The sequence below is a fragment of the Ranitomeya imitator genome, chromosome 3 (genome assembly GCF_032444005.1).
Source record: "Ranitomeya imitator isolate aRanImi1 chromosome 3, aRanImi1.pri, whole genome shotgun sequence".
Classification (NCBI taxonomy): Eukaryota; Metazoa; Chordata; class Amphibia; order Anura; family Dendrobatidae; genus Ranitomeya; species Ranitomeya imitator.
The window spans coordinates 689,279,977-689,424,155 of record NC_091284.1 but is presented as its reverse complement, the minus strand read 5'-3'; positions in this window follow the sequence as shown (position 1 = coordinate 689,424,155).

Here is a 144,179-nt window from a genome sequence, read left to right as displayed (position 1 = left end):
AGAGCAAAAGATATTATCTAAATTATATGCAGAAGAAGACTAAGCAGTGTATGGGGGTGAGTCCGTTCCTCCTCGTGGTGCCCCTGGATAAAGCCTGATGCTGCAGGCCAAACTGAACGCGGACAAATGTAACTTTTGTGACTGGCAGAACGGAAGGTGTAATCTTCAAACTTTTATAGATAACAACAACGGGAATGCCTGTCACAAATGAGAATATGATGAAGAAGTAGAATAGGAAGAATAATAACAGTGGAATAAAAAGAATATGTAGAATAGGAAGAATAATAATAGTTGAATAAAATGAATATGAAGAATGTAATCAAAAAAACAAAAGGTAAAGGATGAAGAAGAAGATGAATAAGGTGAAGAAGAAGTTGATGTCAAAGATGCTGCTGATGATGATGAAGATGAAAGTGTGGGAAAAGTAAAAAAAAAAAAAAAGAAAAAAAAGAAGGGGAAGGGCGTGGAATAGTGAAACATCAATATCTGACAAAATAAAAAAAAATTTACATAGTCAATATCTTTGTCACCCCGAACGTCTTAAAAAAAACCAAAAAACATGCTATTCTATTTGATTGGGATAAACCTCTATGACTTTAATGTCTCCGCCACCTCCCCAAATACATCCGGCATTATTCTTAGTTGTTTTCCTTCATGTAGAATGAACCTACAAGGCAAGAAAGGGTTTATTTTAATTCCGATATTTTGGTCCCATTGACTTGCATTGGGATCGAGTATCGGTATCGGCGATATCCGATATTTTTTGAATATCGGCCGATCCTATCCGATACCGATACTTTCCGATATCGGAAGGTATCGCTCAACACTAGTGCTGACCCATACTGGATTGCTCCCAGTGCAAAATGTGCATGGATAGGAGTAAAAAGAATTTGGGGTCAATATACCTTTAAGATCTGCAAGATCACAGAAACTGTAACGCTCACTCCTTGCACATTTTGCACTGGGAGCGATCCAGTATATGTCTGCACCATCTTGGACCCGTAGAAGCGCTATCCACGCGAAACGGTTGTCGTCCTCTCCTCAATCCCCGCACCCTCGCACTTACCTGCCACTTCCAAGCAAATGTCTGTAACCGAAGCATGGCAAATAAAAGACATTGATTCTACTGCAAATTTGGTGAGTTCCACATCTCTCTTTTCATTGTTATTAACGGACACGCTTTTGGCTGTTTAATGTTGTGTACCAATTCCCAGTAGCAACCATCAACCGTTTTCCACAGATCCATAAGGATCGCATTCTGTATGATTTGATTTTGCTCAACTCCTTGTGCCATTCATTCCTTTTCTATTTCAAGTATTACGTTTAAATTAATATGCCTTGGAGATCATAGTCATACAGATGAAGAGCTGTGGACAGCTATTCATGCCGAGTTTGAGGAATGGCTGTCTACACTCAACATGGAGCCAGGAAGGCCATGTGCAATAATGGTGTAACCTGGTGGCGGCCCTATGCCCGTCCAACCTCACACACGTGCATTGCATGGCTCGCATCCTCAACTAGATGGTACAGGAATACCTACGCCACTGTCCAAACATGGATGTGCTACTGGAGAAACCACTGTCGCTGTGTGCTCACTTTTACGATTCCACTTAATTTGATATAAAGATCTTTCTGACTATCGGTTAACCTAAACGGTTGAAATGTAATGTGACCACACTGGCTACTAAGTTGGTTAACAGTCACGATGCCACCATCAGCATCACTATTACTGTCATCTATGTACTGGAGCACACTTTAAATAGTCCGAGTGAGGAGGTGGTGGTGGTCCCGGGTGAAGAGGAGGAAGCAGAGGAGGATGCCTTTAGAGTTAACAATATCTATAAGTTTAGGTCTGTCGTCTCACAGTCAGTTGCCATGGAAGGAACAAATGGAGAAGGACCTTGAAAAAGATGAGAAGGAAGACGTGATGGACGTGCAACAGTTAGGAGATGAAGAGGATAATGATTCCCTCTCTGTTGTTCGTCGTTGACAGGAAGGGTTGAAGGAAGAAAGCTTGAGTGATATCCTGCCACCAACACACTGTGGAGTTTGACCTCATGAAAGAGACCAACAAATGAGTGCCTTCTTGCAGCACTATCTCCAAAATGATTATTACTAGTGTTGAGCATTCCGATACCGCAAGTATCGGGTATCGGCCGATACTTGCGGTATCGGAATTCCGATACCGAGTTCCAATACTTTTGTGGTATCGGGAATCGGTATCGGATCCATATTAATGTGTAAAATAAAGAATTAAAATAAAAAATATTGATATACTCACCTCTCCGGAGGCCCCTGGACATCACCGCTGGTAACCGGCAGCCTTCTTTGTTTAAAATGAGCGCGTTTAGGGACTTCCATGATGTCACGGCTTCTGATTGGTCGCGTGCCGCTCATGTGACCGCCACGCGACCAATCAGAAGCCGCGACGTCATTCTCAGGCTCTAAACTCCTCATTCTAGGAATTTAGGACCTGAGAATGACGTCGCGGCTTCTGATTGGTCGCGTGGCGGTCACATGAGCGGCACGCGACCAATCAGAAGCCGCGACATCATTCTCAGTCCTAAACGCGCTCATTTTAAGCAAAGAAGGCTGCCGGTTACCAGCGGTGATGTCCAGGGGCCTCCGGAGAGGTAATTATATCAATATTTTTTATTTTAATTCTTTATTTTACACATGAATATGGATCCCAGGGCCTGAAGGAGAGTTTCCTCTCCTTCAGACCCTGGGAACCATCAGGATACCTTCCGATACTTGGTGTCCCATTGACTTGTATTGGTATCGGGTATCGGTATCGGCGATATCCGATACTTTTCGGTTATCGGCCGATACTATCCGATACCGATACTTTCAAGTATCGGACGGTATCGCTCAACACTAATTATTACCCGTTATGATTTAAGTATAGTGCTGACTACTAGGTTGCCAGTGTGTTCTATCCACGATACAAAAATAAATATTGCCAGTTGCTTTGATTTCCCCACAGTAGAAATAATATAATAGGAACTGACACGTCTTCCACTATAGCCAACCCAGTAGATGGGCACCCAACCAGGAGTGTTCACATTTCCCAAAATTAGTAGCAGAAACCAACAAAGCTGCATCAATTTCACCACAGTAGAAATTGTATAATAGAGACCAACAGGTCTTCCACTACACCCAACCCAGCAGATGCACACCCAACCAGGAGTGTTCACTAGGGTTGAGCAAAACGGATCGGTCATTTTCACAAGTCGCCGACTTTTGGCAAAGTCGGGTTTCATGAAACCCGACCCGATCCCTGTGTGGTGTCGGCCACGCGGTCGGCGACCTTCGTGCCAAAGTCGCGTTTCATATGACGCGTTCAGCGCCATTTCTCAGCCAATGAAGGTGGACGCAGAGTGTGGGCAGCGTGATGACATAGGTCCTGGTCCCCACCATCTTAGAGAAGGGCATGGCAGTGATTGGCTTGTTTTCTGCGGCGTCACAGGGGCTATAAAGGAGCGTGCACGCCGACCGCCATCTTACTGCTGCCGATCTAAGCATAGGGAGAGGTTGCTGCCGCTTCGTCAGAAGCAGGGATAGCGTTAGGCAGGATACATTCACCCCCAAACCGCTTGTGCTGTAGTGATTTCCACTGTCCAACACCACCTTTTCTTACAGTGGAGGCTAGATTTTTCTTCATCAGCTCTGTAGCTTATTGGGCTGCCCTAGAAGGCTCCCTGATAGCTGCATTGCTGTTTGTACGCCGCTGTGCAAATCAACTGCTTTTTTCAAAGCACAAATCCTGTTGCTCCTTCCATTTTGCACAGCTATCTTGTTTGTTTGTCCACACTTTTGTGTGCAGCAGTCCTTTTTATTGCTGCCTGCCATACTTTTCTGAGATTATTGTAGGGAGATAGTAATTGTAGTACAGTCCCTTTTTTTTATATATATCTTTAAGCCACTTTCTGCCCCTGAAACTGTGTAGTGTAAAACAGTGGGCCTGTATTTTTCTGCACTGTCCCTCACCTAAAAAGGAGATTTATATTGCCAATCATTGCATCTGTGCCAGTCCTGTCTGTGGTATCTGTCACTCATTTTCTGCCACAGAAAATATAGTGTAATACAGTGGGCCAGATTTATTCACTAGTCTCCCAGAAAAAACAAAAAAGGGGGAGATTAATATTGGCAAATCTGCAACTGTGCCAGTCCTGTATGTGGTATCTGTCTGTCCTTTTCTGCCACAGAAAATATACTGTAATACAGTGGGTATCAACCAAGAAACTAAATGCATATTAACAGAAATCTGGAAAAAGCGGACACGTATATATAATATAATCCCCCAGACTCTATATAATCGCTCCAAATATCAGATATGAGAAAAAAGGAGAAGTGGGAGCATATAGTCAATATGTAAAACGAACAATCTTTATTTATACAAGAAAATTTAAAAGAGTATAGGACATAAATATGCGTAATAATATTACCATGACATAACATAGATAGGGGAAAAGAACCCCACATCCCACCACCCCGACGTAAAGTAAATCAGATGGTCGTAATATGACACCAGGAGGGCACCTATGCGAGTGGCCACATAACGACACCAGACAAGTAAGCACCAAAAAGCACACTGGCAGGAAGCAGAAATATCTACAACGATGCTAGCACTAGGCTAACAAGTGACAACCTGTGAGCGGGGCTAGAAAAAATGTCTATGCCAGCACTCATGGGCCCTGCCACGCAAAAAGACATAACATATCTAAAGCAAGTAATACGGTAATATAGCGTGACAGGAAACCACCACTACACATGGCACTAAAATAGGGGTGCATAGCCAGCGTGCAGGGATGACCAAAGAACGGCAATAGTGCCGACAGTGAAAGAACACGCCAGGCGCTCACCTGATCTCCGTGGGGGGAGAGAGATGCAGGGGTCCCGCCGGTAGAAACGCCCCGACGCGCGTTTCGCGGCGAAAACACGCCGCTTCCTCAAGGGGAGTGTATAGTATGGAGGAGCAGGACCTGCCTATAACCTCCCCGACCCTAGTCACCTGTTGGATCTCAGCCATTCCGAGCGGCGCTAGCGGCGCATGCGCGCTGCGGCGGGTAAGCCCGGCAGGAGGACCTGGCGCCCCGCCCAGCATGGAGATCAGGTGAAAACACCCGAGGCTGCACACCGGACAGAGAGGACGCCGGCCCTCATACCAAAGCCGCCCACAAGCAGGGCGATGCGCACGGCCGCAGGGAGGCGTGCCCACCGAAGATAAAAAAGAAAAAGTATGGGGGACAACAGAGAATAAGGTGAACTTAAGTAAACAACACCCCTCACAAATGCATACACACATCCCATCGCAATATGTACACAGTTATAAAAATACATCACAGCACATACAGGATATGCAATACAAATCCGATCCACCATGAAACCAGGGCAATATCAATTGTGCTGCATATACTCCGTGGACTCCGTAAATAATATAGATGGTGATCGGATGACTTGCAGTCCATGCAGATAGCGAAGCTAGATGTCAACTGATGACGTGTATAGAGGGATGAACATGACCCAGAGCCGGAGAAGCCATAGACAGGGCTCACATAAAGTGGGTTACTGAATAAGAAAAAAGAAATAAAAATGCATTAAAAACATGTTAAAACCAAAGAGAGAAAAAAACACCGGTGGAACTCAAAACATACATGATGGAAAACACCAGGAGAAAATCTCATGGAGCTAGAGATAGGGAGCAAAACTAAGGGACTCATTGAGACCCTTAGGGGTCACAGTGTCGAGTACAGTAATCCACTTAGTCTCGATCTGTGCCAGTCTTTTCTTGTTGTCCCCACCTCTGACTCCCAAATGGAGTACATCAATCCCCCGCACCACAAGTAATTTCTCGTTGCAATTATGGTGCAACTTGAAGTGGCGGGGGATAGTTTTAAGATCCGCCGATGCGGACACCGTCCTGGCCGCACCAATGTCCCGCACATGCTCCCGTATGCGGACCCTCAGTTCACGTGTAGTAAGACCAACGTATATCCTGGGACATGGACACGTCGCATAATATATGACATTGCTGGAACCACAGGATATACGTTGTCTGATTTGGAACGTTTTAGAGCCATCGCTAGAAGTGAAATCAGAGCAGCGCAGGACATTGGCGCAGGCAAGACAGTGCCCGCATGGAACGCATCCAGGACGAGGACCACTAGAACCAAAGAAATTCCTGTCCGGGGTTGGGGTATAATGACTCCGTACCAGTAAATTGCTGAGATTGGTCCCTCTCCTAGGGGTCATGAGAGGAAAGGAGCCCAGGGCAGCACACAGGGAGGGCTCCACCTGAAGAACAGGCCAATGTTTTTTCAGAATGGCCCTCATACTCTCCCATTCGTGATTGTAGGTGGAGATGAACCTAATGCGCTCATCACCACCCACAGGCCGACGTCGAGAGTTAGGATGCAGCAGATCACTACGTGGTGTATTACGAGCCCGATCATATGCAGCTTTGATGGATCTGCGGCTGTACCCGCGGGCCACAAACCTCTCCTTTAGGTCCGCGGCCCGTGACTCAAAACGGGTTTCAGTCGAACAAATCCGCCGCATCCTGAGGAACTGTCCGACCGGGACAGCCCTAATGGTGGCTGGATAGTGAGCGGAAGAAGCATGTAATAAAGAATTAACAGCGGTCGGCTTCCTGTAAACATCCGTCTGGATGCGCCGGTCACAATCCACCTCCAGACGGACATCCAAGAAGTCGACCGCGGTCTCACTAAAATTATAAGTCAACCGTATATTAAACGGGTTGTTATTGAGACTAGTCATAAACTCCCCGAGCTGGTGGGCAGACCCCCCCCACAAAAACAGAACATCGTCAATATAACGAAGCCAGCACAGCACATGGGCAGCAAGCGGTGAGCCCCCGTCGCCAAAAACATCCCTCTCCCAGGCACCAAGGAAGAGGTTAGCATATGAGGGCGCATACGCCGCGCCCATGGCTGTGCCACGCTTCTGAAGGTAAAAGATGTTTTTAAAGACGAAAAAATTGTGGGTGAGGATGTACCCCACCAGCTCGAGGATCAGCTCACACATAGGGCTGCCCAGGTCGGAGGCCCCCAGGAAGCGGCGGACAGCCGCCAGACCATCCGAGTGATCTATGCAGGTGTACAAACTCTCGACGTCGGCCGTCACAAAAATAGTGCCCTCATCCACAAGGATGCCATCGACCCTAGACAGGACGTCCGTCGTGTCTTTAATAAAGGATGGTAGAGTTTCGACTAATGGTTTGAGATAATAGTCGATAAAACGACAGACAGGGTCACAAATGCTATCAATCCCAGACACGATAGGACGCCCCAGTGGGTCAAGGGCATCCTTGTGGATTTTAGGCAACAGGTAGAAGGTTGGGACCCTCGGTGACTTCACCAACAAACCCTCAAATACCTGTTTGGTGATCACATTGGCATCGAGGGCACCAATCAAGATGTTCTGTAGTTCCCGTAAGAAAGGGGCCGTGGGATTGGAGGACAGCTTGAGGTAAGTAGTTGAATCTTTGAGTTGCCGGAAAACTTCCCACTCATATTTAACACACGGCCAGATCACCACATTTCCCCCCTTGTCCGCTTGTTTGAAGACAACGTCCTTCATAGATTTAAGTTGTTGGATAGCCAGACGTTGCCTAGAAGTGAGGTTATGAAACGTCCGACGTACATACAATTTCTTGAGGTCCTCATCAACCAATTTGGTGAAGACCTCTATTGCTGGAGATAAGGACAAGGGGGGAAACCTGGTTGATCTAGGACGGGTGGACGGAGGAAATTTACTTACGTCTGGTGTCTGTTGTTCCTCAAGCAAATCCTCCAAATCACGAAGAGTCTCCCTTTCAGTGTCACTCATCCCCATGTATGGATCTTTGCCAGAATGGAGTTTCTTGAGGATGAGTTTACGGGAAAATAGATGTAAATCCTTCACCGCTGAAAAATAATTAAAAGAGTTGGTGGGAGAAAAAGTAAGGCCCCTACCAAGGACATCTAACTGATCCTCGGAGAGAGTATGGGTAGAGAGATTGAGCACCTGTAAATGTCCCTGCGTACCAACCTGGGCACCTCTCCCTCCGGAGGTCTGGGTTTTGTTATGTTGTCTTGTGGTCATTCTTTTATCACCAGGCCCCGAGATAACTGTACCACTGGGCTGAGAGGCGGGGACAACATCCTCATCGCATGTAGACCTGTTAGAGCGAGTGGAGGTGGATCTAGATCTTGAGTGGAAGCCATTACGAGATCTAAAACGGGCTCGTCCAGACGGATTCTGCCACCTATACACCCTAGAGTGTTGTTGTTGATCTTGAATATCCCGCTGGAATTTTTTGGCCTTAGAGGCCTGAATCTCTTTAGCCCATCTCTGAAGCTTCACATCCACCTCATTGTTCAATTTTTTTAAAGCATCGCCCGTCATGTAATACAGTGGGCCAGATTTATTCACTAGTCTCCCAGAAAAAAAAAAAAGGGGGAGATTAATATTGGCAAATCTGCATCTGTGCCAGTCCTGTCTGTGGTATCTGTCACTCATTTTCTGCCACAGAAAATATACTGTAATACAGTGGGCCAGATTTATTCACTAGTCTCCCAGAAAAAATAAAAAAGGGGGAGATTAATATTGGCAAATCTGCATCTGTGCCAGTCCTGTCTGTGGTATCTATCACTCATTTTCTGCCACAGAAAATATACTGTAATACAGTGGGCCAGATTTATTCACTAGTCTCCCAGAAAAAATAAAAAAGGGGGAGATTAATATTGGCAAATCTGCATCTGTGCCAGTCCTGTCTGTGGTATCTGTCACTCATTTTCTGCCACAGAAAATATACTGTAATACAGTGGGCCTGATTTATTCACTAGTCTCCAAGAAAAAATAAAAAAGGGGGAGATTAATATTTGCAAATCTGCATCTGTGCCAGTCCTGTCTGTGGTATCTGTCTGTCCTTTTCTGCCACAGAAAATATACTGTAATACAGTGGGCCAGATTTATTCACTAGTCTCCCAGAAAAAAATAAAAAAGGGGGAGATTAATATTGGCAAATCTGCATCTGTGCAGTCCTGTCTGTGGTATCTGTCACTCATTTTCTGCCACAGAAAATATACTGTAATACAGTGGGCCAGATTTATTCACTAGTCTCCCAGAAAAAATAAAAAAGGGGGAGATTAATATTGGCAAATCTTCATCTATGCCAGTCCTGTCTGTGGTATCTATCTGTCCTTTTCTGCCACAGAAAATATACTGTAATACAGTGGGCCAGATTTATTCACTAGTCTCCCAGAAAAAATAAAAAAGGGGGAGATTAATATTGGCAAATCTGCATCTGTGCAGTCCTGTCTGTGGTATCTGTCACTCATTTTCCGCCACAGAAAATATACTGTAATACAGTGGGCCAGATTTATTCACTAGTCTCCCAGAAAGAATAAAAAAGGGGGAGATTAATATTGGCAAATCTGCATCTGTGCCAGTCCTGTCTGTGGTATCTGTCACTCATTTTCTGCCACAGAAAATATACTGTAATACAGTGGGCCTGATTTATTCACTGGTCTCCCATATTAAAAAAAGGGGGATATTTTTATTGCCAGTGTGTGCATCTGCGTCAGTCCTGTTAGTGGCATATCTGTCAGCCACTGTCTGCCACTGAAGCTGTGTACTGTTATACAGTGGGCCTGATTTTCCCTGCAGTCTCACACACTTTTAAAGGGAGATTTAAATTCACCACAAATTTGCGTACACCTTCTAACTGGTTTTACAGTACCAAATACCGTTTGTTTGGTTACATTTTTCAAAGAATGAGGAAGTCTGGTGGAAGAAGTCGTGGCCGTGGGCGTCATTGCCAGCTGGTAATGATGGTAGTGGTGGTGGAGCATCAGGTGGTTGTAGGAAAATCAATATAGCCCCTAAGTCTCGAGTTGTTGAGCCAGCGTCATCGTCTGGCAACACAAGGCCTCGAACGCTTCCTTTTCTGGGAGTAGGAAAACCGCTTTTAAAGCCGGAGCAGCAGGAACAAGTTTTGGCTTTCCTTGCTGACTCTGCCTCTAGCTCTTTCGCCTCCTCTTCGGAAAGTGCAAAATGTAAAAGCAGCACGTCATCAGTGGATGTTCCCGGTCAGGGACAAGTCACTTCCTTGTGTTCTTCACCCAGAACAACAGAGAATGATGCGTCAGCGACACAACGGGTTGCTCCATGGAGCTCTTTACACATATTGTGCCTGGGTTAGAAAGGAAAATTGTTAACATGCCATGCCCATTACAAGATAAATCGGACATGGAGTGCACAGATGCACAGCCACAGCCAGATTATTATGCTGTTCCTTTGACTCAGATCACAACATTGCCCTCGCAGTGTACTGAGCCAGAATCTGACCCTGATGAGACTATGGAGCCCCGTCACGAACGCTATAGCATCGGCTTACACGGTGACACAGAGGAAGGTGCACAGGACATAGAAGAGGAGGTCATAGATGACCCAGTTGTTGACTTCGGTTGGCAGCCATTGGGGGAACAGGGTGCAGCTGGCAGTAGCTCTGAAGCGGAGGAGGAGGAGCTGCAGCAGGCATCAACATCGCAACAGGTTCCATCTGGCAGGCCCGTATCTGGCCAAAAACGTGTGGCAAAACCAAAAAACAGTTGAAGGACAGCGTGGCCATCGGGTTAAAGTAGCTCAGTGTGCAATGCCTGAAAAGGTATCCGATAGTAGGAAGAGTGCAGTCTGGCATTTTTTTAACCAAGATCCAAATGATCAGTGCAAAGTCATCTGTAAGAAATGCTCAAGGACCTTCAGCAGAGGTCAGAATGTTAAAAATCTAAATACAAGTTGCATGCGTAGACATTTAACCACCATGCACTTGCAAGCATGGACTAACTACGAAACGTCCCTTAACGTTGTTCCACCCTCTCACAATGAAGCTAGTCAGCAATGCTACATTCCTTCCCTTACTATAAGCCCACCATTTACGACACCACCTGCAGCAAATGTGGAGGTGTCGTCGCAAGGCCAAAGCAGTCAGGGAATCACCAGGTTCATGGTAGGAAACACTGTATGTAGGCCAACAGCAAGAATACCATCGCCAACACTCTCTCAGTCTGCCATGTCCACCGACACCCCCGCTAGTTCCACCATATGCAGCTCTCCAGTCCAGCTCACCCTACAAGAGACTCTCGTAAGGAAAATGAAGTACTCATCCTCACATCCGCATACACAGGGATTGAACGCCCACATTGCTAGACTAATCTCGTTAGAGATGATGCCCTACCGGTTAGTTGAAAGCTAAGCTTTCAAAGCCCTGATGGACTACGCTGTACCACGCTACAAGCTACCCAGTTGACACTTCTTTTCAAGAAAATCCATCCCAGCCCTCCACCAGCATGTAAAAGACCGCATTGTCCATGCACTCAGGCAATCTGTGAGTAGAAAGATGCACCTGACAACAGATGCATGGACCAGTAGGCATGGCCAGGGGCGTTATGTCTCCATCGAGGCACACTGGGTTAATGTGGTGGATGCAGGGTCCACAGGGGACAGCAATATTGGGACAGTTCTGCCAAGCCCACTGTCTAGGAAAGAGTTGGCTGTTATGGACCTGGTGGTTAGGAGCACCCGGCACGACCTGATAGTTAAACTGACACAGGACAAGCTCTGGGATGTGGGAGCTCTGCTGACCGCAACCCCTAATCCTATCACAACAACTAGAAATAGCCGTGGAGCGTTCCTGACTCTCCCTGGACGCCTCTTCACAGCCTAAGAGCTAGCTAGCCCTAGAGATAAAAAATAAAGCCTACCTTGCCTCAGAGAAATTCCCCAAAGGAAAAGGCAGCCCCCCACATATATTGACTGTGAGTAAAGATGAAAGTCACAAACGCAGAAATGAAACAGGTTTCAGCAAAGGGAGGCCAGACTTACTAAACAGACAGAGGATAGGAAAGGTATCTTTGCGGTCAGCACAAAAAACTACAAAAGACCACGCAAAAAGACCGTTAGTCGATGCGGAGATGCCACTCTGCATCCCAGAGCTTCCAGCTAGTAAGGCAAAAACATGATATCCAGCTGGACAAGGCAACAATGACAAATAATAACTGGCAGGAACTTAGCTTCTGCTGGAGTAGACAGGTCACCAGAAAGATCCAAGAGCGAACTGAACAAATGCAGGAACATTGACAGCTGGCATGGAGTAATGATCTGAGTGGAGTTAAATAGAGCAGCCAACCAAAGGATAAATTACGTCACCTGTGGAAGGAACCTCATAAGCAGAAGCTCCACTCACAGCCACCAGAGGGAGTCCATGGACAGAACTCGCCGAAGTAGCATTCACGACCACAGGAGGGAGTTCGACAACAGAATTCACAACAGTACCCCCCCTTGAGGAGGGGTCACTGAACCCTCACCAGAGCCCCCAGGCCGATCAGGATGAGCCAAATGAAAGGCACGAACTAGATCGGCAGCATGAACATCAGAGGCAAAAACCCAGGAATTATCTTCCTGACCATAACCCTTCCACTTGACCAGGTACTGGAGTTTCCGTCTCGAAACACGAGAATCCAAAATCTTCTCCACCACATACTCCAACTCCCCCTGGACCAACACCGGGGCAGGAGGATCAACGGAGGGAACCATAGGCACCACGTATCTCCACAACAACGACCTATGGAATACATTATGGATGGCAAAAGAAGCTGGAAGGTCCAAGCGAAATGACACAGGATTAAGAACTTCAGAAATCTTATATGGCCCAATGAAACGAGGCTTAAACTTAGGAGAGGAAACCTTCATAGGAACATGACGAGATGACAACCAAACCATATCCCCAACACGAAGTCGGGGACCAACACAGCGCCGGCGGTTAGCGAAATGTTGAGCCTTCTCCTGGGACAATGTCAAATTGTCCACCACATGAGTCCAAATCTGCTGCAACCTATCCACCACAGTATCCACAACAGGACAGTCCGAAGGCTCAACCTGCCCTGAAGAGAAACGAGGATGGAAACCAGAATTACAGAAAAAAGGAGAAACCAAAGTAGCCGAGCTGGCCCGATTATTAAGGGCGAACTCAGCCAAAGGCAAGAAGGACACCCAATCATCCTGATCAGCAGAAACAAAGCATCTCAGATATGTTTCCAAAGTCTGATTAGTTCGTTCGGTTTGGCCGTTAGTCTGAGGATGGAAAGCTGAAGAAAAAGACAAATCAATGCCCATCTTAGCACAAAAGGACCGCCAAAACCTCGAAACAAACTGGGAACCTCTGTCCGAGACGATGTTCTCCGGAATGCCATGCAACCGAACCACATGCTGGAAAAACAATGGCACCAAATCAGAGGAGGAAGGCAATTTAGACAAGGGTACCAAATGGACCATCTTAGAGAAGCGATCACAAACCACCCAAATGACCGACATCCTTTGAGAAACAGGGAGATCAGAAATAAAATCCATGGAAATATGCGTCCAGGGCCTCTTCGGGACCGGCAAGGGCAAAAGCAACCCACTGGCACGAGAACAGCAGGGCTTAGCCCGAGCACAAGTCCCACAAGACTGCACAAAAGAACGCACATCCCGTGACAAAGAAGGCCACCAAAAGGATCTAGCCACCAAATCTCTGGTACCAAAGATTCCAGGATGACCAGCCAACACCGAACAATGAACCTCAGAGATAACTCTACTAGTCCATCTATCAGGGACAAACAGTTTCTCCATTGGACAACGGTCAGGTCTATCAGACTGAAACTTCTGCAGCACGCGCCGCAAATCAGGGGAGATGGCAGACAAAATTACCCCCTCTTTAAGAATACCCGCCGGCTCCGGAACACCCGGAGAGTCAGGCTCAAAACTCCTTGACAGGGCATCAGCCTTCACATTCTTAGATCCCGGAAGGTATGAAACCACAAAATCAAAACGGGAGAAAAAGAGCGACCATCGAGCCTGTCTAGGATTCAACCGTTTGGCAGACTCGAGATAAGTCAAATTCTTGTGATCAGTCAAGACCACCACGCGATGTTTAGCTCCTTCAAGCCAATGTCGCCACTCCTCGAATGCCCACTTCATGGCCAACAACTCTCGATTGCCAACATCATAATTGCGCTCAGCAGGCGAGAATTTTCTAGAAAAGAAGGCACATGGTTTCATCACTGAGCCATCAGAACTTCTTTGCGACAAAACAGCCCCTGCTCCAATCTCAGAAGCATCAACCTCGACCTGAAACGGGAGCGAAACATCTGGCTGGCACAACACAGGGGCAGAAGAAAAACGACGCTTCAACTCCTGAATAGCCTCTACAGCCGCAGAGGACCAATTGACCACATCAGCACCTTTCTTGGTCAAATCAGTCAACGGTTTAGCAATACTAGAAAAATTAGCGATGAAGCGACGGTAAAAATTAGCAAAGTCCAGGAACTTCTGCAGGCTCTTCACAGATGTCGGCTGAGTCCAATCATAAATGGCCTGAACTTTAACAGGGTCCATCTCGATAGTAGAAGGGGAAAAAAATGAAACCCAAAAATGAAAACTTCTGAAATTCAAAGAGACACTTTGACCCCTTCACAAACAAGGAATTCGCACGAAGGACCTGGAACACCATTCTGACCTGCTTCACATGAGTCTCCCAATCATCCGAAAAGACCAAAATGTCATCCAAATATACAATCATGAATCTATCCAGGTACTCTCGGAAGATGTCATGCATAAAGGACTGAAACACTGATGGAGCATTAGAAAGCCCGAATGGCATAACCAGGTACTCAAAATGGCCCTCGGGCGTATTAAATGCTGTTTTCCATTCATCGCCCTGTTTAATTCGCACAAGATTATACGCCCCTCGAAGATCGATCTTGGTGAGCCAACTAGCCCCCTTAATCCGAGCAAACAAATCAGACAACAGCGGCAAAGGATACTGAAATTTGACTGTGATCTTATTGAGAAGGCGGTAATCAATACAAGGTCTCAAAGAGCCATCCTTCTTGGCCACAAAAAAGAACCCTGCTCCCAATGGTGACGACGACGGGCGAATATGACCCTTCTCCAAGGATTCCTTTATATAACTCCGCATAGCGGCGTGCTCTGGCACAGATAAATTAAACAGACGGCCCTTAGGAAACTTACTACCAGGAATCAAATTAATAGCACAATCGCAATCCCTATGAGGAGGTAGGGCACCGGATTTGGGCTCTTCAAATACATCCCGGTAATCTGATAAAAACTCTGGGACCTCAGAAGGAGTGGAAGGCGAAATTGACAACAATGGAACATCACCATGTACCCCCTGACAACCCCAGCCGGACACAGACATAGATCTCCAATCCAACACTGGATTATGGACCTGTAGCCATGGCAACCCCAAAACGACCACATCATGCAGATTATGCAACACCAAAAAGCGAATATCCTCCTGATGTGCAGGAGCCATGCACATGGTCAATTGAGTCCAGTATTGAGGCTTATTCTTGGCCAAAGGCGTAGCATCAATTCCTCTCAATGGAATAGAATACTGCAAGGGCTCCAAGAAAAAACCACAGCGCCTGGCAAACTCCAAGTCCATCAAATTCAGGGCAGTGCCTGAATCCACAAATGCCATAACAGAATAGGATGACAGAGAGCAAATCAGAGAAACGGACAAAAGAAACTTAGACTGTACCGTACCAATGGTGGCAGACCTAGCAAACCGCTTAGTGCGCTTAGGACAATCGGAGATAGCATGAGTGGATTCACCACAGTAAAAACACAGCCCATTCCGACGTCTGTGTTCTTGCCGTTCAGCTCTGGTCAAAGTCCTATCACACTGCATAGGCTCAGGCCTATGCTCAGAGAATACCGCCAAATGGTGCACAGCTTTGCGCTCACGCAAGCGCCGATCGATCTGAATGGCCAAGGACATAGACTCATTCAGACCAGCAGGCGTGGGAAATCCCACCATGACATCCTTAAGGGCTTCAGAAAGACCCTTTCTGAAAATTGCCGCCAGGGCACACTCATTCTACTGAGTAAGCACAAACCACTTTCTAAACTTCTGACAGTACACCTCCGCTTCATCCTGACCCTGACACAAAGCCAGCAAGATTTTCTCTGCCTGATCCACTGAATTTGGTTCATCATAAAGCAATCCATGTGCCAGAAAAAACACATCAACATCACGCAATGCAGGATCTCCTGGCGCAAGGGAAAATGATCAGTCTTGAGGGTCACCACGCAACAAAGAAATAATGATTTTTACTTGTTGAACGGGGTCACCAGAGGAGCGGGGTTTCAAAGCTAGAAACAGTTTACAATTATTTTTGAAATTCAAGAACTTAGATCTATCCCCAGAAAATAAATCAGGAATAGGAATTCTAGGCTCTAACATCGGATTCTGAACCACAAAATCTTGAATGTTTTGTACCCTTGCAGTGAGATGATCCACTCAAGAGGACACACCTTGAATGTCCATATCTACACCTGTGTCCTGAACCACCCAAAGGTTTAGGGGAAAAGAAAGACAAAACACAGTGCAAAGAAAAAAAAATGGTCTCAGAACTTCTCTTATCCCTCTATTGAGATGCATTAATACTTTGGGCCAGCTGTACTATTATGGACCTGGTGGTTAGGAGTACCCGGCACGACCTGATAGTTAAACTGACACAGGACAAGCTCTGGGATGTGGGAGCTCTGCTGACCGCAACCCCTAATCCTATCACAACAACTAGAAATAGCCATGGAGCGTTCCTGACTCTCCCTAGACGCCTCTTCACAGCCTAAGAGCTAGCTAGCCCTAGAGATAGAAAATAAAGCCTACTTTGCCTCAAGAGAAATTCCCCAAAGGAAAAGGCAGCCCCCCACATATATTGACTGTGAGTAAAGATGAAAGTCACAAACGCAGAAATGAAACAGGTTTCAGCAAAGGGAGGCCAGACTTACTAAACAGACAGAGGATAGGAAAGGTATCTTTGCGGTCAGCACAAAAAACTACAAAAGACCACGCAGAGTGTGCAAAAAGACCTCCGCACCGACTAACGGTGCGGAGATGCCACTCTGCATCCCAGAGCTTCCAGCTAGTAAGGCAAAATCATGATATCCAGCTGGACAAGGCTACAATGACAAATAATAACTGGCAGGAACTTAGCTTCTGCTGGAGTAGACAGGTCACCAGAAAGATCCAAGAGCGAACTGAACAAATGCAGGAACATTGACAGCTGGCATGGAGTAACGATCTGAGTGGAGTTAAATAGAGCAGCCAACCAAAGGATAAATCACGTCACCTGTGGAAGGAACCTCAGAGGCAGCAGCTCCACTCACAGCCACCAGAGGGAGTCCATGGACAGAACTCGCCGAAGTACCATTCACGACCACAGGAGGGAGTTCGACAACAGAATTCACAACAGTTGGCTGTAGGCGTTCGCCCCACCTCCTCCTCCTCGTCCTCCAGCAGAAGCGAGAGCTCGTCCACAGACCGCAGTCGCATGACCACTCCATCCGCAGCTGCTACTGTTGCACACGAGGTGTCCCATTATGGAACAGCTAGTGGCAAGCGTCAGCAGGCTGTATTGGCAATGAAGTGTTTGGGCGATGACAGACACACCGCGGAAGTTCTGTCCGAGGTCTTGCAGCAAGAAACTCAGTCATGGCTGGGCACTGTACATCTTGACGCAGGCAAGGTAGTGAGTGATAATGGAAGGAATTTTATAGCTGCCATAGCCCTTTCACAACTGAAACACATTTCTTGCCTGGCTCACACCTTAAACCTGGTGGTGCAGTGCTTCCTGAAAAGTTATCCGGGGTTATCTGACTTGCTCCTCAAGGTGCTCAGACTTTGCTCGCACATCCGCCGTTCGCCCGTACACTCCAGCCGTATGCAGAACCATCAGCGATCTTTGAACCTTCCCCAGCATCGCCTAATCATCGATGTTGCAACAAGGTGGAACTCCACACTGCACATGCTTCAGAGACTGTGCGAACCGAGGCGTGCTGTTATGTATTTATGGGAGGATACACATACACAGGCAGGCAGTTGGATGGCAGACATGGAGTTGTCAGGTGTGCAGTGGTCAAAGCTACAAGACCTGTTTCCAGTCCTTCAGTGTTTTGAGGCATGCAGACGGCTGGTTAGTGCAGACAATGCCATAATAAGCATGAGCATCCCCCTAATGCGTCTGCTGATGCAAAGTTTGACGCACATAAAGGAGCAGGCGTCTGCAGCCGAGGATGAGGGAAGCCTTGATGACTGTCAGCCATTGTCTGATCAGGAAAGTCTACTGGACTAGGTGGCGGGCAAAGAGGAGGAGGACGAGGAGGATGATGGGGATGAGTATTTTTTGGATGAGGAAGCTTCTCAGGGGGCAATAGAAACTGCTGGCGTTGCAAGGCCAGGTTCAGGGTTTTTGAGTGAGACAAGTGACGTTGATTTGCTCGAAAGTGCTCCTCAACCCAGCACAAGCAGTGATTTGACAACTGGAACATTGGCCCACATGGCAGATTATGCCTTGCGTATCCTCAAAAGGGACCCACGCATTATAAAAATGACGATTACTGGTTGGCCTGCCTCCTGGATCGACACTATGAAGGGAAATTGCAAAATATCATGCCACATGAGAACCTTGAACAAATATTGGCAACAAAACAAGCAACTCTTGTAGACCACTTGATTCAGGCATTCCCAGCACACAGCGCCGGTGACGGTTCTCACACGAGCTGCAGGGGGCAACAGGGCAGAGGTGTTAGAGGTGCACAAATCAGAAGTGGCGTTGGACAGAGGGGTTTTCTGACCAGGTTGTGGAGTGATTTCGCAATGACCGCAGACAGGACAGGTACTGCAGCATCAATTCAAAGTGACAGAAGACATCATTTGTCCAGTATGGTTACTAACTATTTTTCATCCCTTATCGATGTTCTCCCTCAACCATCATTCCCATTTGATTACTGGGCATCCAAAATAGACACCTGGCCTGAATTGGCCGACTATGCATTGCAGGAGCTTGCTTGCCCAGCAGCTAGTGTGCTATCAGAAAGAGTATTCAGTGCTGCTGGTTCAATACTGACCAACAAAAAGGACTTGTCTGGCTACCCAAAATGTTGATGATCTAGCCTTCATTAAAATGAACCACTCATGGATTTCTAATTATTTTGCCCCACCTTTCCCGGTTGACACCTAGCTTTCCTGTAAAAATGTCTTGCTTTTGGACTGGTCTTACTCACTGTTCCAATCTCTTATTTTGCAGCTGCTGTATGTCCAGCATACGACATGTTTACACCTCCCAAAATGGGCTGACTCCCCCCACGGGGCCGTGGTCGCCACTTGGCGCAAGCACCCGTAAGAGTGCCGTTTGTCTGAAGAGGTGGGTGTGCCCACTTTTGGGCGACGGCACTGGGTCCCTCATAGTACAATGAAGTGTCTCTGGCGGTGGTGGTGTGCACCCAACGTCAGACACACCATTGTAACATGAGGGGCCCTGGGCCAGTACCGCCGGCCACGAGAGAGTGCCCCCAGAGCTCAAACAGTGCTCTACCACTTGCAAAATTATCTCTCACTGCTCCACCACTGTTTAGTCTATGAGGTGAAATCCTTCAATGCCTGGCACTGACAAAACCAAATTGTTGACATGTATGATGCTAGTTAAAATATTCAGGGGCCCTGTCCTACATTTACACCAGTAAATATTTTGCGCCAAATAACAATATCTGAAAGTCAGCAGAGGAGCCCACCTCTGTACCAAACCAAAGTATGCCACCCTTTTTTTTTTTTTTTTTGCGAGACATTAAAAACAATGTATTATTTTGGAGTACTAACTGTGTCAAACACTACTTCCAATTGTCCTCCGCTGACCACACCAATGCTGCCTGTGCACCCCTGCAACATTATTGAACCTGCATTGAGCCTATTTTTTTATTTTAGGCCTACTATGTGTGTCTGCAACCCATCCTTCCAATTGTCCTCCGCTGACCACACCAATGCTGCCTGTGCACCCCTGCAACATAATCGAACCTGCATTGAGCCTATTTTTTTTATTTTAGGCCTACTAAGTCTGTCAGCGGTCCATCCTTCCAATTGTCCACCACTGACCACACCAATGCTGCCTGTGCACCCCTGCAACATTATTGAACCTGCATTGAGCCTATTTTTTTTATTTTAGGCCTACTAAGTCTGTCTGCTGCCCATCCTTCCAATTGTCCTCCGCTGACCACACCAATGCTGCGTGTGCACCCCTGCAACATAATCGAGCCTGCATTGAGCCTATTTTTTTTATTTTAGGCCTACTAAGTCTGTCGGCGGTCCATCCTTCCAATTGTCCTCCGCTGACCACACCAATGCTGCCTGTGCACCCCTGCAACATTATTGAACCTGCATTGAACCTATTTTTTTATTTTAGGCCTACTAAGTCTGTCGGCGGTCTATCCTTCCAATTGTCCTCCGCTGACCACACCAATGCTGCCTGTGCACCCCTGCAACATTATTGAACCTGCATTGAGCCTATTTTTTTATTTTAGGCCTACTAAGTCTGTCAGCGGTCCATCCTTCCAATTGTCCTCCGCTGACCACACCAATGCTGCCTGTGCACCCCTGCAACATAATCGAACCTGCATTGAGCCTATTTTTTATTTTAGGCCTACTAAGTCGGTCTGCGGTCCATCCTTCAAATTGTCCTCCGCTGACCACACCAATGCTGCCCGTGTACCCATGTAACCTTTTTTAAACCTGCAGCGAGCCAACTTTGTGGTGTAAGGCCTACTAGCAGTGTCTGTCTGCGCCACTCAATACAGCTGTCCTCCTCTTAAAAAAACTAAGCTGCAATTGTCAGGTTTTCAGCCTGTTGGAATTTTAAAACTGCATTTGGGCCACAAGTTTGGTTGGGGTCTACAAACTGTGTCTGCAGCTCCAAGGTGTTCTCCAGGTTGCCTTTCCTTAGCTTCAATCTTCAGGCTCTCGTTAAGTAGTTGTTAATATAACACTGCATTAGGCCTACAAGTTGGGTTGGGTTCTAGAAACGGTGTCTGCCGCTCCAAGGTGTTCTCCAGTTTACCTTTCCTTAGCTTCAATCTTCAGGCTCTCGTTAAGTAGTTGTTAATATAACACTGCATTAGGCCTACAAGTTGGGTTGGGTTCTAGAAACGGTGTCTGCCGCTCCAAGGTGTTCTCCAGGTTGCCTTTCCTTAGCTTCAATCTTCAGGCTCTCATTAAGTAGTTGTTAATATAACATTGCATTAGGCCTACAAGTTGGGTTGGGTTCTAGAAACGGTGTCTGCCGCTCCAAGGTGTTCTCCAGGTTGCCTTTCCTTAGCTTCAATCTCCAGGCGGCTCTCGTTAAGTAGTTGTTAATATAACACTGCATTAGGCCTACAAGTTGGGTTGGGTTCTAGAAACGGTGTCTGCCGCTCCAAGGTGTTCTCCAGGTTGCCTTTCCTTAGCTTCAATCTTCAGGCTCTCATTAAGTAGTTGTTAATATAACACTGCATTAGGCCTACAAGTTGGGTTGGGTTCTAGAAACGGTGTCTGCCGCTCCAAGGTGTTATCCAGGTTGCCTTTCCTTAGCTTCAATCTTCAGGCTCTCGTTAAGTAGTTGTCAATATAACACTGCATTAGGCCTACAAGTTGGGTTGGGTTCTAGAAACGGTGTCTGCCGCTCCAAGGTGTTCTCCTGGTTGAATTTCCTGAGCTTCTATCTTGAGGCTCTCGTTAAAGAGTTTTTTAATTGACTAACTGCAGTGGGGCTACTAGTTTGGTTGGGTTCTAGAAATGGTGTCTGCCGCTCCAAGGTGTTCTCCAGGTTACCTTTCCTTAGCTTCAATCTTCAGGCTCTCGTTAAGTAGTTGTTAATATAACACTGCATTAGGCCTACAAGTTGGGTTGGGTTCTAGAAACGGTGTCTGCCGCTCCAAGGTGTTCTCCAGGTTGCCTTTCCTTAGCTTCAATCTTCAGGCTCTCATTAAGTAGTTGTTAATATAACATTGCATTAGGCCTACAAGTTGGGTTGGGTTCTAGAAACGGTGTCTGCCGCTCCAAGGTGTTCTCCAGGTTGCCTTTCCTTAGCTTCAATCTCCAGGCGGCTCTCGTTAAGTAGTTGTTAATATAACACTGCATTAGGCCTACAAGTTGGGTTGGGTTCTAGAAACGGTGTCTGCCGCTCCAAGGTGTTCTCCAGGTTGCCTTTCTTTAGCTTAAATCTTCAGGCTCTCATTAAGTAGTTGTTATTATAACACTGCATTAGGCCTACAAGTTGGGTTGGGTTCTAGAAACGGTGTCTGCCGCTCCAAGGTGTTATCCTGGTTGCCTTTCCTTAGCTTCAATCTTCAGGCTCTCGTTAAGTAGTTGTCAATATAACACTGCATTAGGCCTACAAGTTGGGTTGGGTTCTAGAAACGGTGTCTGCCGCTCCAAGGTGTTCTCCTGGTTGAATTTCCTGAGCTTCTATCTTGAGGCTCTCGTTAAAGAGTTTTTTAATTGATTAACTGCAGTGGGGCTACTAGTTTGGTTGGGTTCTAGAAATGGTGTCTGCCGCTCCAAGATGTTCTCCTGGTTGCATTCCCTGATCTTCTATCTTGAGGCTCTCGTTAAAGAGTTTTTTAATTGAACAACTGCAGTGGGGCTACTAGTTTGGTTGGGTTCTAGAAACGGTCTCTGCCGCTCCAAGGTGTTCTCCTGGTTGCATTTCCTGAGCTTCAATCATCAGGCTCTCGTTAAATTGTTTTTAATATAACACTGGATTTGGCCTACTTGTTTTGTTGGCCCTACTAACGGTGTCTGCCGCTCCTTGCTGTTCTCCACTGAACAAACCAGTGCCGCATGTTTAATTCTCATCCTCATCCTGCCCATTGCCCAGCCAGTGATAGATGAGTCTGCTGGTACATTGACCCAGCACGCTACATTCCCCGTGCACGCTACACAGCCAGAATGTGACCCTGCTGAAAGTCAGGTTCCCCTTCCCGCATACCATACCACCTTACACGGGGACAAAGAGGAAGGTGCAGATGAAAGTGCAGGTGCCTTCATCAGGTGGGGGGAATACTCGTTGGCGACGTCACTGGCACAGGGCCCCTCATAGTATGCAAAAGTGTCGCTGCCGGTGGGAGGCGCCCTCGCCGTGCACACACACTGCCGAACTTTGAGGGGCCCTGTGCCAGTGCCAATGCCAACGAGTGGGCCCCCCTGCTTGCTCAGGAGATCACAGCACTTACAAAGTTGAAATACTTTGATATACCTCTCCCTGCTCCACTGCCGTGACGTGGTCCACATTTCCTGGGCCCACTAAATACTTGAACCAGCCCTACCCCCCACAACTTTAGCCAAATTACCCCCAATTTCCAATGCCTAACTATTATTATAAGGTAAATTAAGATTGACAAGCTTCAGTAACAAGAATGGATGTTTTTGCCATTAAAATGGGCACTGTAGGTGTTTTCCTGGCCCCAACTCACTGCCGACTATGCTTCCCCATTGACTTGCATTAGGTTTCGTGTTTCGGTCGATCCCAGACTTTTCGAAATAATCGGCCGATTTCACTCGACTCGACTTTTGAGATAGTCGGGTTTTGCGAAACCCGACTCGACCCTAAAAAAGTAAAAGTCGCTCAATCCTAGTGTTCACTTTTCCAAAAATTAGCGGCAGACACCAACAAAGTGGCATCAATTTCACCACAGAAGAAATAGTATAAAAGGGCCTGACATTTTCCTCTACAGCTAATCCAGCAGATGGACACCCAAGCAGGACTGTTCACATTTGTCCAAATTAGTGTAACATTTGCAGCAACAGGCACAGAATTCCCACTAAATATATCACAGACTGCAATTACGCGAGAACAATGCAGCAAACTAAAAAATACAACATCCAATAACAGAATTTGTTGGTTGTGTTTGGATAGAAAGTGATGTTGTTGTTTCACTAGTGCTTTCCCAAACATTACCACCTACCTCTCATACACCTTGAACACTAAGCCTAATCCCCCTTCCACCATTATATTGCTTTTTCTAAGTCATATTTCTCATATAGTGTGCTAGCACAGTATTAGCAACTGAAAATAAGATTTTTTTACTCTGCATCACCACTGCACAAAGCTGAATTTCAGCAACATTAAATGAGAAGGTGAAATATGGTGTGCTGAATTGCTTTAGTCACAGATTAAAGAATTGTTTCAGTGTGGATGAAGGCTGTATAGCATAGACTAGATGCTCCAAACAATTTCAAAGTGAGGTCTACCGTACTGTATGATGTTAGTAACAGAATAATTTTTTTGGGCTTGTGGATGAGGATTGTATAACATAGACTAGATGCTCCAAACAATTAAAAAGGGAGATCTACCGTACTGTATGATGTTAGTAAAGGAAGAAAGAATTGTTTAAGTGTGGATGAGGACTGTATGACAAAGAAGATATGATCCAAACAATGTTAAAATAAGATTTCCTCTACTGTATTACATTATGACATTACTGTTTGACATTAGTAACCGACACATTTTTGGGGGGCCTGTGAATGAGGCCCAAAAGCCCAAAATAACATTGACTAGATGCTCCGAACAATTTCAAAGTGAAATCTACCTGCCTGTATAACGTTAGTAACAGAAAAAGTATTTTTTGGCTTGTGGATGAGGCCTGTATAACATTGACTAGGTGCTCCAAACAATTAGATCTCCCCTACTGTATGATATTAGTAATAGAAGACATTTTTTGGGGGTGTGGATGACGCCTGTATAACATAGACTAGATGCTCCGAACAATTTCAAAATGAGATCTCCCCTACTGTATCTAGATATTAACCAGCAAAAAAAAATAGTTTTTAATGTGGATGAGGCCTGTATAATCTAGATGATAGGTTCCCAGAAACTTCAAACTCAAATCTCAGCTGCTGTATCACATTTGTAAAAAAAAATAATTTAATGTACAATAGGTCTGCACACAGAATAATTTCAGCGCAGCTCTATCACATTTAACAACAGAATTTTTTTTTTTTAAAGGTGATTGATGTCTGCAGCCAGCTTCATATCACCACCACAAAATTGCAACGTGGGATGTGACAGGCAGTATCACGTTTTACAACAGAAAAATATATTTTTTTAATGTACGCTGGATATATAGACAGCTTCATATCACCGCCACAAAATTACTACGTGGGATATGGAGGGCTGTATCATGTTTTGCAACAGAAAAAATATATTTCATTTATTGTGCGTGAGGTCTGCAGACAGCTTCATATCACTGGCACTAAATTACAATGTGGGATATGTCAGCTGTATCACATTTTGCAAGAGAAAAACTTTTTTTTTTAATGTGCGTGAGGTCTGCAGACAGCTTCAAATCATCGCCACAAAATTACAATGTGGGATGTGGAGGGCTGTATCATGTTTTGCAACAGAAAAACATTTTTTTTAATTTGTGTGAGGTCTACGGACAGCTTTATATCACCACCACAAAATTACAATGTGGGATACAGCAGGCTATATCATGTTTTGCAACAGAAAAAAAACATTTTTTTTTAAATGTGTGTGAGGTCTGCAGACAGTTTCATATCACCACTACAAAATTACAATGTGGGATATGGCCAGCTGTATCACGTTTTGCAGCAGAAAAAACATTTTTTAATGTGCATGAGGTCTACAGACAGCTTAATATCACCGCCACAAAATTACAACGTGGGATACGGCAGGCTGTATCATGTTTTGCAACAGAAAATACGGCAGGCTGTATCACGTTTTGCAACAGAAAAACCTTTTTTTAATGTGCATGAGGTCTACACACAGCTTTATATCACCGCCACAAAATTACAACGTGGGATATGGTGGGCTGTATCACATTTTGCAACAGAAAAACTTTTTTTTAATGTGCGTGAGATCTACAGACAGTTTCATATCATCGCCACAAAATTACAATGTGACATATGGCGGGCTGTATCACGCTTTGCAACAGAAACTTTCTTTTTTTAATGCCCATTAGGTTTGCAGACAGCTTCATATCGTGGCCACAAAATTACAACATGGGATATGGTGGGCTGTATCATGTTTAGCAACAGAATTTTTTTTTAACGTGCATTAGGTCTGTAGACAGTTTAATATCACCGCCACTAAAATTACAATATGGGATAAGGCAGGCTGTATCATGCTTTGCAAAAGGAAAGATTTTTTTTTGTTAATGTGCATGAGCTATGCAGACGGTGGAATTTCACCACTAAATAACAAAGGAAGATATGACATGGTGAATCATGGTAGCAACTGCCCCACAAATTTTTTTTTTCATGCACAACAGCTCAAATTACAGAAAAATTGCACCAAACCACTAAATGGCAAGGTGGGATATGGAATGCTGTTTCACATTTAGCAAGTGAAAAAATAAGATTTAGAATGGTCCACTCGTGCATGGAGCACAATGGAAGCAGTGCGCAACACACTTAAGGCCCCTTCACATTAAGCGACGCTGCAGCGATACCGACAACGATCCGGATCGCTGCAGCGTCGCTGTTTGGTCGCTGGAGAGCTGTCACACAGACAGCTCTCCAGCGTCCAACGATCCTGAAGTCCCCGGGTAACCAGGGTAAACATCGAGTAACTAAGCGCAGGGCCGCGCTTAGTAACCCGATGTTTACCCTGGTTACCAGCGTGAAAGTAAAAAAACAAACACTACATACTTACCTACTGCTGTCTGTCCTCGGCGCTCAGCTTCTCTGCACTCCTCCTGTACTGGCTGTGAGCACAGCGGCCGGAAAGCAGAGCGGTGACGTCACCGCTCTGCTTTCCGGCTGACCGACGCTCACAGCTAGTACAGGAGGAGTGCAGAGCACAGCGCCGGGGACAGACAGTGGTAGGTAAGTATGTAGTGTTTGTTTTTTTTACTTTCACGCTGGTAACCAGGGTAAACATCGGGTTACTAAGCGCGGCCCTGTGCTTAGTTACCCGATGTTTACCCTGGTTACCAGTGAAGACATCGCTGGATCGGTGTCACACACGCCGATCCAGCGATGTCCACGGGAGATCCAGCGACGAAATAAAGTTCTGGACTTTGTTCAGCGACCAACGATCTCCCAGCAGGGGCCTGATCGTTGGTCGCTGTCACACATAACGATTTCCTTAACGATATCGTTGCTACGTCACAAAAAGCAACGATATCGTTAACGATATCGTTATGTGTGAAGGTACCTTTATATGAAACGTGCCCTGAGGCCTTTGCCTGTGGACCTCAGTAATGGCACAAACAAAATGGTGGAAGGCCAATTTCACAGCCACAAAGGACACTACCTAGCTATAATATCTGACTAACAAGGAACTGCCAAGCTAACTACCTAAAATCTAGCTGCTAACAGTGCCAGCATCAGGAACAGCCTCTATGTGCTGTCGCAGTATTAAAATGGTGCTAAAACAAGATGTCTGCTCTTCATATGGAGAGGAACATGTGATTTCAGCAGCCAATGACACAAGCCATTGTGTCAGGACATTGTGGATGTTTCCTGCGCCCTAATTGGCTAGCCGCAATGTGCATATCTAAAGTCAGAAGAAAAAAAATACTGTTTACAAGCACAAAGCGCCTCTGAGCTCTGCAAACCCTCTCCCCTCATCAAACACGTGCCAAACACCACCTTTATTGTAGCCAAAGTGCTGAAAATACTTTAGTGGCAATGCAAATTTTTTCCTGCATTTTAACTCAATGTTACCGATTTTTTCTGACTTTGTAATATTTTGCTTGTGTTTCCGATCATGATTCCGAATGTGCCATATTCGTGCCAATTTTAAGTTTGGCAATCGTTTTTCAAACAAATTCGCTCATCACTAATTAACAAACTAGGCTATAGGTTGAGCTCGATGGACTTGTACTTACCTTCAAACTTAACACAATGAAACTGTTAGAATCTGTTTTGTTTTTGACCATCCACCATCTTGTTGTGGTTTTCTGGCTGCTGGTCTTTTTCCCCTGGTGCTGGGTTGTCTTGGGTCAGGTGATTGGATCACCCTTTATTACCCAGCACCTGCCTCCCAGTCCTTGCTGGACATCAGTGTTAATCCGCTAGAGTTCTGGCTAGGTGCTTTGATAGCTTTTTGTGCTTGATATTGTGCAGTTCTGGGACCCCCAGTTCTGCTATCCTTAGTTTCAATGAAAAACATACAGATAGTGGGTTTCTTCTTACATACAGACAGTGGACTTCCCACCCCACTCTTATATACAGACAGAGCACTTTTCATTTCCTCCTTATATGAAGACAGCAGGCTTCTTGCCCCTTCATATACAGACAGCAGGCTCCTCATCCCCTCCTTATATACAGAAAATATACCATATATACTTGAGTATAAGCCGACCTGAGTATAAGCCGGCCCCCCTAATTTTGCCACAAAAAAACTGGGAAAACTTATTGACTCAAGTATAAGCCTAGGGTAGGAAATGCAGCAGCTACCGGTGAATTTCAAAAATAAAAATAGATGCTCCATACCATTCATTATTGCCCCATAAGATGCTCCATATAAAGCTGTGCCACATATAATGCTGCATACTGTTTGTTATTGCCCCATAGATGCTCCATATAAAGCTGTGCCATATAGAATGCTCTGCACCGTTCATTATGGCCCCATAGATGCTCCATATAAAGCTGTGCCACATAGAATGCTCTGCACAGTTCATTATGGCCCCATAGATGCTCCATAGAAATCTGTGCCATATATAATGCTCTGCACTGTTCATTATGGCCCCATAGATGCTCTATAGAAATCTGTGCCATATGGAATGCTCTGCACCGTTCATTATGGCCCCATAGATGATCCATATAATGCTGTGCCCCATATATAATGCTCTGCACCGTTCATTATGGCACCATAGATGCTCCATAGAAAGCTGTGCCCCATATATAATGCTCTGCACCATTCATTATGGCTCCATAGATGCTCCATATAAAGCTGTGCCATATAAAATGCTCTGCACCATTCATTATGGCCCCATAGATGCTCTATATAAAGCTGTGCCACATATAATACTCCATATCGTTCATTATTGCCCCATAGATGCTCGATATAAAGCTGTGCCATATATAATATACTCACCTCTCTTCGCTCAGGATGCCGGCGCTTTCAATATTTACCTGCTCCTCGTGCGGCTCCTTCTCCAGCACTGACGCTCAGCAGAGGGCGCGCTCTTACCACGTCACCACGCCCTCTGACCTGAGCATCACTGCCAGAGGACGCTGGAGATGGAGCCGCCCCGGAACGAGGAGCAGGTAAATATCGCGCAGCGCTGCGCTCCCCGTATACTTACCTGCTCCCGGCGCGGTCCCTGCAGGTCCCTGCTTCTTCCACCGCTGCATCTTCCTGTATTGAGCGGTCACAGTTACCGATCATTACAGTCATGAATATGCGGCTCCACCTCTATGGGACGTGGAGCCGCATATTCATGACAGTAATGAGCGGTACCATGTGACCGCTCAATACAGGAAGAATCTGCAGCACTGGAAGAAGCAGGGACCTGCAGGGACCGCACTGTGAGTAGGTAAGTATAACTAGACAGCCCCCGCTCCCCCTCCCCTGCCGACCCCTGGGTATGACTCGAGTATAAGCCGAGAGGGGGACTTTCAGCCCCAAAAAATGGGCTGAAAATCTCGGCTTATACTCAAGTATATACGTTACTTCTCTTCCTCTCTTTCATGCAGATATGAGTCTTCTCATTCCCTTCTCATGTATAGACAGCAGGCATCCCATAACCTGCTTATGTGCAAATAGCAGGCTTCTTATCCCTTCTTTATATGCAGACATCAGTCACATTGTCCCATCCTGTCCCATACAGATAGCAGTCTTATCATCTCTTCCTTATATACAGGTAGCAGGCTTCTTATCCTCTCCTTATATACAAAATGCAGGCTTCTCACCCCCCCCCCCCCTTATCTCCAGATGGCAGGCTTCTCACCCCTCCTTATCTCCAGATGGCAGAGTTCTAATCCAATCCTTATATACAGATGGCAGGTTCCCCCATCCACAGCATGATGGCTCAGACAGCCCCTCACATAGTATTCTTGGCCTTCACTCTATTTGATACGGCCACTGCCCCCCACAAACAGTATAATGGTTTTCATATCCCCTACACAGTATGAAGGCCCTTCTTTAAATTCTTGTAAAACATAGTGACATACTCAAACTCGACCAAGGAAACTCGCTTGACAATTGCATTACAGTATGATTCATTGCATATGGTTTTTTTTTGTTTATTGAGTACAATTATTTAAAAAGTCCTTAGGTTTATAGCTATATTATGCAAAGACATGCTTCTAGATATCACAGGACTAGTGTTGAGTAGTGTTGAGCATTCCGATACCGCAAGTATCGGGTATCGGCCGATACTTGCGGTATCGGAATTCCGATACCGAGATCCGATATTTTTGTGATATCGGGTATCGGTATCGGAAGTGTAAAATAAAGAATTAAAATAAAAAATATTGTTATATTCACCTCTCCGGCGGCCCCTGGACATCTGAGCGAGGAACCGGCGTCCGGCACGGCTTCTTTCTTCAAAATGCGCGCCTTTAGGACCTGTGGTATGACGTCCCGGCTTCTGATTGGTCGCGTGCCGCCCATGTGACCGCCACGCGACCAATCAGAAGCCGTGACGTCATTCCTCAGCTAAAGTCCTAGAATGAGCGCCTTTTAGGACCTGAGGAATGACGTCGCGGCTTCTGATTGGTCGCGTGGCGGTCACATGGGCGGCCGATTACCAGCGTGATGTCCAGGGGCCGCCGGAGAGGTGAGCATATCAATATTTTTTATTTTAATTCTTTATTTTACACCTCACTATGGATCCCAGGGCCTGAAGGAGAGTTTCCTCTCCTTCAGACCCTGGGATCCATAAGGATACATTCCGATACTTGATGTCCCATTGACTTGTATTGGTATCGGATATCGGTATCGGCGATATCCGATATTTTTCGGGTATCGGCCGATACTATCTGATACCGATACTTTCGAGTATCGGACGGTATCGCTCAACACTACACAGGACCAGTGCTCAGATTTGTAGGTAAACTTATAAATATAATTTTACTCCCATACCCATGATGACCGTTGCCTTAGTGCTTGTTGACGCTTGACCCTTTTTATGCTCTTATCAAATGATATGCCATTTTAAGAAACCCTAGCTTTGTAAGAAAGAGGCTCTGGCCTCTTTCTATTCAACCTTCCTTCTTTGCAATGTGCTCTGCATTTGGAATTTCCTTTATCTTTTTTCTTACTTGAATTTCAAGTTTGCTTAAAATGAAAAGAGACAGATCTCAAGACGAAAGGGCTTTGCATGAATTATGGACCTTGATGAGTAATATCAGAGAGAAAGGACGGGCTCCATGAAGTTCTGGTAAGGAAGGAAGTTACATCGTGATTAACAAGATTCTATTCGTTAGTTAGTAGAAAAATGTGCCATAAAATTATATTTGCTGTAATTTCTCATTATCAATAAATAATAGCAACCGATGAAACAACATACTTGTAAAGTGTCATTGGCTTTGCCTCATGTTATGTATATTTAAGCATATATTTACAGAGTGTCATCATTTTGTTTGATATGAAACTGCTAGAAAAAATGACTAAATATAGGTTGCAGTTCCACTAAAATCATATGTGGGGAAAATATACTGTATTTCAGAAATAAATGTAAGGATCTCCTGGGCACAAACTGATTGAGTTATACAGACAAGAAGTACATTCTCGCCATATATCATAACCGTCTTGTATCCAACTATGAAATCAGCTTAATGTAATAATACGATTTGCACTAGGGAGATGACAGGAAAAACAGTACATATTATTGATATTAAAGGTGACAGTGTGCCATAAAATCCCATGACTTAAACACAGTCCATACTATTACGTATCAAAATGTACAGTTCTGTGAAAAAGTTTTTCCCCCTTCCTGATTTCCTATCCTTTTGCATGTTTGTTACACTTAAAGGGACTCTGTCACCTGAATTTGGAGGGAACAATTTTCAGCCATAGAGGCGGGGGTTTTGGGTGTTTGATTCACCCTTTCCTTACCCGCTGGCTGCATGCTGGCTGCAATATTGGATTGAAGTTCATTCTCTGTCCTCCGTAGTACATGCCTGCACAAGACAATCTTGCCTTACGCAGGCGTGTGCTACGGAGGACAGAGAATGAACTTCAATCCAATATTGCAGCCAGCATGCAGCCAGCGGGTAACGAAAGGGTGAATCAAACAACCGAAAACCCCGCCTCTATGGCTGAAAATTGTTCCCTCCAAATTCAGGTGACAGAGTCCCTTTAAATATTTCAGATCACCAAACAAATTTAAATATTAGACAAAGATAGCACAAGTAAACACAAAATGCAGTTTTTAAATGAAGGTCTTTATTATTTAAGTGAAAAATCGATGTGAATACTTTTCTGCCCAATGATGACAGAAGTATTCTAGGAGTGATACCTTTATTGGCTAACCAGAAAATAATATGTTTGCAAGCTTTCAGAGCACAGAGGCTCCTTCTTCAGGCAGATTGCAAATAGATTAAAAAGAAAAAAGCACAATATTTAAAGAATAGTACAGCAGGACATTTGTTAGGGGGTGGGAAGTGTGACGAGTCCATACATAAGCTAAGATAATCAAATTAGGCATTTTCTTAAGGTACCTTCACACTAAGCGAGGTCGCTAGAGAGATCGCTGCTGAGTCACAAGTTTTGTGACGCAACAGCGACCTCAGTAGCGATCTCGCTATGTTTGACACGTAGCAGCGACCAGGCCCCTGCTGTGAGATTGCTGGTCGTGTCGGAATGGCCTGGACCTTTTTTTGATCATTGAGGTCCCGCTGGGTAGCACACATCGCTGTGTTTGACACCTTACCAACGACCTCGTTGACGACTCAGACACCGACACATAGGCGTGCATTTGCGTTGCCTTTTCCGCACCCCTCCGCTCCGATTGGTGGTCGCTACTGCGTTCTGATTGGCGGTCATGCCTTCAACAGAAGGCGACATAATAGCGCTTCCATCCTAGGTGTCAGAAGAACCGTTGAAGAATAGATAAATCGAAGAGGAGTCGCAGGCCGGAGAACTCTACAAAGATCTGCAAACCACCACGCGGTCAGGAACAAAGGATGGAAGGGCTATTGTGTCGCCTCATAAGGCAAGGCCACCACCAATCAGAACGCAGTAGCGACCACCAATCGGAACTGAATTGGTGCGGAATAGGCAACGCAAATGCACGCCTGTGTGACTACAACGTCACACAGGACGTCCCTCATCGAGGTCTGAATCGTCATAATAGCTGCCATGTGACAGGGTCACAATGACCAACGACATCGTTGTACAGGTCGCTACAGGTCACCGCATCGCTGCTGCGTCGTTGGGAAGATCTCACTGTTTGACATCTCACCAGCGACCACATAGCGACGCAGCAGCGACCCCTGACAGGTCTTATCGTTGTCGGGATCGCTTTAGCGTTGCTAAGTGTGACGGGGCCTTTACAAATGGAGAGGCAATGGGAACAATGTTCTTAGTTATCTGGAGTATGTCAGGTGGAGGTGTGAATTGTATCCATGTAGTGTCTCATTAATCCAGGGGTTAAATTGAGTCCTAGTGTCAACGAATTAAATATATTCATTAGTTTGTATTCCCAAATTTTTCTTTCCCTGTGGTCCTTTAAATTACCTTTTAGTATTAAGACTTTTAAATCTGTCATACTGTGTTCAGGTCCAGAGAAATGTTTTCCCACCGGTGTGTCCATTTCATTCCTGATTGTGTGTCTGTGTAGATTCATTCTAATTTGTAGTCTTTGCATAGTTTCCCCTATATAAATACTTCCATGGCACCTCGTACATTGTATCATGTACACCACATTGGAGGATGTACAAGAAAAGGAACCAATGACCTTATAGTCCTGATTTGTGTTTGGTACACGGACTATATCTGTTGATAATATGTGGGTACAAGTTTTGCATTTTTTATTGTTACAGGGGAATGTGCCAGTCACTGATGGTGATGAGAGGACACTTCTGACAAGCAGATTCCTTAAAGTTAGGGTGCTGTTTGTAGGAGAGAAGTGGTAGTTCTGGGAATATGTCTTTCAATTTGTGATCTCTATGGAATATGGGTTGGAGATCAGCACCAATTTTCCTTAGGATGCTCATGTGGGGGTTGTATGTAACCACAACAGGTACCCTGTTGTTATCCTCGCTCAGTTTGTAATCCAGGAGGCTGCCAATCCAAAGAAACTGCATAAACTGGGATACCTATACTTATACGTGTACAGTGTTGTGATACCTGCATAAGTGGGGATGCCTGTGCAGTGTTGTGACTTTCCCAGGGGTTCTCTGTCTTGGTGTCACTTCTCTGATTTTCCAGACGGATGATATTTAAAAGCCCCTTGGTGACGGATGATGTGAGTATATCTACTTAATCATTATATGTATTTAATCTTTATATGTACTTAACCTTTGTATCTTAAAATAGACAAAAGTGTATGCAATCATACGATATTAGGGGTCGAGTTCCTACCTCTGCACAGGGGGCATCCCGAGCCATCTCCACTGCAGTCTCCCATTCTTCTCCTGCCACAGTGGAGCCTGCTCAGCGGATGCGTCGGTCCCAGCATCATGCTCAGTCTGACACTGTGCGAAGGGTTACTGCTTCTGCCATTGTAGCCAGTACTGGTCAGCAGCGAGCAGATGTCTTTGGGACTAAGTCCTACTTTTCCCTTCTGAGCATGCCCAGGGTAAGATCTCTCATTGGAGATCAATGGTCACATGCTCAGGTACTGCAGCTATTCCCATAGGTACTCTAGGAAGGTCCTGAAGGTGCTCAAGTTCTGTGGCAGTTTCCCATTGGTCCTTTTTTGGAAGGTCCTGTAGTTGCTGCAGCTATATAAGGTGCGCATGTCCGCACGGCCATGCGCTAGTATCTTTCTGAGTTATGTGCTTTGCGCCAGTGTGGTCATGTGAGATTGTATTCAGGGACCTGGCTGAAATAAGCCACTAGAATACTGGCACCTCCAGTGAGGAGATTGTATGTTTGAGTGTATTCAAGGTCCTGGCTGAAATAAGCCCTTAGAATACCGGCACCTCCGGTGAGGAGATTGTGTGCATTCATGACCACTGACTGCTCTCTGTTGGGCAGTTAGCCTGTGCTCCTGGGAAGTCTAACAGGGCACAGTGCTCTCCTTTCATGGCTTCTCTGTGAGGTAACAGAGCTGCTCTATACCGCCAAATAGTGCCACCATTTAATAGCAGCAGGTTCTCCTGCACGGTGGACCCCGGGCTGTGAATGCATCAATAATAATAAACATCTATATTTACTCGGTGCGTTCCGCTAGCCCTAACATACGATTCCTATAATTTTGTATTTTAAAATAAAATTGCTTTGTATCGCAAGTAGAAGCCTTCTTTAAAGCTGTATCCGAACCTTAGTGTTAAAAACTTGGCAATACAATAGCTGATAATGCTTCCAGTCACTTTTACACCACCACCACCCTGTCTTCCATATGGTCAAGTCTCAGTAGCCAAGAGTCTGGACTGCATATTCCTCACCCTGATCCTCCTTCCTCTCAATATGCCGAGTGCCCAGATAAAACTGATCCCACACTTGGACACTGTGAAGAGCTGTTCACTTTTCCATTTATAGATTTGGGCTTCTTGCCCGGTCCACTTGAAGTGGGGCAAGAGGAGATTGCATGTACCGATGCCCAAATATTTGAGCAGCTAGGGTCACTTGAAGGCGACAGTGGGAAAGTGTCACACGAGGTGGATGATAATGAGACACAATTGCCAGAAAGTCAGGAGGAGGACCAGGGTGCGGATGTGGAAGACGAGGTGGTGGATGACATAGTGACTGACCCAACCTGGCAGGAGGACATGCAGAGCGAGGACAGCAGCACACAGGGGGAGGAAGGCATAGCACCCCAACAGGAAGGAAGTAGCAGTGTGGTGGCCACAAACAGAAAGCAGGCAACCGTTCCCTGTAACACCAACATGACGGAAGTTCCAGGTACAACTGTTAGATCTTCCCGAGTCTGGTTGTTTTCTAAAGACTCTGCTGATAACCACAAAAAGGACATTTGCACCACCTGCCAGGCCAGCATCAGCAGGGTTAGCAAAACTACCAACCTGACCATCACCAGCTTGATCAGACACATGGCAGCAAATCACCTGACTTTGTGGGCCGAACCACAGGGTCCAGGAACAGTGTCTGTGGGTGACACCACTGCTTCTTCTGCTGCTGTGCGTGCAAGCCAATCCCCTGCCCATAGTGCATGTGAAGATGCCTCCTGCCCTGCACCTTTCATTGCACACATTCAACTAGCACCATCAGCAAGCATTCAGTTGTTCATACCCTAGTCCTTGGAAGGCGAGCACAAATACGCAGCCAATGCCCCACAGGCCACACTACTAAAATCCCACATTTCGAGACTGCTTGCACTTGAAATGTTGCCTTTTAGGCTCGTGAAGCTTTCCACATCCTGATGGCGGCGGCCATCCCTTGGTACTTGGTCACTATCCGTCACTATTTGTCCCAAGGTGCTATCCCTGCATTACACACAAACGTGTCCCACAACATTAGCCTTGCACTCAATAATGCAGCTACTGGGAAAGTCCACCTAACCACGGAAACGTGGACAAGTGCTTGTGGGCAGGGATGGTACATCTCACTGATGGCACACTGGGTTAACATAGTGGAAGCCAGGACCCAGTCGGACCTTGGGATGGAACACGTCCTACCGACTCAAAGGGCCCTAAGTCAATCAGGGTTGCCCTCACAGTCTACAGCTCCTGCACCTCCTCCTTCTCTTCAGCCTCCATTTCCGAAATGACCATATGAGTCACAAGCTGGAAGCGTTGCAGCACTACCTCAGCCAAGCATCAACAGGCTGTGCTGAAGCTAATCTTCTTTGGTGACAAACCACACAATGTTGAAGAGTTGTGGACAGCTCTGAAAATCAGATTTGTGGCTGAGGCTTCTGAACCTACAGCCAGGCAGTCGTGTGTGACAATGGCCGGAATCTGGTGGCAGCTCTGAGGCGAGCTCACACATGTACCATGCCTGGCCCATGTGCTTAACCTCGCGGTTCAGCAGTTTCTCAAATCCTACTCAGAGCTGCTCGATCTGCTTGTCAAAGTATGCTGCTTGTGTGCCCATTTTAGAAAGTTAGCTACAGCTTCCGCCTACCTTGCCGTGCTTCAGTAGCGTTTGCATCTCACCAACTGGTGTGTGATGTCCCCACGCATTGGAACTCTACACTGCAGATGTTGGGAAGGATTTGTGACCGTCACAGCACCCCGTCTTGCTCCTCCTATCTCAATGGAGAATTACAGGAATCTTCCCCTGATGAGTAGAGAAAAACGAAACGCGTAGGGAAGTATACCTTTTCGTTACTTTGCATTGGGGGTCACTATATAAAAACTGGTGATATTCTATGATGGGGTATTTGTATGGATAATGATGTGCCATCTCCCCAGTCTTTACACCAGATAAAAACGGTCATTAATTCGCTATAGGGTGAAACTGTTCACTTTTTTTTCCTTTCACACACCATTTTGAGCGGTCATTGCTAATAATAGATGCATATATAAAGAGCATATGTGGTCTGATCTGCCAAATGACCAGGTGATGTGAAATTTGATATTTTTCCGCACTGCCAGCTGATATCGGACCTTTATGTTCCCATGATAGATTTATTCATAGGGATTTTGGGATATTGAGGTCTGAGGCAGTTCGATTTATTTGTGATATTGGCATTTCTTCTTTTGAAATGTGACGTACTGTGAGTCCTTTATGTGTTTTGATTATTTGGGTCTACCATTTTTTAACGAGTTTATTAAAAGTTAATTTTTAATCTAGAATCACACCCTGCTTTTTATACTAAGGATTTGTGAGCAGAAGAAGGCAGTTGTTGACTTCCAGCATCAACAAGACTGTCGGTATTCAATTCAGACTACACACATAAGACCTCAGGAGTGGACATGGATGTCAGACATATGTACCATTCTCCAAAACTTTGAGGAGTCCACCAAGATGGTGAGCGGTGATGACACCATAATTAGCATCGCCATCTGCTTCTCTGTGTTCTGAAATGCTCTCTGCTCACAATCAAAGAGAGAATGCATTGCAGGTGATTACACAAAGCCCAGCCTCTTCTCATCCCAACATGGATTGGGTGACAATAAGGAAGAGGAGGAAGAAGAATAGGAGCTAGTTTCATGCGCTATAGATGGTACTACCTGCACAATTGTCATACCATCTGTTCAGCGTGGATGGTCTGAGGACATGGAGGAGGAGTAGGAGGAGGAGAGCATGGTAAGTCGTCCTCTTGGTGAGGACACGGAAGTCTTGCCTGTTAGTAGTCTGGCACGCATGGCTGAGTTTATGTTACGCTGCCTTTCCCATGACCCTTGCGTTCTCAAAATTTTGGGTGACCGTCATTACTGGTTGGAAACACTTCTAGACCAATGCTACAAGGAGACCTTTCTATCTCTTATTCCCGAGGTGGACAGGTCTACTAAAATGGGGCAGTACCAGAATGCCCTTGTTGCGGAATTATTAAAAAAATTCCCATCTGAAAACGCTGGTGGCAGAGGTCACAGTTCGTTGGACAAACAAGGAGTACAGGCGAGAGACACAACTCCAAATCCGCAGAGGCAGGGGAACACTGTCAAAGCTCTAGGAGCGTTTTCTCAGACACTCCAATCGCACAGGCCATGAGGCGTGGACTACTTTCACAAGGAGTACAAAGTTTGGGAAGATGCTGAGGGAGTACCTTACCGACCGTACCAACGTCCTCCGTGATTCCTCTGTGCTTTATAATTATTGGGTATCCAAGCTGGACACGTGGCATGAACTCGCTCTCTATGCCTTGGAGGTCCTGTCCTGCCGTACCGCTAGCATTTTGTCAGAGCGGGCTTTTAGTGTCGCTCGTGAAATTATAACTGATAAGAGCATCCGCGTATCTACTGAAAATGCTGACTCTTAGAAAAAAAAGGAAAAAGGGCTGGATTAGGCCAGACTTCTCAACACGACCAAATGATAGCAGCATAGCATAAACTCAAATCCAGTGTCTTTTTTTGGGAGGTCTATTCCCATACACTTCTTCACACCCACACATGGGTATACGCTTTCTCATTTTGGCTATTTGCTGTTGTCCTCCTCCTTCTCCCCATCCTCATCCTCCACCACCATATCACCACGGTGACTGTGGTCCATGATGCAACACCCACATAATGTTTTTAAAGGGTATTTGTTATACAGTATGTTCATGTCTACCCCCAGGGGTAAATCTTTGTCAGCCTATATACTTAGTGCATGGGCATTACAAGTATAGGAGACATGCTCCTTTCTAATGGGAACATTTTTTTATGAGGCCTTCCTCCACATTTCTTCCAAGGGGCATTAGAGTTCCTCCAAATTTTGGGCAGCCTTTGCATCCACTGCATAGGCAAACAGTATGGGAGACCCACTTCCTAATAATGGGAACATTGTTTTCAGGAGGGCCTCCTATACATCTCTTTAAAGGGGTATTGGGGTGCGTCCAAATTTTGGGCAGCCCTGCCACTCACTGCATACGCAATAACAGAATAGGAGACCCACTGTTTAATAATGGGGACAACAAAGCATAGCCGGCTGATGACTTTCTAAGAATAGTGAGGGCCGATTGCTGGTCCTTTAAGAATAGTAAAGGCCGCCTGATGACCCTATAAAAATAGGCTTTGTGACTTTCAGAGTCCCTCCAGAAAAAATGTAGAAAAAAGCATCACTGCATAACATGCACACCATCCAAGTAATAACAAATATATAGAAAAAAATATAGTTTATTAATACATCTAAAACACACCAACAATATAAAACATACTAAAAAACACCAAAATCAATACATCACAGGTTGAATAGCCATACAAAAAATAAGGTAAGCACCAATACCTGACCTAACTGGCTCATATATACTATCCCATGTGGCTATAACATAGTCAGCCAGCCACTAATATGGATCCAGTAAAGGAAACAGGGCACAATAAGTATGTCCCCACAGATAAATGGCCATAGCTAGATTGGTAACCAGAGTCCTAGTAGTAAACAGGACATAAGGTAAAAATAATCACCCATAAAACGGCACAAGAAAAGCTCATAACAAAATTCAAGTGAGCATACAACCTGGTGTAACCCTAATATCCCACGCGTATCGCCCGGCGAACCGGGCTTCCTCAGGGAATGTGCAGAAAGACGCATACATGTAGCTTATATATATACACCATAATCATAAATGCCGTACCGGTGTGGAACGCACGGCCGACCGGAAGGAGCAGGAGACTCGCGCAGCCGCAGAACTGGAAGAGCGCCGATAGGACACAAAACAGAGACGGCGCACGCAGGTAAAGCTCCACCCCCCATCAGGAGGACAGAAGAAGAGTGCGTCTGCGCAGACACAGTGGTAACTGCACACACGCTGGCACCGGCACCATGGAAACCACATAACCCCAAAGACGGGAGTCCCTGCTTCATAAATGAAACAGGATGTGTCTGATGATGTGTCACCCACCACATGACCAGATAAGGTTGTAAAATGTTAAGATAACATTTCCCAATGAAAGGATTTCTCTTGTTCAAAAACGCTACGTGTAAACATAGCCCAAGGTGTGGAGAAGCATTTTTGTTTTTGGTTATTTATTTAGCCTCATATACAAGTCATATAAGGTTGTTCCTTACGAGCCGCACATTTAGTGTTTCCTACGCCCATACTAACTAAATTTTTTTAGCTTGGATCCAGGACAGGACGAAGTAGGGTTCGAGCAGCAACCTGACCCTCATAACCAGACGTTAGCCCCCGGGGGAGGTGATCCTGATGACATTACCTTGTGCCGTACATCATAGACACATAGTGATGCAGCCACAACGAACAATGCATCCTCATTCACAACTGTGGCTGTGACCAGCAGCGTTCGCCGATCTGCAGCTTGTATGGGTGGCAAGGGTTGCCTAACTTTGTCTTTTTTTGACATGGCAAAGGATAAGCCAACTCACATAATCTTGGAAAATGAGAATGAACAGCACTAAAAAACTTAAAACATACCTTTTCAAAGCTTACTCAGCTGACCAGCAAGTACAGCTTGCAAAATCCCGGGTGCCACATCTGAAGCGATCAGAGTCATGCAAAGTTCAAGCCCAAGAGGAAATAAGAGGTGGCACTCTGTGATGCAGTAAAATAATCCTTTCTGTATTCAATGCAAGTAGTACATGTTTGCAGGGGAGCAGGTGCAGAGAAGGACGATAGCCGTTTCGTGCTGATCAGACGCTTCAATGGTTCCAGGTATGATGGGCATCAATGGGTCTCACGTAATCTGTCAACTTTGCAAAAAAGACGGAGTAGAGGTAAAAAGTGCAATAATTTGACTACTACATGTATGAACCTTCACATGCGCAATCAACATGCATTACTCTGGAAATCCCACTGCACTAAAATGCGGACCAGCGGACCTAAACAACCATCAGCCGCCCCATCAATCGCATCTGCTGCTTCTTCCTCCTGTTACATGCCAAGTATTCTGACACAGGTGTCTGACCGCAAAACCTCGGGTTCTTTACCCACTCCAGTCACGCTGAATGAGAGCCTGCCATCAGCTGTAATGGAAGCGGACATGCTTGCTGTTTTTAACCGAAGTCAGAAAATGAGCACACCACAACTTTCTCAATCCACTGTAACATCTTTGCCTGCACCTCCCTCACGGTCCTGCAGTTTGTCCAGTTGAATTCCACCATCTCCAATCTGTTGGCTATAGAAATACTATCTTTCCACCTTGTAGATACAGATGTTTTTCTAAAGCTGATGGCCATCGCAGTCCCCCAGGATCAGTTGTCTAGTTGCCATTACTTTTGTAAGAGTTCTGTACCTGCGGTACACCAGCAGGTCATGGTAAACATCATCCATTCCTTGACTATATCTATGTCTGCCATGGTGCATTTCAACACAGACACTTGGACGAGTAAGCATGGCCAAAGATGTTACATTTCGTTGTCTGGGCTTTGGGTGACTCTGGTGGCTGTGGAGGCAGGCTCTACTCCACAAGTCTTGGAATCTCCACAGCTTGCAGGACAAACCTCTATATTTCACACTTATTCCACTCTGCCTCCTACACCTCCTCTAGGGCCTCCACCTCCGCGCTCTCAACCTCGGCCTTAATGAGACATTTTTTTCAACAGTGCAGAGCGAATCCCCACCACCTCCATACTGCTCAGCCAGGGCTCATCGCAATCAGGCAGTGTTAAAATTGATATACAATACCTTTCTCATCAGTGTCATCAATGGATGAGGATCAGGCCAGGAGTAGTCACCTTAATAGTATCTTTAGTGACAGATTGGGACTAGGAAAAGCAGGAAACCGTAGAGGGAAAAATAAACGTCACTTCACTCCTCCCCAGTCCCTCGAGAAAAAGTCTAAGCCCACTAATCGATTGGAGGTAATTAATTTATCAGACCATATGTTATCAGAGGATCAGTTGGGTGTCTTGGGCTTAGGACTGACTTTCGTCCCCACTAATAATTTCAATTATTTTACAGCCGTGAAAGACACACAACTGTTCCTCAGAAAGGTCATTCTACGCAAATTACATTTCAAGTCTCGGGATGATTTTACTCCTGAAACTACTATGGAACAAGAGGCGTTGACCACACACGAGGAACTGGCGGAGGAGGCGGAACCATCTGTCACAGGTATGTTTCCTGCTTCTGTCGTGCCGAGATGTACCACGTTCCCCCCCTTTTCACTCTGCCCCCAGATTGATATCTTTAATAAATTGGTATTGGAGGACTTGAAAAAAGTCCAAAGTGACAAGAGGGGTAACAATTTAATGCCTGCTCAATGTAGGGCTTTGAAAGAACTGAAGTCTATGCATGATGTGGTAATTAAACCGGCGGATAAGGGGGGGAACGTGGTCATCTGGCTGACAGTTAAGTACGAAAAAGAGGCTTTTCGTCAGCTACGAGATCGCGAAGCATATATCCCCTTGTAATGCAATCCATTGTCCAGTTTCTCAAACGAGTTGTTTGAGATTTTGGATCGGGCCCTGACACGGGGCATTATAACAAAAAAAGTGTTCGAAGGCCTGATTATTGAGTTTCCGGTGGTCCCTACCTTCTACCTTCTGCCGAAGGTACATAAGGACCCAGTATCACCCCCGGGGCATCCGAATGTCTCGGGCATAGGGGGGCTGTGCGACCCTGTTTGTAAATTCATTGAATATTATCTACACCCTTTAGTGGTGTCGCTTCCCTCCTATGTCCGGGACACTACGGACATCCTGGGGAAATTGGATGGCATTACTCTAGAGCCCGATATGATTTTTGCAACCATTGACGTAGAATCCCTCTACACCAGTATCCAACATGTGGACGGTTTGGAGGCGGCTGAGTTTTTTCTGGGTATGAGCAACCTGGACCCCCTGATGCAGGCCCTGATCCTGGAACTATTACAGTTCGTCTTAACACACAATTTCTTTTTATTTAAGGATCGATATTTTCTACAAAAACGGGGCACTGCCATGGGCGCGGCGTGTGCGCCCTCGTACGCTAACCTCTTTCTCGGACTTTGGGAGAGGGAGGTTTTTGGGGAGGGCGCGCACGCCGCTTCCCATGTGCAGTGCTGGTACCGTTATATCGATGATGTGTAGATGATCTGGCAGGGTCCCGAGCAGGCCCTCTTGGACTTCATCCACGAGCTTAATCAGAATGATCGCAATATTAGGCTGACCCACAGGATAGCAAGTGGGGATATCGATTTTATTGACATCAAAATAATGAGGTGTAATGATGACGAAATACGGACCGACGTTTTCCGGAAGGAGACGTCTGTCAACGCCCTCTTACACTCTACTTCAGCACATACGCGGTCCACGATACGGGCAATACCAGTGGGCCAGTTCCTGAGAATGAGGAGGATCTGCTCAGCGGATGAGGTCTTTGAGAGGCAGGCTCGGGACCTTGCCAGACGGTTTCAGGATCGGGGCTATAGCAATAGGGCCATCAAGAAAGGGTATTTACGAGCCAGGAGTGCACCCAGAAACCAGCTGCTCTGTAGACACCCTAAACCTGTTTCCACTGGAAAATCTCAACCATTAAGATTTATCTCCACCTATAATAATAGGTGGGAGGAGGTTCGGGGAATTCTACAAAAACATTGGTCTATCTTAAAAACGGAACCCACCCTCAACAAAATCTTGCCTGACCGCCCCCTCCTCACTGCGAGAAGGGGGAAATGCTTAAAAGATCAGCTGGTAAGGAGTCATTATACCCCTGTCCCATCTAGGATTTTCGGTTCAGGACCACAGAGATAGGGGTGTTTTCCGTGTGGCTCGTGTAAAGCTTGTAGTAATATCGTTAGAGCCACTAATTTTTCGGCGGGGGGGGGAGGTAGGGACTATCGAATTACTAGTTATATATCTTGCAGCACCACGTTTGTGGTGTATTACGCCACGTGTGCGTGTAACTTGATTTATGTGGGCCTTACGTCACGGGAGCTCCGTGTCAGGGTCCGTGAGCACGTCAGGGGTATCCTAGCAGCTAAAGATGTGCCTGATGTCTCGAGCTTAACACAATCCCGAGACATTTCAGGCTACATCATGCGTGCAATCCGGCATCTTTCAAGGTACATGGTATTGATAGGGTCCACGCTAGCAGTAGAGGGGGTGACCTTAAACGGATCCTGGCACAAATGGAGTGCCGATGGATTATCTCATTAGGTACTATGGTCCCCAATGGCCTGAATGAGCAGGTGTCTTTTGTCCCCTTCTTATAGACGTGCGTATAAAAAGCTTTTTCGCGGTGTTCTTTGTCGTTCTGCTCTCTCATTTTATTGCTCTGTGTTTTTAATTAGTGTTTTGTTCTTTTTTTCCCCTTTTTTTAGTTTGTTTATTCTGCATTTATTTTTTTGTTTGGTGATTGGACCTAACTGGTTTGGAGCAGACAGCCTAGCAGCTGATACATCTCTGGAGGACTTTTGTGGAAACCACGTGACATCCCTTTTATTGATACGGCACATCTAGACATGATTGAATATGGACATTTAAGAAATGGATCTTGGGACATTCTATCACTTCGGATCCGCGTCCACTGTCTCCAGGATGTATTATCGGGCGGAATTCTGGCGTTGTCTTTTACTGTGTATAAATTACCTGCTTTTTGTGGTGACAGCATCTCTTCCCTTTTCCAATATGGCCGCCGGGGTGCTGCGCCTGCGCTGTGGATCCCCAGTCGTGCCGCGCCTCCACAAGGCTTCCTCGACAGCGACGCCCAGATCTAGTGACGTCATGAGGGATTTCCCTCTGCTCTGGGCGTGGCTGGGAAGGCCGGAAGTGGCGTGTTGCCGGCTGGTGGACCCGCCTGCGTGCGCTGCAGCGCGCCTGCGCCTCATCTGCTCCAGCTGCAATGGGGATATAAAAACTGGGCGTTTTGTTAGAAGCCACACAGCCCCCCGAGGAAGCAGTTATTACGCGAAACGCGCATCGGGGCTTTCCGTGGGACGGTTCACACCGGAGTTTGCGCACATGGGTAAGCAGTAGGCAGGGTTTAGGATGTATCTCTATGGTGCAGCACTATTTGGGCAAGTCGTAATGTGGGTTAGTGCTTATTTAGGCAGGGTTCATCCCCATTAAGGGTTATTGGCTTACTTTAAACTCCTTGGCCTTCTTTTGCTACTACCCGATCTTGTGTATACATAACTTGTGGCACCTTTTTACTAATTTGTTGTTATGTGGTACATTTTTTGCCCTATGCTGTTGTTGCTGCACCCTTACTTTGTTGTATGTGCGCACTTTGGTGTGTATGTCCTTGTGTCACACACCTTATCCTCAGTACACACTGTTACCATTTTTTATATATTGTTGTGCTAATAAAGTTTATTTATTTTATACTTTATATATTTTTTTGTCATCTATGGGGCATTCTGCTCTTTGTTGTTTATAGGTTTATAATACCTTGGAGATCGCAGTCATACAGCTGATGAGTTGTGGACAGCTCTCCATGCCGAGATTTCGCAGTGGCTGTCTCCATTGAACAGGCATCCAGGGAAGGCCGTGTCTGATAACAGTGCAAACCTGGTGGTGGCCCTACGCTGCGGCAAGCTCACACACCTGCAATGCATGGTTCACATCCTCAACCTAGTGGTACAGCTTTTTCTCCACCACTATCCTGGCCTGGGTGAGCTGTTTCAGAAAGCACTGAAGCTGTGTGCTCATTTCCGCTGTTTGCACCCCTCATGTCACCGATTTGAGGTATTTGTCCATGCCAGTTAGGCTGACATATGATGTGCCAACCCGGTGGAATTCCACTCTGCACATGTTGCAGCAATTGTGGAATATCAATACTGTCAGGGAAGGTTTGGACCTTTTCACACTTTGGTCTTCAAACATGAGTGAGTGGCCTGAGCCCGCCTCTCACGCCTTGGATGTTTTATCATGCCCGGCAGCCAGCGATCTCTCAGAAAGTGTCTTCAGTGTGACTGGTGGTGTCCCTATGGATAAGCACAGCCGGCTGTCCCCTGAAAGTGTAGACTGCCTAACTTTAATAAATATGAACAAGTCATGGATCTCTAAGAACTTTTGCATCCCAATCAGACTATACAGACTAGGCGATTTTGCATTTTTTAGTGTGCTGCATTAATCTTGCATAATTGCACTTTGTGATATATTTAGTGTGGCTTCTGTGCCTGCTGTTGCTGCTGCAGATGTTAACACACATTTGTGGAAATGTAAGCAGTCATGGTTGGTCTCCATCTGCTGGTTTGGCTGTAGTGGAAGTGATTTCGGTCCCTACTGTATCATTTTTACTCTGTTGAAATTGATTCCACTTCAGTGGTGTCAGGCCCTAATTTTCAGAAATATGAACACTCCTTATTGGGTGTCCATGTGATGGGTTAGCTGTAGTGGAAGAGATGTTGATCCCTTTTATACTATTACTACTCTTGTGAAATTGATGCCACTTTGGTGGTGTCTGCCAATAATTTTTGAAAATGTGTAGAGTCCTGATTGGGTCTCTCCATCTGCTGGGTTGGCTTTAGTGAAAGAGACATCATTCTCCATTATTCTATTTCTACTTTGGTAAAATTGATGCCACTTTAGTGGGGTCAGGCCCTAATTTTTGGAAATGTCAACACTCCTGGTTGGGTGTCCATGTGATGCGTTGGCTGTTTTTGAAGAGATGTTGATCTCCATTATACTATTTCCCCTCTTGTGAAATTGATGCCACTTTGGTGATGTCTGACAATAATTTTTGGAAAAGTGGAGAGTCTTGTTTGGGTCTCTCCATCTGCTGAGTTGGCTGTAGTGAAAGAGATATCGTTCTCTATTATACTATTTGTACTCTGAAAATCTAAATTGTTAGTTCTAATACCGTGCTCCAGAAAACAGGGGACATTTCAGTATCAAATAATTTTGTGTTCATGTTTTTCTCCATCCATGAGTCCACATTTGAGAATCTAAGTTGTTTGTACTAACACAAGGTCACAATTGTGCCAAAAATAATTTGTCCTGGTAATATTTAAGGGTAGACGAGAGTCCACATTTTAAAATATCCATTCTTTGTGCTAATACCGTGGTCCTGAAAAGTCCATATTTGTGCAGAAAATTTTTTTGGCTGGTAATATTATGGGCTAGGCAGGAGTCCACACTCCAAAATATAAATTCTTTGTGCTAATATAGTAGTCCTGCAACAAGTCAGATGGGGCAGACATGGTGGTTAAGCAGAGGAGTGAGGATAATAGGGTCACTGGTGTCCTGAAAGTTTATTGGCTCTGCTTGATTGGCAAGCCAGTGTGTGCCTATTTTTATGGCTGTCTGTCCTGGTGCTGTATGTTAGACAGCTGGTGATATCACAGTACTTGCGAATCCCAATTACTAACACTTCACCTGACTCCTACTGTGATTGTTTTAATTCTGTGATTTAAATAAAGCTGTGGCCATTTTGACAATTAAAATAATGTGCTTCTTGTATTTATTCCAGTGTCTAGGTTTACTGTAGTCATTGTTGTTCTAAGATGGAGTTGGGGTCTGTCCCATATTGGAAAGTCATGTTAATTTAATGTCCCTTGCTATGGTTTGGGGGATCTCCAGACCTCAGAGAATAATAACTATAACATGTAAATTATAAAAAAAGAATTCTTATATTCATCTTACTGGTCACTTCTCCTGTCCTTCCAGAACTCACATCACCTGTCACCATGACTTCTTATTGCCGCTGTTTACACTGGAATTCCCACAAGCACGCAATAGGTCACACATCATGATGACACAATGTTCACTGTGACCTTAAGCATGCATGGGCAGAGCAGTCCTGGGCCTTTTCGCAGCCAGAAGTCCTGGCGCAGCTTGAGAAACCTAGGGATTCCAGTGCGAGCAGGAGTAATACGACAATGCCATGGGGATAACGGGTGATGGTGAAGAGTAGAGGGACTGGATTGATGAGTATAACGAATTTAAAGAAAATCAAAAACCTTTTGATGGCTCTCTACGGTTGGGAAAAATGGCAGCCAGCGGCAACAATTTTGCTATATCTACAGAGAAGCAAATTACAAAGAATCCCCTCTTGACAAATGTGAAGTAGACTTTAATTCCACTTGAATATATTCATTGATCTCTATGGATAATATGACAATAGCTATTTTAGATGAAATTCCAATATTTTTTCTTTTTTTTTTGTAAGGGTAGATAATCTTCCTGCTACAAGCGCTTATCAATCTAAGATAGACATCGGTATGATGTTAACTTTGGTGATCACATAGATTATATATATATATATATCCTCACATCTGTCATGTATTGGTACTCGCTCCAGATAAGTATCTAAAAAATAAAAAGGAGGAATGTTATATGATAGAATACACCAAATATAGTATATTCAAGGGTTTCCGCTTTGGTAACAGCACATGTTATTGTGATGACATGATCATCATATCTTCCATTTGATACTGTTTTCATATTTCTTACAAGGCCATGAATGATAGGGATATTTAAATGATTAGCTTGAAGTTTGACATATCTTTGCAAGCATACTGTACCTGAGGGTGAATATTTGCCATACCCTTAATTAGCAATCTCTTCTTTCTGACACCATTGACTGTAATTAATGCTCTGGAAATCACAGATGCTGCCCTGCTATTATTTTGTATCCTGGAAACTCCTGGCTTTCATTCTTAAAGAAACTAAGCAACTTCTGAAAAATACAAATAAATGGCTAAAAAGAAGATAAGGCTCAAATGACACAATAAATTAAGTACATACTGTAAGTACAGTACTTCTTGTAATTATCTTACCTTCCCTTTATCCAGCATCATGGCTATCGATTTGTAAGGTGTGGTGACAGCAGTAGGCTATACTCAAGTTATCTTTCAGCCATTGATGTTCTTGTCATCCTTCCCTATTGATTCTGTCAGTACAAATTTGTAATTTGTAAAAAGATATCATTTCAACACACAACATTAGTGTTGAGCGATACCTTCCGATATCGGAAAGTATCGGTATCGGATTGGATCGGCCGATATTCAAAAAATATCGGATATCGCCGATACCGATACCCGATCCCAATGCAAGTCAATGGGACCAAAATATCGGAATTAAAATAAACCCTTTCTTTCCTTGTAGGTTCATTCTACATGAAGGAAAACAACTAAGAATAATGCAGGATGTATTTGGGGAGGTGGCGGAGACATTAAAGTCATAGAGGTTTAGCCCAATCAAATAGAATAGCATGTTTTTTTTTTTTTTAAAGACGTTCGGAGTGACAAAGATATTGACTATGTAAATATTTTTTTTATTTTGTCAGATATTGATGTTTCACTATTCCACGACCTTCCCCTTCTTTTTTTTTACTTTTCCCACACTTTCATCTTCATCATCATCAGCGTCTTTGACATCAACTTCTTCTTCACCTTATTCATCTTCTTCTTCATCTTCTACCTATTTTTTTTTTATTACATTCTTCATATTCATTTTATTCAACTATTATTATTCTTCCTATTCTACATATTCAATTTATTCAACTATTATTATTCTTCCTATTCTACTTCTTCATCATATTCTCATTTGTGACAGGCATTCCCGTAGTTGTTATCTATAAAAGTTTGAAGATTACACCTTCCGTTCTGCCAGTCACAAAAGTTACATTTGTCCGCGTTCAGTTTGGCCTGCAGCATCAGGCTTTATCCAGGGGCACCACGAGGAGGAACGGACACACCCCCATACACTGCTTAGTCTTCTTCTGCATATTATTTAGATAATATCTTTTGCTCTGATATTAAGTGTTATGCTTAATGTTCTTCTGCTCTTTGTTCTGCAGCCTCTTGTTCTTCTGCTTCTCGGTCTTCCATGTCGTCGTCTCCATGGTCGTCGTCTCCAGGGTCATCGTCTACGCAGTCGTCGTCTCCGCCGTCGTCGTCGTCATCGGGGTGGTCTTCCGGGTCGTCTACTTTAGGGTCTTCAACTTGGAAATGTAGCAGAAGGTACAAGAAGGCTGAGAAAATGCCAAGAACCAGCTGATGGAACTGGAACTCGGATGGCTACCCGAAGGTTCAAGAGCCTATGGAACTACCGAGGACCAGCTGACGTTACTGGAACCCGGTTACTAAGCAGGAGGTACCCGTGCTAAAAAGCACTACCAAGGACCGCCTGACGTTGGCGGAACTCGGATACCCAGAAGGAGGCACCTAAGCCAAAGGCTCTGCCCGGAACCAGCTGACGTTACTGGAACCAGGATGGGGAGCAGAAGGTACAAGAGCAAAAGACACTGCCGAGAACCAGCTGACGGTACTGGAACCCGGATGCGTCGCCCCAGTGTGCAAGAGCCAATGGCACGACCGAGGACCAGCTGACGGTGCTGGAACCCGGTTACTAAGCTGTAGGTGCCCGCGCTTAAAAGCACTACCAAGGACCGCCTGACGTTGGCGGAACTCGGATACCCAGGAGGAGGCACCTAAGCCAGAGGCTCGGCCCGGAACCAGCTGACGGTGCTGGAACCAGGTGGTGGACCACAAGGTCCACAGGAGAGGAAAGAACAGCTAGGCCGCGAGGCAGCCGCAGTTACCGAACACCAACAGTCCTACAGGGGGAGCTTGGCCTACTGGCACTACAGAACCAGCCTTGACTACCAATTCACGCAGCCCACATAGGAAGCTCCTAAACTGGAGGCACCCTGGAGTTGGCTAACCCGACCGCAACACGACGGGGCAAGCATAGGCGTCTCAGTGAGCTTGACACTACCCGGAAACAGCTGACGGTGCTGGAACCAGGCTGGGTACGAGGGAGTACCCGTGACAAAAACACTGCCGAGAACCAGCTGGCGGTGCTGGAACCCGGATACGTCGCCCCAGTGTGCAAGAGCCAATGGCACGACCGAGGACCAGCTGACGGTGCTGGAACCCGGTTACTAAGCTGTAGGTGCCCGCGCTTAAAAGCACTACCAAGGACCGCCTGACTTTGGCGGAACTCGGATACCCAGGAGGAGGCACCTAAGCCAGAGGCTCGGCCCGGAACCAGCTGACGGTGCTGGAACCAGGTGGTGGACCACAAGGTCCACAGGAGAGGAGAGAACAGCTAGGCCGCGAGGCAGCCGCAGTTACCGAACACCAACAGTCCTACAGGGGGAGCTTGGCCTACTGGCACTACAGAACCAGCCTTGACTACTAGGGTTGAGCGAAACGGGTCGAACATTTTCAAAAGTCGCCGACTTTTGGCTAAGTCGGGGTTTCATGAAACCCGATCCGACCCCTGTGCGGGGTCGGCCATGCGGTACGCGACTTTCGCGCCAAAGTCGCGTTTCAATGACGCGAAAAGCGCCATTTCTCAGCCAATGAAGGTAAACGCAGAGTGTGGGCAGCGTGATGACATAGGTCCTGGTCCCCACCATCTTAGAGAAGGGCATTGCAGTGATTGGCTTGCTGTCTGCGACGTCACAGGGGCTATAAAGAGGCGTTCCCGCCGACCGCCATCTTACTGCTGCTGATCTGAGCTTAGGGAGAGGTTGCTGCCGCTTTGTCAGAAGCAGGGATAGCGTTAGGCAGGGTCCATTAACCACAAAACCGCTTGTGCTGCAGCGATTTGCACTGTCCAACACCACCCTCGGTGTGCAGGGACAGTGGAAGTTTTTTTTTTTTTTTTTTTCCCCTCAGCGCTGTAGCTCATTGGGCTGCCATAGAAGGCTCCCTGATAGCTGCATTGCTGTGTGTACGCCGCTGTGCAAACCAACTGCTTTTTTCAAAGCACAAATCCTCTTGTTCCTTCCTTTCTGCACAGCTATCTTGTTTGTTTGTCCACACTTTTTATTTCATTTGTGCATCAGTCCACTCCTTATTGCTGCCTGCCATACCTGGCTGAGATTACTGCAGGCAGGGAGATAGTAGCTGCCTGCCATACCTGGCTGAGATTACTGCAGGCAGGGAGATAGTAATTGTAGGACATTCCCTGTTTTTTTTTTTTGGTGGGAGATTAAGATTGGCAATTTGGCATTTCTGCTAGAGTGCCATCCCTGTGTGTGCCATCTCTCTCACATAGTGGGCCATAGAAAGCCTTTTCATTTTTCTGTATTTTTTTTTGCGGGGTGTATAAATTCTCCCTGATAAAAATACAGTGGGAGATTAATATTGGCCTTTGGGCTTGTGTGCCAGTCCTGAGTGTGCCATCTCTCTCACAAATAGTGGGCCATAGAAAGCCTATTTTATTTTTTTTTGGGTTTTATAAATTCTCCCTGAAAAAAAGGGAGATTAATATTGGCCTCTGGGCTTGTGTGCCAGTCCTGAGCGTGCCATCTGTGCCAGCCCTGAGCGTGCCATCTCTCTCACAAATAGTGGGCCATAGAAAGCCTATTTAATTTTTTTTTTGGTTTTATAAATTCTCCCTGAAAAAAAGGGAGATTAATATTGGCCTCTGGGCTTGTGTGCCAGTTGTGAGCGTGCCATCTGTGCCAGTCCTGAGCGTGCCATCTCTCTCACAAATAGTGGGCCATAGAAAGCCTATTTAATTTTTTTTTTTGTTTTATAAATTTTCCCTGAAAAAAGGGAGATTAATATTGGCCTCTGGGCTTGTGTGCCAGTTGTGAGCGTGCCATCTGTGCCAGTCCTGAGCGTGCCATCTCTCTCACAAATAGTGGGCCATAGAAAGCCTATTTAATTTTTTTTTTGGTTTTATAAATTTTCCCTGAAAAAAGGGAGATTAATATTGGCCTCTGGGCTTGTGTGCCAGTTGTGAGCGTGCCATCTGTGCCAGTCCTGAGCGTGCCATCTCTCTCACAAATAGTGGGCCATAGAAAGCCTATTTAAATATTTTTTTGGTTTTATAAATTCTCCCAGAAAAAAAGGGAGATTAATATTGGCCTCTGGGCTTCTGTGCCAGTCCTAAGCGTGCCATCTGTGCCAGTCCTGAGCGTCCCATCTCTCTCACAAATAGTGGGCCATAGAAAGCCAATTTTTTTTTTTGGGGGGGTTTTAGAAATTCTCCCTGGAAAAAAAAAGGGAGATTAATATTGCCCTTTGGGCTTGTGTGCCAGTACTAAGCGTTCCATCTCTCTCTCTCTCTCAGTCAGTGGGCCATAGAACGCCTATTTTTGGTTTTATTTGTTTTCTAAATTCTCCCTGAAAAAATCATTTTATTTTATTTGGTTTCTAAATTCTTCCTGATAAAATCATATTTTTTTTATTATTTTTTTTTCTAAAGTCTCCCTGAAAAAAAAAAAAAAAACAGTGGGAGATTAATATTGGCCTTTCTGCTTGTGTGCCAGTCTTGACTCCTGGGTGCGTCATCTCTCAGTCAGTGGGCCATAGAACGCCTATTTTTGGTTTTATTTGTTTTATAAATTCTCCCTGAAAAAATCATTTTATTTTATTTGGTTTCTAAATTCTTCCTGATAAAATCATATTTTTTTTATTATTTTTTTTTCTAAAGTCTCCCTGAAAAAAAAAAAAAAAAAAAAAAAAACAGTGGGAGATTAATATTGGCCTTTCTGCTTGTGTGCCAGTCTTGACTCCTGGGTGTGCCATCTCTCTCTCTCTCTCTCTCTCTCTCTCTCTCCAATTGTGGTCCATAGAAAGCCTATATTTTTTTTCCTTGATTTGGGTTCCAAAATCTACCAGAGAAAATAACTCCATCAATCATTGGTAGAAAAATATTGGCCTCTGGGCTTGTGTGCCACTCCTGATTCCTGTGTGCGTCATCTCTCAGTCAGTGGGCCATAGAACGCCTATTTTTGTTTTTATTTGTTTTATAAATTCTCCCTGAAAAAATCATTTTATTTTATTTGGTTTCTAAATTCTTCCTGATAAAATCATATTTTTTTTATTATTTTTTTTTCTAAAGTCTCCCTGAAAAAAAAAAAAAAAAAAAAAAAAACAGTGGGAGATTAATATTGGCCTTTCTGCTTGTGTGCCAGTCTTGACTCCTGGGTGTGCCATCTCTCTCTCTCTCTCTCTCTCTCTCTCTCTCCAATTGTGGTCCATAGAAAGCCTATATTTTTTTTCCTTGATTTGGGTTCCAAAATCTACCAGAGAAAATAACTCCATCAATCATTGGTAGAAAAATATTGGCCTCTGGGCTTGTGTGCCACTCCTGATTCCTGTGTGCGTCATCTCTCAGTCAGTGGGCCATAGAACGCCTATTTTTGTTTTTATTTGTTTTATAAATTCTCCCTGAAAAAATCATTTTATTTTATTTGGTTTCTAAATTCTTCCTGATAAAATCATATTTTTTTTATTATTTTTTTTTCTAAAGTCTCCCTGAAAAAAAAAAAAAAAAAAAAAAAAACAGTGGGAGATTAATATTGGCCTTTCTGCTTGTGTGCCAGTCTTGACTCCTGGGTGTGCCATCTCTCTCTCTCTCTCTCTCTCTCTCTCCAATTGTGGTCCATAGAAAGCCTATATTTTTTTTCCTTGATTTGGGTTCCAAAATCTACCAGAGAAAATAACTCCATCAATCATTGGTAGAAAAATATTGGCCTCTGGGCTTGTGTGCCACTCCTGATTCCTGTGTGCGTCATCTCTCAGTCAGTGGGCCATAGAACGCCTATTTTTGTTTTTATTTGTTTTATAAATTCTCCCTGAAAAAATCATTTTATTTTATTTGGTTTCTAAATTCTTCCTGATAAAATCATATTTTTTTTATTATTTTTTTTTCTAAAGTCTCCCTGAAAAAAAAAAAAAAAAAAACAGTGGGAGATTAATATTGGCCTTTCTGCTTGTGTGCCAGTCTTGACTCCTGGGTGTGCCATCTCTCTCTCTCTCTCTCTCTCTCTCTCTCTCTCCAATTGTGGTCCATAGAAAGCCTATATTTTTTTTCCTTGATTTGGGTTCCAAAATCTACCAGAGAAAATAACTCCATCAATCATTGGTAGAAAAATATTGGCCTCTGGGCTTGTGTGCCACTCCTGATTCCTGTGTGCGTCATCTCTCAGTCAGTGGGCCATAGAACGCCTATTTTTGTTTTTATTTGTTTTATAAATTCTCCCTGAAAAAATCATTTTATTTTATTTGGTTTCTAAATTCTTCCTGATAAAATCATATTTTTTTTATTATTTTTTTTTCTAAAGTCTCCCTGAAAAAAAAAAAAAAAAAAAAAAAAACAGTGGGAGATTAATATTGGCCTTTCTGCTTGTGTGCCAGTCTTGACTCCTGGGTGTGCCATCTCTCTCTCTCTCTCTCTCTCTCTCTCTCCAATTGTGGTCCATAGAAAGCCTATATTTTTTTTCCTTGATTTGGGTTCCAAAATCTACCAGAGAAAATAACTCCATCAATCATTGGTAGAAAAATATTGGCCTCTGGGCTTGTGTGCCACTCCTGATTCCTGTGTGCGTCATCTCTCAGTCAGTGGGCCATAGAACGCCTATTTTTGTTTTTATTTGTTTTATAAATTCTCCCTGAAAAAATCATTTTATTTTATTTGGTTTCTAAATTCTTCCAGATAAAATCATATTTTTTTTATTATTTTTTTTTCTAAAGTCTCCCTGAAAAAAAAAAAAAAAAAAAAAAAAACAGTGGGAGATTAATATTGGCCTTTCTGCTTGTGTGCCAGTCTTGACTCCTGGGTGTGCCATCTCTCTCTCTCTCTCTCTCTCTCTCCAATTGTGGTCCATAGAAAGCCTATATTTTTTTTCCTTGATTTGGGTTCCAAAATCTACCAGAGAAAATAACTCCATCAATCATTGGTAGAAAAATATTGGCCTCTGGGCTTGTGTGCCACTCCTGATTCCTGTGTGCGTCATCTCTCAGTCAGTGGGCCATAGAACGCCTATTTTTGTTTTTATTTGTTTTATAAATTCTCCCTGAAAAAATCATTTTATTTTATTTGGTTTCTAAATTCTTCCTGATAAAATCATATTTTTTTTATTATTTTTTTTTCTAAAGTCTCCCTGAAAAAAAAAAAAAAAAAAAAAAAACAGTGGGAGATTAATATTGGCCTTTCTGCTTGTGTGCCAGTCTTGACTCCTGGGTGTGCCATCTCTCTCTCTCTCTCTCTCTCTCTCTCCAATTGTGGTCCATAGAAAGCCTATATTTTTTTTCCTTGATTTGGGTTCCAAAATCTACCAGAGAAAATAACTCCATCAATCATTGGTAGAAAAATATTGGCCTCTGGGCTTGTGTGCCACTCCTGATTCCTGTGTGCGTCATCTCTCAGTCAGTGGGCCATAGAACGCCTATTTTTGTTTTTATTTGTTTTATAAATTCTCCCTGAAAAAATCATTTTATTTTATTTGGTTTCTAAATTCTTCCTGATAAAATCATATTTTTTTTATTATTTTTTTTTCTAAAGTCTCCCTGAAAAAAAAAAAAAAAAAAAACAGTGGGAGATTAATATTGGCCTTTCTGCTTGTGTGCCAGTCTTGACTCCTGGGTGTGCCATCTCTCTCTCTCTCTCTCTCTCTCTCCAATTGTGGTCCATAGAAAGCCTATATTTTTTTTCCTTGATTTGGGTTCCAAAATCTACCAGAGAAAATAACTCCATCAATCATTGGTAGAAAAATATTGGCCTCTGGGCTTGTGTGCCACTCCTGATTCCTGTGTGCGTCATCTCTCAGTCAGTGGGCCATAGAACGCCTATTTTTGTTTTTATTTGTTTTATAAATTCTCCCTGAAAAAATCATTTTATTTTATTTGGTTTCTAAATTCTTCCTGATAAAATCATATTTTTTTTATTATTTTTTTTTCTAAAGTCTCCCTGAAAAAAAAAAAAAAAAAAACAGTGGGAGATTAATATTGGCCTTTCTGCTTGTGTGCCAGTCTTGACTCCTGGGTGTGCCATCTCTCTCTCTCTCTCTCTCTCTCTCTCCAATTGTGGTCCATAGAAAGCCTATATTTTTTTTCCTTGATTTGGGTTCCAAAATCTACCAGAGAAAATAACTCCATCAATCATTGGTAGAAAAATATTGGCCTCTGGGCTTGTGTGCCACTCCTGATTCCTGTGTGCGTCATCTCTCAGTCAGTGGGCCATAGAACGCCTATTTTTGTTTTTATTTGTTTTATAAATTCTCCCTGAAAAAATCATTTTATTTTATTTGGTTTCTAAATTCTTCCTGATAAAATCATATTTTTTTTATTATTTTTTTTTCTAAAGTCTCCCTGAAAAAAAAAAAAAAAAAACAGTGGGAGATTAATATTGGCCTTTCTGCTTGTGTGCCAGTCTTGACTCCTGGGTGTGCCATCTCTCTCTCTCTCTCTCTCTCTCCAATTGTGGTCCATAGAAAGCCTATATTTTTTTTCCTTGATTTGGGTTCCAAAATCTACCAGAGAAAATAACTCCATCAATCATTGGTAGAAAAATATTGGCCTCTGGGCTTGTGTGCCACTCCTGATTCCTGTGTGCGTCATCTCTCACTCAGTGGCCCATAGAAAGCATATAGTTTGTTACATTTGTTTTCTAAATTCTCCCTGCAAAAATCAATTTTTTTTTTTTGGGGGGGTTTCTAAAGTGTTCCTGAAAAAAATAATAAAAAAAAAAAAATAATAGTGTGACATTAATATTAACATTTGTGCTTCAGTGACAGTCCTGCGTGTGGGGCATCTCTCTAATTTGCAGCCACCAAAAAAAGAGTGTGTAACATTGGGCCTGATTTTCGCTGTGGTCTCACCAACCTGTAAAGGGGTAGCTAAATCATACTGAAGTTATAGCTCACCGTGTAAGTTGTGTGACTGCAACAAATAACGTTAGTTTGGTTACGTTTTTAAAACAATGAGGAAGTCTAGTGGAAGAGGTCGTGGCCGGGGGCGTTCATTGTCAGCTGGTAATGAGGGTAGTGGTAGTGGTGGAGCATCAGGTGGTCGTGGGGAAAAAAATATTGCACCTAAGTCTGGAGCTGTGGAGCCAGGTTCGTCGTCCGGCTACACAAGGCCTCGAACGCTCCCTTTTCTGGGATTAGGAAAACCGCTTTTAAAGCCGGAGCAGCAAGAGCAAGTTTTGGCTTATCTTGCTGACTCAGCCTCTAGCTCTTTTGCCTCCTCTCGTGAAACTGGTAAAAGTAAAAGCAGCGCGTCGTTAGTGGATGTTCACGGTCAGGGACAAGTCACTTCCTTGTCCTCTTCAGCAAAAACAACAACAGAGAAGAATGCAGCAGGCGACACAACGGGTTACTCCATGGAGCTCTTTACACATACCGTCCCTGGCTTAGAAAGTGAAGCAGTTAACAGTCCATGCCCATTACAAATTGAATCTGACATGGAGTGCACTGACGCACAGCCACAGCCAGACTACTATGCTGGTCCTTTGACTCAGACCACAACATTGCCCTCGCAGGGTGCTGATCAAGAATCAGACCCTGATGAGACTATGTTGCCCCATCACGAACGCTATACCACCGAACGACACGGTGACACAGACGAAGTTGCGCAGGAGGTACAAGAAGAGTTATTAGATGACCCAGTTCTTGACCCCGATTGGCAGCCATTGGGGGAACAGGGTGCAGGCGGCAGCAGTTCTGAAGCAGAGGAGGAGGAGGGGCCGCAGCAGGCATCAACATCGCCACAGGTTCCATCTGCCGGGCCCGTATCTTGCCCAAAACGCATGGCAAAGCCAAAACCTGGTGGAGGACAGCGTGGCCATCCGGTTAAAGCTCAGTCTGCAATGCCTGAAAAGGTATCCGATGCTAGAAAGAGTGCAGTCTGGCATTTTTTTAAACAACATCCAATTGATCAGCGCAAAGTCATCTGTCAAAAATGTTCTACTTCCTTAAGCAGAGGTCAGAATCTGAAAAGTCTCAATACTAGTTGCATGCATAGACATTTAACCACCATGCATTTGAAAGCTTGGACTAACTACCAAACGTCCCTTAAGGTTGTTGCACCCTCGGCCAATGAAGCTAGTCATCAACGCAACATCCCTTCCGGCAGTGTAGGACCACCATTTAGCGCACCACCTGCTGTATCTGTGCAGGTATCTTTGCCAGGCCAAAGCAGTCAGGGTCAGGGAATCACCAGTTTCGTAGTAGGAAACACTGCATCTAGGGCACCGGCGGCAACAATACCATCTCCCACCGTCTCTCAGTCTGCCATGTCCACCGGCACCCCCGCTAGTTCCACGATCTCCATCTCTCCAGTCCAGCTCACCCTACATGAGACTATGGTTAGAAAAAGGAAATACTTAGCCTCGCATCCGCGTACACAGGGTTTGAACGCCCACATAGCTAGACTAATCTCGTTAGAGATGATGCCCTACCGGTTAGTTGAAAGCGAAGCTTTCAAAGACCTGATGGACTACGCTGTACCACGCTACAAGCTACCCAGTCGACACTTTTTTTCCAGAAAAGCCATCCCAGCCCTCCACCAGCATGTTAAAGAGCGCATCGTCCATGCACTCAGGCAATCTGTGAGCACAAAGGTGCACCTGACAACAGATGCATGGACCAGTAGGCATGGCCAGGGACGTTACGTGTCCATCACGGCACACTGGGTAAATGTGGTGGATTCAGGGTCCACAGGGGACAGCAAGTTTGGGACAGTTCTGCCTAGCCCACGGTCTAGTAAACAGTTGTCTGTAGCCGTTCGCACCCCCTCCTCCTCCTCCTCCTCCTCGTCCTCCTGCAGAAGCAAGAGCTCGTCCACAGACCGCAGTCGCACAAACACTCCATCCGCACCTGCCACTGTTGCACACCAGGTCTCCCATTATGGGGCAGCTACTGGCATACGTCAGCAGGCTGTATTGGCTATGAAGTGTTTGGGTGACAATAGACACACCGCGGAAGTTCTGTCCGAGTTCTTGCAGCAAGAAACGCAGTCGTGGCTGGGCACTGTAGATCTTGAGGCAGGCAAGGTAGTGAGTGATAACGGAAGGAATTTCATGGCTGCCATCTCCCTTTCCCAACTGAAACACATTCCTTGCCTGGCTCACACCTTAAACCTGGTGGTGCAGTGCTTCCTGAAAAGTTATCCGGGGTTATCCGACCTGCTCCTCAAAGTGCGTGGACTTTGCGCACATATCCGCCGTTCGCCTGTACACTCCAGCCGTATGCAGACCTATCAGCGTTCTTTGAACCTTCCCCAGCATCGCCTAATCATAGACGTTGCAACAAGGTGGAACTCAACACTGCACATGCTTCAGAGACTGTGCGAACAGAGGCGGGCTGTTATGTTTTTGTGGGAGGATACACATACACGGGCAGGCAGTAGGATGGCAGACATGGAGTTGTCAGGTGTGCAGTGGTCGAAGATTCAAGACATGTGTCAAGTCCTTCAGTGTTTTGAGGAATGCACACGGCTGGTTAGTGCAGACAACGCCATAATAAGCATGAGCATCCCCCTAATGCGTCTGCTGATGCAAAGTTTGACGCACATAAAGGATCAGGCGTCTGCACCAGAGGAAGAGGAAAGCCTTGATGACAGTCAGCGATTGTCTGGTCAGGGCAGTGTACATGACGAGGTACCGGGCGAAGAGGAGGTGGAGGATGAGGAGGATGATGGGGATGAGTATATTTTTAATGAGGAAGCTTTCCCGGGGGCACGGGAAATTGGTGGCGTGGCAAGGCCGGGTTCTGGTTTTTTGAGGGACACAAGTGACGTAGATTTGCCTGCAACTGCCCCTCAACCAAGCACAACCGCAGATTTGACAACGGGAACTTTGGCCCACATGGCGGATTATGCCTTGCGTATCCTCAAAAGGGACACACGCATTACAAAAATGATGAACGATGACGATTACTGGTTGGCCTGCCTCCTTGATCCTCGCTATAAAGGCAAATTGCAAAATATTATGCCACATGAGAACTTGGAACTAATATTAGCAACAAAACAATCAACTCTTGTTGACCGTTTGCTTCTGGCATTCCCTGCACACAGCGCCCGTGATCGTTCTCACACGAGCTCCAGGGGCCAGCAGACCAAAGGTGTTAGAGGGGCAGAAATCAGAAGTGGCGTTGGCCAGAGGGGTTTTCTGACCAGGTTGTGGAGTGATTTTTCTATGACCGCAGACAGGACAGGTACTGCAGCATCAATTCAAAGTGACAGGAGACAACATTTGTCCAGTATGGTTACAAACTATTTTTCATCCCTTATCGACGTTCTCCCTCAACCGTCATTCCCATTTGATTACTGGGCATCCAAATTAGACACCTGGCCAGAATTGGCAGAATATGCATTGCAGGAGCTTGCTTGCCCGGCAGCTAGTGTCCTATCAGAAAGAGTATTCAGTGCTGCAGGTTCAATACTAACAGAAAAAAGGACTCGTCTGGCTACCCAAAATGTAGATGATCTAACCTTCATTAAAATGAACCACAACTGGATTTCAAAATCTTTTGCCCCACCCTGCCCGGCTGACACCTAGCTTTCCTATGAAAAGGTCTTGCCTGTGGACTATTCTGAATGACTTTTCCAATCTCGTAATTTTCTTCACCTGATTGTCCAGCATACGACATGCTTCCACCTCACGAAATGGCCAAACTCCCCACATGGGGCCGTGCTATCGCCACTTTGCGCTTGGACCCTTGAGAGTGCTGTTTGTCTGAAGAGGTGGGTGTGGCCGCTTTTGGTCGACGGCACTGCCACTGGGTCCCTCATAGTACAATAAAGTGTCTCTGGCGGTGGTGGTGCGCACCCAACGTCAGACACACCGTTGTAATATGAGGGGCCCTGTGCCTGTACCGCCGGCCACAAGACAGTTCCCCCCCCCAGCTCAAACAGTGCTCTACCACTAGCAAAATTATCTCTCACAGCTTCACCAATGTGTAGTCTAGGCGCTGACATCCTTCAATGCCTGGCACTGACAATACCATTGTTTTGACATTTTTGTTATGTTAGGCCTTCGAAGCCTGTCTGCGGTCCCTTCTTTCTACAACTACTACACTGACCAGGCCACTGCTGGCCGTGTTACCCTGGAACCAATTTAAAAGTGCCTACAGTCAGCCTAATTTTGTTATGTTAGGCCTTCGAAGACTGTCTGCCGTCACTCCTTCCACTAGACTTCCACTGACCATACACTGCTGCCCATGTACCCCTGGAACCAATTTAAAGTGCCTACAGCCAGCCCAATTTTGTTATGTTAGGCCTTGGAAGCCTGTCTGCGGTCACTCCTTCCACTAGACTTCCACTGACCAGACCACTGCTGCCCGTGTACCCCTGGAACCAATTTAAAAGTGCCTACAGCCAGCCCAAGTTTGTTATGTTAGGCCTTCGAAGCCTGTCTGCGGTCACTCCTTCCACTAGACTTCCACTGACCAGACCACTGCTGCCCGTGTACCCCTGGAACCAATTTAAAAGTGCCTACAGCCAGCCCAAGTTTGTTATGTTAGGCCTTGGAAGCCTGTCTGCGGTCACTCCTTCCACTAGACTTCCACTGACCATACACTGCTGCCCGTGTACCCCTGGAACCAATTTAAAAGTGCCTACAGCCAGCCCAAGTTTGTTATGTTAGGCCTTCGAAGCCTGTCTGCGGTCACTCCTTCCACTAGACTTCCACTGACCAGACCACTGCTGCCCGTGTACCCCTGGAACCAATTTAAAAGTGCCTACAGCCAGCCCTATGTTATTATGTTAGGCCTTCGAAGCCTGTCTGCGGTCACTCCTTCCACTAGACTTCCACTGACCAGACCACTGCTGCCCGTGTACCCCTGGAACCAATTTAAAAGTGCCTACAGCCAGCCCAAGTTTGTTATGTTAGGCCTTCGAAGCCTGTCTGCGGTCACTCCTTCCACTAGACTTCCACTGACCAGACCACTGCTGCCCGTGTACCCCTGGAACCAATTTAAAAGTGCCTACAGCCAGCCCTATGTTATTATGTTAGGCCTTCGAAGCCTGTCTGCGGTCACTCCTTCCACTAGACTTCCACTGACCATACACTGCTGCCCGTGTACCCCTGGAACCAATTTAAAATTGCATACAGCCAGCCCAATTTTTTTATTTTAGGCCTTCGATGCCTGTCTGCGGTCCATTCTTTCAACTACTACTACACTGACCAGGGCACTGCTGCCCGTGTACCCATGGAACCAATTTAAAATTGCCTACAGCCATGTGTTATTATTTTAGGCCTTCGATGCCTGTCTGCGGTCACTCCTTCCACTAGGCCTCCACTGACCACACCACTGCTGCCCGTGTACCCCTGTAACCAATTTAGAATTGCCTACAGCCATGTGTTATTATTTTAGGCCTTCGATGCCTGTCTGCGGTCCATTCTTTCAACTACTACTACACTGACCAGGGCACTGCTGCCCGTGTACCCCTGGAACCAATTTAAAATTGCCTACAGCCATGTGTTATTATTTTAGGCCTTCGATGCCTGTCTGCGGTCACTCCTTCCACTAGACTTCCACTGACCATACACTGCTGCCCATGTACCCCTGGAACCAATTTAAAGTGCCTACAGCCAGCCCAATTTTGTTATGTTAGGCCTTGGAAGCCTGTCTGCGGTCACTCCTTCCACTAGACTTCCACTGACCAGACCACTGCTGCCCGTGTACCCCTGGAACCAATTTAAAAGTGCCTACAGCCAGCCCAAGTTTGTTATGTTAGGCCTTCGAAGCCTGTCTGCGGTCACTCCTTCCACTAGGCCTCCACTGACCACACCACTGCTGCCCGTGTACCCCTGGAACCAATTTAAAATTGCATACAGCCAGCCCAATTTTTTTATTTTAGGCCTTCGATGCCTGTCTGCGGTCCATTCTTTCAACTACTACTACACTGACCAGGGCACTGCTGCCCGTGTACCCATGGAACCAATTTAAAATTGCCTACAGCCATGTGTTATTATTTTAGGCCTTCGATGCCTGTCTGCGGTCACTCCTTCCACTAGGCCTCCACTGACCACACCACTGCTGCCCGTGTACCCCTGTAACCAATTTAGAATTGCCTACAGCCATGTGTTATTATTTTAGGCCTTCGATGCCTGTCTGCGGTCCATTCTTTCAACTACTACTACACTGACCAGGGCACTGCTGCCCGTGTACCCCTGGAACCAATTTAAAATTGCCTACAGCCATGTGTTATTACTTTAGGCCTTCGATGCCTGTCTGCGGTCACTCCTTCCACTAGGCCTCCACTGACCACACCACTGCTGCCCGTGTACCCCTGGAACCAATTTAAAATTGCATACAGCCAGCCCAATTTTTTTATTTTAGGCCTTCGATGCCTGTCTGCGGTCCATTCTTTCAACTACTACTACACTGACCAGGGCACTGCTGCCCGTGTACCCATGGAACCAATTTAAAATTGCCTACAGCCATGTGTTATTATTTTAGGCCTTCGATGCCTGTCTGCGGTCACTCCTTCCACTAGGCCTCCACTGACCACACCACTGCTGCCCGTGTACCCCTGGAACCAATTTAAAATTGCCTACAGCCATGTGTTATTATTTTAGGCCTTCGATGCCTGTCTGCGGTCACTCCTTCCACTAGGCCTCCACTGACCACACCACTGCTGCCCGTGTACCCCTGTAACCAATTTAGAATTGCCTACAGCCATGTGTTATTATTTTAGGCCTTCGATGCCTGTCTGCGGTCCATTCTTTCAACTACTACTACACTGACCAGGGCACTGCTGCCCGTGTACCCCTGGAACCAATTTAAAATTGCCTACAGCCATGTGTTATTATTTTAGGCCTTCGATGCCTGTCTGCGGTCACTCCTTCCACTAGGCCTCCACTGACCACACCACTGCTGCCCGTGTACCCCTGGAACCAATTTAAAATTGCCTACAGCCATGTGTTATTATTTTCGGCCTTCGATGCCTGTCTGCGGTCACTCCTTCCACTAGGCCTCCACTGACCACACCACTGCTGCCCGTGTACCCCTGGAACCAATTTAAAATTGCCTACAGCCAGCCCAATTTTTTTATTTTAGGCCTTCGATGCCTGTCTGCGGTCCATTCTTTCAACTACTACTACACTGACCAGGGCACTGCTGCCCGTGTACCCCTGGAACCAATTTAAAATTGCCTACAGCCATGTGTTATTATTTTAGGCCTTCGATGCCTGTCTGTGGTCCCTCCTTCCATTAGGCCTCCACTGACCTGTCTACTGCGGCCCGTGTACCCCTTGAACCAACCTAATAAAATATTTAAAAAATTAATTTGATTATAAAAAATAAGATCGTGTTGAGATCTCAAATGCAGACATTTTAACAATCAAAACAAACACACAACAAATATCTGGAACTGTACTACAAAGGTCCAACAGCTACAATTTCTTTCTCCTGCAAGAAGTTAACTGAAAGTTTTTTGGAGTTGTTAACACAGATATGGCATCCACCGAGTGTTGTCCTGTCGCGTCTCCTTTAAATTATTTCCAATAAGATGTTAAACTATTAATTTAATAAAATCAATAATTAAAAAAATAATTGAGTAAGTCAAAAGCACATTGCAAATAAACATTAATTACAAATCAAGAAGCATGGCGCGTCCGAGGGTGAGTAGATACCGAATAAGAATATAATCACCCTCGGACGCGCAATGCTTATTTACAACAGCCTTCCTTCCTAAGAATCAGCCCTTCCGTGGTGTAGAGAGAGGTTGTTGTTACACTCCAAGGTGTTCCCCAGGTTGCCTTTCCTGAGCTTCGATCTTTCGGCTCTCGTTTAGTAGCTGTTGGAAACTACGCTGCATTAGGCCTACTAATTGTGTATGGGTGAAACAGTGGCGCATCTGCGGTCCCTCCTTCCACTAGGCCTCCACTGACCTGTCTACTGCGGCCCGTGTACCCCTTGAACCAACCTAATAAAATATTTAAAAAATTAATTTGATTATAAAAAATAAGATCGTGTTGAGATCTCAAATGCAGACATTTTAACAATCAAAACAAACACACAACAAATATCTGGAACTGTACTACAAAGGTCCAACAGCTACAATTTCTTTCTCCTGCAAGAAGTTAACTGAAAGTTTTTTGGAGTTGTTAACACAGATATGGCATCCACCGAGTGTTGTCCTGTCGCGTCTCCTTTAAATTATTTCCAATAAGATGTTAAACTATTAATTTAATAAAATCAATAATTAAAAAAATAATTGAGTAAGTCAAAAGCACATTGCAAATAAACATTAATTACAAATCAAGAAGCATGGCGCGTCCGAGGGTGAGTAGATACCGAATAAGAATATAATCACCCTCGGACGCGCAATGCTTATTTACAACAGCCTTCCTTCCTAAGAATCAGCCCTTCCGTGGTGTAGAGAGAGGTTGTTGTTACACTCCAAGGTGTTCCCCAGGTTGCCTTTCCTGAGCTTCGATCTTCCGGCTCTCGTTTAGTAGCTGTTGGAAACTACGCTGCATTAGGCCTACTAATTGTGTATGGGTGAAACAGTGGCGCATCTGCGGTCCCTCCTTCCACTAGGCCTCCACTGACCTGTCTACTGCGGCCCGTGTACCCCTTGAACCAACCTAATAAAATATTTAAAAAATTAATTTGATTATAAAAAATAAGATCGTGTTGAGATCTCAAATGCAGACATTTTAACAATCAAAACAAACACACAACAAATATCTGGAACTGTACTACAAAGGTCCAACAGCTACAATTTCTTTCTCCTGCAAGAAGTTAACTGAAAGTTTTTTGGAGTTGTTAACACAGATATGGCATCCACCGAGTGTTGTCCTGTCGCGTCTCCTTTAAATTATTTCCAATAAGATGTTAAACTATTAATTTAATAAAATCAATAATTAAAAAAATAATTGAGTAAGTCAAAAGCACATTGCAAATAAACATTAATTACAAATCAAGAAGCATGGCGCGTCCGAGGGTGAGTAGATACCGAATAAGAATATAATCACCCTCAGACGCGCAATGCTTATTTACAACAGCCTTCCTTCCTAAGAATCAGCCCTTCCGTGGTGTAGAGAGAGGTTGTTGTTACACTCCAAGGTGTTCCCCAGGTTGCCTTTCCTGAGCTTCGATCTTCCGGCTCTCGTTTAGTAGCTGTTGGAAACTACGCTGCATTAGGCCTACTAATTGTGTATGGGTGAAACAGTGGCGCATCTGCGGTCCCTCCTTCCACTAGGCCTCCACTGACCTGTCTACTGCGGCCCGTGTACCCCTTGAACCAACCTAATAAAATATTTAAAAAATTAATTTGATTATAAAAAATAAGATCGTGTTGAGATCTCAAATGCAGACATTTTAACAATCAAAACAAACACACAACAAATATCTGGAACTGTACTACAAAGGTCCAACAGCTACAATTTCTTTCTCCTGCAAGAAGTTAACTGAAAGTTTTTTGGAGTTGTTAACACAGATATGGCATCCACCGAGTGTTGTCCTGTCGCGTCTCCTTTAAATTATTTCCAATAAGATGTTAAACTATTAATTTAATAAAATCAATAATTAAAAAAATAATTGAGTAAGTCAAAAGCACATTGCAAATAAACATTAATTACAAATCAAGAAGCATGGCGCGTCCGAGGGTGAGTAGATACCGAATAAGAATATAATCACCCTCGGACGCGCAATGCTTATTTACAACAGCCTTCCTTCCTAAGAATCAGCCCTTCCGTGGTGTAGAGAGAGGTTGTTGTTACACTCCAAGGTGTTCCCCAGGTTGCCTTTCCTGAGCTTCGATCTTCCGGCTCTCGTTTAGTAGCTGTTGGAAACTACGCTGCATTAGGCCTACTAATTGTGTATGGGTGAAACAGTGGCGCATCTGCGGTCCCTCCTTCCACTAGGCCTCCACTGACCTGTCTACTGCGGCCCGTGTACCCCTTGAACCAACCTAATAAAATATTTAAAAAATTAATTTGATTATAAAAAATAAGATCGTGTTGAGATCTCAAATGCAGACATTTTAACAATCAAAACAAACACACAACAAATATCTGGAACTGTACTACAAAGGTCCAACAGCTACAATTTCTTTCTCCTGCAAGAAGTTAACTGAAAGTTTTTTGGAGTTGTTAACACAGATATGGCATCCACCGAGTGTTGTCCTGTCGCGTCTCCTTTAAATTATTTCCAATAAGATGTTAAACTATTAATTTAATAAAATCAATAATTAAAAAAATAATTGAGTAAGTCAAAAGCACATTGCAAATAAACATTAATTACAAATCAAGAAGCATGGCGCGTCCGAGGGTGAGTAGATACCGAATAAGAATATAATCACCCTCGGACGCGCAATGCTTATTTACAACAGCCTTCCTTCCTAAGAATCAGCCCTTCCGTGGTGTAGAGAGAGGTTGTTGTTACACTCCAAGGTGTTCCCCAGGTTGCCTTTCCTGAGCTTCGATCTTCCGGCTCTCGTTTAGTAGCTGTTGGAAACTACGCTGCATTAGGCCTACTAATTGTGTATGGGTGAAACAGTGGCGTATCTGCGGTCCCTCCTTCCACTAGGCCTCCACTGACCTGTCTACTGCGGCCCGTGTACCCCTTGAACCAACCTAATAAAATATTTAAAAAATTAATTTGATTATAAAAAATAAGATCGTGTTGAGATCTCAAATGCAGACATTTTAACAATCAAAACAAACACACAACAAATATCTGGAACTGTACTACAAAGGTCCAACAGCTACAATTTCTTTCTCCTGCAAGAAGTTAACTGAAAGTTTTTTGGAGTTGTTAACACAGATATGGCATCCACCGAGTGTTGTCCTGTCGCGTCTCCTTTAAATTATTTCCAATAAGATGTTAAACTATTAATTTAATAAAATCAATAATTAAAAAAATAATTGAGTAAGTCAAAAGCACATTGCAAATAAACATTAATTACAAATCAAGAAGCATGGCGCGTCCGAGGGTGAGTAGATACCGAATAAGAATATAATCACCCTCGGACGCGCAATGCTTATTTACAACAGCCTTCCTTCCTAAGAATCAGCCCTTCCGTGGTGTAGAGAGAGGTTGTTGTTACACTCCAAGGTGTTCCCCAGGTTGCCTTTCCTGAGCTTCGATCTTCCGGCTCTCGTTTAGTAGCTGTTGGAAACTACGCTGCATTAGGCCTACTAATTGTGTATTGGGTGTAGAGACAGGTTGTGTTACACTCCAAGGTTTTCACCAGGTTGCCTTTCCTGAGCTTCGATCTTCATGCTCTCGTTTAGTAGGTGTCGGAAAGTAGGCTGCATTAGGCCTACAAATTGGGTATGGGGTGGAGAGAGATGGTGTGTTACACTCCAAGGTGTTCCCCAGGTTTCCTTGCCATTGCTTCGGTCTTCCGACTCTCGTTTAGTAGTTGTAGAAAAGTACACAGCATTAGGCCTACAAAATGGGTATGGGGTGGAGAGAGATGGTGTGTTACACTCCAAGGTGTTCCCCAGGTTGCCTTTCCTGAGCTTCGATCTTCATGCTCTCGTTTAGTAGGTGTCGGAAAGTAGGCTGCATTAGGCCTAAAAAATGGGGAATGGGGTGGAGAGAGATGGTGTGTTACACTCCAAGGTGTTCCCCAGGTTTCCTTGCCATTGCTTCGGTCTTCCGACTCTCGTTTAGTAGTTGTAGAAAAGTACACTGCATTAGGCCTAAAAAATGGGTATGGGGTGGAGAGAGATGGTGTGTTACACTCCAAGGTGTTCCCCAGGTTGCCTTTCCTGAGCTTCGATCTTCATGCTCTCGTTTAGTAGGTGTCGGAAAGTAGGCTGCATTAGGCCTACAAATTGGGTATGGGGTGGAGAGAGATGGTGTGTTACACTCCAAGGTGTTCCCCAGGTTTCCTTGCCATTGCTTCGGTCTTCCGACTCTCGTTTAGTAGTTGTAGAAAAGTACACAGCATTAGGCCTACAAAATGGGTATGGGGTGGAGAGAGATGGTGTGTTACACTCCAAGGTGTTCCCCAGGTTGCCTTTCCTGAGCTTCTATCTTCAGGCTCTCATTAAATTGTGGTTAAATGGAACAACTGCATTTGGCGTACTAGTTGGTTTGGGGCCTACTATCGGTGTCTGCCACTCCTTGCTGTTCTCCTGGTTTCCTGTCCTGAAATACCATTTTCAGCCTCTCGTTAAGTAGTTGTTAATGTTAGACTGCATTTGGCCTACTAGTTGGGTTGGGGCCTACTATCGGTGTCTGCCACTCCTTGCTGTTCTCCTCCACTGAACAAAGCTGTGCCGCCTGTTTACTACGGTTGCCAATTTTGAACTGCATTTCGACTACTTACTGATTTGGCCCTACTCTCTGTGTCAGCCTCTCATTCCAGTTGTCCTCCACTGCAATGCCCCCTGGTTATTCCTGTGTTACCAATTTTGAACTGCATTTAGCCAACTTTATTCTTTGGGTCTATATCTGTGTTTCCTCCTCATCCTGCCCATTGCCCAGCCAGTGATAGATGAGTCTGCTGGTACATTGACCCATAACGCAACATTCCCCGTGCACGCTACACAACAACATTGTGACCCTGCTGAAAGTCAGGTTGCTCTTCCCGCATACCATACCACCTTACACGGGGACAAAGAGGAAGGTGCAGATGAAAGTGCAGGTTCCTTCATCAGGTGGGGGGAGGAATACTAGTTGGCGACGTCACTGGCACAGGGCCTCTCATAGTACGCAAAAGTGTTGCTGCCGGTGGGAGGCGCCCCCGCCGTGCAAACACACCGCTGTACTTTGAGGGGCCCTGTGCCAGTGCCAATGCCAACGAGTGGGCCCCCCCTGCTTGCTCAGGTTCACAGCACTTGCAAAGTTGAAATACTTACCTCTCCCTGCTCCACTGCCGTGACGTGGTCCAGATTTCCTGGGCCCACTAATTACTTGAACCAGCCCTACCCCCCACAACTTTAGCCAAATGACCCCCAATTTCAAATGCCTTCCAATTATTATAAGGTAAATTACGCTTGACAAGCTTCATTAAGAAGAATGGATGGTTTTGACATTAAAATGGGCACTCTAGGTGTTTTCCTGGCCCCCACTCACTGCCGACTATGCTGCCCCATTGACTTGCATTGGGTTTCGTGTTTCGGTCGATCCCGACTTTACGTCATAATCGGCCGATTTCACTCGACCCGACTTTGGACATAGTCGGGTTTCGCAAAACCCGGCTCGACTCTAAAAAGGTCAAGGTCGCTCAACTCTATTGACTACCAATTCACGCAGCCCACATAGGAAGCTCCTAAACTGGAGACACCCTGGAGTTGGCTAACCCGACCGCAACACGACGGGGCAAGCATAGGCGTCTCAGTGAGCTTGACACTACCCGGAAACAGCTGACGGTGCTGGAACCAGGCTGGGTACGAGGGAGTACCCGTGACAAAAACACTGCCAAGAACCAGCTGGCGGTGCTGGAACCCGGATGCGTGGCCCCAGTGTGCAAGAGCCAATGGCACGACTGAGGACCAGCTGACGGTGCTGGAACCCGGTTACTAAGCTGTAGGTGCCCGCGCTTAAAAGCACTACCAAGGACCGCCTGACGTTGGCGGAACTCGGATACCCAGGAGGAGGCACCTAAGCCAGAGGCTCGGCCCGCAACCAGCTGACGGTGCTGGAACCAGGTGGTGGACCACAAGGTCCACAGGAGAGGAGAGAACAGCTAGGCCGCGAGGCAGCCGCAGTTACCGAACACCAACAGTCCTACAGGGGGAGCTTGGCCTACTGGCACTACAGAACCAGCCTTGACTACCAATTCACGCAGCCCACATAGGAAGCTCCTAAACTGGAGGCACCCTGGAGTTGGCTAACTCGACCGCAACACAACGGGGCAACGCATAGGCGTCTCAGTGAGTTTGACAGTACCCGGAAACAGCTGACGGTGCTGGAACCAGGCTGGGCACTAGGGAGTACCCGTGACAAAAACACTGCCGAGAACCAGCTGGCGGTGCTGGAACCCGGATACGTCGCCCCAGTGTGCAAGAGCCAATGGCACTACCGAGGACCAGCTGACGGTGCTGGAACACGGTTACTAAGCTGTAGGTGCCCGCGCTTAAAAGCACTACCAAGGACCGCCTGACGTTGGCTGGCACTACAGAACCAGCCTTGACTACCAATTCACGCAGCCCACATAGGAAGCTCCTAAACTGGAGGCACCCTGGAGTTGGCTAACCCGACCGCAACACGACGGGGCAAGCATAGGCGTCTCAGTGAGCTTGACACTACCCGGAAACAGCTGACGGTGCTGGAACCAGGCTGGGTATGAGGGAGTACCCGTGACAAAAACACTGCCGAGAACCAGCTGGCGGTGCTGGAACCTGGATGCGTCGCCCCAGTGTGCAAGAGCCAATGGCACGACCGAGGACCAGCTGACGGTGCTGGAATCCGGTTACTAAGCTGTAGGTGCCTGCGCTTAAAAGCACTACCAAGGACCGCCTGACGTTGGCGGAACTCGGATACCCAGGAGGAGGCACCTAAGGCAGAGGCTCGGCCCGGAACCAGCTGACGGTGCTGGAACCAGGTGGTGGACCAGAAGGTCCACAGGAGAGGAGAGAACAGCTAGGCTGCGAGGCAGCCGCAGTTACCGAACACCAACAGTCCTACAGGGGGAGCTTGGCCTACTGGCACTACAGAACCAGCCTTGACTACCAATTCACGCAGCCCACATAGGAAGCTCCTAAACTGGAGGCACCCTGGAGTTGGCTAACTCGACCGCAACACGACGGGGCAACGCATAGGCGTCTCAGTGAGTTTGACAGTACCCGGAAACAGCTGACGGTGCTGGAACCAGGCTGGGCACGAAGGGAGTACCCGTGACAAAAACACTGCGGAGAACCAGCTGGCGGTGCTGGAACCCGGATGCGTTGCCTATTAAAGATTGTCTTACTAGAGCCCCAACTAGCGGTGTTGGAGCAAAGGGTAAGCAGGGGGAGCAGAGTGTAGGCCGAAGCCTGCACTGGAGGCAGCTTTGTGTCTGCGTTGCGTTTGCAGGACACTTTGCCGGCTACACAGTGGGGGAACAGCTGGCGTTGCTGAACCCCACTGACACAATGGCGGGTATTTTTCTCTGTGCAGCTAGCACTTCCGGGCAAAAACTAGCGGTGTTAGAACCCAGGGGCAGCAGGAGGAGGAGAGGAGCAGAGTGTAGGCCGAAGCCTGCACTGGTGGCAGCTTTTGGTCTGTTGTGCCAGCGTGGCTTGTGCTGGACACGATGCCGGCTACACAGCAGGGGAACAGCTGGCGGTGCTGAACCCCACTAACACATTGGCTGGTGTTTTTCTCTGTGCATCTAGCACTTCCGGGCAAAAACTAGAGGTGTTAGAGCCCAGGGTCAGCAGGAGGAGGAGAGGAGCAGAGTGTAGGCCGAAGCCTAGTTGAACCAATTTCAAAAGTTACCTTTAACCCCCCCTCAGGTGTTGCAAGGTACAAGAGCCACACCTTGTGCAGCATTAATGCTGCACAAGTAAAAGGTTGCTCTATTAATTTTGCTCCTTGCACACGCTGAATAAAACATGTACACTATTTAGCCCATTATACTGTCAAACAGTAGTGGAGGCGTGACTTGTCTTTTTAAGGAGACGCAGCACAGGTGTCAAAATTTACACCTAGGTGCTGGGCGCAGATTCCTGAGCGTTGTTATTTGCTGTACAGGATTCTGCGCTATTGTGATCCCTTGGCCATGCGCTGTGAGCGCTGCCTGTCTTCTCACCTCATTTCATGTTGGCCGATTCGGTTAGCAATGGACATGAATCCCAGACCCGCAGTGTGTTTTCAAAAAATCACACTGCGTGGCTGGGATTCGTGGCCTTGTGCAGTAAATATGTTTGCCGCTCACACATGAACTTACACCTGCTTCAGACTGGGCGGCCTCAGCTGATCCCTTATCGCCTACCACGGCCATGAGGCCGCACAGTCTGAAGAAGGCGGCCTACCCCTGCCGACCCCTTTGTGAGGAACCACGTGGCGCTGACTGTCCAGAACCTGATGGAAAAGGTGACTCCTCATCCTCCACCTCTTCCACATCATCCCTTATCCCTTGCAGGGTTTCTTGAAGCAAGCAGATAAGGGGGACAGTCATGGCGACTAGTGCATCATCTGCACTTGCCATCCGCGTGGAATAATCAAAAGGACGCAAAACCTGGCAGACGTCCTTCATAGTAGCCCACTCTGTGGTTGTGAAGTCTGAGCGGCGCTGACTGCGACTTTTTTGCGCCTGATGCAGCTGGTACTCCATTACTGCTTGCTGCTGCTCACACAACTGCTCCAACATATGTAACGTGGAATTCCACCTGGTAGGTAGGTCACATATGATGCGATGTTCAGGAAGGCGAAACCGACGCTGCAGAGCAGCAATGCGGGATCTTGCCAAGCTGGAACGCCGCAAGTGAGCACACTCTAGGCGGGCCTTGTGCAGAACTGCATCAAGATCCGGATAGTCCCTCAGAAAACTCTGCACAACCAAATTGAGCACATGTGCCAGACATGGGATGTGAGTGAGGTTGCCAAGGCCTAAAGCTGCCACCAGATTTCGGCCATTGCCACACACTACCATGCCTGGCTGGAGATTCGCTGCCACAAACCACACATCGCTCTCCTGCTTTAGGGCATTCCAGAGCTCCTGCGCTGTGTGGCTTCGATTCCCCAAAGAAACTAATTTCAAGACGGCCTGCTGACGTTTGACCACGGCTGTGCTCATGTCAGTCGTAACAGGTAAACGTTCACGGGTCCATGTGGAGGTGGACTGTGACGGATCCTGCAGCGAGGAATCTGAGGAACTGGTGTAAGAGGAGGAGTCAATGCGTACAGACTGGATTCCTGCAATCCTTGGAGTGGGCAGGACAGGACACGTCCTGCGCCACTCGCACGGTCTGTACCCGGCTCAACAACATTAACCCAATGGGCAGTGACGGAAAGGTATCGCCCCTGTCCATGTTGACTGGTCCACGCATCGGTGGTAAGGTGGACCTTGCTACTGACGGCGTTCAGTAGCGCATGTTTGATTTGTCCCTCCACATGCTTGTGCAGGGCAGGGACAGCTTGCCTGCTGAAGTTAAAGCGGCTGGGCACCTTGTACTGTGGGACTGCCAATGCCATCAAGTCACGGAAGCTGTCAGTCTCCACCAGCCTGAATGAGAGCATTTCCAGGGACAGAAGTTTGGCAATGCCTGCATTCAGAGCCTGTGCTTGGGGGTGGTTTGCCGAGAATGCCCGCCTTTTCTCCCATGCCTGTACTACCGATGGCTATAGACTAGGCTGGGAGTGTGAGGATGACTGGGAATGTGGTGCTGTGGGTGGAATTACACTAGGTCTCTGGACAACAGTGCCAGAGGTTCTTCCATGGCGATCCAAGGAGGAAGCCGAACCAGCTGTGCGTGAGCTGGAGGAAGAAGCAACACGAGCTGAAGAGGTGGTAGCTGCCGCTGTTGGTTGGCCTAGGTCTTCAGTGTGTTTTTGGAACTCCACCGCGTGCCTGGTCCGCACATGTTTCCACATATTTGTGGTATTGAGGTTGCTGACACTTTTACCTCTTTTTACTTTCTGATGACACAGCTTGCATTTGACAAAACAAATATCATCTGCAACTGTGTCAAAAAAGGACCAGGCACTGCAAGTCTTGGGAGCGCCCTTTTTGGCTTTTGAAAGAGACAGGCTCCTAACTGGTGCCAAAGTGGAGGCTACAGGCTCCGCAGTCTTCCCCCTCCCTCTCCCTCTTTGGCCCGTTAGGGGAATCTCTTCCTCTGAGCTGCTCCCACCATCTTCCTGTTCCTCACGCCACGATGGGTCAAGGACCTCATCATCTCCACTACCCTCTGCCACCAACTGCTCCTCCTGGGTAGTCTCGGCAGCACAGTACGCACCAGAAAGCGGCACCTGAGTGTCATCATCAGATGCGTACTGCGCTGTGGTCACCGCAGGCACTGACCCACCCGCCTCTTCAGAGTCAGAGAGACAAAGCTGTTGGGCATCACTGCACACTGCCTCTTCTTCCATTTCTCCAATACTGCTTGGCTGGCCCCCTGTTTCCAAGCCAAGAGATTCAGAGAACAGAAGTAGAGACGGCTCCTGTCCTGGGCTCTCTGACTGCCTGGCCAATTTGGCAGGTGGTGAAGAGACAGATGGCTGCTCTCCAGTGGTCTGTGCCTGAGAGGATGTGGCACTAATTGAAGTCGATGCGTTAGCTGCCATCCATCCGACAACGGCTTCAATTTGATCTTCACGCAGCAGCGGTGCACGGCGCTCTCCGACAAAGCTGCGCATGAAGGACTGTTCCCTGCTGAAACTGGGTGATGGTGAGTCACCGGTGCCCGCAGCAGGCACAGAATCACCACGTCCTCTCCCTGCTCCTCTCCCTGCTCCACGCCCACGCCCACGACCCTTACTCCCTGCCCTCTTCATCTTGGTTGACAGATAAAGATAAGCAGAAAAGTACTAAGGCCTTAGTGTGCTTATTCCTGAAATGCTCCTCCTAACAGGTGTAAGAAACACTAATGTTGTAAAGTGTGGACTAGACTTTATTATTGATAAAATGTGGCCTACACAAGTGTTAAGAGGTGTTTTGTGAACTTTACTTTTTTTTGGGGGGGCAGATCGGGCTACAGAGCGAGTTTAACTCACACGGAGACCGTGCAGACAGTCGTAAACGGCGCTGCAAGGCCCAAAAACCCTCCTCTAGGTTATCCTATCTAGTGTTTTTCCACTATTTTGCTGGAGACGGGTGGAAAGACACTAATAGGAAATTGTTTACAAAATTTTCAACAGGCTGCACTAGTTGAAAAAAAAGGAAAAGTTATTTAACGGTATGAAGCAGTGACAAACCCTGAGCTGAATACAACGGGCTGTCGCTGCACACAGACTACAGGGCGAGCTGCGCTCACACGGAGACCGTGCAGACAGCCATAAAAGGCACTGCAAGGCCCAAAAACCTTCCTCTAGGTTATCCTATCTAGTGTTTTTCCACTATTTTGCTGGAGACGGGTGGAAAGACACTAATAGGAAATTTTTAAAAAATTTTTCAACAGGCTGCACTATTTGAAAAAAGGACAAGTTATTTTACAGTATGAGGCAGTGACAAACCCTGAGCTGAATACAACCGGCTGTGGCTGCACACAGACTACAGGGCGAGCTGCGCTCACACGGAGACCGTGCAGACAGCCGTCAACGGCGCTGCAAGGCCCAAAAACCCCCCTCTAGGTTATCCTATCTAGTGTTTTTCCACTATTTGGCTGGAGACAGGTGGAAAGACACTAATAGGAAATTTTAGAAAAAATGTGCAGCAGGCTGCACTATGAGCAAAAAAGGACAATGGATAGAACTGTGTGAGGCAGTGTGAACCCCCCCTGAGCTGAATACAACCTGGTATATGGCTGCACACAGACTACAGAGTGAGCTGCACACACACACACACACTGAGACCTTGCAGAACGCTGTTAAAACGGCGCTGCAAGGCAAGAGCAAGGTGAACTGAACAGTGAACACAGCGTTTGCTAAATTAGCCTTGGAAAAGCAAAATAAAGCAATTAGCTATCTCAACTGGCCCTCAGTTAGAACACAGCGTCCTGTCCCTAACTGAAATCACAGCAGAGTGAGCGCAAAATGGCTGCAGCGTTTTTTATAGTGCAGAGTGACATCATTTCAGCAGCCAATCACAGCCTTGCCAGTACTTACATGCCCACCATGCTAAACAGGATGTGCCCACACTTCCATTCATTCCTCATTGGCTGCTGCATTCAGTTTGAATTCTGGGAACTTCCGATTCCGGTATCCGATACGCGGGAAGTATCGGAATTCGGTATCGGAATTCCGATACCGCAAGTATCGGCCGATACCCGATACTTGCGGTATCGGAATGCTCAACACTACACGACATACATTTTTATCAGAAGTCTTGGAAGTTCTTATATTTGAAAATGTCTAAGACTATGTAGTACTATTTTTCATGGTATATATGGTCACTATTATTTCAACATATCTTGAATAACTCAATTATACAAGTAAATATAAGAAACTTTGCAATTCAACATGGGCTTAATTTATTACTCCATTTTCACCTGATTTTTTTTGTCAAGTTTACAGTGTTTTGCTCCTTTTTGTTTGCACCAAATTCAACTTTCCATTTTTGCCTTTTCTGAAGTCTATATCATATGTGTTCATCTGTTTGCTTTTTTCCTTTTAGTTCAACACTGTTGGATTATTTTAGAGGTTTCACCTGACTCATCATTTTCAATTTTTCAAGCAGTTGTAAAATTTGTTGGAAATGTACTCAAGTCTATGATTTTATGTATGTCAGATTTTGTGCCAGTTCGGTACCATTTTGTAAAACATGCAACAGCACTAAAAAGTTGCAAACATTTCGGAAGCCAAAAATAAAGACCATTTTTTACTTTGCAAAAATGTATGAACCACATGCTCCAATTTGATGCCATGTTGCATTTGCCGAGCCTCCAAGGTACCAAAACAAGAGAAACTCATTACAACTGACACCATTTTGGAACCTACACCTTTTAAGGAATTCAACAAGGTATGTGGTCATCTTGGACCCACATGTGATTCTCAGAATTGTATAACATTGAGAATTTAAATGATGAATTATTTTTTTCCATATAAATGTTGCTTTAGCCCCACATTTTTCATTTTCACAAGAATAACAGAAGACAATAAATTGCACAATTTGTTGCGTAATTTCTCCTGAGTATGATGATTCTCAGTACTTGTGTCACAGGGCTACCGCGACAGAGAGGTTCCAGAGAACCGCAGCACTCTGGGCCTCGTTCACACACAGTGAACAGAAGCTCTTCTCCTGTATTTTGACCTGGCTGCTTTGCAGTGCAGGAGTTAACCTTCTTGCTGAGTTGCTGTGAGCTGGGTCTATCATCTGAAATGGATTTTGTAATCTGCTCTATATAGACCCAGCCTGGACTACAGCTATTGTCAGTGATCAGTTCTGCTGCCTGGCTTGGAGGTTGAAGGAGCGTAGTGTTGGAGCTTGGAGGTTTATTTACAGAGATTGGTGTCTGCTGTTTTGGTTGCATGTTAAACCTGTTTTCCTTCCTAGTTTTTTCCTTCTCTTCCCATCTCTGTGTTTTCTCTGTGGTTGTGTGAGCATTTGGTGAGTTTGAGACTATTAGTTACCTTGTCTGTATACCCTGTTTATTGTTGTATTTATACACTGGTGCAGTCCACCTCCCTAGGGGGGAGAGGGGGCCACTGATAGGGCCTGCACAGGAGACAGGTATACGCTGGCGGCTCAGGCCTCCTAACCATCATAGGTACCCCTGAGATAAGGGAAAGCCAGGGCCCAAATCATAGTGGCAGGGACAGGTGCGGGTCCCAGTACACTGTCCTGCCCTTATCGCCGTTATCGGCGTGACAACTTGGTTGGAAACTACTGTTTGGGTACACGGCAGAGCTTGGAAGGAAAGGAATGCTATTTGTACTTTAGAGCACAATCTTGGCTGGAATAGATTGCAGATGCCATGTTGCATTTGAAGAGCGTCTGATATGCCAAAACAACAGAAACCCCACATAAGTGACCACATTTTCAAAGCCTCACACCCCAAGGAGTTCAAGTACAGGAATTTTGAGCATCTAGAACCCACACGTGCTTCACAGAACTTTATAACATTGAGATGTGAAAAATAAAAACTAATTTTTTTTCTTTAAAAATATTGTTTTACCCCAAAATCTTTCATTTTCCCAAGAGTAAAAAAAATGGAATGCACAATTTGATGTGCAATTTTGCCCTGAGTACACCAATACCCCATATGTGGTGGGAAACTATTGTTTGGGCACACAGCAGGACTAGGAACGGAAGGAGCACCATTTAAATTTTGGAGTACCATTTTGGCTGGAACAGATTGTGGATGCCATGAATAATTTTGGAAACAAACACTCTTCAAGAAATTCATCTAGAGGTGCAGTGACCCACAAGTGATTCAAGAAATTGTATAACATTTTGCTATGAAATTGAAAAATACAATTTTTTACACAAAATTGTTGCTTGTATAATGATACTGCATATATGGTTGGAAACTGCTATTTGGGCACATGGCAGGGCTCGGGAGGTAAGGGGCACTACTTGAGTTTTGGAAAACCATCTTAACTGGAATAGACTGAGGACGCCATCTGACACTTGAAGAGCTACTGATATGCTAAAACAGTAGAAAAATCGATGAATCCAGCAGGAATGTCATAAAATCAGTGAATGTATTTCTTCATTTTTTTTTTTTTTTTAAAAGGAATGAGTTTTATCCTATGGTACACCACTTGTAAATAAGTTATAATTTCTTTCAGCATTATGCACATATGGCAGCGTTCTTCCGACGCGTTTCGACTGACGTCTTAATCATGGTGAGTCCTTAGTGAGACTAAACCGTTCTTATACTTTTTTTGTGTATCATCGCAGCCGATTTATGCTGAAGTTGATTGTCTCACCAGAGGCACTCCCAATTTGCTGCAACAGGATTGTTGTGAAAGAAAGGAAAAAAAAAGAAAAAAAATGCTTTTTCTCCTCTCTCTCTCTCTCTCTCTCTCTCTATATATATGGATAAATAAAAACAAAAGTGAGAAAACCATACCATATACATATATCAATGATCAAAAACAGACATAAATAGCTGTATAATTGGACCTATAGAATGGATAAGAGAATCTTTTGCAAACACTTTCCTTTTCCATTTTAAACATAGTTGGGTCTGAGCAGTTACGTTTGGTTCTTATTAACTCCCCATATGGAATATTGTGTTTTGTTGCTGCAACAGGATTGTTGTGAAAGAAAGGGAAAAAAAGGTAAAAAAGGAAAAAAAAATGCCTTTTCTCCTCTATATATATAAAAGGATTAGTTATTGTATTGTTAACATTGTTACTTATGACTTTTGTGTTTGAAACTGTTAAACTGTAAAGCTCTGCGGAATATGTTGGCGCTATATAAATAAAGATTATTATTATTATTATTATTATTATTATAGGACAAATAAAAACAAAAGTGAGAAAACCATACCATATACATATATCAATTATCAAAAACAGTCATAAATAGCTGTATAATTGGACATTGATATTGTAATTTCTGAGATTATAACATGATTGAAATACACTAGGTTTGTTTACGAACTTGCACACTAAACAGCGGTGTGCTCCACATTTGTAGAACCCCACTAAATTTAACCATGTTTTCTTTCCTCTATTTTTTGTATTTTTATCCTGTCCACTAAAGAGGCTTGGTGAGTGGATGGATCCTAGTGTTGGGGCTTTTTTGGCTATATATCAGATATTATTGGAAATGTTTTTTAGTTTGCTGTCTTGATTCAATATAGGGATATATGTCTTAATAATGTTCACAATATCATTGTATTGAGGGCTATACTCCGTTGTAAATGTGATACATGATGGATTTTTATTTTGACTCTTTTTATTTGTATATAATAGGGCATTCCTATCTATGCCATCTATTCGTGCTTTTGCTTTCTTTAATGACCAGTGTGGATACCTCCAACCTGATAATCTTTTGCAAACACTTTCCTTTTCCATTTTAAACATAGTTGGGTCTGAGCAGTTACGCTTGGTTCTTATTAACTCCCCATATGGAATATTGTGTTTTATGTGTGGAGGGTGGCAAGAAGTAGCTGTTAGAATACTATTGCTAGCCGTTGGTTTTCGATATGGTGCAATACAGACCTGGGATTTTTTGGTATCAGTCATCAGATTTAGATCCAAAAAATGCATTGTACTCTGATTAAAAAAATGGGTACATTTCAGATTATAGTTATTATTATTGATGTACTCCACAAATTTCATCGCTTGAGATTGGGAACCTCTCCAGACAAACAATAAATCATCAATGTATCTCCCAAACCAGGCAATGTTATTTTTGCAAGGGTTATATTCACTGTACAGAAAAATTTCTTCCCATCTTGCCATTACCAAATTGGCTAACATGGGACAGAATTTCGCTCCCATGCTCACTCCTTTGATTTGAACAAAATAACGATTGTCAAAACTAAAATAATTATGTTTTGACAAAAAATGGGCAGCAGACATCAAAAAATCTTCTGTGGCTACATCATACAGACTAAATTTATCCAGATGGTATAAGAGACTATCCATTGCTATATTATGGGGTATGGAGGAGTAAAGTCCTATCACATCACAAGACAGCCAACTATATTCCTCCTTCCGTACAAATTTCTCAAAAACCCCTGCCACAAATTTAGTATCTTTGATATAACTTGGCGTTTCCAGCACTAACGCTTGTAAATGGTGATCCACCCAGGAACCAATACAATGATATTGTGAACATTATTAAGACATATATCCCTATATTGAATCAAGACAGCAAACTAAAAAACATTATTTCCAATAATATCCGATATGTAGCCAAAAAAGCCCCAACACTAGGATCCATCCTGTCACCAAGCCTCTTTAGTGGACAGGATAAAAATACAAAAAATAGAGGAAAGAAAAACATGGTTAAATTTAGTGGGGTTCTACAAATGTGGAGCACACCGCTGTTTAGTGTGCAAGCTCGTTAACAAAACTAGTGTATTTCAATCATGTTATAATCTCAGAAATCACAATATCAGGGACTTTATTAACTGCAATGATACTTATGTGGTATACCTTGTTGAATGCACTATATGTAAATTGCAGTACGTAGGGTGCACAACATGCACGCTGAAAACCAGGATCCGCCGACATTTGACGGATGCTATTAATCCGACAGCATTTTCATCCTCTGCAGTATCGAGACATTTTGCTAATGTGCACAAGGTTGATACAGCAGCGTTTTCCTTTTGTGCTATAGAAAAGGTTTACAGACCAGAGAGAGGAGGAGACCACAGAAGAAAATTACTGAACAGGGAATCTTTCTGGATCTTTATGCTAGAGACCAGAAATCCGCATGGTCTGAATAGCAGACAGGATTTAATCTTGCAGTACTAAAGATTCCCTTATCGATTCTATATGTCCAATTATACAGCTATTTATGTCTGTTTTTGATAATTGATATATATATATATATGGTATAGTTTTCTCACTTTTGTTTTTATTTATCCTTTTATATATATAGAGGAGAAAAAGCATTTTTTTCTTGCCTTTTTTTCCCTTTCTTTCACAACAATCCTGTTGCAGCAAATTGGGAGTGCCTCTGGTGAAACAATCAACTTCAGCATAAATCGGCTGCGATGATACACAAAAAGTATAAGAACGGTTTAGTCTCACTAAGGACTCACCATGATTAAGACGTCAGTCGAAACACATCGGAAGAACGCTGCCATATGTGCATAATGCTGTAAGAAATTATAACGTATTTACAAGTAGTGTACCATAGAATATAACCCTTTCCTTTAAAAAAAAAAAAAATAAGAAAGAAAGAATTCACTGATTTTATTACATTCCTGCTGGATTCATCGATTTTTCTGTGGACTGAGTGCTCAACTTTTCCGTGCAAGAACAGATGTGGAATAGCCGATATACAGGTGAGCTGACTATCTTTTGTTTTTTTTGTGAAAACAGTAGAAACCCCCATATGTGTCCATATTTTGAAAACTACACCTCTTTAGCAATTCATCTAAGGGTGTAATGAGTATTTTTAACCCTCAGGCTTTGAAAATTAAAAATTAAATTTTTTTTCTGCTAAAATGCTGCTTTGGCCCCAAGTTTTTAATTTTCTAAAGGGGTAATAGAAGAAAATGTACGGTACAATTTGTTACACAGTTTCTCCTGTCATGACAATAACCCATATGTGGTCAAAAACTACTTTTAAGACTCAATGGAGTTGACATTTTGATGGGATTGCTTCAGTTGAAACCTCCAATGAATCCATTCACAATAATGAGGTAGCAGCATTACTCTGGATTAAGTTTGGCCTTTATTTTGTCTTTTCAAACATACAGAAAACTGGTTTACTGCGCTTTTGTGCATGCGTAAAAGGATGTGTGAAAAGACTGACACTGCCGGATGACAGGCCACATGAGAGCTCAAAGCGACATGTGCGTCATTTCCGTGAATTTTACATCTGGGGTTTTGTCTAAATCATGATTTTCAGAGATTTACATTTAAACTCTAATTAAAGTGCTCAGCAAAGAGCAGAGGAAAAATGTGAAGCCAGTCCTTGCGATCTTTGGGAGGCAGAATAAACAAATTCACAGTATTCCAAGAATTGGCTTTATTTATTTTCTATGCCGCTCACTGTGCGGTAAAAGTGATATGACGGCTTTATTCCTCAAATCACTAGAACTGCAGCAATACCATATTTATATAGTATTTTAGGTTTTGCTACTATTATTCACTAAAAACGCTTTTGTCCAAAATAAAGGTTTTCTTGCATCACCTTATTTTGAAGGCTATAGCTTTTATTTATTTTTCTTCTGACATGAATGATGTGAGGGCTTATTTTTTGCAGGATGAGTTGCAAATTTTATTGATACAATTTTTGAGCACATACTATTTTTTTATCACTTTCTGTTTAGCTTTTTGGGAGGCAGAATGAACAAAAAATTGCAATGTCTGTTAGATGTAAAGGTAAAATTAGATAAAAATTAATAAAACTATCTCTTAAGAAGGGACGTGTCACTTTCATATTAAGGATTTAAGAATGGATTATCCAAACAGAGAAAAAGAGGGTGGCACTCACTGGTCTGTAAAATCCGAAGTTTATTGCAAACCTCTAAAACATAAGTGGCCTACTTTTCAGATTAAATATCTAAAATGTATTAGCTTTGTTCGTCTTGCTCTATAAACCGCATCCCTGAAGCTATATGCTACATGTAATGAGTGTCCAATTGGCTTGTGGAAACATTCACTGTGAGTTCCCCAATAACTGACCTAGTAGCAAAAGCAGCCATGGCCTCATCCATCCATCATCAGTCAATTGTGTAATTGTCCTGATGATTGCAGGCAGCAGAGTGCTGTTCTTCACAGGGATACCATTTCTATTTACATACAACTTTTTATCACATTTTACTCCACTTTTTTGTCAGCTGTAGGATGAAAAAACATAGTTTTTGCTACTTTTTTATGGTGTTCACTGTAGATGTTAAATATTGCAATAATTTTGTAGATTAGGTTGTTCCGGACTCAGCGATACCAAATATATTTTTAAATAAATATATGCATTTATTTAGTTCTTTATTTTGTTTCTTTATATGTATACTAGCTGAGGGAGCCCAGCGTTGCCTGGGCATAGTAAATATCTGTGGTTAGTTACAGCACTTCACTTCTCTTATTTTCCCATCATGCCTCTCATTTTCCCAATCACATCTTTCATTTTCCCCCTCACATCTCTCATTTTCTCCCTCACTCCTCTCATTCCCCCCTAACACTTGTCATTTCGACCTCACATCTGTCATTTTCCGATCACTCCACTATTTTCCCTCACTCCTCTCATTTTGCAATCATACCTTTTCATTTTCACTTCACACCTCTCATTTTCACCTCAGTATATACATGTTTGTCATCTCCCTTATATATAGTATACACCTGTATGTCATCTCCAGTATATAGTATATACCTGTTTGTCATCTCCCCTGTATATAGTATATACCTGCTGTGTGTCATCTCCCCTGTATATAGTATATACCTGTATGTCATCTCCTCCTATATATAGTATATACCTGTATGTCTTCTCCTTCTATATATAGTATATATCTGTGTGTCATCTCCTCCTGTATATAGTATATACCTGTATGTCATCTTCTATATAGCACATACCTGTATGTCATCTCCTCCTGTATATAGTATATACCTGTAGGTCATCTGCTCCTGTATATAGTATATACCTGTGTGTCATCTCCTCCTGTATATAGTATATACCTGTAGGTCATCTGCTCCTGTATATAGTATATACCTGTATGTCATCTCCTCCTGTATATAGTATATACCTGTAGGTCATCTGCTCCTGTTTATAGTATATACCTGTGTGTCATCTCCTCCTGTATATAGTATATACATGTAGGTCATCTGCTCCTGTATATAGTATATACCTGTGTGTCACCTCCTCCTGTATATAGTATATACCTGTAGGTCATCTGCTCCTGTATATAGTATATACCTGTATGTCATCTCCCCTGTATATAGTATATACCTGTATGTCATCTCCTCCTGTATATAGTATATATCTGTGTGTCATCTCCTCCTGTATATAGTATATATCTGTGTGTCATCTCCTCCTGTATATAGCATATACCTGTGTGCCATCTCTCCTGTATATAGTATATACCTGTGTGTCATCTCCTCCTGTATTAGACCGCATTCACACGTTATTTGGTCAGTATTTTTACCTCAGTATTTGTAAGCTAAATTGGCAGCCTGATAAATCCCCAGCCAACAGGAAGCCCTCCCCCTGGCAGTACATATTAGCTCACACATACACATAATAGACAGGTCATGTGACTGACAGCTGCCGTATTTCCTATATGGTACATTTGTTACTCTTGTAGTTTGTCTGCTTATTAATCAGATTTTTATTTTTGAAGGATAATACCAGACTTGTGTGTGTTTTAGGGCGAGTTTCGTTTGTCAAGTTGTGTGTGTTGAGTTGCGTGTGGCGACATGCATGTAGCGACTTTTGTGAGATGAGTTTTGTGTGGCAACATGCGTGTAACAACTTTTTGTGTGTCGAGTTGCATGTGACAGGTTAGTGTAGCAAGTCGTGTGCAGCAAGTTTTGCGCATTGGCGAGTTTTGCACGTGGTGAGTTTTATGTGTAGTACCTTTTGAGTATGTGCAAGTTTTGTGTGAGGCAACTTTTGCATGTGTTGCAATTTTTGTGCATGTGGCATTTTTTCCGCGTGTGCAAGTTTTGCGTGTGGCGAGTTTTCCATGAGGTGAGTTTTGCACTTGTGGCGAGTTTTGTGTGAGCCTAGTTTTTGCATGTGGCGAGTTTTGCGCGTGGCGAGTTTTGAGCGGCGACTTTTGTGTTTCGACTTTTATGTGGCGAGGTTGGTGTATGTGTGGTGAAATGTGTGCTGAGGGTGATATGTGTTCAAGCACATTTTGCGTGTGTGTTCATATCCCCGTGTGTGGTGAGTATCCCATGTCGGGGCCCCACCTTAGCAACTGTACGGTATATACTCTTTGGCGCCATCGCTCTCATTCTTTAAGTCCCCCTTGTTCACATCTGGCAGCTGTCAATTTGCCTCCAACACTTTTCCTTCACTTTTCCCCATTGTGTAGATAGGGGCAAAATTGTTTGGTGAATTGGAAAGCACGAGGTTAAAATTTCACCTCACAACATAGCCTATGACGCTCTCGGGTCCAGACGTGTGACTGTGCAAAATTTTGTGGCTGTAGCTGCGACGCCTCCAACACTTTTCCTTTCACTTTTTCCCCATTATGTAGATAGGGGCAAAATTGTTTGGTGAATTGAAAAGCGCGAGGTTAAAATTTCACCTCACAACATAGCCTATGATGCTCTCGGGGTCCAGATGTGTGACTGTGCAAAATTTTGTGGCTGTAGTTGCGACGCCTCCAACACTTTTCCTTTCACTTTTTTCCCCATTATGTAGATAGGGGCAAAATTGTTTGGTGAATTGGAAAGCGCGGGGTTAAAATTTCGCCTCACAACATAGCCTATGACACTCTCGGGGTCCAGACGTGTGACTGTGCAAAATTTTGTGGCTGTAGCTGCGACGGTGCAGATGCCAATCCCGGACATACACACACACACACATTCAGCTTTATATATTAGATGTTTTTATAGTTTTTTGTTTACTTTTTTACCTTTTGACTTAGTTCATCAATGGGACTTCAACTTTTATTTCTTTGATAACTGGTCTAATGCATTGCAATACACATGTACTGCAGTGCATTAGAGATGTTAGTGTGACAATGACAGAATGACTTTTAGACCATGCTCGTGGCATGGTCTAACAGGGCACCATAGTTGGCAGACCCTGACATAATTAATTGACCTCTAGTTGCCATGACTACCATCAGCCCCCCCCTGCAAACACATCTCAGGGGGTGCTGATTGAGTGACAGAGAGAACCCTCCCTCTCCTAGCTTTCTAAATGATGTGATCACAATTGATAGTGGCCTTTAGAGGGTTATATAGCCAGAGGTGGTACTGACTCTTTCTAGAGTTCGGCTATCAATTAAGCCGATCTTCTAACACGATTATGTGTGAACAGTTCCAGTCCGGGAACTTCCAATTTTGGGAAATAACCATAAGATATTGCATACTGGTGTCCCATATGTCTTGAAATAGTTAAACAGCAGTATATAAAAAGTTTTTCATACATTTTTTTTAAAGCCAATAAAAAATAAGTAATGACAATGTAGTCTCATTTTTAGCATGGTTTTGGAGTGTGCAATACATATAGATGATAATTCATAGCAGTGGGATATGCGCTGATCTCTGATATCAGCATTGCGTCATGAATGAGGGCTGGCAATCACGTGATCTTAGAATAGCCAAAGAAAAATTGGCGTTATCGGTAACTAGAATACGAAGCCGGTGACATACAAAGAGATGACCAATGGAAGAGTAGCACTGACGTATTCTAGGTGCCGATGCTGAAATCCCGACTGAGTATTCTGTACATAGTTAAAAATAATGAGCACAGAGGGATTGTGATAGCGAGATATCAAGCTAATGTTAAAAGGCCACTGAGTGGCCACTTAATGGGGTAAATAACAGTAACAGTAGAATAGCAAATTTATGACGAGTGGTAGCTGGTAGAAATCTTACCCCAGTTCCTTACTGGAGTAAGATTTATGGTGAGGCATGTGAACAAATGGACCTGATTCATTATGAGTAGTGTTGAGCGATACCGTCCGATACTTGAAAGTATCGGTATCGGATAGTATCGGCCGATACCCGAAAAGTATCGGATATCGCCGATACCGATATCCGATACCAATACAAGTCAATGGGACACCAAGTATCGGAAGGTATCCTGATGAATCCCAGGGTCTGAAGGAGAGGAAACTCTCCTTCAGGCCCTGGGATCCATATTAATGTGTAAAATAAAGAATTAAAATGAAAAATATTGTTATATTCACCTCTCCGGCGGCCCCTGGAACATCACCGCGAGGAACCGGCGTCCGGCAGGCTTCTTTGTTCAAAATGAGCGCCTTTAGGACCTGCGGAATGACGTCGCGGCTTCTGATTGGTCGCGTGCCGCCCATGTGACCGCCACGTGACCAATCAGAAGCCGCGACGTCATTCCACAGGTCCTAAAGGCGCTCATTCTAGGAATTTATCTGAGGAATGACGTCGCGGCTTCTGATTGGTCGCGTGGCGGTCACATGGGCGGCATGCGACCAATCAGAAGCCGCGACGTCATTCCGCAGGTCCTAAAGGCGCTCATTTTGAACAAAGAAGCCTGCCGGACGCCGGTGACTCGCGGTGATGTTCCAGGGGCCGCCGGAGAGGTGAATATAACAATATTTTTTGTTTTAATTCTTTATTTTACACCTCTGATACCGATACCCGATACCACAAAAATATCGGATCTCGGTATCGGAATTCCGATACCGCAAGTATCGGCCGATACCCGATACTTGCGGTATCGGAATGCTCAACACTAATTATGAGATGTGTGCCATTTAATGTATCTGGTGTGTCTGATTCCAACACATGCCCTTGTGAACAATGCCAGTCTGGATCAATTGGGGCCATAGTATTAAAAATGTTAGTAGAATGAGTTTAGACTGATATTCATCATAATTTTTCCAAGGTTTAAGCCCATAGGGATTAAAGTCTGGAGTTTATAAGTCTAAGACATCTCTCCTTTTCTGAGTCAACTGAAGCTGTGTGGAATAGTAGAATCTACACACTTTATAATGGTAATGGATAACTACAAAGTCTCTGAATGTACAATTATGCTGACTAGCCCCATGTCTAGACACACTGGAGTGGAATTACCATGGTGCTTATCTAAAGGAAATATATCAGTGGAATCAACCCCCATAAGTCTTCTATATGGGCATTCAAGTCATAGAAAGTTGAATAAAATGATACCTTGATATATGTGATCTGATGTTTTTTCTCTGAAAAATCTATTTTTTTCTTAATATAAAAATTAGTTGTTAAGATTTATGGGTGGACACTAGTGATGAGCGAATATACTCATTGCTCTGGTGACCTCCGAGTATTTATGACTGCTCGGAGATTTAGTTTTCATCGCAGCAGCTGAATGATTTACAGCTACTAGCCTGATTGATTACATGTGGGGACTCCCTAGCAACCAGGCAACCCCCAAATGTACTCAGCCTGGCTAGTATCTGTAAATCATTCGGCTGCCGCGATGAAAACTAAATCTCCGAGCAGTCATAAATACTCGGAGGTCATCCGAGCAACGAGTATATTCGCTCATCACTAGTGGACACTGGTCTGCATGATACGCTGCCTCCAGAGCTAACTTTAAATAAAAGACGTATTACCAATGTGAGACATGTAGATCAGGAGAGCATACTATCAGACATTACATGTCTCACGTGTCGGTTCCTTTTACATAGAATAAACTCTGGAGGCAGACTCTCAGTAAGATATGTGTATGGCCCATAAATCTTAACAGCGTATCAATTATCAACGTATAAATTTACTCAATTTTCTATGACCTGCATGCTCATATTGGTGGCATAGGAGGGTAGATCCTATTGGCAGATTCTTTTTAAATGATTACATATTGTAGGCTGCTTGTGCATTCCAGGATATGAATGATATTGTCTGACCCATGCTTGATAATTGAGGATATGTGAAATATTTCTGCAGTGGATTGAGAAATTAAGAATTTTTATTGTGGGTAATTCTTTGGTAGCACTTGCACAATTTAATATTGCACTTGAAGCAGCCTATAATTTTAGGGAAAATCTTGGGAAAGTATATTTGAAGATAGTTTTAGGATGACTTTGAGCTGATATACAGTAATCTTCAGGGCCCAAGAATGTCTTCAATTTAGAACAGATTTGTCATGAAAATTTATGCTATCAATACAATGCAGACCTATTTGTGGCACAATTTTTTTTCAGAACTGCTTTCTCTTACCTAACTTAATACCATTTGTCAATGAGTCTGCTTTTCTAAGGATTGACACTTCATATGACAAGTAATTCTATTAGTTTGTGCATTTTTCTAACATGTCAATTGTGAATTTGCTCGCAATTCATGTATTGTTTTAGCAAAAATCACCTCCTTTGGGAAAATGGACCAAGACAAATGTCTACACTTTTCCTAAACTCATACACTGTCCGTCACAATGAATATTTAATTATGTATCAGTGATATAATCAATATAAAAAAAGAGCTTTAGGATTCAGGATTTAAGTACATCGTGAATTTAGCATTCTATAAGTGTGATTTCAAAGGCATTAATAGTTGAATACATACAACTTTCACTAGTAATTATTTGTGTGAAAAATAATCTAAAATGTCAAGAGCCAAAGAAAAGATCATATTTATAGCAAGTGGCATTAATTCCAGAGAGCACCTTAATTTATAATTCAGTCCCACACAATCTATTCCACATTTGTTGGCATGATGTGAAGTGAGAAATATACTCATCATTTTTATCCTGAAAACTGTGGGATGAGCAATGGAAATGTAGACAGAATACAAATATGAAGTATGTGATGCTTTACGTGTTGTTTAGTCATCAATCAGGAGTATGCTATTTCAACACACACAACATGTTAACACATAAATACACTGAATACACAGAGGCCTCTGTTCATCTTTTGCCAAAACCAGGAGTGTGTGATAAATACAGAAGTGGTGCATATGTTTCTATTATACTTTTCCTCTGATTGTTCCACTCCTGGTTTTGGCTTACATATAATGATATAAAATGCTGACCAAATACTGATAGTGTGACCGTAGCAGATTTCTGCTTATATTGTTGGGCAACATTAAATAGGACAAAAGGCCTGAAATGCACTTTAAATGTAGTGTTTATTACATCACTAGATATATATATCTTACACTTTACTTATGTCATAATTGAACTAGTGGGTGATAGTGAATACAGCAGATTTTATAAATTAATAGATCATCAATGGAACTAATTTCACCATTTATGTACAACAGTCTGACAGCATGCTAGCCAACCTATGGAAACAAGGAAACCAAAACCAATAGCCCCATCACCATCTGACATGCGGGCTACAGATGTAAAGTGTTTGTAGCATAGGCCGTATATTGTCATTCAACTTTTTCAACAGTAAAGACTGAGATCCCATTTTTATTCCTGTTGAAGCTTTATTAAATACTGCTTTGCACATAGATCTCATACTATAAGCAAAATAAACTATGGAAGAGTGAAGGCTTTATGAAAAAACGTATCTATGGGCTCTCACGTTTTACCTAACATATTTAAACAGAGTTTAGGATGCATTTCATTTCTGCAATGAGTTAACCGTTTGACACATAAGGTGATACTACAGTGGGCAAATGACTAAATTATGTTTAATTTGGTGTGGCATGGCAAATAAGCGGAATATATATAAGAAGCATTATGCTTATGTTTTACATGACTTGACTTGCCTGGGGTGGAATTATTCCTTCCATGCTTTCATTTATTCAAACAGCTCCATAATGGTTTTCAAAAGAATTCAGTAACATAGTAACATAGTAACATAGTTAGTAAGCCCGAAAAAAGACATTAGTCCATCCAGTTCAGCCTATATTCCATCATAATAAATCCCCAGATCTACGTCCTTCTACAGAACCTAATTGTATGATACAATATTGTTCTGCTCCAGGAAGACATCCAGGCCTCTCTTGAACCCCCCGACTGAGTTCGCCATCACCACCTCCTCAGGCAAGCAATTCCAGATTCTCACTGCCCTAACAGTAAAGAATCCTCTTCTATGTTGGTGGAAAAACCTTCTCTCCTCCAGACGCAAAGAATGCCCCCTTGTGCCCGTCACCTTCCTTGGTATAAACAGATCCTCAGCGAGATATTTGTATTGTCCCCTTATATACTTATACATGGTTATTAGATCGCCCTTCAGTCGTCTTTTTTCTAGACTAAATAATCCTAATTTCGCTAATCTATCTGGGTATTGTAGTTCTCCCATCCCCTTTATTAATTTTGTTGCCCTCCTTTGTACTCTCTCTAGTTCCATTATATCCTTCCTGAGCACCGGTGCCCAAAACTGGACACAGTACTCCATGTGCGGTCTAACTAGGGATTTGTACAGAGGCAGTATAATGCTCTCATCATGTGTATCCAGACCTCTTTTAATGCACCCCATGATCCTGTTTGCCTTGGCAGCTGCTGCCTGGCACTGGCTGCTCCAGGTAAGTTTATCATTAACTAGGATCCCCTAGTCCTTCTCCCTGTCAGATTTACCCAGTGGTTTCCCATTCAGTGTGTAATGGTCATATTGATTCCTTCTTCCCATGTGTATAACCTTACATTTATCATTGTTAAACCTCATCTGCCACCTTTCAGCCCAAGTTTCCAACTTATCCAGATCCATCTGTAGCAGAATACTATCTTCTCTTGTATTAACTGCTTTACATAGTTTTGTATCATCTGCAAATATCGATATTTTACTGTGTAAACCTTCTACCAGATCATTAATGAATATGTTGAAGAGAACAGGTCCCAATACTGACCCCTGCGGTACCCCACTGGTCACAGCGACCCAGTTAGAGACTATACCATTTATAACCAGTAGCTATGTCAAGGAAATGAGAAGAGGCTGAAACTCCAGCCTCCATGCGCCGGTGCTGAAATAATGTTTGTAAATGAGAGCAATTAAATATAATTGAGAATAAAGCTTGCCTGTAAATGAAGTAAGCAATATTTACAGCCAGCAATTACTTAACACTAACTGCTGTGATTATCCGAGGAGCTAATGAGAGACAGGAATGAGCTGCCTGCTAGAGTAGGTTCTATGCATTGAAATCGAGAATGTGTACTTACTGTATCAAGCTTCAATTGTTTTTTCAATATCAAGTAAGTGTTGTAGTTTTTAAGTAGAATTAAACACAATAAAACAAATAAATGAACACTAGGCCTTATTTAAGAGAAGAGGCCAAAAGAAGTGTCTGTCCTCGTAAGAAACAGTAACCAATCAAAGCTCACCTGGCATTTCTTAAACTGCTATGGAAAAATGAAAGCTCAGCTCTGATTGGCTGCAAAGTTATAGCTGCAATGTCTACAGTAGTGTCACACACAGTTTTAAGAAAGACCCGTCAGTAACTGAAGGGCGGGCAGCTTTTTCTCTTATTTTATTCTCCCAGCTCCCCTGATTATACAACTTTTTTTAAGGTCTGCCATAGAGTTGCTTTTGACTTACATATTTATAGGCCTTAGACTACTTTCACACTAGTGTTTTTCTCCGGGCGTCGAAAAGCGTCGTTGCGACGCATCGACGGATGCGTCGCAAAGACAGGAAAACGGATACAACGCTTCCATTATTTCGACGGATGCGTCGGCAATTCGCTAGACGGTTCCGTTGAAAAACTGGATCCGTTGTATCCGTTGTTTTCGTTTTTTTCATCCGTTTCATCCGTTTTTATGACGGATGCGTTTTCCACGCCTACAAGTGGGAGTCTCCTTGTATGTGATTGGCTACTGGAAAATATGGGAAAGTATATACAGACAGTTTTTACTGCCCATCTTTGAAAGGTTTTAGAGAAAGTGGCAGAGATGGAAGGAGTGCTTGTGAGGATTGCAAACGTGGTTACCGATGTGATTTTTGAGACCAATCGCCTGGATATCATGGTTTGGGAGCAGGAGGCAGCAGCAGAAAGTCGGAGGATGGTTCACCGTCGAGCTCGCAGACTCTGGATTCATCCCATTAACGCACTGCGGATGACCCGGGGCGTCTATTCTACCCTGTACATGGAGTTACGGCAGAACCCGGAGAAATTCTATAATTATCTTCGGATGAGGCAGGACCACTTTGATGTGTTGCTTGAAAAAGTCGGGGATGTCATCCAAAGGCAGGACACACGCATGAGGTCTGCCATTACACCAGCGGAGCGGCTGATGGTGACCCTGCGGTAAGTACATTTTTTTGTTTACCAAATTGCTCATATGTAATGCCATGCCAGCATATTTTAACGAATAGAAAACAACATCAGCAGTGAGCATGGTCCCCAAAATACAGCGCTGCACACAGCGTTGCATTTTCTGGACCATGTAAATATTTACCATGTATGGGCCCATGTATGCAGAGATATAAAAATGTTGATGTTTAACCCCTTCATGACCGGGGGATTTTTCATTTTTCCGTGTTCGTTTTTCACTCCCCTCCTTCCCAGAGCCATAACTTTTTTATTTTTCCGTCAATTTGGCCATGTGAGGGCTTATTTTTTGCGGAACGAATTGTACTTTTGAACGACATCATTGGTTTTAGTATGTCGTGTACTAGAAAACGGGAAAAAAATTCCAAGTGCGGTGAAATTGCAAAAAAAGTGCAATCCCACATTGGTTTTTTGTTTGGCTTTTTTGCTAGGTTCAATAAATGCTAAAACTGACCTGCCGTTATGATTCTCCAGGTCAGTACGAGTTCATAGACACCAAACATGACTAGGTTATTTTTTATCTAAGTGGTGAAAAAAAATTCCAAACTTTGCTTAAAAAAAAAAAAAAAAAAAAAAAAATTGCGCCATTTTCCGATACTCGTAGCATCTCCATTTTTCGTGCTCTGGGGTCGGTTGAGGGCTTATTTTTTGCGTGCCGAGATGACGTTTTTAATGATAGCATTTCGGTGCAGATACGTTCTTTTAATCGCCCGTTATTGCATTTTAATGCAATGTCGCGGCGACCAAAAAAACGTAATTCTGGCGTTTCGAGTTTTTTTCCCGCTACGCTGTTTAGCGATCAGGTTAATACTTTTTTTTATTTGATAGATCGGGCGATTCTGAGCGCGGCGATACCAAATATGCGTACATTTGATATTTTTTTTATTGATTTATTTTGATTGGGGCGAAAGGGGGGTGATTTAAACTTTTATGTTTTTTTTATTTTTTTCACATTTTTTTTAAACTTTTTTTTTTTAACTTTTGCCATGCTTCAATAGCCTCCATGAGAGGCTAGAAGCAGGCACAACCCGATCGGCTCTGCTACATAGCAGCGATCTGCTGATCGCTGCTATGTAGCAGAATTGCACGTGTGCTGTGAGCGCCGACCACAGGGTGGCGCTCACAGCGACGGGCAATCAGTAACCATAGAGGTCTCAAGGACCTCTATGGTTACAATATACAAGCATCGCCGACCCCCGATCATGTGACGGGGTCGGCGATGACGTCATTTCCGGCCGCCTGGCCGGAAGCGGTAGTTAAATGCCGCTGTCTGCGTTTGACAGCGGCATTTAACTAGTTAATAGGTGCGGGCAGATCGCGATTCTGCCCGCGCCTATTACGGGCACATGTCAGCTGTTCAAAACAGCTGAAATGTCCCGGCTTTGGTGCGGGCTCACCGCGGAGCCCTGCATCAAAGCAGGGGAGCCGGCATCGGACGGTATAGTACGTCCGATGCCGGTAAGGGGTTAATGTGCACTGCAACATCCTCACTCCCCAAAAAAGTGTCATTTTTAAATTGGTTACAAAATATACATATATTTCTTTAACAAACCACCAAAGTCCAAAATGTAAATGATGTCAAACCACCCTGCTGACATTATCAGAGTAATGTTCATGCAGGCCACCTGCAAAAGTTTGGAGATAAAAAACGCCCCAAAAAATAAAAGGCCCTCCAGTCTGAGTGGAACTCCATAATGGTATTGTATGTGCTACCTTTAAAACCAACCCCTCCCCCCCCCCCAAAAAAAAAAAAAAAATTGTAAACTTGAAAGGCCTACACACCAGTTCAAAATGTAATATATATGTGATCTTAAAAGATCCAAATGAACCAGATTTCATTTCCCTTCTTAAAGGGAACCTGTCACCTGAATTTGGCGGGACTGGTTTTGGGTCATATGGGCGAAGTTTTCGGGTGTTTGATTCACCCTTTCCTTACCCGCTGGCTGCATGCTGGCTGCAATATTGGATTGAAGTTCATTCTCTGTCCTCTATAGTACACGCCTGCACAAGGCAAGATTGCTTTGCGCAGGCGTGTACTATGGAGGACAGAGAATGAACTTCAATCCAATATTGCAGCCAGCATGCAGCCAGCGGGTAAGGAAAGGGTGAATCAAACACCCGAAAACTCCGCCCATATGACCCAAAACCAGTCCCGCCAAATTCAGGTGACAGAGTCCCTTTAAAAAAATATTAGATTACCTTCATAACCCAGCTCCAACACAAGTTTTGCCTGTGTGGACATTTGTACATACACCATTTACAAATTTACCTTTGTGAAATGATTCAACGGAGATATTTCATAAACATTTTATTAATTTTTTTTGGTTTTAAATTTTTTTAGTGTGTTATCATCACAATAGGAGCGATACTGCTCTTTATTTTAAGTACAAGTACATCACATGGAAATTAATTCAGCAATAAAACACAAAAAATATATGTTGTAAAACAAAGATCACGCACGCTTGACACATGCTGACACACGCTGTCATTAACCACAGGCTGCACAAATCTCACAACTTGATAAATACATCACAGTAAAAAAAAAAAAAAAAACACGTGCATGGACGCATGCACCCGCACAAAGACACATGCACGAAAGCACACATGTGCAGGCATAAAACGCACAAACACACCCAAAAGCACACGTCCGTACGCAAACACCAACACATGCGCACACACACAAAATAACACAGCCAGCCAAAAGCACAAGGCACAAACAGACACGCACACACACACACCCACAGACAAATGCAAAAATGTCCGGAATCAGGCTGGAGCTCAGCTGACTAGATTCACAAGGGCAGGCCTCAGGCTGGAGCAGGACTCTTTGAAGGACGCTGGCTGGTGCAGTACGATGTCAGGCTTCTGGCTGTATTCAGGTTTTAGCTCTGGTTCAGGTTTAGCTCAGGTTCAGGTTTAGCTCTGGTATAGCTCTGACTGTATTCAGTACGTCACAAACACATGCACACACACACAAGCACACAGACGCACGAAAAAATGGCAGTATGTATACTCACGCTGGAATGATGCAACTTTAAGGCCTCTGGCTTCTGGCAGGCTTTGCTTGGCACAGGCTGGCAGGCTGGGCAGATGCCGGCTGGCAGGCAGGCTGGCTGGGCTTCTGGCACGCTTGGCACTGGCTGTGCAGATGTTGGCTGGCAGGCAGGCTGGCTTCTTTCTGTGTCTTCAGTCTTTGGCATCTGTGGTTGAAGGCTCAGGCCTGGTTTATATAGGTTGGGTGATGTCTGGTGAAATTGGCAACAAAATTCAGCTTCTGAGCATGCCCAGTGTAAAAAAAACGAATTGCAGCGCTGCATTCCGTCAAAAAACATGTCCCGACGCATCCGCCGCTCATAGACCGCAATTATAGACAAAGACGCATTAATAAGGAAGCGTCGCGACACATTTTTGCTGCGCAAACAAAAAACGTTACATTCAACATTTTTTCCAGACGACGTGTCGGCGCATTCCGACGCATCCGTACAAAAACGTACACAACGCAGGACAATCCGTCGCAATGCATCTGTAATGCAAGTCTATGGGGAAAAAACGCATCCGTCGGGAGATTTTGCAGGATGCGTTTTTTTACCAAAACGACGCTTTTCGACGCCCGGAGAAAAACGCTAGTGTGAAAGTAGCCTTAGCAAGGGTCTGTGGCTCACAGAACTCTATAGAGGCGTGTCCTTAGGCTGTTCAGCATTATTACTCTGTGAGGTACGGCCCCATCGGAAAGATCATAAAAATTAGCCCTGAATATTATGGCCCGTATCTCTGATACTGAATGTTAAGTATAACATAGCAAGATAGTTTTTAAGGTTAAAGGAAGACTTTAAGTCCATTTAGTTCAACCCATATCCTAACATGTTGACCCAGGGGAAGGCAAAAAAAAAAAAAACAAATTAAAAAAACTAATCAAACAAAAAGAAAAACAAAAAGGTCAGGGACAGCAGCAGGGTTAAAATAAGAGAAAACTGTCCATATCTAAAAAACACATCGAGTGAAGCCCCCTTTAGATCGATATAAAGCTGTCTGAGAAATACTGTCCATTCTATACTGATTGTATGTTAAGGTTTAAATTAGGATTCTAAGGTGTGACGACACTGCATTTATTCTTAATTATGCCATTATTCAGTAGGCCCAGGGACATAAGCTATTGTTCATATCTAGAAGCATCATAAGGGGTGCACGCGTGTGTAGTGTATGCATGTGTCTCATTAAGCAAAGTATCCTTGTAGCCAAGTATCCGGAACCAGCAGTTACCGTATTTTTCAGATTATAAAACGCTCCGAATTATAAGGCGCACCCCAAATTTTGAGGAGAAACATAGAATTTTTTTAATATAATGGTGATGCTTGTTATAATCCATGCATCTTATTGGTTACCGTGGGGGTGGTTGCTGCGGTGAAGGTTCCCAGGGTCGCTACTGGAGGAGGCAGGAGTGGGGTGATGCTGCAGGCCGCAGGCTGGGATAAGGGGGAGTCCCGATGTGCAGCATGCCGCTGCGGGTGTCCGGCGCTGTGGGGGTGCCCAGTGGTGCTGCTGCGGGTGCCCAGCAGTGCTGCTGCTGGTGCCTGGCAGTGCTGCGGGGGTGTCCGGTGCTGCTGTGGCTGTCTCCGATGCTGCAGGGGGCTCTGCTAACTTTTTGTGAAAGGCCAGATCCATGGTTTCCTGTGAGATGGACTCCAAGAAAATGGTCGCCGGGGTGGGCCGGCCCATGCACAGATGCAGATTTTGGCTCCGAGATCGGTGCTGAGATCTCATCTCCCGAGATCTTGGTGCTATGATCTCCATCTGCGCATGCATCGCCCCACCCCGGTGGCCATTTTCCCGTAGTCCACCGCACAGGAAACCATGGAACAGCAGGGGGCTCTGGCCTTTCAGAAAATGTCGGCAGAGCCCCCTGTAGCACCTGAGATACCCGTAGCAGCACCAGACACCCCCGCAGCACCACCGGGCACCAAAAGCATCGCCAGACACCCCCTTATCCCAGCCTGTGGCCTGCAGCAACGGTACCGGTAAGATATATCTGCATTATAAGACGCACCCCCATTTTCCCTCCAAATTTGAGTGAAAAAAGTGAATCTTATAATCCAAAAAATACAGTAATTCAATGGCAGATAGTCAGGGCAGGAGTCAAGTAACCCACACTTTGTACTCCCTTTTAACCATGTGCTTTATTTCCACGTCTATCTTCCTGTGTGCCTTTGTCATCCACATTCACTGCCCCATTCCCCTTCCATCACCACTCATTCACATCAGCCGCTTTCTCCTTCCCACTCCTGTTGTGAGTTCTGTTTTTGGGCTCCCTCTGGTGGTTACTGATGGTACTGGGTGACTTGTCTTTCCTGGGTTTCTGGGTTCCACCTGTTCCATCAGCATATGGGAGTTTCCTATTTAACCTGGCTTTGCTGGCATTTCCTCGCCGGTTATCAATGTATCCAGTGTGTCTTGCTCCCTCTGCTCCCTGCTCCTAGAACCTTCTGGTCAAGCTAAGTTTGGATTTTCCTGTTTTGGTGTTTTGCTTTATTTGGTTTTTAGTCCAGCCTGCAGATATGTGATTCTTGCTGCTGGTTGCTCTAGTGGGCTAAAATTGCTCCTCATGTACCATGAGTTGGCACATGAGTTCAAGTAATTTCAGGATGGTTTTTTGAAGGGTTTTTCGCTGACCGCGCAGTTCACTTTTGTATCCTCTGCTATCTAGCTTTAGCGGGCCTCATTTTGCTGAAACTGTTTTCATACTGCGTATGTGCTTTCCTCTCATTTCACCGTCATTATATGTGGGGGGCTGCTATTTCTGTGGGGGATTTCTCTGGAGGCAAGAGAGGTCTGTGTTTCTTCTAATAGGGGAAGTTAGATCTTCGGCTGGAGCGAGACGTCTAGGATCATCGTAGGCACGTTCCCCGGCTACTTTTATTTGTGTGTTAGGTTCAGGGTCGCGGTCAGCTCAGGTTCCATCGCCCTAGAGCTTGTTTGTATCTGTGCTTGTCCTTTAGTGATCCCCTGCCATTGGGATCATGACACACTCCCATGTACAGCTCTCATGCTCTTTTCACCTTCCTGAAAAATCTCAGTTCATCTTGTCCAAATATATCTAACAATAAACCAGAAATACTTGCTCTTACTCTTTTCACTGCTACTTATTTCAGGGGATACCTCTCCCAACTCCAGTCCACCCTCCACTAACTTCAACCCCTCCAGTACCTCACATCAAAACCTTACTAACCTTACTAAGATTAGTTGTTCTCCATCATCTCCTTCTTTTAATTCTGCACTCTGGAATCCGTGGTCTATATGCAATAATCTGCCTTTCCTGCACAGCTACTTTCTGAACAACTCTCTTAATATGTTGACCCTCTCTGAAACCTGGATTCAGGATTCTGACATGGTCTCCCTTGCTGCTATTTCTCATGGTGGTTTACATTTTCCCCATTCCCAAGACCCACAAACAGACTTGGTAGTGGAGTTTACATACTCCTATTCCCACAATGCACTTTCCAGGTCATCCCCCCAGTTCCATCACTCTCATTCCCTTATTTTAAGGTCCACACCATCAGACTCTTTAATCCCCTCTCCCTCTAAGTAGCGGTTGTATTCCGTCCTCCAGGCTCACCCACCAAGTTCCATTTTTTTGCCTGGCTGCAGCACTTCATGTCCACCAAATTACCAACCCTTATCCTGAGAGATTTCAGCTTTCCCATAAACAGCCCCATCTCCCCATCGGCATCCCAACTTCTATCTCTAGCCACTTCTCTTGGCCTCCCACAACTTTCAACATTTGAGACACACAAAAATGGTAACACCCTGGATATGGTCTTTGTCCGGCTCTGTTCAATCTCCTACCTAGGTAAATCACATCTCCCCCTCTCTGACCACAACATTCTCTCCTTCAACACAACCCAGCACACTCCTACATATCACACATTCAGAAATCTACTAGCCATTAACACAGACTCCCTACTCTAATCACTGTCCCTAATCTCCTATTTTTCCTGTCCTGATCTGGCTGCAACCAACCTGGCCTAGTAGCGGCCTGCACCCTCAGAACCTACAAACACAGAGAAAAATAGACCTGGCTCACATTGCAAACACATTTTCACAAATGCTCTTGGAGTGTCAAACACCTATGGAGAAAAACTCAAACCCCACATAACTTCATCTACTACAAATTTATGTTAAGAACCTATAACTTTGCCCTTCACCTTGCCAAACAGACTTACTTCACCACCTTGATCGCCTCACTATCAAACAAACCAAAAAGACTCTTTGACACCTTTCACTTCCTCCTCAGTCCTAAAGCACAGGCGCCTATCACAAACTTTTCTGCCAATGATCTGGCCTCCCACTTTACAGAGAAAATTGAAAAGATCCATCAGGAAATCAGCTCCCAGCCATCAAGTGCCGTGACTCCCATCCCTCCCCACATCTCCTATGGCTCACTCTCCACATTTGACCTCATCACAAAAGAAAAAGTCTCCCGGCTCCTCTCTTCTTCTCATCCTACCACATGCATTCCCTCACGTCTCCTCCAGTCTCTCTCTCAAGTGGTCACTACTCCCCTAACTAAAATCTTCAATCTCTCCTTCTCCTCTGGTATTTTCCCCCGCTCCTTCAAACAGTCTATCATTACTCCAATATTAAAAGAAAAACCCTCTCTCGACCCATCCTGCACAAATAACTACAGACCAGTCTCAAATCTTCCTTTCATCTCCAAACTCTTGGAGCGCCTGGTCTACTCCTGCCTTACCCGTTACCTCTCCATTCAATCTCTCCTAGATACATCACAGTCCAGCTTGCATCCTCGACATTCTAGGGAAACTGCACTCATCAAAGTGACCAATGACTGTTTGAAAGCAAAACGTAAGGGTGACCACTCTCTGATCATTCTTCTTGACCTGTCTGTAGCTTTCAACACTGTTGACCACAACCTCCTACTCATGATGCTCCAATCAATAGGCATAAAGGACACCTCTCTCTCCTGGTTCTCTTCCTATCTTTCCAAAACTGAACTTCTTCTGCTCCCGCCGTCTACTGACCTTCCTAAATATAACCTCTCCATCTCTTTGTGTGTCACTGCAATAATTCCTGGGCTGCAGGCTCACTGTCTAGGTGTTATTTTTTACAACAATCTTTCCCTCACCTCCACCCCATATGGGTGGAACCGCATATTCATCACTATAATGGGCGGCACCACGTGACCGCACATACAGGAGAAGCTGCGGCGAGGACAGGAAGCAGCGCCAGCGAGGGAGCCGGGTAAGTATTTTATTAACAGCGGGGGGTGCACAGGGGGTGGGAGGGGGTTGGAGACAGGAATCTTTTTTTAAAACACACAAAAAAAAAGTTTTCATATCTTCTCTCCAGCGAGCGATGTTGGAGAGAAGAAATGATTAGCGGCTTCAGCACCACGCGGGGGGACAGCGCTTACAGTAGTGCTGTCTCCTGTACGGCAGACGGACTGCACACGGACAACATCCGTGTGCGGTACGTGTTTTACACGGACCCATTGACTTTAATGGGTCCGTGTAATACGTGCGCTCCCACGAACACTGACATGTCTCCGTGTTTTCAAAACGGACACACGGTCCGTGAAAACACGCTGACATGTGCAGAAACACATTGATTTTAATGTGTCTACGTGAGTCAGTGTCTCCGGTACGTGAGGAAACTGTCACCTCATGTACAGGAGCCACTGACGTGTGATACCGGCCTCAGGTGAATTATTCCTCCAGATCACAAAGGCGTATAGACTTGTCAATGCTGCTGTCGCTGGCGGTGTGAGACAAGAGAGCAGAAATCTTTCATGTCTTTGTGGTCTGTGCATGGGAGTCATCATACCAGCTAATTTCCACCCACTAGTTCAGAGATAACGGAAAATTAGAGATGGAGCCTGCAGAGTGTAAAACTGTGCAAACCTGCACACACTTAGGACAGTTGAGCAGTCATCTGAAATGACATATAAGAGCAGGGCTAAGGATTTTATGGTTGACTATTTATTCAAATGTATTTCATGTAATATTACAAGCTTCTTGCTGTGAACAAGAAAAAAATTATTTTGCAATATTAGCTGATCGAAAGGGCCATTTTCATTTTCAGACAAAGCATGGACAGGAGAAAAATCATTAAACTCTGGGAGTCATCAAAATGAACAGTAGAGACAAAATAAATCACTCAAAAAACACTTCTACTCTGACCAGGAAAGTATCTATTTTATACATTAATGTCATTCATGAAATAAGCATTTGAAGATAGAAATTTCAACTATGAATTCATATAAAAACTTACTAATAGCACTGACATCAAGTAGCACTTAATCCAGGCATGGGGCAATCTTATAAACTGTCTCGTGGTTGTGTAGGGCTCATTTCTGTACAGAATTTTCAGCTATTAATTAATTCTCTAGAAACTCACTCCATCTACATATGTAGTAGTCAGTTGATTATACCAGAAGGCTTCACTATTTCCAACATTTCAGATTGATTATCTGCATAGAGATTTCTCCCTGAGCCAGTTTTGATTTTGAAATGCAATTATTAAAATTGTTTTGACGCAACAGTTTTGTTATCCATCAAATATACATGTCTTTACTTTCTCTATTGAGAGTCAGTATTTAATGGAATGTTTCATAGATTTGGGATTGACAATGTTATACGATGTATGGTATGATAGTTCCATGCTCTAGGCTTTTCATGAAAATTAAATATTTTCTGTGGTTTCATGTTGAATAGTCTAAAAGTTGATTCTTCGTAAAAACTTAAGTCTTAATAGTTTAATTATGTCAAATTCATTTTTGTGACATGTTCAACCTCAGGGTTTACATGTTACATGGTATATTCACATAGGATGGCTCAGCAGCATATTGTACTACAGAATTACTAAAGGTTTAACCCTCTGCATTGCAAAGAGTGAATTTTGCAGAGAAAGTCCACAGCATAATTTGACAGGCTGAGGATGTCAAAGCTGGAATAATACTCAATTTATGCTGTTGATTTTCTATGCAGGCTCTGAATGAGATCCTTGTCAACATCAGCATTTCTGTTGTGCATCTCTCACAGCGAAAACTCTGCAGTGAAATCCGTATTGAAAAGTAACACAGCGAATATTGCGCCAAAAACTATCCGCATATTTAACTCTTTGCATCAAGGTAACACACTAAAAACACATATCTGTTTTTACCTAAAGATTTTCCTCATCTCATTCAAGTCTACGAGGAAAATCCACCAATATATCAGGTATTTACTGCAAGGGACATTGCAGATTTAAAAAATGCACCACAGATCAGTTTATGCAGCATACAAATCCCACAGTGGACATGAGATTTCTATATATTTCATCCATACATACAAAAACTTATCTTGGGAACTCAACCTAATAACATTTTTATAATTCTTCACACACTGCAAAAGAGGAAGTCATTTTAATACGTATCTGTCTTAAGTTTCCTACTAAACAAAAAATCCTGGAACCAAGACTTGTGCATCACAGAATGTGTACTTCCTGGTTGTTAGACAAGTAGCTTGCAAAAAAGAAGTCTGAGTGGAGACTTAATAGCTGTCTACCAATATCTCAAGAGCTGTCACATTGTAGAAGGATCATCTTTATTCTCATTTGCACAAGAAAAGACTAGAATCAATGGGATGAAACTGAATTGGAGGAAACACAGATTATATATTAGAAAATACTTTTTAACAGTTAAGGTGATCAATGAGTGGAACAGGCTGCTGTTCTGAAAGGCAATTCAGTATCACAATGGACATGGAGGTTAGAGCACATACAGTGATCTGACAATAACCCAAAATAATAGAACGAAATCTGAGACGTGGGAACTCTGCAGACCGCAATCCCTGATCCTCTCCAAACACAACTAGAGGCAGCCGTGGATTGCGCCTAACGCTACCTATGCAACTCGGCACAGCCTGAGAAACTAACTAGCCTGAAGATAGAAAAAATAAGCCTACCTTGCCTCATAGAAATACCCCAAAGGAAAAGGCAGCCCCCCACATATAATGATTGTGAGTAAGATGAAAAGACAAACGTAGGGATGAAATAGATTCAGCAAAGTGAGGCCCAATATTTTAGACAGAACGAGGATAGGAAAGATAACTTTGCGGTCTACACAAGGCCCTAAAGAAAACCACGCAAAGGGGCAAAAAGACCCTCCGTACCGAACTAACGGCACGGAGGTACACACTTTGCGTCCCAGAGCTTCCAGCAAAACAAATAGACAAGCTGGACAGAAAAAATAGCAACAAATAGCAAAGAAGCACTTAGCTATGCAGAGCAGCAGGCCACAGGAATGATCCAGAGAAACACAAGTCCAACACTGGAACATTGACAGGAAGCATGAATCAAAGCATTAGGTGGGGTTAAGTAGAGAAGCACCTAACGACCTCACCAGATCATCTGAGGGAGGAAACTCAGAAGCAGCAGTACCAGTTTCCTCCACAAACGAAAGCTCCCAGAGAGAATCAGCCGAAGTACCACTTGTGACCACAGAAGGGAGCTCTGCCACAGAATTCACAACAGTACCCCCCCCCTTGAGGAGGGGTCACCGAACCCTCACCAGAGCCCCCAGGCCGACCAGGATGAGCCACATGAAAGGCACGAACAAGATCGGGAGCATGGACATCAGAGGCAAAAACCCAGGAATTATCCTCCTGAGCATAACCCTTCCATTTAACCAGATACTGGAGTTTCCGTCTTGAAACACGAGAATCCAAAATCTTCTCCACAATATACTCCAATTCCCCCTCCACCAAAACCGGGGCAGGAGGGTCAACAGATGGAACCATAGGTGCCACGTATCTCCGCAACAATGACCTATGGAAGACGTTATGTATGAAAAAAGAATCTGGGAGGGTCAGACGAAAAGACACAGGATTAATAACCTCAGAAATCCTATAAGGACCAATGAAACGAGGTTTAAACTTCGGAGAGGAAACCTTCATAGGAATATGACGAGAAGATAACCAAACCAGATCCCCAACACGAAGTCGGGGACCCACACGGCGTCTGCGATTAGCGAAACGTTGAGCCTTCTCCTGGGACAAGGTCAAATTGTCCACTACATGAGTCCAAATCTGCTGCAACCTGTCCACCACAGTATCCACACCAAGACAGTCCGAAGACTCAACCTGTCCTGAAGAGAAACGAGGATGGAACCCAGAATTGCAGAAAAATGGCGAAACCAAGGTAGCCGAGCTGGCCCGATTATTAAGGGCGAACTCAGCCAAAGGCAAAAAGGACACCCAGTCATCCTGATCGGCAGAAACAAAGCATCTCAGATAGGTTTCCAAGGTCTGATTGGTTCGTTCGGTCTGGCCATTAGTCTGAGGATGAAAAGCCGAGGAAAAAGACAAGTCAATGCCCATCCTACCACAAAAGGCTCGCCAAAACCTCGAAACAAACTGGGAACCTCTGTCAGAAACGATATTCTCTGGAATGCCATGCAAACGAACCACATGCTGGAAGAACAATGGCACCAAATCAGAGGAGGAAGGCAACTTGGACAAGGGATCCAGATGGACCATCTTAGAAAAGCGATCACAGACCACCCAAATGACTGACATCTTTTGAGAGATGGGAAGATCTGAAATAAAATCCATAGAGATATGTGTCCAAGGTCTCTTCGGGACCGGCAAGGGCAAAAGCAACCCACTGGCACGAGAACAGCAGGGCTTAGCCCGAGCACAAATCCCACAGGACTGCACAAAAGAACGCACATCCCACGACAGAGATGGCCACCAAAAGGATCTAGCCACTAACTCTCTGGTACCAAAGATTCCAGGATGACAAGCCAACACCGAACAATGAACCTCAGAGATCACTTTATTTGTCCACCTATCCGGGACAAACAGTTTCTCCGCTGGACAACGATCAGGTTTATTAGCCTGAAATTTTTGCAGCACCCGCCGCAAATCAGGGGAGATGGCAGACACAATTACTCCTTCCTTGAGGATACCCGCCGGCTCAGATAAACCCGGAGAGTCGGGCACAAAACTCCTAGACAGAGCATCCACCTTCACATTTTTAGAGCCCGGAAGGTACGAAATCACAAAGTCAAAACGGGCGAAAAACAGAGACCAACGAGCCTGTCTAGGATTCAAACGTTTAGCAGACTCGAGATAAGTCAGGTTCTTATGATCAGTTAATACCACGCGATGCTTAGCTCCTTCAAGCCAATGACGCCACTCCTCGAATGCCCACTTCATGGCCAGCAACTCTCGGTTGCCCACATCATAATTCCGCTCAGCAGGCGAAAACTTCCTGGAAAAAAAAGCGCATGGTTTCATCACTGAACAATCAGAACCTCTCTGCGACAAAACAGCCCCTGCTCCAATCTCAGAAGCATCAACCTCGACCTGGAACGGAAGAGAAACATCAGGTTGACACAACACAGGGGCAGAAGAAAAACGACGCTTCAACTCTTGAAAAGCTTCCACAGCAGCAGAAGACCAATTGACCAAATCAGCACCCTTCTTGGTCAAATCGGTCAATGGTTTGGCAATACTAGAAAAATTGCAGATGAAGCGACGATAAAAATTAGCAAAGCCCAGGAACTTTTGCAGACTTTTCAGAGATGTCGGCTGAGTCCAATCATGGATAGCTTGGAACTTAACAGGATCCATCTCGATAGTAGAAGGGGAAAAGATGAACCCCAAAAATGAAACCTTCTGCACACCAAAGAGACACTTTGATCCCTTCACAAACAAAGAGTTAGCACGCAGGACCTGAAAAACCGTTCTGACCTGTTTCACATGTGACTCCCAATCATCCGAGAAGATCAATATGTCATCCAAGTACACAATCAGGAATTTATCCAGGTACTCTCGGAAGATGTCATGCATAAAGGACTGAAACACTGATGGAGCATTGGCAAGTCCGAATGGCATCACTAGATACTCAAAATGACTCTCGGGCGTATTAAATGCAGTTTTCCATTCATCGCCTCGCCTGATTCGCACCAGATTATACGCACCACGAAGATCAATCTTGGTGAACCAACTAGCCCCCTTAATCCGAGCAAACAAATCAGATAACAAAGGCAAGGGGTACTGAAATTTAACAGTGATCTTATTAAGAAGGCGATAATCTATACAAGGTCTCAGCGAACCATCCTTTTTGGCTACAAAAAAGAACCCTGCCCCTAATGGCGACGATGACGGGCGAATATGCCCCTTCTCCAGGGATTCCTTCACATAACTGCGCATAGCGGTGTGCTCAGGCACGGATAAATTAAACAGTCGACCTTTTGGGAATTTACCACCAGGAATCAAATTGATAGCACAATCACAATCCCTATGCGGAGGTAGGGCATCGGACTTGGGCTCATCAAATACATCCCGGTAATCAGACAAGAACTCTGGAACCTCAGAAGGGGTGGATGACGAAATTGACAAAAATGGAACATCACCATGTACCCCCTGACAACCCCAGCTGGACACCGACATGGATTTCCAATCCAATATTGGATTATGGGCTTGTAGCCATGGCAACCCCAACACGACCACATCATGCAGATTATGCAACACCAGAAAGCGAATATCCTCCTGATGTGCAGGAGCCATGCACATGGTCAGCTGGGTCCAGTATTGAGGCTTATTCTTGGCCAAAGGCGTAGCATCAATACCTCTCAATGGAATAGGACACTGCAAGGGCTCCAAGAAAAACCCACAACGCTTAGCATATTCCAAGTCCATCAAATTCAGAGCAGCGCCTGAATCCACAAACGCCATGACAGAATATGATGACAAAGAGCAGATCAAGGTAACGGACAGAAGAAATTTTGACTGTACCGTACCAATGGTGGCAGACCTAGTGAACCGCCTAGTGCGCTTAGGACAATCAGAGATAGCATGAGTGGAATCACCACAGTAGAAACACAGCCCATTCAGACGTCTGTGTTCTTGCCGTTCAACTCTGGTCAAAGTCCTATCGCACTGCATAGGCTCAGGTTTAAGCTCAGGTAATACCGCCAAATAGTGCACAGATTTACGCTCACGCAAGCATCGACCGATCTGAATAGCCAAAGACATAGACTCATTCAAACCAGCAGGCATAGGAAATCCCACCATGACATCCTTAAGGGCTTCAGAGAGACCCTTTCTGAACATAGCTGCCAGCGCAGATTCATTCCATTGAGTGAGCACTGACCATTTTCTAAATTTCTGGCAATATACCTCTATCTCATCCTGACCCTGACAAAGAGCCAGCAAATTCTTTTCTGCCTGATCCACTGAATTAGGCTCATCGTACAGCAATCCGAGCGCCAGGAAAAACGCATTGATATTACTCAATGCAGGATCTCCTGGCGCAAGAGAAAATGCCCAGTCCTGAGGGTCGCCGCGCAAAAAAGAAATAATAATCAAAACCTGTTGAACTGGATCACCAGAGGAACGAGGTTTCAAGGCCAGAAATAACTTACAATTATTTTTGAAACTCAGAAACTTAGTTCTATCTCCAAAAAACAAATCAGGAATAGGAATTCTTGGTTCTAACATAGATTTCTGATCAATAGTGTCTTGAATCTTTTGTACTCTTGCCGAGAGCTGATCCACAAATGAAGACAGACTTCTAATGTCCATCGCTACACCTGTGTACTGAACCACCCAAATGTCTAGGGGAAAAAAAAGACAAAACACAAAGCCAAGAAAAAAAAAATGGTCTCAGAACTTCTTTTTTCCCTCTATTGAGAATCATTAGTACTTTTGGCTTCCTGTACTGTTCTGAAAGGCAATTCAGTATCACAATTGACATGGAGGTCAGAGCACATACAGTGATCTGACAATAACCCAAAATAATAGAACGAGCTCTGAGATGTGGGAACTCTGCAGACCGCAATCCCTGATCCTCTCCAAACACAACTAGAGGCAGCCGTGGATTGCGCCTAACGCTACCTATGCAACTCGGCACAGCCTGAGAGACTAACTAGCCTGAAGATAGAAAAAATAAGCCTACCTTGCCTCAGAGAAATACCCCAAAGGAAAAGGCAGCCCCCCACATATAATGACTGTGAGTAAGATGAAAAGACAAACGTAGGGATGAAATAGATTCAGCAAAGTGAGGCCCGATATTCTAGACAGAACGAGGATAGGAAAGATAACTTTGCGGTCTACACAAAACCCTAAAGAAAACCACGCAAAGGGGCAAAAAGACCCTCCGTACCGAACTAACGGCACGGAGGTACACACTTTGCGTCCCAGAGCTTCCAGCAAAACAAATAGACAAGCTGGACAGAAAAAATAGCAACAAATAGCAAAGAAGAACTTAGCTATGCAGAGCAGCAGGCCACAGGAATGATCCAGAGAAACACAAGTCCAAAAAACTGGAACATTTACAGGAAGCATGAATCAAAGCATTAGGTGGGGTTAAGTAGAGAACGACCTCACCAGATCACCTGAGGGAGGAAACTCAGAAGCAGCAGTACCAGTTTCCTCCACAAACGAAAGCTCCCAGAGAGAATCAGCCGAAGTACCACTTGTGACCACAGGAGGGAGCTCTGCCACAGAATTCACAACAGGCTGCCATGAGAGGTGGTGAGTTCTCCTTCCATGGAAGTCTTCAAACAGAGGCTGGACAGACATCTGTCTGGGATGATTTATTGAATCCTGCTTTGAGCAGGGCGTTGGACCAGATGACCCAGGATGTCCCTTCCAACTCTACCATTCTATGATTCTATGATTTTGCAAGTTTCCTCACCTACAAAGAATGGAGGCAAGGAGCTTTGTGAGAAGGCAACAACTTTTGGCACAATTATTAGAAAATGGAAGAAACACAAGATGATGGTCAAACATTATGGCAGCATGGTGACTCAGTGGTTAACGCAGCAGCCTTGTAGTGCTGGGGTCCTGGGTTTAAATTTCACCAAAGGACAACATCTGCAAGGAGTTTGTATGTTCTCCCATTGTTTGCGTGGGTTTCCTCTGGGTTATTTGGTTTCATCTCACACTCCAAAGACATACTGATAGGGAATTTAGATTGTGAACCCCAACGGGAACAGCAACAATAATGACTGTAAAGTGCTGTGGAATTAATGGCGCTATATAAGTGAGTAACAAAAATAAAATCTTCCTCAATATCGGTGTCAATGCAAAATCTCACATTGTGGGGTAAGGATAATTCTGTGAAAGGTCAGGAATTATCTTAGAACTACACAGGAGGACGTGATCAATGACCTGAAGAGAACTGGGACTAGAGTCTCAAACATTACCATTAGTAACACATTACATCGTCATGGATAAAAATCCCACAGGGCATCCAAGGTACCCCTGATCATACCAACACATGTTCGGGCTCATTTGAAGTTCATCACTGACCAGCTGGATGATCCAGAGGAGACATGGAAGAAGGTCATGTGGTCAGGTGAGACGAAAATATAACCTTTTAGTATCAACTTCACTGGCTGTGTTTGGGGGAAGAAGGACAAGTACAACCCCAAGAACACTGTTCCAACCATGAAGCGTGGTGGGGGAAACATCATACTTTGGCGGTGCTTCTCTGCAAAGGGGTCAGGAAGATTGGACTGTATTGAAGGGAGGATGGATAAGGTCATGTATTGTGAGATTTTGGCCAACAATCTCTTTCCCTCAGTAAGAGCTTTGAAGATGGGTCGTGGCTGGGTCTTGCAGCATGACAATGACCTGAAACACACAGCCAAGGCAACTAAGGAGTGGCTCCATAAGAAACATTTCAAGGTCCTGGTGCTGCCTAGCCAGTTTCCAGACCTGAACCCAAGGGAAAATCTTTGGAGGGAGCTGAAACTGAATGTTGCCAAGCGACAGCCCCAAAACCTGAAAGATGTGGAGAAGAAATGTATGAAAGAGTGGGACAAAATTCTTGCTGCAATGTGGGCAAACTTGGTCAAGAACTACAAGAAATGTCTGACAATTGTAATTGCAAACAAAGATTTCTGTACCAAATATTAAGTTCTGTTTTGCTACTGTATCAAATATTTAATTAATATAATAAAATGCAAATTTATTATGTAAAAATCATGTAATGTGATTTTCTGGTTTTTATTTTTAGATTCTGTCTCTCACAGTTGAAGTGTATGATAAAAATTACAGACCTAATGTCACACACAGTGTGGGGAGATTAAGTACAACACGAGGGGAAGAGGGGAAGGAAGCCCAAAGGCAAGAGAAAGGTCAAATGGAGACCCCTAGGTAGATCTAGCATGCCTCTCCTACTGTCTCTATATTGTTTCCACACCAGTCGCCAAGCAGGAACCTAAGCCCTGTATATCCCTAGATCTAGACCTTGAATAGGGAAGGGAGGATGACCACTGGTCAGTCCCCACTGAACACTAAAGAAAAGAAGGGAGACAAACAAGGGGAAGCTTCAAAGAAAGCAGTAAAGCCGCACGCTATAATTATATAGTCTCTGTGAACATCGGGGAGCACGTCCTCACCAGGGGGTCCATCCCAGACAGAACATCCAAATCCAAACTGAAGAAAAGGACAGCGCCACACCGGATAGTGAAAAGCAGCTCACATATTTATTCTGCCTCCTGCGGCAACGTTTCGGTCCGAAGACCTTTGTCAAGCCCCTTTATCAAACAAGGGGAAGCAACTTAACTTGAGCAGACTCCAGAGAGATAACACCAAACGTCCTTCAACTGCACCAAAGAGAATATAAGCCAACTCCTAAAGCTCCAAGTCTTCACAAGGGGAAAATGTGAATATCACCAGCAACTCCCTGAAGCAGACTGGGAGTCTATAAACAATCAGGTGTAGGTGTGTCAATTAGAGCCAGAGGGAGGTTGCCACTGGGTCCAAAAGTCAGAAGGTGCCTGCAATGCCAAACACAGAGACAGATGCAGAGTTACTGTATGTAGCATCTGACATGCCTGTAACAGTACCGCTCCTTGTACAAGTGGCCTCTGGACACTCAGGACCAGATTTCTCAGGATAAGAGCTGTGGAATGAACAAACCAACCTGGAGGCATTCGCCTCTGATGCTGAAATCCACATCCTTTTCTTTGGGCCATAACCCTTCCAATGCACCAGGTATTGTAGGGAACAGCGTTGGAGGCAGAATCTACAATCCTCAAAATCTGAAACTCTAGATTTCCAGCAACTATTATTGCGGTAGGGGTGAGGTCTCAAGACATTCCACATATTTCTTAAGCAGAGACATGTGAAAAATATTGCGGATCTTAAGGGCCTAGGGTAACTGAAGACAAAATGCTGGTGAGATAAGGACAGCAGTAATTTTATATAGGCCAATAAATCTTGGACCCAATTTCCTGTATGGCACCCTCAGCTTGATATTCCTTGTAGACAACCACACAAAGTCATACACATTCAGTTCCAGACCTGGCAATTGTTTTCTGTCATACGTTTGTACCTGTCTCCCATGATCTTCAAATTATTCAAAGCCCCCCCACCACGCCAACGAGAGCGATGAAGCAAAACGTTCTTCCTCAGGAACTCCAAAGCCCCTTCCTCACTAAATGTACCAAACTGTGGATGGTAACCGTACGCACCAAAAAATGACTTGCTGGTAGATTCTTGTCAATGAATATTAATAGCAAATTCTGCCAGTGGTTAGTAGTATGCCCAAACCTCCTGATTCTTGGAGACAAAACACCTGAGGTAAGTCTCCAAATTCTGATTAACGCGCTCGGTCTGTCCAGTCGACTGGGGATGGAAGGCAGAGGAAAAGGACAGCTGCACCCTCAGTTGAGAACAGAATGCTCCACAGAACTTGGAAACAAATTGGGTCCCTCGATATGACAACATATCAGAGGGAACCCCATGAAGCTTCACTAGCTCATTTATAAACACCTAAGCAAGAGTCTTGGCATTCAGAAATGTCGGTAATGTGATGAAATAAACCATTTTACTGAACCTATGTACAACCATCAAAACTACAGTCTAGCCTGCAGATACTGGTAGGTCAGTAATAAAATCCATGGAAAAGTGCGTCCATGGCCTGCTAGGTATACGTAGCGGAAGAAGAGTACCAGACGGATGGGTATGCGATACCTTAGAATACGCGCAGATACAAGCAGATACGTGGCCATTTGGGCATTGATTGGGGATTTTTCTAAAGATGTTGGTTATCGCCTCATTCATCATTATACGTCTGGGTTTTGTGGAGATCAAAATGGGATGCCGCAGCAAATAAGTACAAATATATTGCATTGCTTCTTTACTAAAGGGACGATTGTGTCCTTCTATCATGTGGCTTTATGCTGTGGCATACTCTTTCATCTGTTGATCTTTTGCGTATCTGGAAACCCTGATATGGCTATTATCATTTGATTCATCTTTATATTTTTGTCCTATCCTGTTGTGGACTAATAGATATTGATTGACACATGCTTTACCATTTCATCTCTACATTTGGTTGTTCAAATAAACAGGATGGGACATTGCAGTAAAGAAATGGGTGCATCTATTTGGGATTTAGTATTGCCTTCCCTGGTTGATATCATATGATTGTCTTTATATGATGCACTCTTGTGCTGTGTTATTTTTCGCTGGGACAAATACTCATTTTTTTCATTCTGTTTACCCGTTTATTTGGGGTGTGATCATAGGGATCATCTGTAGGGCTCACTAGTGTTCCTGGATTGAAGGGATTTTTTAGGGATTTATAGGGTGAGCCCTCGAGGAGTGGGGGCGCCTACCGTAGAAAAGTAGAATGCCAACCTCCACTGCTATGCAGGGTATATTGCAGTTACCCAGCAGGGTCTAATAGGTACATGAATTGTCCTTTTTAAAAATTATATTTTAGGGATCCTTGTTTTCTTTGGTCTTTCTTGGTTATTCTAGGATCCTGATTTATTCTATGTGTTTTTTTTGTTTCCTTTCTGGTTTTCCACAATGAAATCCTTAAACAGTTCTCATGGCAGTAATCTCCCCACTCAATGATCTCCCTGGTTTGCCAATCCACCAACGGATTATGTTTCACCAACCAGGGAAGACCAAATACAATTGGGGTGAGAAGACCATCCAGGACATAGCAAGGATTTATCTCACAATGAATCGACCCCACCCTAAATCTTACATTATGTACAATCTGAGTGAGAGCTTTTTGTGTAAGTGGCGGTGAGTTGATGGCAAAGATGGATTAGGCTTAACTAAAGTACAGCCAGCACATAAGTTCTAGCAAACTCAGCATCAATCATGCTGACTCCAACTCCACTGTCAACAAACACAGAAGTCTCCTAGGTTTTGCTCTCCAGCACCAACTCTGCTGTCAGGACAAATGGGGAACTGACGGTTGTCAATAAATGCACCCCTTGCTTATTGGACTTCAGACTACCAAGGGTTAAACAAGTCTCCTTTTGCTTAGGCATCAAAGGACAGGCCACAATAAAATGTCCTTTTTTTACACAAAAAATACACTTTCTTCTTATTGCGAATCTCCAGGGAAATGTATGATACAGAGGCAACCTCTAACTTCATGGGTTACTCCACCTTCCCCAGAACTGGTTCACCGCTAGTCCACTCCCATGGCAAATGGGCAATACCCTGAAAAAGAGGCTCTGGAGAAGATGGTCTTACCCATCTATCTCAAAGGCATCTATCAACACGTATAGCTAACGACATAGCAGCCTCCAAGAACTCATGGGTTTCATACACTGTCAAAACAACCTTAAACCTCTCAGGAAGGCCCTGAAGTAATTGTCCTCTGAGAGCCGGATCATTCCATTTTGTATTAATTTCCCATCTGCGGAATTTGGAGCTATACATCTCCACTGACCGATTCCTCATCTGAACGCAACCTGGACTCAGCCAAGGAGACTTGGTCAAGGTCATCAAAGATAAGGGTTAGAGCCCAAAAAAATTCCTCCACAGACTGGAGACAAACCGAATTTCACTCCTGAAATCAGGTAATTTCCTCCTTCCTCGTCCCGACTTTTAATAAGCTCTGCCCTTGGATCCCTGCTATGTAGCAATACCACCATGGGAAGACTACAGCATGTCTCCTAAGCAGCTGACAGCACCACCACATAGAGCATTTCCTAAGTCCCCCAGCATACCACACAAGATGGGTAAACAAATCAGGGAAGATATGGGGACACATAAACAGAACAACAACAAATATAAAAAGTAACAGATAAAAACTGTTAGGAGGTAATTTGAGGGAATAAACGTATTTACACTGAACTTAAATGTACATGTCAAATGGAAAAAGCTCAATTTCAGGGAACCATCACAATACATCATGGTGGTCAATCATGTAACTCTTGTAGTGCATTTTGGCTTGTTTTTAAAGAAAATATTTAAACTTCTCGCATTTGGACATGAATAGGTTTAGTGCATCAACATCCTAAATATAAACTTGTTTTTACTGCTTTTTGTTGGTTTAATATTTTTGTGCTTAAAATTATTTATTCTTTTTCTATTACTTCTAAAAGGTGTTGGTACTTGTTTCTATATTCTATTCAGAGTTTATTATACCGCACATTTATTCCTTGAATGTTGCAGTTATTCTTTTTATAGGATTTACTTCTTTCCTCAACAACAATCTTTACAAGTAATCTCTTTCCATTTTTGGTATGCCATTTCTGGTACTCTTCTGAGAAATGTATGAATACATTGATAAGTGGGCATTATCATTCTTCTTGTCAATAAGATGTGTTTCTACACCCAGGGGCGGCCCGGTGCGGTCCAGTCCGATGGGTGTCTCGGTCCGGGTCCTGCACCACCCATCTTCATACGATGACGTCCTTTTCTTTGCTTCCTGCAGCGGCTTCTGTGCAGGCGTACTTTATCTGCACTGTTGAGGGCAGAGAAAAGTACTGCAGTGCGCAGGTGCCGGGAAAGGATACAGAGGCCTGGCGCCTGCGCACTGCAGTACTTTATCTGCCCTGTTGAGGGAGAGCAAAGTACACCCGTGCAGGAGCCGCAGCAGGAAGCAAAGAAGAAGACGTCATCGTATAAAGATGGGAGGTGCTGGACCCAGATCGCGAAGCCCATCGGACTGGACCGCACCAGTACCACCTGTTGTGAATTCTGTGGCCAAGCTCCCTCCTGTGGTCGTGAGTGGTACTTCGGCTGGTTCTGTCTATGAGCTTCCTTTGGTCGATGAGAGTGGTACTGCGGCTTCTGAGTTTCCTTCCTCAGGTGATGAGATTAAGTCGTTAGGTGCTGTTCTATTTAACTCCACCTGGTGCTTTGGTCCTGGCCTCCAGTCAATGTTCTAGTATTGGTCTTGCTTCCTCCTGGATCGTTCCTGTGGCCTGCCTATCCTGCATAAGCTAAGTTCTGCTTGTGTTACTTTTGTTTGCTATATTTTCTGTCCAGCTTGCTATATTGGTTTTTCTTGCTTGCTGGAAGCTCTGAGACGCAGAGGGAGCACCTCCGTACCGTTAGTCGGTGCGGAGGGTCTTTTTGCCCCTCTGCGTGGTTGTTTGTAGGGTTTTGTGTTGACCGCAAAGCTATCTTTCCTATCCTCGGTCTATTCAGTAAGTCGGGCCTCACTTTGCTAAATCTATTTCATCTCTGTGTTTGTATTTTCATCTTTACTCATAGTCATTATATGTGGGGGGCTGCCTTTTCCTTTGGGGAATTTCTCTGAGGCAAGGTAGGCTTATTTTTCTATCTTCAGGGCTAGTTAGTTTCTCAGGCTGTGCCGAGTTGCATATGGAGCGTTAGGCGCAATCCACGGCTACCTCTAGTGTGGTGTGATAGGATTAGGGATTGTGGTCAGCAGAGTTCCCACGTCTCAGAGCTCCTCCTATGTTTTTGGTAATTGTCAGGTCACTTTGTGTGCTCTGAACTTCAAGGTCCATTGTTGTTCTGAATTACCTGTTCACAACAGTACTGGAGGCCCAAAGTACTAATGCTTCTCAATAGGGGGAAAAGAGAAGTTCTGAGACCATTTTTTTTTCTTTGCACTGTGTTCTGTCTTTCTTTTCCCCTTTACATCAGGGTGGTTCAGAACACAGGTGTGGACATGGACATTCAGGGTCTGTCCTCTTTGATGGATAATCTCACTATAAGTGTACAGAACATTCAAGATTTAGTGGTTCAGAATCCTATGTTAGAACCTAAAATTCCTATTCCTGAGTTATTTTCTGGAGATAGAGCTAAGTTTTTGAATTTTAAAAATAATTGTAAACTATTTCTGGCTTTGAAACCCCGCTCCTCTGGTGACCCAGTTCAACAAGTTAAGATCATTATTTCTTTATTACGTGGCGACCCTCAAGACTGGGCATTTTCCCTTGCGCCAGGAGATCCTGCATTATGTAATATTGATGCTTTTTTTTGGCGCAAGGATTGCTGTACAACAAACCTAATTCAGTGGATCAGGCAGAGAAAAATTTGCTGGCTCTGTGTCAGGGTCAGGATGAGGTAGAGATTTATTGTCAGAAGTTTAGAAAGTGGTCCGTGCTCACTCAATGGAATGAATGTGTGCTGGCAGCTATTTTCAGAAAGGGTCTCTCTGAAGCCCTTAAGGATGTCATGGTGGGATTTTCTATGCCTGCTGGTCTGAATGAGTCTATGTCTTTGGCCATTCAGATCGGTCGACGCTTGCGTGAGCGTAAATCTGTGCACCATTTGGCGGTATTATCTGAGCATAAACCTGAGCCTATGCAGTGCGATAGGACTTTGACCAGAGCTGAAAGGCAAGAACACAGACGTCAGAATGGGCTGTGTTTCTACTGTGGTGATTCCACTCATGCTATCTCCGATTGTCCTAAGCGCACTAAGCGGTTCGCTAGGTCCGCCACCATTGGTACGGTACAGTCGAAATTTCTTTTGTCCGTTACTTTGATCTGCTCTTTGTCTTCCTATTCTGTCATGGCATTTGTGGATTCAGGCGCTGCCCTGAATTTGATGGACTTGGAGTTTGCTAGGCGCTGTGGGTTTGTCTTGGAGCCCTTGCAGTGTCTTATTCCATTGAGAGGAATTGATGCTACGCCTTTGGCCAAAAATAAGCCTCACTATTGGACCCAGCTGACCATGTGCATGGCTCCTGCGCACCAGGAGGATATTCGCTTTCTGGTGTTGCATAATCTGCATGATGTGGTCGTGTTGGGGTTGCCATGGCTACAAGTCCATAACCCAGTATTAGATTGGAAATCAATGTCTGTGTCCAGCTGGGGTTGTCAGGGGGTACATGGTGATGTTCCATTTCTGTCTATCTCATCATCCACCCCTTCTGAGGTCCCAGAGTTCTTGTCTGATTACCGGGATGTATTCGATGAGCCCAAGTCCAATGCCCTACCTCCGCATAGGGATTGTGATTGTGTTATCGATTTGATTCCTGGTAGTAAGTTTCCTAAGGGTCGACTGTTTAATTTATCTGTACCTGAGCACGCCGCTATGCGGAGTTACGTGAAGGAGTCTTTGGAGAAGGGTCATATTCGCCCGTCATCGTCGCCATTGGGAGCGGGGTTCTTTTTTGTGGCTAAGAAGGATGGTTCGCTGAGACCTTGTATTGATTACCGCCTTCTAAATAAAATTACGGTCAAATTTCAGTACCCCTTGCCGCTGCTGTCTGATTTGTTTGCTCGGATTAAGGGGGCTAGTTGGTTCACCAAGATAGATCTTCGTGGTGCATATAATCTTGTGCGTATTAAACGGGGCGATGAATGGAAAACAGCATTAATACGCCCGAAGGCCATTTTGAGTACCTGGTTTTGCCATTCGGGCTTTCTAATGCTCCATCAGTGTTTCAGTCCTTTATGCATGACATCTTCCGAGAGTACCTGGATAAATTCCTGATTGTATACTTGGATGATATTTTGGTCTTCTCGGATGATTGGGAGTCTCATGTGAAGCAGGTCAGAATGGTGTTCCAGGTCCTGCGTGCTAATTCTTTGTTTGTGAAGGGATCAAAGTGTCTCTTTGGTGTTCAGAAGGTTTCATTTTTGGGGTTCATTTTTTCTCCTTCTACTATCGAGATGGACCCTGTTAAAGTTCAGGCCATTTATGATTGGACTCAGCCAACATCCCTGAAGAGTCTGCAGAAGTTCCTGGGCTTTGCTAATTTTTATCGTCGCTTCATTAATAATTTTTCTAGTATTGCTAAACCGTTGACTGATTTAACCAAGAAGGGTGCTGATGTGGTCAATTGGTCTTCTGCTGCTGTGGAAGCTTTTCAGGAGTTGAAGCGTCGTTTTTCTTCTGCCCCTGTGTTGTGCCAACCAGATGTTTCGCTTCCGTTCCAGGTTGAGGTTGATGTTTCTGAAATTGGAGCAGGGGCTGTTTTGTCGCAGAGAAGTTCTGATTGCTCGGTGATGAAACCATGCGCCTTCTTTTCCAGGAAATTTTCGCCTGCTGAGCGAAATTATGATGTTGGCAATCGAGAGTTGCTAGCCATGAAGTGGGCATTCGAGGAGTGGCGTCATTGGCTTGAAGGAGCTAAGCATCGCGTGGTGGTTTTGACTGATCACAAAAACTTGACTTATCTCGAGTCTGCCAAACGGTTGAATCCTAGACAGGCTCGTTGGTCGCTGTTTTTCTCCCGTTTTGACTTTGTGGTTTCGTACCTTCCGGGCTCTAAAAATGTGAAGGCGGATGCCCTGTCTTGGAGTTTTGTGCCCGATTCTCCGGGTTTGCCTGAGTCGGCGGGTATTCTCAAAGAGGGGGTAATTTTGTCTGCCATCTCCCCTGATTTGCGGCGGGTGCTGCAAAAATTTCAGGCTAATAGACCTGACCGTTGCCCAGCGGAGAAACTGTTTGTCCCTGATAGGTGGACGAATAAAGTTATCTCTGAGGTTCATTGTTCGGTGCTGGCTGGTCATCCTGGAATCTTTGGTACCAGAGATTTGGTGGCTAGATCCTTCTGGTGGCCGTCTCTGTCGCTTGATGTGCGTTCTTTTGTGCAGTCCTGTGGGATTTGTGCTCGGACTAAGCCCTGCTGTTCTCGTGCCAGTGGGTTGCTTTTGCCCTTACCGGTCCCGAAGAGGCCTTGGACACATATCTCTATGGATTTTATTTCGGATCTCCCCGTCTCTCAAAGAATGTCGGTTATTTGGGTGGTTTGTGATCGCTTCTCTAAGATGGTCCATTTGGTGCTCTTGTCTAAATTGCCTTCCTCCTCTGATTTGGTGCCATTGTTTTTCCAGCATGTGGTTCGTTTACATGGCATTCCAGAGAACATCGTTTCTGACAGAGGTTCCCAGTTTGTTTCGAGCTTTTGGCGAGCCTTTTGTGCTAGGATGGGCATTGATTTGTCTTTTTCCTCGGCTTTCCATCCTCAGACAAATGGCCAGACTGAACGAACCAATCAGACCTTGGAAACATATCTGAGATGTTTTGTTTCTGCTGATCAGGATGATTGGGTGTCCTTTTTGCCTTTGGCTGAGTTCGCCCTTAATAATCGGGCCAGCTCGGCTACTTTGGTTTCGCCGTTTTTCTGCAATTCTGGGTTCCACCCTCGTTTCTCTTCAGGGCAGTTTGAGTCTTCAGACTGTCCTGGTGTGGATACTATGGTGGATAGGTTGCAGCAGATTTGGACTCATGTAGTGGACAATTTGACCTTGTCCCAGGAGAAGGCTCAATGTTTCGCTAACCGCAGGCGCTGTGTGGGTCCCCGACTTCGTGTTGGGGATTTGGTTTGGTTGTCATCTCGTTATATTCCTATGAAGGTTTCCTTTCCTAAATTTAAGCCTCGTTTCATTGGTCCATATAGGATTTCTGAGGTTCTTAATCCTGTGTCTTTTCGTTTGACGCTTCCAGCTTCTTTTTCCATCCATAACGTGTTCCATAGGTCGTTGTTGCGGAGATACGTGGCACCTGTGGTTCCATCTATTGATCCTCCTGCTCCGGTTTTGGTTGAAGGGGAATTGGAGTATATAGTGGAGAAGATTTTGGATTCTCGTGTTTCGAGACGGAAACTCCAGTATCTGGTTAAGTGGAAAGGTTATGGTCAGGAAGATAATTCCTGGGTCTTTGCCTCTGATGTCCATGCTGCCGATCTGGTTCGTGCCTTTCATGTGGCTCATCCTGGTCGGCCTGGGGGCTCTGGTGAGGGTTCGGTGACCCCTCCTCAAGGGGGGGTACTGTTGTGAATTCTGTGGCCAAGCTCCCTCCTGTGGTCGTGAGTGGTACTTCGGCTGGTTCTGTCTATGAGCTTCCTTTGGTGGATGAGAGTGGTACTGCGGCTTCTGAGTTTCCTTCCTCAGGTGATGAGGTTAAGTCGTTAGGTGCTGCTCTATTTAACTCCACCTGGTGCTTTGGTCCTGGCCTCCAGCCAATGTTCTAGTATTGGTCTTGCTTCCTCCTGGATCGTTCCTGTGTCCTGTCTATCCTGCATAAGCTAAGTTCTGCTTGTGTTACTTTTGTTTGCTATATTTTCTGTCCAGCTTGCTATATTGGTTTTTCTTGCTTGCTGGAAGCTCTGAGACGCAGAGGGAGCACCTCCGTACCGTTAGTCGGTGCAGAGGGACTTTTTGCCCCTCTGCGTGGTTGTTTGTAGGGTTTTGTGTTGACCGCAAAGCTATCTTTCCTATCCTCGGTCTATTCAGTAAGTCGGGCCTCACTTTGCTAAATCTATTTCATCTCTGTGTTTGTATTTTCATCTTTACTCACAGTCATATGTGGGGGGCTGCCTTTTCCTTTGGGGAATTTCTCTGAGGCAAGGTAGGCTTATTTTTCTATCTTCAGGGCTAGTTAGTTTCTCAGGCTGTGCCGAGTTGCATAGGGAGCGTTAGGCGCAATCCACGGCTACCTCTAGTGTGGTGTGATAGGATTAGGGATTGCGGTCAGCAGAGTTCCCACGTCTCAGAGCTCGTCCTATGTTTTTGGTAATTGTCAGGTCACTTTGTGTGCTCTGAACTTCAAGGTCCATTGTGGTTCTGAATTACCTGTTCATAACAACCACCCCTGGGTGAGTATATTATAACTTATTTTTCTTCTCTTTCAGGTTACATCAGGGGCTTATCTACAGAATTACAGAATGCTGTAGATAAACCCCTGATGCCGGAGTCCTTAGCTTATAGGCAAATTTAGGGGTGACAAATTCCCTTTAAGTCACATGCTGTCCATTTCCTTGTGACCCTCCTTGAGATGGTTCAACTCCTTCATTGGAGTCTAGCTGTGTTTAATTAAACTGATAGGACTTAATTTAGAAAGGCACACACCTGTCTATATAAGACCTCACAGCTCACAGTGCATGTCAGACCAAATGAGAATCATGAGTAGAGTTGAGCGACCTTGACCTTTTTAGAGTCGAGCCGGGTTTCGCGAAACCCGACTATCTGAAAAGTCGGGTCGAGTGAAATCGGCCGATTATGACGTAAAGTCGGGATCGACCGAAACACGAAACCCAATGCAAGTCAATGGGGCAGCATAGTCGGCAGTGAGTGGGGGCCAGGAAAACACCTAGAGTGCCCATTTTAATGTAAAAACCATCCATTCTTCTTAATGAAGCTTGTCAAGCGTAATTTACCTTATAATAATTGGAAGGCATTTGAAATTGGGGGTCATTTGGCTAAAGTTGTGTGGGGTAGGGCTGGTTCAAGTAATTAGTGGGCCCAGGAAATCTGGACCACGTCACGGCAGTGGAGCAGGGAGAGGTAAGTATTTCAACTTTGCAAGTGCTGTGATCCTGAGCAAGCAGGGGGGGCCCACTTGTTGGCATTGGCACTGGCACAGGGCCCCTCAAAGTACAGCGGTGTGTTTGCACGGCGGGGGCGCCTCCCACCGGCAGCAACACTTTTGCGTACTATGAGAGGCCCTGTGCCAGTGACGTCGCCAACTAGTATTCCTCCCCCCACCTGATGAAGGAACCTGCACTTTCATCTGCACCTTCCTCTTTGTCCCCGTGTAAGGTGGTATGGTATGCGGGAAGAGCAACCTGACTTTCAGCAGGGTCACAATGTTGTTGTGTAGCATGCACGGGGAATGTTGCGTTATGGGTCAATGTACCAGCAGACTCATCTATCACTGGCTGGGCAATGGGCACGATGAAGTGGAAACACAGATATAGGCCCAAAGAATAAAGTGGGCTAAATGCAGTTCAAAATTGGTAACACAGGAATAACCAGGGGGCATTGCAGTGGAGGACAACTGGAATGAGAGGCTGACACAGAGAGTAGGGCCAAATCAGTAAGTAGTCGAAATGCAGTTCAAAATTGGCAACCGTAGTAAACAGGCGGCACAGCTTTGTTCAGTGGAGGAGAACAGCAAGGAGTGGCAGACACCGATAGTAGGCCCCAACCCAACTAGTAGGCCAAATGCAGTCTAACATTAACAACTACTTAACGAGAGCCTGAAAATGGAATTTCAGGACAGGAAACCAGGAGAACAGCAAGGAGTGGCAGACACCGATAGTAGGCCCCAAACCAACTAGTACGCCAAATGCAGTTGTTCCATTTAACCACAATTTAATGAGAGCCTGAAGATAGAAGCTCAGGAAAGGCAACCTGGGGAACACCTTGGAGTGTAACACACCATCTCTCTCCACCCCATACCCATTTTGTAGGCCTAATGCAGTGTACTTTTCTACAACTACTAAACGAGAGTCGGAAGACCGAAGCAATGGCAAGGAAACCTGGGGAACACCTTGGAGTGTAACACACCATCTCTCTCCACCCCATACCCAATTTGTAGGCCTAATGCAGTGTAGTTTCCAAGAACTACTAAACGAGAGCCGGAAGATCGAAGCTCAGGAAAGGCAACCTGGGGAACACCTTGGAGTGTAACACACCCTCTCTCTACACCCCATACCCAATTTGAAGGCCTAATGCAGCGTAGTTTCCAACAACTACTAAACGAGAGCCGGAAGATCGAAGCTCAGGAAAGGCAACCTGGGGAACACCTTGGAGTGGAACACACCCTCTCTCTACACCCCATACCCAATTTGAAGGCCTAATGCAGTGTAGTTTCCAAGAACTACTAAACGAGAGCCGGAAGATCGAAGCTCAGGAAAGGCAACCTGGGGAACACCTTGGAGTGTAACACAACGTCTCTCTACACCACGGAAGGGCTGATTCTTAGGAAGGAAGGCTGTTGGAAATAAGTAGGGTTGAGCGAAACGGGTCGAACATTTTCAAAAGTCGCCGACTTTTGGCTAAGTCGGGGTTTCATGAAACCCGATCCGACCCCTGTGCGGGGTCGGCCATGCGGTACGCGACTTTCGCGCCAAAGTCGCGTTTCAATGACGCGAAAAGCGCCATTTCTCAGCCAATGAAGGTAAACGCAGAGTGTGGGCAGCGTGATGACATAGGTCCTGGTCCCCACCATCTTAGAGAAGGGCATTGCAGTGATTGGCTTGCTGTCTGCGACGTCACAGGGGCTATAAAGAGGCGTTCCCGCCGACCGCCATCTTACTGCTGCTGATCTGAGCTTAGGGAGAGGTTGCTGCCGCTTTGTCAGAAGCAGGGATAGCGTTAGGCAGGGTCCATTAACCACAAAACCGCTTGTGCTGCAGCGATTTGCACTGTCCAACACCACCCTCGGTGTGCAGGGACAGTGGAAGTTTTTTTTTTTTTTTTTTTCCCCTCAGCGCTGTAGCTCATTGGGCTGCCCTAGAAGGCTCCCTGATAGCTGCATTGCTGTGTGTACGCCGCTGTGCAAACCAACTGCTTTTTTCAAAGCACAAATCCTCTTGTTCCTTCCTTTCTGCACAGCTATCTTTTTTGTTTGTCCACACTTTTTATTTCATTTGTGCATCAGTCCACTCCTTATTGCTGCCTGCCATACCTGGCTGAGATTACTGCAGGCAGGGAGATAGTAGCTGCCTGCCATACCTGGCTGAGATTACTGCAGGCAGGGAGATAGTAATTGTAGGACATTCCCTGTTTTTTTTTTTTTTTGGTGGGAGATTAAGATTGGCAATTTGGCATTTCTGCTAGAGTGCCATCCCTGTGTGTGCCATCTCTCTCACATAGTGGGCCATAGAAAGCCTTTTCATTTTTCTGTATTTTTTTTTGTGGGGTGTATAAATTCTCCCTGATAAAAATACAGTGGGAGATTAATATTGGCCTTTGGGCTTGTGTGCCAGTCCTGAGTGTGCCATCTCTCTCACAAATAGTGGGCCATAGAAAGCCTATTTTATTTTTTTTTGGGTTTTATAAATTCTCCCTGAAAAAAAGGGAGATTAATATTGGCCTCTGGGCTTGTGTGCCAGTCCTGAGCGTGCCATCTGTGCCAGCCCTGAGCGTGCCATCTCTCTCACAAATAGTGGGCCATAGAAAGCCTATTTAATTTTTTTTTTGGTTTTATAAATTCTCCCTGAAAAAAAGGGAGATTAATATTGGCCTCTGGGCTTGTGTGCCAGTTGTGAGCGTGCCATCTGTGCCAGTCCTGAGCGTGCCATCTCTCTCACAAATAGTGGGCCATAGAAAGCCTATTTAATTTTTTTTTTTGTTTTATAAATTTTCCCTGAAAAAAGGGAGATTAATATTGGCCTCTGGGCTTGTGTGCCAGTTGTGAGCGTGCCATCTGTGCCAGTCCTGAGCGTGCCATCTCTCTCACAAATAGTGGGCCATAGAAAGCCTATTTAATTTTTTTTTTGGTTTTATAAATTTTCCCTGAAAAAAGGGAGATTAATATTGGCCTCTGGGCTTGTGTGCCAGTTGTGAGCGTGCCATCTGTGCCAGTCCTGAGCGTGCCATCTCTCTCACAAATAGTGGGCCATAGAAAGCCTATTTAAATATTTTTTTGGTTTTATAAATTCTCCCAGAAAAAAAGGGAGATTAATATTGGCCTCTGGGCTTCTGTGCCAGTCCTGAGCGTGCCATCTGTGCCAGTCCTGAGCGTCCCATCTCTCTCACAAATAGTGGGCCATAGAAAGCCTATTTTTTTTTTTTTTTGGGTTTTAGAAATTCTCCCTGGAAAAAAAAAGGGAGATTAATATTGCCCTTTGGGCTTGTGTGCCAGTACTAAGCGTTCCATCTCTCTCTCTCTCTCAGTCAGTGGGCCATAGAACGCCTATTTTTGGTTTTATTTGTTTTCTAAATTCTCCCTGAAAAAATCATTTTATTTTATTTGGTTTCTAAATTCTTCCTGATAAAATCATATTTTTTTTATTATTTTTTTTTCTAAAGTCTCCCTGAAAAAAAAAAAAAAAAAAAACAGTGGGAGATTAATATTGGCCTTTCTGCTTGTGTGCCAGTCTTGACTCCTGGGTGCGTCATCTCTCAGTCAGTGGGCCATAGAACGCCTATTTTTGGTTTTATTTGTTTTATAAATTCTCCCTGAAAAAATCATTTTATTTTATTTGGTTTCTAAATTCTTCCTGATAAAATCATATTTTTTTTATTATTTTTTTTTCTAAAGTCTCCCTGAAAAAAAAAAAAAAAAACAACCAAAAAAAACAGTGGGAGATTAATATTGGCCTTTCTGCTTGTGTGCCAGTCTTGACTCCTGGGTGTGCCATCTCTCTCTCTCTCTCTCTCTCTCTCTCTCCAATTGTGGTCCATAGAAAGCCTATATTTTTTTTCCTTGATTTGGGTTCCAAAATCTACCAGAGAAAATAACTACATCAATCATTGGTAGAAAAATATTGGCCTCTGGGCTTGTGTGCCACTCCTGACTCCTGTGTGCGTCATCTCTCAGTCAGTGGGCCATAGAACGCCTATTTTTGTTTTTATTTTTTTTATAAATTCTCCCTGAAAAAATCATTTTATTTTATTTGGTTTCTAAATTCTTCCTGATAAAATCATATTTTTTTTATAATTTTTTTTCCTAAAGTCTCCCTGAAAAAAAAAAAAAAAAAACAAACAAAAAAAACAGTGGGAGATTAATATTGGCCTTTCTGCTTGTGTGCCAGTCTTGACTCCTGGGTGTGCCCTCTCTCTCTCTCTCTCTCTCTCCAATTGTGGTCCATAGAAAGCCTATATTTTTTTTCCTTGATTTGGGTTCCAAAATCTACCAGAGAAAATAACTACATCAATCATTGGTAGAAAAATATTGGCCTCTGGGCTTGTGTGCCACTCCTGACTCCTGTGTGCGTCATCTCTCAGTCAGTGGGCCATAGAACGCCTATTTTTGTTTTTATTTGTTTTATAAATTCTCCCTGAAAAAATCATTTTATTTTATTTGGTTTCTAAATTCTTCCTGATAAAATCATATTTTTTTTATTATTTTTTTTTCTAAAGTCTCCCTGAAAAAAAAAAAAAAAAAACAACCAAAAAAAACAGTGGGAGATTAATATTGGCCTTTCTGCTTGTGTGCCAGTGTTGACTCCTGGGTGTGCCATCTCTCTCTCTCTCTCTCTCTCCAATTGTGGTCCATAGAAAGCCTATATTTTTTTTCCTTGATTTGGGTTCCAAAATCTACCAGAGAAAATAACTACATCAATCATTGGTAGAAAAATATTGGCCTCTGGGCTTGTGTGCCACTCCTGACTCCTGTGTGCGTCATCTCTCAGTCAGTGGGCCATAGAACGCCTATTTTTGTTTTTATTTTTTTTATAAATTCTCCCTGAAAAAATCATTTTATTTTATTTGGTTTCTAAATTCTTCCTGATAAAATCATATTTTTTTTATTATTTTTTTTCTAAAGTCTCCCTGAAAAAAAAAAAAAAAAAACAAACAAAAAAAACAGTGGGAGATTAATATTGGCCTTTCTGCTTGTGTGCCAGTCTTGACTCCTGGGTGTGCCCTCTCTCTCTCTCTCTCTCTCTCCAATTGTGGTCCATAGAAAGCCTATATTTTTTTTCCTTGATTTGGGTTCCAAAATCTACCAGAGAAAATAACTACATCAATCATTGGTAGAAAAATATTGGCCTCTGGGCTTGTGTGCCACTCCTGACTCCTGTGTGCGTCATCTCTCAGTCAGTGGGCCATAGAACGCCTATTTTTGTTTTTATTTGTTTTATAAATTCTCCCTGAAAAAATCATTTTATTTTATTTGGTTTCTAAATTCTTCCTGATAAAATCATATTTTTTTTATTATTTTTTTTTCTAAAGTCTCCCTGAAAAAAAAAAAAAAAAAACAACCAAAAAAAACAGTGGGAGATTAATATTGGCCTTTCTGCTTGTGTGCCAGTCTTGACTCCTGGGTGTGCCATCTCTCTCTCTCTCTCTCTCTCTCTCCAATTGTGGTCCATAGAAAGCCTATATTTTTTTTCCTTGATTTGGGTTCCAAAATCTACCAGAGAAAATAACTCCATCAATCATTGGTAGAAAAATATTGGCCTCTGGGCTTGTGTGCCACTCCTGATTCCTGTGTGCGTCATCTCTCACTCAGTGGCCCATAGAAAGCATATAGTTTGTTACATTTGTTTTCTAAATTCTCCCTGCAAAAATCTATTTTTTTTTTTTGGGGGGGTTTCTAAAGTGTTCCTGAAAAAAATAAAAATAAAAAAAAAATAATAGTGTGACATTAACATTTGTGCTTCAGTGACAGTCCTGCGTGTGGGGCATCTCTCTAATTTGCAGCCACCAAAAAAAGAGTGTGTAACATTGGGCCTGATTTTCGCTGTGGTCTCACCAACCTGTAAAGGGGTAGCTAAATCATACTGAAGTTATAGCTCACCGTGTAAGTTGTGTGACTGCAACAAATAACGTTAGTTTGGTTACGTTTTTAAAACAATGAGGAAGTCTAGTGGAAGAGGTCGTGGCCGGGGGCGTTCATTGTCAGCTGGTAATGAGGGTAGTGGTAGTGGTGGAGCATCAGGCGGTCGTGGGGAAAAAAATATTGCACCTAAGTCTGGAGCTGTGGAGCCAGGTTCGTCGTCCGGCTACACAAGGCCTCGAACGCTCCCTTTTCTGGGATTAGGAAAACCGCTTTTAAAGCCGGAGCAGCAAGAGCAAGTTTTGGCTTATCTTGCTGACTCAGCCTCTAGCTCTTTTGCCTCCTCTCGTGAAACTGGTAAAAGTAAAAGCAGCGCGTCGTTAGTGGATGTTCACGGTCAGGGACAAGTCACTTCCTTGTCCTCTTCAGCAAAAACAACAACAGAGAAGAATGCAGCAGGCGACACAACGGGTTACTCCATGGAGCTCTTTACACATACCGTCCCTGGCTTAGAAAGTGAAGCAGTTAACAGTCCATGCCCATTACAAATTGAATCTGACATGGAGTGCACTGACGCACAGCCACAGCCAGACTACTATGCTGGTCCTTTGACTCAGACCACAACATTGCCCTCGCAGGGTGCTGATCAAGAATCAGACCCTGATGAGACTATGTTGCCCCATCACGAACGCTATACCACCGAACGACACGGTGACACAGACGAAGTTGCGCAGGAGGTACAAGAAGAGTTATTAGATGACCCAGTTCTTGACCCCGATTGGCAGCCATTGGGGGAACAGGGTGCAGGCGGCAGCAGTTCTGAAGCAGAGGAGGAGGAGGGGCCGCAGCAGGCATCAACATCGCCACAGGTTCCATCTGCCGGGCCCGTATCTTGCCCAAAACGCGTGGCAAAGCCAAAACCTGGTGGAGGACAGCGTGGCCATCCGGTTAAAGCTCAGTCTGCAATGCCTGAAAAGGTATCCGATGCTAGAAAGAGTGCAGTCTGGCATTTTTTTAAACAACATCCAATTGATCAGCGCAAAGTCATCTGTCAAAAATGTTCTACTTCCTTAAGCAGAGGTCAGAATCTGAAAAGTCTCAATACTAGTTGCATGCATAGACATTTAACCACCATGCATTTGAAAGCTTGGACTAACTACCAAACGTCCCTTAAGGTTGTTGCACCCTCGGCCAATGAAGCTAGTCATCAACGCAACATCCCTTCCGGCAGTGTAGGACCACCATTTAGCGCACCACCTGCTGTATCTGTGCAGGTATCTTTGCCAGGCCAAAGCAGTCAGGGTCAGGGAATCACCAGTTTCGTAGTAGGAAACACTGCATCTAGGGCACCGGCGGCAACAATACCATCTCCCACCGTCTCTCAGTCTGCCATGTCCACCGGCACCCCCGCTAGTTCCACGATCTCCATCTCTCCAGTCCAGCTCACCCTACAAGAGACTATGGTTAGAAAAAGGAAATACTTAGCCTCGCATCCGCGTACACAGGGTTTGAACGCCCACATAGCTAGACTAATCTCGTTAGAGATGATGCCCTACCGGTTAGTTGAAAGCGAAGCTTTCAAAGACCTGATGGACTACGCTGTACCACGCTACGAGCTACCCAGTCGACACTTTTTTTCCAGAAAAGCCATCCCAGCCCTCCACCAGCATGTTAAAGAGCGCATCGTCCATGCACTCAGGCAATCTGTGAGCACAAAGGTGCACCTGACAACAGATGCATGGACCAGTAGGCATGGCCAGGGACGTTACGTGTCCATCACGGCACACTGGGTAAATGTGGTGGATTCAGGGTCCACAGGGGACAGCAAGTTTGGGACAGTTCTGCCTAGCCCACGGTCTAGTAAACAGTTGTCTGTAGCCGTTCGCACCCCCTCCTCCTCCTCCTCCTCCTCGTCCTCCTGCAGAAGCAAGAGCTCGTCCACAGACCGCAGTCGCACAAACACTCCATCCGCACCTGCCACTGTTGCACACCAGGTCTCCCATTATGGGGCAGCTACTGGCATACGTCAGCAGGCTGTATTGGCTATGAAGTGTTTGGGCGACAATAGACACACCGCGGAAGTTCTGTCCGAGTTCTTGCAGCAAGAAACGCAGTCGTGGCTGGGCACTGTAGATCTTGAGGCAGGCAAGGTAGTGAGTGATAACGGAAGGAATTTCATGGCTGCCATCTCCCTTTCCCAACTGAAACACATTCCTTGCCTGGCTCACACCTTAAACCTGGTGGTGCAGTGCTTCCTGAAAAGTTATCCGGGGTTATCCGACCTGCTCCTCAAAGTGCGTGGACTTTGCGCACATATCCGCCGTTCGCCTGTACACTCCAGCCGTATGCAGACCTATCAGCGTTCTTTGAACCTTCCCCAGCATCGCCTAATCATAGACGTTGCAACAAGGTGGAACTCAACACTGCACATGCTTCAGAGACTGTGCGAACAGAGGCGGGCTGTTATGTTTTTGTGGGAGGATACACATACACGGGCAGGCAGTAGGATGGCAGACATGGAGTTGTCAGGTGTGCAGTGGTCGAAGATTCAAGACATGTGTCAAGTCCTTCAGTGTTTTGAGGAATGCACACGGCTGGTTAGTGCAGACAACGCCATAATAAGCATGAGCATCCCCCTAATGCGTCTGCTGATGCAAAGTTTGACGCACATAAAGGATCAGGCGTCTGCAGCTGAGGAAGAGGAAAGCCTTGATGACAGTCAGCGATTGTCTGGTCAGGGCAGTGTACATGACGAGGTACCGGGCGAAGAGGAGGTGGAGGATGAGGAGGATGATGGGGATGAGTATATTTTTAATGAGGAAGCTTTCCCGGGGGCACGGGAAATTGGTGGCGTGGCAAGGCCGGGTTCTGGTTTTTTGAGGGACACAAGTGACGTAGATTTGCCTGCAACTGCCCCTCAACCAAGCACAACCGCAGATTTGACAACGGGAACTTTGGCCCACATGGCGGATTATGCCTTGCGTATCCTCAAAAGGGACACACGCATTACAAAAATGATGAACGATGACGATTACTGGTTGGCCTGCCTCCTTGATCCTCGCTATAAAGGCAAATTGCAAAATATTATGCCACATGAGAACTTGGAACTAATATTAGCAACAAAACAATCAACTCTTGTTGACCGTTTGCTTCTGGCATTCCCTGCACACAGCGCCCGTGATCGTTCTCACACGAGCTCCAGGGGCCAGCAGACCAGAGGTGTTAGAGGGGCAGAAATCAGAAGTGGCGTTGGCCAGAGGGGTTTTCTGACCAGGTTGTGGAGTGATTTTTCTATGACCGCAGACAGGACAGGTACTGCAGCATCAATTCAAAGTGACAGGAGACAACATTTGTCCAGTATGGTTACAAACTATTTTTCATCCCTTATCGACGTTCTCCCTCAACCGTCATTCCCATTTGATTACTGGGCATCCAAATTAGACACCTGGCCAGAATTGGCAGAATATGCATTGCAGGAGCTTGCTTGCCCGGCAGCTAGTGTCCTATCAGAAAGAGTATTCAGTGCTGCAGGTTCAATACTAACAGAAAAAAGGACTCGTCTGGCTACCCAAAATGTAGATGATCTAACCTTCATTAAAATGAACCACAACTGGATTTCAAAATCTTTTGCCCCACCCTGCCCGGCTGACACCTAGCTTTCCTATGAAAAGGTCTTGCCTGTGGACTATTCTGAATGACTTTTCCAATCTCGTAATTTTCTTCACCTGATTGTCCAGCATACGACATGTTTCCACCTCACGAAATGGCCAAACTCCCCACACGGGGCCGTGCTATCGCCACTTTGCGCTTGGACCCTTGAGAGTGCTGTTTGTCTGAAGAGGTGGGTGTGGCCGCTTTTGGTCGACGGCACTGCCACTGGGTCCCTCATAGTACAATAAAGTGTCTCTGGCGGTGGTGGTGCGCACCCAACGTCAGACACACCGTTGTAATATGAGGGGCCCTGTGCCTGTACCGCCGGCCACAAGACAGTTCCCCCCCCCCAGCTCAAACAGTGCTCTACCACTAGCAAAATTATCTCTCACAGCTTCACCAATGTGTAGTCTAGGCGCTGACATCCTTCAATGCCTGGCACTGACAATACCATTGTTTTGACATTTTTGTTATGTTAGGCCTTCGAAGCCTGTCTGCGGTCCCTTCTTTCTACAACTACTACACTGACCAGGCCACTGCTGGCCGTGTTACCCTGGAACCAATTTAAAAGTGCCTACAGTCAGCCCAATTTTGTTATGTTAGGCCTTCGAAGACTGTCTGCCGTCACTCCTTCCACTAGACTTCCACTGACCATACACTGCTGCCCATGTACCCCTGGAACCAATTTAAAGTGCCTACAGCCAGCCCAATTTTGTTATGTTAGGCCTTGGAAGCCTGTCTGCGGTCACTCCTTCCACTAGACTTCCACTGACCAGACCACTGCTGCCCGTGTACCCCTGGAACCAATTTAAAAGTGCCTACAGCCAGCCCAAGTTTGTTATGTTAGGCCTTCGAAGCCTGTCTGCGGTCACTCCTTCCACTAGACTTCCACAGACCAGACCACTGCTGCCCGTGTACCCCTGGAACCAATTTAAAAGTGCCTACAGCCAGCCCAAGTTTGTTATGTTAGGCCTTGGAAGCCTGTCTGCGGTCACTCCTTCCACTAGACTTCCACTGACCAGACCACTGCTGCCCGTGTACCCCTGGAACCAATTTAAAAGTGCCTACAGCCAGCCCAAGTTTGTTATGTTAGGCCTTGGAAGCCTGTCTGCGGTCACTCCTTCCACTAGACTTCCACTGACCAGACCACTGCTGCCCGTGTACCCCTGGAACCAATGTAAAAGTGCCTACAGCCAGCCCAAGTTTGTTATGTTAGGCCTTGGAAGCCTGTCTGCGGTCACTCCTTCCACTAGACTTCCACTGACCATACACTGCTGCCCATGTACCCCTGGAACAAATTTAAAAGTGCCTACAGCCAGCCCAAGTTTGTTATGTTAGGCCTTCGAAGCCTGTCTGCGTCCCGTTCTTTCAACTACAACTACACTGACCAGGCCACTGATGGCCGTGTTCCCTTGGAACCAATTTTAACTTGCCTACAGCCAGCCCTATGTTATTATGTTAGGCCTTCGAAGCCTGTCTGCGTCCCGTTCTTTCAACTACAACTACACTGACCAGGCCACTGATGGCCGTGTTCCCCTGGAACCAATTTTAACTTGCCTACAGCCAGCCCAATGTTAGGCCTTTGATGCCTGTCTGCCGTCAATCCTTCCACTAGGCCTCCACTGACCTGTCTATTGCTGCCCGTGTACCCCTTGAACCAACATCATTAAATATAAAAAAAATTAATTTGATTAAAAAAAATAAGATCGTGTTGAGATCTCAAATGCAGACATTTTAACAATCAAAACAAACACACAACAAATATCTGGAACTGTACTACAAAGGTCCAACAGCTACAATTTCTTTCTCCTGCAAGAAGTTAACTGAAAGTTTTTTGGAGTTGTTAACACAGATATGGCATCCACCGAGTGTTGTCCTGTCGCGTCTCCTTTAAATTATTTCCAATAAGATGTTAAACTATTAATTTAATAAAATCAATAATTAATAAAATAATTGAGTAAGTCAAAAGCACATTGCAAATAAACATTAATTACAAATCAAGAAGCATGGCGCGTCCGAGGGTGAGTAGATACCGAATAAGAATATAATCACCCTCGGACGCGCAATGCTTATTTACAACAGCCTTCCTTCCTAAGAATTAGCCCTTCCGTGGTGTAGAGAGAGGTTGTGTTACACTCCAAGGTGTTCCCCAGGTTGCCTTTCCTGAGCTTCGATCTTCCGGCACTCGTTTAGTAGCTGTTGGAAACTACGCTGCATTAGGCCTACTAATTGTGTATGGGTGAAACAGTGGCGCATCTGCGGTCCCTCCTTCCACTAGGCCTCCACTGACCTGTCTACTGCGGCCCGTGTACCCCTTGAACCAACCTAATAAAATATTTAAAAAATTAATTTGATTATAAAAAATAAGATCGTGTTGAGATCTCAAATGCAGACATTTTAACAATCAAAACAAACACACAACAAATATCTGGAACTGTACTACAAAGGTCCAACAGCTACAATTTCTTTCTCCTGCAAGAAGTTAACTGAAAGTTTTTTGGAGTTGTTAACACAGATATGGCATCCACCGAGTGTTGTCCTGTCGCGTCTCCTTTAAATTATTTCCAATAAGATGTTAAACTATTAATTTAATAAAATCAATAATTAAAAAAATAATTGAGTAAGTCAAAAGCACATTGCAAATAAACATTAATTACAAATCAAGAAGCATGGCGCGTCCGAGGGTGAGTAGATACCGAATAAGAATATAATCACCCTCGGACGCGCAATGCTTATTTACAACAGCCTTCCTTCCTAAGAATCAGCCCTTCCGTGGTGTAGAGAGAGGTTGTGTTACACTCCAAGGTGTTCCCCAGGTTGCCTTTCCTGAGCTTCGATCTTCCGGCTCTCGTTTAGTAGCTGTTGGAAACTACGCTGCATTAGGCCTACTAATTGTGTATGGGGTGTAGAGACAGGTTGTGTTACACTCCAAGGTTTTCACCAGGTTGCCTTTCCTGAGCTTCGATCTTCATGCTCTCGTTTAGTAGGTGTCGGAAAGTAGGCTGCATTAGGCCTACAAATTGGGTATGGGGTGGAGAGAGATGGTGTGTTACACTCCAAGGTGTTCCCCAGGTTTCCTTGCCATTGCTTCGGTCTTCCGACTCTCGTTTAGTAGTTGTAGAAAAGTACACAGCATTAGGCCTACAAAATGGGTATGGGGTGGAGAGAGATGGTGTGTTACACTCCAAGGTGTTCCCCAGGTTGCCTTTCCTGAGCTTCGATCTTCATGCTCTCGTTTAGTAGGTGTCGGAAAGTAGGCTGCATTAGGCCTACAAATTGGGTATGGGGTGGAGAGAGATGGTGTGTTACACTCCAAGGTGTTCCCCAGGTTTCCTTGCCATTGCTTCGGTCTTCCGACTCTCGTTTAGTAGTTGTAGAAAAGTACACAGCATTAGGCCTACAAAATGGGTATGGGGTGGAGAGAGATGGTGTGTTACACTCCAAGGTGTTCCCCAGGTTGCCTTTCCTGAGCTTCGATCTTCATGCTCTCGTTTAGTAGGTGTCGGAAAGTAGGCTGCATTAGGCCTAAAAAATGGGGAATGGGGTGGAGAGAGATGGTGTGTTACACTCCAAGGTGTTCCCCAGGTTTCCTTGCCATTGCTTCGGTCTTCCGACTCTCGTTTAGTAGTTGTAGAAAAGTACACTGCATTAGGCCTAAAAAATGGGTATGGGGTGGAGAGAGATGGTGTGTTACACTCCAAGGTGTTCCCCAGGTTGCCTTTCCTGAGCTTCGATCTTCATGCTCTCGTTTAGTAGGTGTCGGAAAGTAGGCTGCATTAGGCCTACAAATTGGGTATGGGGTGGAGAGAGATGGTGTGTTACACTCCAAGGTGTTCCCCAGGTTTCCTTGCCATTGCTTCGGTCTTCCGACTCTCGTTTAGTAGTTGTAGAAAAGTACACAGCATTAGGCCTACAAAATGGGTATGGGGTGGAGAGAGATGGTGTGTTACACTCCAAGGTGTTCCCCAGGTTGCCTTTCCTGAGCTTCTATCTTCAGGCTCTCATTAAATTGTGGTTAAATGGAACAACTGCATTTGGCGTACTAGTTGGTTTGGGGCCTACTATCGGTGTCTGCCACTCCTTGCTGTTCTCCTGGTTTCCTGTCCTGAAATACCATTTTCAGCCTCTCGTTAAGTAGTTGTTAATGTTAGACTGCATTTGGCCTACTAGTTGGGTTGGGGCCTACTATCGGTGTCTGCCACTCCTTGCTGTTCTCCTCCACTGAACAAAGCTGTGCCGCCTGTTTACTACGGTTGCCAATTTTGAACTGCATTTCGACTACTTACTGATTTGGCCCTACTCTCTGTGTCAGCCTCTCATTCCAGTTGTCCTCCACTGCAATGCCCCCTGGTTATTCCTGTGTTACCAATTTTGAACTGCATTTAGCCCACTTTCTTCTTTGGGCCTATATCTGTGTTTCCACTTCATCGTGCCCATTGCCCAGCCAGTGATAGATGAGTCTGCTGGTACATTGACCCATAACGCAACATTCCCCGTGCACGCTACACAACAACATTGTGACCCTGCTGAAAGTCAGGTTGCTCTTCCCGCATACCATACCACCTTACACGGGGACAAAGAGGAAGGTGCAGATGAAAGTGCAGGTTCCTTCATCAGGTGGGGGGAGGAATACTAGTTGGCGACGTCACTGGCACAGGGCCTCTCATAGTACGCAAAAGTGTTGCTGCCGGTGGGAGGCGCCCCCGCCGTGCAAACACACCGCTGTACTTTGAGGGGCCCTGTGCCAGTGCCAATGCCAACGAGTGGGCCCCCCCTGCTTGCTCAGGTTCACAGCACTTGCAAAGTTGAAATACTTACCTCTCCCTGCTCCACTGCCGTGACGTGGTCCTGATTTCCTGGGCCCACTAATTACTTGAACCAGCCCTACCCCCCACAACTTTAGCCAAATGACCCCCAATTTCAAATGCCTTCCAATTATTATAAGGTAAATTACGCTTGACAAGCTTCATTAAGAAGAATGGATGGTTTTGACATTAAAATGGGCACTCTAGGTGTTTTCCTGGCCCCCACTCACTGCCGACTATGCTGCCCCATTGACTTGCATTGGGTTTCGTGTTTCGGTCGATCCCGACTTTACGTCATAATCGGCCGATTTCACTCGACCCGACTTTGGACATAGTCGGGTTTCGCAAAACCCGGCTCGACTCTAAAAAGGTCAAGGTCGCTCAACTCTAGAAATAAGCATTGCGCGTCCGAGGGTGATTATATTCTTATTAGGTATATACTCACCCTCGGACGCGCCCTGCTTCTTTATTTGGAATGAATGTTTATTTGCAATGTGGTGTTGACTTTCTCTATTATTTTGGTAATTAATGATTTTATTATTTTCATTGTTTTGCATCTTCTCGGCAATAATATAAAGAAGACGCGACAGGACAACACTCGGTGGATGCCATATGTGTGTTTTCAATTGAAAAAACCTTTCAGTTAACTACTTGTAGGAGAAAGTAATTGTAGCTGGTGGCCATTTTTAGTACTGTACCAGATTTTAGTTGTGTGTTTGTTTTTAATGTTAAAATGTCTGCATTTGATATCTCACCAGTATTTTCTTTTTTATAAGCAAAATACTTTTTTTTTTTATTTTATGATGTTGGTTCAAGGGGTACACGGGCAGCAGTAGACAGGTCAGTGGAGGCCTAGTGGAAGGAGGGACCGCAGACAGGCTTCGAAGCCCTAACATAATAAATTGGGCTGCCTGTAGGCAATTTAAAATTGGTTCCAGGGGAACACGGGCAGCAGTAGACAGGTCAGTGGAGGCCTAGAGGAAGGAGGGACCGCAGATGCGCCAATGTTTCCCCCATACCAAATTTGTAGGCCTAATGCAGTGTAGTTTCCAACAACTACTAAACGAGAGCCGGAATATCGAAGCTCAGGAAAGGCAACCTGGGGAACACCTTGGAGTGTAACACACCCTCTCTCTACACCCCATACCCAATTTGAAGGCCTAATGCAGTGTAGTTTCCAAGAACTACTAAACGAGAGCCGGAAGATCGAAGCTCAGGAAAGGCAACCTGGGGAACACCTTGGAGTGTAACACACCCTCTCTCTACACCCCATACCCAATTTGAAGGCCTAATGCAGTGTAGTTTCCAAGAACTAGTAAACGAGAGCCGGAAGATCGAAGCTCAGGAAAGGCAACCTGGGGAACACCTTGGAGTGGAACACACCATCTCTCTACACCCCATACCCAATTTGAAGGCCTAATGCAGCGTAGTTTCCAACAACTACTAAACGAGAGCCGGAAGATCGAAGCTCAGGAAAGGCAACCTGGGGAACACCTTGGAGTGGAACACACCATCTCTCTACACCCCATACCCAATTTGAAGGCCTAATGCAGCGTAGTTTCCAACAACTACTAAACGAGAGCCGGAAGATCGAAGCTCAGGAAAGGCAACCTGGGGAACACCTTGGAGTGGAACACACCATCTCTCTACACCCCATACCCAATTTGAAGGCCTAATGCAGCGTAGTTTCCAAGAACTACTAAACGAGAGCCGGAAGATCGAAGCTCAGGAAAGGCAACCTGGGGAACACCTTGGAGTGGAACACACCATCTCTCTACACCCCATACCCAATTTGAAGGCCTAATGCAGCGTAGTTTCCAACAACTACTAAACGAGAGCCGGAAGATCGAAGCTCAGGAAAGGCAACCTGGGGAACACCTTGGAGTGTAACACAACGTCTCTCTACACCACGGAAGGGCTGATTCTTAGGAAGGAAGGCTGTTGGAAATAAGCATTGCGCGTCCGAGGGTGATTATATTCTTATTAGGTATATACTCACCCTCGGAAGCGCCCTGCTTCTTTATTTGGAATGAATGTTTATTTGCAATGTGGTGTTGACTTTCTCTATTATTTTGGTAATTAATGATTTTATTATTTTCATTGTTTTGCATCTTCTCGGCAATAATATAAAGAAGACGCGACAGGACAACACTCGGTGGATGCCATATGTGTGTTTTCAATTGAAAAAACCTTTCAGTTAACTACTTGTAGGAGAAAGTAATTGTAGCTGGTGGCCATTTTTAGTACTGTACCAGACTTTAGTTGTGTGTTTGTTTTTAATGTTAAAATGTCTGCATTTGATATCTCTCCAGTATTTTCTTTTTTGTAAGCAAAATACTTATTTTTATATTTTCTGATGTTGGTTCCAGGGGTACACGGGCAGCAGTGCCCTGGTCAGTGTAGTAGTAGTTGAAAGAATGGACCGCAGACAGGCATCGAAGGCCTAAAATAAAAAAATTGGGCTGGCTGTAGGCAATTTTAAATTGGTTACAGGGGTACACGGGCAGCAGTGGTGTGGTCAGTGGAGGCCTAGTGGAAGGAGTGACCGCAGACAGGCATCGAAGGCCTAAAATAATAACACATGGCTGTAGGCAATTTTAAATTGGTTCCAGGGGTACACGGGCAGCAGTGGTGTGGTCAGTGGAGGCCTAGTGGAAGGAGTCACCGCAGACAGGCATCGAAGGCCTAAAATAATAACACATGGCTGTAGGCAATTTTAAATTGGTTCCAGGGGTACACGGGCAGCAGTGGTGTGGTCAGTGGAGGCCTAGTGGAAGGAGTCACCGCAGACAGGCATCGAAGGCCTAAAATAATAACACATGGCTGTAGGCAATTTTAAATTGGTTCCAGGGGTACACGGGCAGCAGTGGTGTGGTCAGTGGAGGCCTAGTGGAAGGAGTCACCGCAGACAGGCATTGAAGGCCTAAAATAATAACACATGGCTGTAGGCAATTTTAAATTGGTTCCAGGGGTACACGGGCAGCAGTGGTGTGGTCAGTGGAGGCCTAGTGGAAGGAGCCACCGCAGACAGGCATCGAAGGCCTAAAATAATAACACATGGCTGTAGGCAATTTTAAATTGGTTCCAGGGGTACACGGGCAGCAGTGGTGTGGTCAGTGGAGGCCTAGTGGAAGGAGCGACCGCAGACAGGCATCGAAGGCCTAAAATAATAACACATGGCTGTAGGCAATTTTAAATTGGTTCCAGGGGTACACGGGCAGCAGTGGTGTGGTCAGTGGAGGCCTAGTGGAAGGAGTCACCGCAGACAGGCATCGAAGGCCTAAAATAATAACACATGGCTGTAGGCAATTTTAAATTGGTTCCAGGGGTACACGGGCAGCAGTGGTGTGGTCAGTGGAGGCCTAGTGGAAGGAGTCACCGCAGACAGGCATCGAAGGCCTAAAATAATAACACATGGCTGTAGGCAATTTTAAATTGGTTCCAGGGGTACACGGGCAGCAGTGGTGTGGTCAGTGGAGGCCTAGTGGAAGGAGTGACCGCAGACAGGCATCGAAGGCCTAAAATAATAACACATGGCTGTAGGCAATTTTAAATTGGTTCCAGGGGTACACGGGCAGCAGTGGTGTGGTCAGTGGAGGCCTAGTGGAAGGAGTCACCGCAGACAGGCATCGAAGGCCTAAAATAATAACACATGGCTGTAGGCAATTTTAAATTGGTTCCAGGGGTACACGGGCAGCAGTGGTGTGGTCAGTGGAGGCCTAGTGGAAGGAGTGACCACAGACAGGCATCGAAGGCCTAACATAACAAAAATGTCAATACAATGGTATTGTCAGTGGCAGGCATTGAAGGATGTCAGCGCATAGACTAAACATTGGTGGAGCTGTGAGATAATTTTGCAAGTGGTAGAGCACTGTTTGAGCTGGGGTGGGGGGAAACTGTCTTGTGGCCGGCGGTACAGGCCCAGGGCCCCTCATATTACAACGGTGTGTCTGACGTTGGGTGCGCACCACCACCGCCAGAGACACTTTATTGTACTAGGAGGGACCCAGTGGCAGTGCCGTTGACCAAAAGCGGGCTCACCCACCTCTTCAGACAAACTGCACTCTCACGGGTGCTGTCACCAAGTGTCGATACCACGGCCCCGTGTGGGGAGTTTGGCCATTTAGTGAGGTGTAAACATGTCGTATGCTGGACAATCAGGTGCTGAAAATTACGAGATTGGAAAAGGCATTCAGAATAGTCCACAGGCAAGACCTTTTCATAGGAAAGCTAGGTGTCAGCCGGGCAAGGTGGGGCAAAAGATTTCGAAATCCAGTTGTGGTTCATTTTAATGAAGGTTAGATCATCTACATTTTGGGTAGCCAGACGAGTCCTTTTTTCTGTTAGTATTGAACCTGCAGCACTGAATACTCTTTCTCATAGGACACTAGCTGCCGGGCAAGCAAGCTCCTGCAATGCATATTCTGCCAATTCTGGCCAGGTGTCTAATTTTGATGCCCAGTAATCAAATGGGAATGACGGTTGAGGGAGAACATCGATAAGGGATGAAAAATAGTTTGTAACCATACTGGACAAATGTTGTCTCCTGTCACTTTGAATTGATGCTGCAGTACCTGTCCTGTCTGCGGTCATAGCAAAATCACTCCACAACCTGGTCAGAAAACCCCTCTGGCCAACGCCACTTCTGATTTCTGCCCCTCTAACTCCTCTGGTCTGCTGGCCCCTGCAGCTCGTGTGAGAACGATCACGGGCGCTGTGTGCAGGGAATGCCAGAAGCAAACGGTCAACAAGAGTTGATTGTTTGGTTGCTAATATTAGTTCCAAGTTCTCATGTGGCATTATATTTTGCAATTTGCCTTTATAGCGAGGATCAAGGAGGCAGGCCAACCAGTAATCGTCATCATTCATCATTTTAGTTATGCGTGTGTCCCTTTTGAGGATACGTAAGGCATAATCCGCCATGTGGGCCAAAGTTCCAGTTCTCAAATCTGCGGTTGTGCTTGGTTGAGGGGCAGTTTCAGGCAAATCCACGTCACTTGTGTCCCTCAAGAAACCAGAACCCGGCCTTGCCGCGCCACCAATTTCCAGTGGCCCCGGGAAAGCTTCCTCATTAAAAATATAATCATCCCCATCATCCTCCTCGTCCTCCTCTTCGCCCGCTACCTCATCCTGTACACTGCCCTGGCCAGACAATGGCTGACTGTCATCAAGGCTTTCCTCTTCCTCAGCTGCAGACGCCTGATCCTTTATGTGCGTCAAACTTTGCATCAGCAGACGCATTAGGTGGATGCTCATGCTTATTATGGCGTTGTCTGCACTAACCAGCCGTGTGCATTCCTCAAAACACTGA